At 43.4% G+C, this 139,644-nt stretch overlaps 3 protein-coding genes and 1 long non-coding RNA gene across 10 annotated transcripts; 2 read left to right on the top strand and 2 right to left on the bottom strand.

Moving 5' to 3' along the window:
- The first annotated feature begins 20,530 nt into the window (after positions 1-20,530).
- Positions 20,531-34,569, top strand: LOC136004185 (uncharacterized). Its single transcript, XR_010608257.1, has 2 exons — positions 20,531-23,063; positions 23,692-34,569. It is a non-coding gene; the product is annotated as an uncharacterized LOC136004185 (long non-coding RNA).
- Positions 34,570-61,219: 26,650 nt separating this feature from the next.
- Positions 61,220-70,314, bottom strand: LOC136004493 (borealin-2-like). The gene is made up of 9 exons (XM_065661030.1): positions 70,149-70,314; positions 69,608-69,736; positions 68,497-68,589; positions 67,619-67,659; positions 67,184-67,244; positions 66,474-66,541; positions 65,602-65,669; positions 64,146-64,246; positions 61,220-63,636 (listed from the first exon to the last, which is right to left on the bottom strand). Exons 1-9 carry the CDS (start codon positions 70,276-70,278, stop codon positions 63,590-63,592), a joined length of 738 nt encoding a protein of 245 aa, XP_065517102.1. The 5' UTR covers positions 70,279-70,314; the 3' UTR covers positions 61,220-63,589.
- Positions 69,926-120,892, top strand: LOC136004492 (skin secretory protein xP2-like). Of its 7 annotated transcripts, none has more exons than XM_065661028.1 (3): positions 69,926-70,328; positions 70,724-70,799; positions 74,515-75,678. In XM_065661028.1, exons 2-3 carry the CDS (start codon positions 70,734-70,736, stop codon positions 75,391-75,393), a joined length of 945 nt encoding a protein of 314 aa, XP_065517100.1. In that variant the 5' UTR covers positions 69,926-70,328; positions 70,724-70,733; the 3' UTR covers positions 75,394-75,678. The 7 variants fall into 7 exon arrangements, 3 of the variants coding, with proteins under 3 accessions (XP_065517100.1, XP_065517101.1, XP_065517099.1); XR_010608490.1 differs by lacking the exons at positions 69,926-70,328; positions 74,515-75,678 and adding exons at positions 70,344-70,487; positions 120,555-120,892; XR_010608489.1 differs by lacking the exons at positions 69,926-70,328; positions 74,515-75,678 and adding exons at positions 70,344-70,487; positions 119,919-120,892.
- LOC136004226 (uncharacterized) lies at positions 75,679-87,220 on the bottom strand. Its single transcript, XM_065660527.1, has 4 exons — positions 87,140-87,220; positions 86,651-86,788; positions 84,752-86,021; positions 75,679-84,607 (listed from the first exon to the last, which is right to left on the bottom strand). The coding sequence occupies exons 1-4, from the start codon at positions 87,218-87,220 to the stop codon at positions 81,078-81,080; spliced, it is 5,019 nt and encodes a 1,672-aa protein (XP_065516599.1). The 3' UTR covers positions 75,679-81,077.
- Positions 120,893-139,644: the final 18,752 nt, after the last annotated feature.

Raw genomic sequence — 139,644 nt, 5'->3', positions numbered from 1 at the left:
TGTACCTGAAATTAGTGCAGAATGTTACTAATATTTTTAATTGTAGTGACTGTTGGGTATGTGCACAGTTGCCGAAATCAGGAGAAAGCCTGCATCTCCCATTGATTGGAATTCCAATTCATAACACTGTCTCATGGACAAATTTGTGGGTGAACACTAGTAATCTGTATCCGAAGGAAAGGTTAAAATTTGGAATAGTTAATCTTAATCCAAGTAATAAATATTACACCTGTGCACAAAGATGTATTACACCAGGAACCAGGGTAGGAAATCATGCTTGTTCAAATGCCACAGACGTAGGTCACCATTCAAAATGCAATCATACTATTAATATAGATGGTATCATAGTTCAGTGGTGGCCTGTTCCTAAAGGGAAAGGATGGTATTGGTTACGTGGAGAAAATGCGTACAAGATTCTACCCCCCAACTGGAAAGGAGCATGCACCTTAGGTGCTGTAATACCCAATTTTACTATTATCAACAGGTATCCTTCCGGGACCTGGATTAGATGTTTTTCTAAACGGATTAAGCGAGGATTTAGCCCTATTATTGAACGGCACACTGCATTTCATAGTTTTATAAGAGGGCTAATTCCATCTTTAGGAGGAAGTGAATTAGAAAAAGCAATTGTAAATATCTCAGCAACTATAGAGGAAATGGAAAATGAAAACACTGATATAATCCAGGCAGAACAACAAGAGATAACCAGCCTGTCTAAAGTGGTATTACAAAACTGAATGGCTCTAGACATGTTATTGGCATCACAAGGAGGGGTTTGTTCCATAATCAATGAAAGCTGTTGTTCCTATATAGACCAAAGTGGCAGAATTGAAACAGATCTGGAGGAAATTTGGAAACAAACGAAGATATTTCATGAAATGGCCATGGATGACACCTCCTGGGGTTTTGAAGAGATATGGAAAAGGTTAACTTCATGGTTACCCAGTCTCCCCTGTTTAAGGCAACTGGTTGCAGAAATATTGATGTTAATTACTTTAATATTAATTACTTGTGGTATGATACAATGTTCCCTCTGGTGTTGCAAACGATCTATGATAAATTATGAAGATTGGAAAAGAAATTAAATTAAGCACCAAGTAGAAACGGGAAATTATTTCAAAAAGACTTTTGATGGTAATGGTAACATATAAAATGTTGCAAAAGAATTTGCAAAAGGACAGAAAAAGGGGGGATTTGAGACAAGGGGGGCACAAAATTACAAAATGGAATATATAAACCTTTAGAATTAGTTTTGAGTAATGTTAAGTTTGATGGCTTTGTAACAGTAGCAGTGGAAAATTACTGAGGTGCAGGATACATGGAGAAAAAAAAGAGTACAGCTAGAGAACATACTGAGAATTCTCACACGAGATAAATTGTTGTAGTTGACATAGTTTTAAGAAAAACAGTCTAGAAAAACAGGACATAGGGATAAGGAGTATCTGGGAACGGCAGGTGTCCAGGATGGGCTACAGCTAAACTAACTGATAAGTAGGAGGATAGGAGTCTCTGGTGCTAACGAACCAATTAAACTGGTATAAACATCTACTGCGCATGCTTCAAAGGCTGCCAGAAGTGATGAAGATTGTTGGAAGAAGTAAACGACCCTCAGAGACCACCACCACAATTCTGTACGCATGCAGGGAGCTTTCTGGAAAATGATGTAATCAATACGTAGCCTCATGAATATGTATGTATGCCCAGTGACTATAAAAGGACAGCGTGTGTGGCAGCTGAGGAGACACACGTTAGGTGAAGCTATCCCCCTTGTCTCCCGGCGCCGCAATAAAGAATACCTGCTTGTCAGCTTGAAAACTTTGTTGGCAAGTTTGTTCCTGGAGTTTTCTCCGAATCACCTGCTATGTAGAACTTTCATAGCCCACCAACTAGAAGTCTTCAGGTCACCAGCGGCTGGCCCCGACTTCCCTCCGACCATCATCCCAACAAATAATGAACTTTGATGAAACCAGACGAGTTCCATGGTGTCATCAGCAGGCAACAACTCAACACTGCACACTGTCTCTCTTGCTCTGAAAGACTGTTACAAGAGATGGAGCCCGACATCATGGACTGGATGAACTCAGCACCTTTATAGAGATTGGTCCATGCACTATGGAATGATCTCTGTGTGTGTGTGTGTGTGTGTGGATGTGTGTATATATATATGAGACGAGTGATTGTATATTGAAAAATGTGAGATCTGAGCATGACGTGAATGGTATGGAATAAGGGGTGGATACTGTCCTGGGTTCAGTAGTAGCAGTCATTTTTCTTTTTCTTAGTAGCTGGTGCTGTGCTGTGGTTTCAGCCTGGGAACAGCACTGATAAGACCGATGTTTTTAGTTGGTACTCAGTAATGTTTACTCTGACCAAGGACTTTCTGAGTCTCATGCTCTGACAGGGAGGAGGGGAAGCCAGGAGGAATCATAGACAGGACACCTGACCCAAACTGACCAAAGAGGTATTCCATACCACAGCACGTCATGCACACGATATGAACTAGGGGCAGTTATCAGGAAGGGTTAGATCACTGCTCAGTCGCGCTGGGTATCAGTTGGCAGGTGGTGAGCTGTTGTATTCTCTTCCCTTGTTATTTCCCTTATCATTACTATTATTGGTGGTAGCAGTAGTGGTTTGTCGTGAAAGGAAGACTTGGACGACTCAATATGAGTTAACAGCAAGCTTCGTTTATTGGGCTTCTACCTTCGGTTAATATAACAGTGAATATGCAAATACTAGGCACTTGATTGGTTCTGGCACAAATAAGGCATTGTGTAAGCTCTATATCTTTGCAGCTACACCATGCACCCCCCCACCATCCTCCTTCTCATGCACTTATCACTTAGTGGCCTTGGCTGTGATTGGTCATAGTATGTTGCTGTTTGCTGGTGTCCTTCATTTCCTCATTATCTGGCGTGAGAGGTTTGCACCATGTTCTACACAGATGTCTTGTTTCAGCTCGTTGATGGGAACGTGAACTTTTGACCTTTTTCGACAAGCCAATCCTCCACAGTGGTTTTGTATTATACCTTAGTTACTGGACTGTTCTTATCTCAACCCATGGGAGTTACATTCTTTCGATGTAACCCATCCTTCCGGGAGTGGGGGGAGGAAGGTAGAGGGGAGTGAGCGAGCAGCTGCATGGTTCTAGGTTGCCGGCTGGGCTTAAACCACAACACTCACAAAGTACAAATCCATTTGTAAATGTTATGGTGTCTCTTGCTCTTTTCATTCAGTGCTGCTTCTTTAAAAAAAGGCACTATCTGCCTCCCCTTTGCCTCCCTGGTTTCTTTCTTCCCAGAAAACTGGGTACTAGATGTGTTTCTGCTTTTTTTTCCCCCCCTGTTAAAAGAATGCCTCTAAGTTATACTGTATTAAGTGAAAACAAAAAATGTCTCAATACTGCTTTATCCAGTCTTCCAACATAAGCTTTAGAGAAGATAGTTGAATATTACAGACTTTGTTTTGGCAAAGCAACATATATTATATCTGTCCAAGCAGCACACTGTGAAGCAATGCATCCTAAGCACAAGCAACCCCAAAATGCATATGATGTTTTAAAACAAAAGGGGGTAAAACCAATCCTTTTGCTATTTGTCTCTATTTTCTTTTTCTTGATTCAGCATTATTTACAGATAAGCTGCAAACAGTATTGATACATGAAAAAGGAAACTGTAATAACAAAGCATATGACAGTAAACAACAGCAATAGCTGTACCACCTCCCTCCCTACCTCATTCAAGTTAAAGGAGATCTAGAATTTATAGGATGCTGGAAAAATACACTTTAAAGTTTTGAAGCAGACTCAGGAAGAATGTGACAGTTACCAAAGTCCACAGAGGGGCAGAAAGATATAAACAGTCATTATCTGTGCAACTCAGCTGGAGAAAACTAATAAAAAATATGCAGTAAGCAGACACAGGACTGCAAAGTAAGCTCACAACAGACCTTCTTTCCCACCTTTCCCAGATGATCTAGCAGCCAAGGAAAGTGACTGAGAGCGCCTTCAAAAATAAAGCATTGCAGTTTTTTGGGTCAAGCGGTTTTCCTCCTGTAGGATATATATTCAGATTTGGAACAGACAGAAAATAAATATACTAGAAGGTAATTGTAACATTTATCTATAGATATCTTAGACTTGGATGATGCAATCCTATGAGTAGTTTTCAGTACAGTATTTTTAACCTTTGCTGAAATCAAAGGCTTCTACTATGCAACTGGATCTTGCTGTTCCCCCAAAGCAGTCACTTCAAGAAATTTGAATTCTAAACCACTAATATTTATACAAATAAAAATTGCCTTTTGGCATATAAAGTTGTCAAGACAATACAGATTTATAAAGCATTAATCAATTTCTTAATATATTTGATTTATAGTCTAGTCTGGTTATTCCTTTAACTCTTGTTCTATGCTGTCATACAGTCTAAAAAGGACACATGCAAACCACTGATGCACTTTCTGCACTAGCCTTTTACAGAAAGTTAGAGAGGATGACTGTTCCTTTATCATAACTTTTAACTTCAGTTATTCAAATGTCAGATCAGCAGGATACTTTCAGCGCTAATGCATGCAGTGACATTTTCAAAGCAGGCAAATTACTGATGGATGCTATACAAGTTTTAACTTCAAATTCTGTCCACACACTTCAGTTCTGATCTGGGTTACCTAGTTGATTCTAGACCTGGAACTCTAGGAGACCAAGGCTGCCAATTTCACAAACTGAGCCTAAGAACTAAGCAGCATGAATCGGGCATGTATTTTTTCTCCACAGTAAATAGGCAGAAGAAGAGTGTTTAGGATTTCTTCGTACATGGTTGAAAATGTGCAGCTGGGATAGCTCAAAGAAAAAAACAACAAAGCAAACAAATAACAACAACAAAAAAAAACAAAACAACCAAACCAAACCAAACCAAAACAAAACAAAAAAAGCCTGGAACACCATGGGTATCCTGTTAAATCAAAAAGATGTATTAGCCAGCAAGCCTTCCAAGACATTATCTCAGAACCAGCTATAGACAAAGGTCAGAAAAGTAGCAATGAACTTGCCCTGATGTGGAGGATTGGCTTGTCGAAAAAGGTCAAAAGGTCACGTTCCCATCAACGAGCAGAAACAAGACATCTGTGTAGAACATGGTGCAAACCTCTCATGCCAGATAATGAGGAAATGAAGGACACCGGCAAACAGCAACGTACTATGACCAATCACAGCCAAGGACACTAAACGATAAGTGCATGAGAAGGAGGATGGTGGGGGGGGGTGCATAGTGTAGCTGCAAAAATGTAGAAGCTACAAACCAATGATCTTGTAACATGTAGAAGCTACAAACCAATGATCTTGTAACATGTAGAAGCTACGAACCAATGATCTTGTAACATGTAAAAGCTATAAGCCAATGATCTCTCTCTAACCAAACTATAAACATGCAAGCAAGGTATATAAGTATCCATCTGCTTAGCAATAAATGAAACTTGTTGGTCATCATCTGATGAGCTTGTCTCCCGGTGATTCCCACAAATGGTGACCCCGACGCGATCCCTCCAACGCCACGGTGGGACGACGTAAGTTGTGCTCGGGTCCTGATCGCAGCCACAGGACGGTCAAAGCGCCAAGATCTCAAGATTTTAAGCGCCGGACCCTGGGTGACCGTATAGACGAGCCCGGCCGATACGCGCCGCCGAAACCTGAAGGGGCTGCAACAAGCGCGCTAAAGGTATGGAAAGGCAAGCGGCGTATGATTTATTTACTGCCTTCTTACAGAAGCGGCAGGTTAAAGGGATCGACCTGCAGAAAGACCTGCAGGGACTGTTAACTTATGAACAGACTAAGGGATGTTTTGTTAACCCTCACACTGTCCATGAATTAGCAGAATGGTGAAAATTTGGAGATAAGATTTGGCAAGCTATATATAATACCCTGTTAAAACAAAAGGCTGGGAAGACAGCAGGGATCGGGAAAGCTCTGAAGAACGCAACCACGGAGGGCAGTGACACTGTGAAACATTTGTTGGTCATTTGGAGAACTATTTTAGAGATGTTAAAGTCAAAAAGTGAGATCATGGAACCCAGTGTCCCCCCCCCACCTCTGGCCACCCTTGAGCCTCTGCCAGTTGCCGCCGCGGCTGCAAAGTCTGAAGACAGAGATGAAGACACTCTTTTTGACCCGGATGGTGGGGGGGGGTGCATGGTGTAGCTGCAAAAATGTAGAAGCTATAAACCAATGATCTTGTAACATGTAGAAGCTACAAACCAATGATCTTGTAACATGTAGAAGCTACAAACCAATGATCTTGTAACATGTAGAAACTACAAACCAATGATCTTGTAACATGTAAAAGCTATAAGCCAATGATCTCTCTGTAACCAAACTGTAAACATGCAAGCAAGGTATATAAGTATCCATCTGCTTAGCAATAAATGAAACTTGTTGGTCATCATCTGATGAGCTCGTCTCCCGGCGATTCCCACACCCTGAAACAATGTTGAGCAAGTGTCATGGAAGACTGCATGACTGTTTATAGTTTATATAACTTTAGATCAGATAGTAAAGCCTCATGTTAATGCTGTTTTAAAAGCATCATCAGAACCATGAACTCAGTTATGCTTTCAAATAATTATTTTTGCAAATACTCGTAAACACTCATGCATTTGTCCAAATTTACTGAAGTGGTAATCATCACTGCTGGTTTAGCTTTTATGAAATCTATTAAAGGCAATTTTGTTAATAATGACAAATGTAAATAGGCACAGGTCTAAACTTCTGAGATCCAGTCCTAATTAAATTTCTTGCCTGCAAAGCTACTGTGTGTACTCTACCTCTATTCTCAGTGCCTTGCATTCCATTTTAGCTACCAGTTTACTTTGGTGCTTCCTGTGGCTTACAGGGAGAATGAAAGAAACAGGCTCCTTTCTGCCAGTGTTTATACTGGTTTGTGATTGCAGAAAAAAGAAATTGGAAATAAATTCTTGTATGTTTTTGGAGAATCCAAGACCATACCAGCTACAACTCCATTATAATATGATTTATTGTGCTAACTTTTTAAAAGCTAATACAAAATTTATTTCCTGCACTGAATAATGAGAGTACAATAAAATAATAGATATTATTGTGCAACTTGGAGTCTTTAAGTGAACTAAAACATTGCTTTGTTCCAGACTATTTTCATCTGGAATTAATACTGATACATCTTTGGACTAAATTCTGGCCTTGGGTACAAGAACTAACACGAAATTGAGACCAAAGACCCTCACCCTAATAAATACAAGCAAGCACATGTTGCACAGCAGAAAAACATGTCCTGTTTTAATAATTGGCCCATATTCATACGAACAGATGCTAGTTTGGATGTGGAACTTATTAAGACCAACAGTTAAGCACATCAAGCATGTCTGACCGATAGCATAGATGAAGAGTACAAGTTAAAATACTCATCAATGTAAGTGGATTGCAAAGTACGCAAAACCTTTCATTTAAAATTTTAATTGAATCCCCAAATTTTATATATTTTAACTCAGCCTTTAAGGATACACATTCTTTAGGTGTTTGTTTATTTATAGGCATCACAGCAAACAGGACATAGGGACAGACAAAATGGTAGTCTGATCTAGTATGTCAATAGCATTGGATGTAAAGATGATACCTTCTTAATCCCTGTCAGTAGGTAGGTATGAGATAACAGCTATTGAGATCAAAGTCTTGTGACAAGTGGAAGATAGGGATTACTGTTTACAACTGCTATTCAAATTTTCAAGAAATTCAGGATAAAAAAAAGTGAAGCTTGATTCAACTCGTATTAAGCAGTGTTGCTCCTCACAAATGGCCTACTGATATCAAGGTAAGAATGCCCTAACCAGGTCTTGAAGGTGAAATTCAGCTCCTTGCAAAATATCATTATAAATCCCATTCACCAGGTGGAGTTTACATAGAATTTAAGAGGCATGTAACTCTCGCGTCAACTTCCTGCTCAGGGATCAGTTTTGCCTTAACATACAAAGCAAACTACAGTGAAAGAAAGGTTATTGAATGGTATTTAAAAGAAAATAGGACATTCAGGAAAAAAGTAAATCTCATCATTATCTCTATAGTCTTCACCTCACTAAAAATAAATAGGATAGCTATTAGTTCAGTCAAGAGGAGTCTAATACATGCAAAACAGGTACATACACTTATTTTTATATGAAAACCAAATTTTCTAAATAAGTTCTAAATACCATTCCAGATTATATCCTTCTTTCTTTCTTGTAAGCAGAAAGAAGAAAAAAAATATTCTAGAGCATTCTTATTCCCAACCGCCCTCCCAAAGACACAAAGCCACTAGGATCTTTGGATGCCAGAAATGACCAAAAGACTTCTGACATTTTTCCACTGCTTAGACTAACAACATGAAATGAAGGCAAAGAATCAACCAGCTGATGAACAACTTTAAGTTTCATGAAACTTGTTATTGAGTTGACACTAGCTAGGTTTTGTGTTAGAATCATAGTATAGTTATAAAAGATTATAAAAAATATGGTTTGGATTTATTATGCAATTTTACATGTAACTGTGATATTTACCAAGTGAGTTTCCTATACCACACTTGATGTAGTATCTTATCTGTATAACATCACTCCTTCTCATTAAACACATTGTAAATCTTGCTATTACTATTGATGATGATATTGGCCCAGAGTGGAAAATGAAGCGTAGCTGGTTTTGCAAGAGATCACTACTGTTCTGAACAATAATTTATTTACTACTTGGGTAGAAGTGATGGGAATCTTAGTGCACAGGCCTGAAGAACTCACTGTAACTGTTCAGGATAGCAGCAGACACTATGTTTAAAATCCTAATTCAGGGGAAAAAAAAAAGAAGTCTGCTAAGATTTCTCATCTTTAGGGCACCACAACCCTAGGAGATAAGTGTTTACGCAAAATTTATGAACCCCTAAATTTTATTTTGCTTGTACTCTACAATTCACACTGCCATCTGCTTTGAACACTTGGCAAATACATTTGTTCCAGAGACAGAGGTTCTCATACAGTTTATGTCATAAGTAATACCCCACCTAGTTAGCATTCAGTTAAGCTGAGTAATTTCATCTCTATTCAGCAGAGACAGAGAACTAAGAAAAGGCATCGCTGCCCAAGTTGCAGGGGCAGATAAAAACCCACCATATACAGCCATGACCTGAGCATGTTCTTTAGCTTTGCAAGTGCAACTGCTCGCTGTCATGGATTGGTCCTTCGGTTCAGCTGCAGTGCCTGCTACTGGGGTTGGAGTGGCTGCTGTGCAAGTTGCTGGGGATGGAGCAGCCACATTGTCTATTGCTTTGTGTCCTGGGTTCAGCTGTAACAGTTATTTTTCTCCCGCTTAGCACCTGGTGGTGTTTTTTACTTTAATATGAGAACATTGCTGATAACACACCAATGTTTTAATTCTTGCTAAGTAATGCTTACTCCGATCAAGGACTTTTTCAGTCTCATGCTCTGCCAGTGAGGAGGAGCACAGGAAGCTGGGAGGAAGCAGAGACAGGACACCTGACCCAAACTAGCCAAAGGGATATTCCATACCACAGCACTTCATGCCCACTATATAAACAGGGAGTCACCTGGAAAGCCCAGATCACTGCTTGGGTTGGAGGGTTTGTATTGGTCAGCGGATGGTGAGCAGTTGTTATTATGCATCACTTGTGTTTATTGTTTTCCTTTTTCCGTTTTGGTTTTATATTCTCTCCCCTTGTTACTTCCTTTATCATTATTGTTATTATTAGTAGTAGTAGTAGTTTTGCATTGTACTTCATTTATTGGACTGTTTTTATCTCAACCTGTGGGGTTTACATTCTTTCGATTCTCCTCCCATCTCTCTGGGAGTGAGTGAGTGGCTGCATGGTTCTGAGTTACCAGCTCGGCTTAAACCATGATAGTAAGACTTCATGAAAATAGTTACAGGAGGAAAAAAAAAATAATCCTTTTTCACAGTTATGTTTCTATTTTCTAGATATGTTTCACATTTCTTTTTTATATATTGTACCTTGTCTTTCAGGACTAACACAGCACATTTTCTTTCTGAATAATTGCTAAATAATTTTTTAAGTGATGACTTCCTCCTCTATTGATCTCCCCTAGCCGTATCACTCTTCTTTTGATAAAGCTTTTTCCAGTAGTAGGAGGATACTATTATTTGATTTAGCTCATCTTGGTGCTGTACCATAGCTAGGCTCTTTGCCCTCTCTGTCAGCTCAGAGCTGATAATGAAGTCTCCTTCTCCTACATTTTATGGCAATGCTAGTATACACCCCTTTGTCATACATCATTAGCTAATGTGCTTCCCATCAGGAGCACTGAGCTGTTATTGCCCAGAGGTCCCTACACCTGACAGAAAAAGGCAATGCTGAAGCTAAAATGTTTGTGAACTGGAGCAATGCTGAAGGGCATCTGGGCTCATTACTCACTTCCCCATCTGGAAACAGCATATTTATTGTTATGAGACCTTACCTCCACCAGGGCATCTTATTTCTGAGACTATCAATATACTTGGTGTTAAGTCAGCTGCTCACTTAATTGTCAGCATGCCAAATCCATATACCAAATCCACGTACTCTAATTTTATTGACTGAGAAATATCAGCTTGTTTGGGTTTAGCTAATAGAACTGAATAAATTAAAGGCCCCAGGCTGCTTTCAGATGTTGGGGGTTTTGATTTTGGGTTTTGGTTTCTTGTTTTGGGGTTTTTTTTGACTTGCATTAAAAGCCAAACTGTTTTAAAGCTTAATAAGGTAACAAACACTTAGCAACACACATACTCTGTTCCCATATGAAGGCCGAAAAAGCTCTTTTTCACTGTCCACTGAATGTAGCTAGGAAGCCAGTCTGCAGCCACCACTACACAAGTTCTACACTTCAATATCAAAATAAAAAGCAGATCTGTCCACAAATCTTAGCTGTATTTTTATATAGGTTATGAAAGATGAAAGGCTGAAGCTGACTCTCTTAAAAGGATGTATTTTTATAAGTCTGTCCACAATATCTGAACTCCCTTGAATTTATACCCAAGGTAATGCTGACCTACTCACCTACAAATAAAAATTTTCAAAGCAAATCATATGTTGTAACACTAAAATCAAAAGGTCACATTTCTTAGCAAGCATAACTCACTCAGGATGCTACCTTAAGCATCTGCTGATATTAATGGCCAGAAAGAAGCAATATGGTTTCTACAGAGTAAAGTGTTACTGAAATTGTTCCTTTGACCATTTTTTAAAAACACACACACACTAGCACAATTAAAAAATGTGCATCATCCTTTTTTGTCCTCACTTTTTACTTTGTAATTTCTGTTCTCCCAGTGGTTTGACAGCAGAGTGCTTTATCTTTGTTAAATGACAGGCTATGTTCCTACAGTCAAGAATTCTACAAAAAAAGCTCCTCTCAGTTGTGGGAATCGCCAGGAGACGAGCTCATCAGATGATGACCAACAAGTCTCGTTTATTGCTAAGCAGATGGATACTTATATACCTTGCTTGCATGCTTATAGTTTGGTTACAGAGACATCATTGGCTTACAGCTTTTACATGTTACAAGATCACTGGTTTGTAGCTTCTACATTTTTGCAGCTACACCGTGCACCCCCCCACCATCCTCCTTCTCATGCACTTATCACTTAGTGGCCTTGGCTGTGATTGGTCATAGTATGTTGCTGTTTGCCGGTGTCCTTCATTTCCTCATTATCTGGCGTGAGAGGTTTGCACCATCTTCTACACAGATGTCTTGTTTCAGCTTGTTGATGGGAGCATGACCTTTTGACCTTTTTCGACAAGCCAATCCTCCACACTCAGTCTCTGCTGTACTTTAAATAATTAAGTTCCTCCTTCCATCTACTAATCAGAAGCTCCAGGGTTATTGCCAAATGTGTTTTTTGGATACCAGGAAAAATCTTCCTCTGTCTTCCATTTAGTTCCTTATTTTCATTTTCCAAGTTAAATTGAAGGCTCCACAAAATATTTATTCACAGTTGTTGAGGTTTAAACCCAACCACAAACCTCGTTTACTCACTCTCCCCCTTCTTGCCCTCCCCCTGCTTCTGGAGGGACGGAGAGGAGAATCAAAAAGAATGCAACTCCCACGGGTTGAGATAAGAACACTTTAGTAACTAAGGTATCACACAAATCACTACTGCTACCACCAATAATAATAATGCTAAAGGAAATAACAAGAGGAAAGAATACAACACCTCAGCACCAGCTAACTGATAACTCGCCCCACTCCCCCCATCCGAGCACCGGCCAATACCTCGTCCAACCCTGCAGTCCACTAGCCCTTCGAGGTTGTTATAAATTGAGACCACAACGGATCATAATCCAATTAAAATTTTATTAATTATAGCAAGTAGAATATGAGCAAAGACAGCGCTGGAGGACAGGGGAGTCTGCGCTCCGCCAACTGCCGTGTTAAGTATTTCAAACAGCCCCTTTTTATACATCTTTACTTCTTTGTTCATGAAATAGTGGAAGTACTCTGCGCATGCTTCAGTTGTTGTTAGGTGTTGGAGTCGCGGGAGACAAGCCTCATGCTCTCGTGGTCAGCAAGTCTCGTTTATTTAGCAAGATACATCCACTTTTATAGCTTGCAGGGCTAGTTACATTGTCTGATAAGATACAGCAAAATCATTGGTCAGCCTGTGTCGACGCAGGGGTCTCCAGGTAACTGTGACCACTTCTTGTTTCAACATGTTCCGACATGTCCCAGCTTGCCCAAGCAAGACCATTGTGCTATTCCAGCAAGATACCGTTGCGCTTATCTCAGCAAGATGCATATCCTGTTTCTTAAGCAAATCAGGGTAAACATTAACCACGAGATTGCTGTGCCCTGGAGGCCTACATTTCCACCAGCTGCACGGTATCATGCCCTTTGTTACTTAGCCATTCAGTTGTTAAGCTCTCTACACTTCCCCCGTTTTCTTTAACAGCAAGCATAGCCATTTTATGATTAAAAGCGTTCGATATCATTTTCTGTAAACACTGCATAATACACGGCAAAAGCAATACTGCTAATAATATTACAACCACCACCAAAACAATTTTCTCTATTAGGGTAACAAGCCAGGGAGATAGCCCAAAAGACGCCAGCCAGTTGGTAAAGGGATCACTTGTTTCTTGTAACTTTCGCATATTGTTTCTCAACTGTGCCAATTGTTTGTGAATGGAGTTAGAATGGTCCGAGAGATTCATGCAGCACATACCTTCAAACTCATCACACCCATGACCTTGTGCGAGGAGTAAAAAATCTATGGCGGCTCGATTTTGGAGAACTGCATGCCAGACTCCTTCTAAGTCCATGGCTAGATTTGACAATATGTTTGTTGTAATGTTTATTTGTTTTCCTGTCCAACAAGCTAATTTTCTTAATTGAGTGAGAGCTTGAGCAGATGCTATACCCGGAGCAAAAATACTGGCTAAAATAACTTCAGGAGGATCCCAGAGCGTAACAATATCGGAGCACTCTGGGCCCAGTTGTGTGGTGGCTCTTTTACGGCGTATATGAGTTTTATTGGCTTTAAGAACCGTCATTATGTCGGGTACAAACATTGTTAGCTGGCCTATATAGCAGGGTCCCCCCTCCGGGCTTCTGGGGATTCCCTGCCACGCCCTATCACCGGGATTCCAGGTACAGTTTACACAAGCACCATGTGCCTGTAATTGGCTTTGGGACACCCAAACCTTTTGGTGACAACCTCCACACTTAATTTTGATCCAAGCCTTATGATGATCTTGTAAACACGCTAAACAATAACGAGTAGGAGACAAAATCCGATCAAATGTTCTCATAAGTTCCCAAAATAAATGGAGTTCTGCCTCTTCTTGAGTCGAATAGGAAAAGCAAATCCCAAAATGTCTTTCAAGTGGTTCCAGCAACGGACGAAGGATCAATTGCAGACGATGATGACGACGGAGTTCTGGGCTGTTCATTCGATTGAGCAGCTCGAGTCCAGCGAGCAGGGATCCACTTGGGTCCAAACACCAGGGGCCTGACAGTCGCGACGAATGTGGCCTAATTTTCCGCATCGAAAACACTTCATTCGGGTGGCTGGAGCTGCTGGACGAGTCTGCGCAACTGCCGCCTGAAGAGGTGCAAGGGCTGCCAAAACTTGGCTTTGAACTTTAGATTGGGCGTTAAGGCCTTCACCAATTTTGTTAAGGGCTTCCACTACAAAAATTTGACTGCTTGAGGGGAGAGTATTTGCTTTATCTAAGAGATCTTGAATTACCCAGTTGCCAGGAGCAGTAGCGATAAGGGAGCGTGTGACTTGATTACCATTTTGTATAACACACTGCTTTAGGAGTGCGTCCTGCATGTGCTCCGCAACACCAGCTTTAGAAAGGGCTTGCATCAATTTGTCAATGAATGACCCAAGGGGTTCCTCTCGACCTTGTTTAATATTCATATACATAGGGGGCCCCCCCGGCTCCCAAATTTTGTCCATTGCCCTTTTTTCCACCCGCATGACCTCTCTTAATTTTTCTACTCCTATACCAGCCTGAGCATCTGTTCGAGTATAATCACCGTTTCCTAGTAATTCATTCATTGTAATTCCAAAAAGGGGGTCTCCTTGGGCACGAGGTAATGCTACTGAAGCAGCCGCTTCCTCCCCCCATCTTGCATCAAATGTAAGTTTCTGATGAGGGGTATAAATTAAACGAGCGATACCCTTGATGTCTACAGGCAGGAGAATCATTGAATTAAATAAGTAATCAAGCATCTGCTTGGCCGGTTCACTAGTAACCCCAAATTGAGAGACTGTAGCTCGGAGTTGTGCCAATATTTTCCAATCCATTTGAGTGATATCTACCCTATGACCGCCACCTGGTCGAGGGTGAAAAATAACAGGAAAGGCCATAGAAGTAGCAACATGGTCTTGTGCCGCATCGGCAAGGACCCTATCTCCGTTTTCGACTCCGTGGCGTGCCAGAGCAGCCCAAACTTCCCGTCTCTGACTTGCCATAGCCTCCGCGAGGTCCGAAAGGGCTCCGGGGAACGGCTCCGTGGCATTAGGAGACAAAGGAAGGGAGTTTGGAGGAGACTCAGATGGTCCGTTTTCCATAATAGAGGCAGACGGGGGAGAGGGAGAGGGAAGAGGAGGGGGGGGGGTATCCGAGGGGGGGAGGGGGAGGAGGAGGGGGGGGGGGGTATCTCGACTGTCGAAACGGTCGGCGGATTAGGGGCAGAAGGATCATAGTGACGATTTTGATCTTGTGCCAAACGGGCACTTTCGGCCGCACGTTTTTCTGCCCGTACCATCAAGAGTTCATTATGTATCAAGCGCCATAATTTGGATAATTTTTTAGCAATTTTATCATCGTCTAACGTAAGGTCCCATAATTTATCGCCGTAGCGACGCCATTCCGATAATTGGTGAATAGAGTGGGGATCACTAAAAATACCGAGGGACCGAGCATGGGAAAGAAGGGCAGGGAGGTCCTTATCAAAATCTAAGCCTTTTACCCCCCGACGACGGAGGAAGGCAGTAAAAAGATCATACGCCGCTTGCCTGTCCATTTTTACCGGATCCGTTGCACCCTCCAGGCGTCGGCAGCGCGTAGCAGCAGAGCCTGCCGATGCAGCACTCTGGGCCAAAGCAGGAGACGAGCAGTCCACCGATGTAGCACTCCCGTTCTGCAGAAGCCGTCTTTAGGTCGAGACCTGCACCCAACGCAACTCCTTCAGGCAAAGGGAAGGGTCCCTGTTCGGGCGCCAGTTGTTGGAGTCGCGGGAGACAAGCCTCATGCTCTCATGGTCAGCAAGTCTCGTTTATTTAGCAAGATACATCCACTTTTATAGCTTGCAGGGCTAGTTACATTGTCTGATAAGATACAGCAAAATCATTGGTCAGCCTGTGTCGACGCAGGGGTCTCCAGGTAACTGTGACCACTTCTTGTTTCAACATGTTCCGACATGTCCCAGCTTGCCCAAGCAAGACCATTGTGCTATTCCAGCAAGATACCGTTGCGCTTATCTCAGCAAGATGCATATCCTGTTTCTTAAGCAAATCAGGGTAAACATTAACCACGAGATTGCTGTGCCCTGGAGGCCTACATTTCCACCAGCTGCACGGTATCATGCCCTTTGTTACTTAGCCATTCAGTTGTTAAGCTCTCTACAGTTAGGGGGTAGTTTCTTGCCTCCTGGTGATCGATGAGACCAAGGTGAGAAGTCTTCCTCCTTTGATCCTTCATCCATATGTCTTTGCAGGGAGCTGTTAGTCTTATCTCTGCCAGTTCCTGGGACATCTTGTGGCTATCTTATCTTGGCCAGCTGTGTTTTATCTCTGTCAGTTCCTTTACATTTGGCTTAACATATATCTTAATAAACAATACATTAGTCTATAGTTTCTCACATGGAACATCTTACAGCTATCTTTAGGCAACATCTGCAATGTTTGCATAAGCGATAAGCGATTGCGGTTGGCGACTGTTAGTCTATGTAAGCTGTGTCCGGTGACTATTTGAGTAAGCAATTTCATACTTTTTATTGCCTAACCTTTATATTGGGCTTAACATAAATCTTAATAAACAATACACTGGTTCATAGTTTCTTACAGAGGTAACTCCCAGTTACCTCCTGGGCATGATGTGCTGTGGTATGGAATACCTCTTTGGTCATTTTGGGTCAGGTGTCCTGTCTCTGCTTCCTCCCGGCCACCCCTCCTCCCTGGCGGAGCATGAGGCTCAGAAAGTCCTTGGCCAGACCAAACATCTGAGCAGCAACTAAAAACATCGGCGTTATCAGCTCTCTTCCCAGGCCAAAAATTAAAAATATAGCACTGCACTAGCTACTAAGAAGGAGAAAAACGCCTGTACTGCTGAACCCAGGACATTATCCACCCCTTATTCCATGCCATTCACGTCATGCTCAGATCCCACATTTTCAATATACCATCACTCTTATCTCAGTACACTCTCAGTGCATGGACCAGTCCCTATAAAGCTGCTCAGTCCATCTGGTCCATGATGTCAGGCTCCATCTCTTGTAACAGTCTCTCAGAGCAGGAGAGGCTGTGTGCGGTGTTCACACTCGTGAATAACCTGGGCAATAGTGTCCATTGCTAAGTCCACCCCTCGATCATGAGTCCATCTCTATGTTGCATCTCTGCCCTGGTTTTCTTCATTAATGCTTACCAATGAGACCAGTAGGAAACCAGAAAAAATTTATTCTGGGTGTTCAAAATTATTTTCTGATTAACTACTCCATATAAAAATCACCTATGTAACATAAAAGAGGGCTAAGAGATACAGGTTTCTTCATAAAGTTATTTTTCATTCCCTAGGAGATAATCTCTTCACTTCTTAAAGTTTTTCCTTCTGTTTCCTTGGTGATGGATCAGGAAGTGAAAAGTCCCTTAAACACACAAAGCTGTGGTCTCTACTAAAAGACAACATAGTGTCACAAGTCCTAGCTTTTTTCATTATATAATCATGAAAGATGGTTACACTTGCCATTAAATGAAACAGTGCCCTGGGCTTAGCAGTAGCAGCCATTTTTTCTCCTTCTTAGTACCTGGTGCAGCGCTGTGTTTTTGACTTTCAGCCTGGGAACAGCACTGATAACACTGATGTTTTTAGTTACTGCTCAAATGTTTAGTCTGGCCGAGGACTTTGTGAGTCTTATGCTCTGCCAGGGAGGAGGGGAAGCCGAGAGGAAGCAGAGACAGGACACCTGACCCAAACTGTCCAAAGAGGTATTCCATACCACAAAGAGATATTCCATACCACAGCACGTCATGCCCGGGATGTAACTGGGAGTTACCCAGAAAGGCGCTCACTGCTTGGTTGGGCTCATTTTGGCGGGTGATATCGTATTCTCTTCCCTTGTTATTTCTCTTATCATTATTATTATTGGTGGTAGCAGTAGTGATCTGTGTTATACCTTAGTTACTGGACTGTTCTTACCTCAACCTGTGGGAGTTACATTCTTTCGATTCTCCTCCCCATCCCTCTGGGAGCAGGGGGTGGGGGGGGAGGGAAGAAAAGTGGGGGAGTGAGAGAGCGACTGTGTGATTTACAGCTGAGCTTAAACCACAACAAACACAAAAGCAGCTAAAGCAGCTTTGGCTGCCACTTTCCACAACACAGCACTTGCCTAAACTTTCCTTTTACTGCAAGATGTGCAGCAAATATAAGTCAGCCTCTAATGTTTGGGCATCTACAAATCCCCCCCCCCCCCCCCCCCCTTTTAGCTGTTACCTATAGGTTTCATGAAATGTTTTCATTAAAAATGTATTATTTTCCTTTTACTGAAAGCATGAACTTCTTACTGCTATTTCTGTTACCAGCTCCAAAGTGGAAGCACTGAGCTGTATTCAGACAGGTTTCCCATATAGTACAATATAATCAACTGCCTGAGCTGTCTGACCAGGCAGTATGGAACAGATTTTCTTCAAACTGACACGTTACTGAATTTACAGAAGTCCCACTAAACTCACTATCATTACCAAAAATATTCCTAATTTAATTTCCTCTCAGTTTAGTAGACTGTGTTCCAAGTTACTATGGAAACAGTTCAAAATCCTGATATTTCTGCCATAACTGACAGAAATATTCGGATGAGTAACTTTAGTGAAAACTGTTCTGTCTGACAAAGTGAAGGGATTGTTTTGGTTTGGTTTTTAAAGAAAACTTTTAAGCAAGGGGCACGTTAGAGGCACGTACAGGTGGGAGCAAAATAATTTAACAAGTGAAAGCTCCCTCTAGCGACAAGAAAGTAACACCGGTACACCGGTAATCCGGTAACACCGGATTGAAAACGGAGACCTGCTCAAGGCACACATCTTCTCCCTCGTTTGCCTATTGCCATTCTCTCTCTAGTCAGTTACAAGAATAATGACAGAGGAAAAATAATTCCTTTCATGAAAGGAGACAAGAATTAAGAGGGACAACATAGTAACCAGAAGATAAAGAAGTTCATACCCTTAAGGCAACAGAATTCAACTCTGAGGTCAGCAGCATCACAAACTGTCACAGCACATACAATATTTTAAAAATAAACAAAAGCCATTACCACCAACAAAAAGACTTAGATGTGGAAGAGTGACACACTTTGAATGTCAGGTTTTTCTCCCCTTTTTTCAAGATTTGCTGATAAAAATGAGAAAGTAATATGAGTGTTCTTTGAGCTCATACTTCATCTTTATTCAGAAATGAAGTATGCCCATTTCATCTTGCTTTAGGGAGACTAATTTCTTTATTGATAAAAATAATAGATTTCAGATAAACTTCTGAACTTTGAAGATATCCAAGAAGAACCACAATAACCGTTCTTTTCCCAGGATGACTGCTTCTCTGATAACCAAGGCAGAACAGAAAGACTTCTGCAAGACAGCATGGCCATTCCACACTATTTTCAGCAGTACATTACCTCACCTTCTGATACAGTACTAGAAATATGCACATTCCTCAACACAGAGACAGTTTGCCTCTGCCTAACCTCTACATGGCAAATTTCTGATGTTCCACAAAAAATGTTTTCCTGCTTCAATAAGCAGCAAGAGGTGAGAGTTGAAGTCCTTTACCACAGACTTTTCATAAAGGGAGCCACTAGTATGTAATGTAACACAAAGCGCAACACCTGATAATGGCAGCTGCCTTAGCACATGATCTGAAAGAACTGTTCTTGGCTTTAATCAGAGATGGCTAGAAAGCATTCCAGGAAAAGCTTTGGCCTTGAGAAAAGTCTACCTTTCTCAAGCCTCAGAACTCTAGTAGACAAGAGGTATTATACTGCAAATAGTCTTAGATGAGAACAAGGGAAGCTAGCCTTTACCTCAGGGAAAGTCTGATTAGATGACCTTAAATCTCCCAATCTTCTACATGAACTGTGTGATCAAATCCGACACACCTCTGAGGACTCTCAAAATCTTAAGAGTATTACTGTTTCTCGCAAACCATTTTGGTTTTTCTTCAGAACTTTTTGCCCCACTTCAAATTGCATAAAAAGGTCATTAAATAACAAAGGAAGATATTCTATTTCCTCACCTTTCCCCCTTCCCAAACCTCTCATAAGAAATCAGAAATGAGTCCTTATTCAAGTGAAGGAGTACGATGACAAGTTAACACAGTTATTTTTTTCAGTTTCCCAGAGTACAAAGGTTATAGATGCATGAATAAACAACTTCTGCTTTTAGTACTACAGAGGATCTGCAAGACAGTATTTCTCTCCCCTAAGTCATGTATTGTTCCTGAAGGCTAAAGAGTTTGTTGGTAGCTGAAAGGCAGACATCTCACACTTTCAGATACTCTGGTCACATTATTAATTCAGTAACAGATAAAAAGCTATTACCATTTTAACTTATTATTCAAACATGTTTCAAATTGGCAAAGCTTTGACAGACATTTGGTAAAGCTCAAGACTTCCATTTCTGTTGAAATTGTTTACCATGCTCTGGCTCACAGAAGGTACCTGACCAAGAGTTTATTGGGAAGAGAAAAAATAAAGTTGATGAATTTTCTTTGTATATTTTTCTGATCCCCTTGCAATATTCAAAAAGGTCTATATAGAATGTAAGAAACTATGGATAAGGGTATTGTTTATTAAGATTTATGTTAAGCCCAATGTAAAGGTTAGGCAACAAAAGATATGAAATCGCTCACTCAAACAGTCACCAGACACAGCTTGCGCAAGATAAGATAACCGCAATCGCTTACACAAACTAAACCAAGTACCGCTTATGCAAACATAGCAAATGTTGACTAAAGATAACTGTAAGATGTTCCAGGAACTGACAGAAGCAAGACAAACAACTCCATATAAGGACATATGAGTAAAAGGTCAACTACGGGACAAAGGAAGAAGATTTCTTACTTCAGCCTCAACGACCACCAGGAGGCAGAAGTCGACCCCCTAGCAACAGCTGAAGCATGCGCAGAGTACCTCCACTACTTCATGAACACGGAAGTAAAGATGAATAAAAAGGGGATGTTCGAACTGCTCAGCACGGCAGTTGGCGGAGCGCAGACTCCCCTGTCCTCCAGCGCTGTTTTTGCTCATATTCTACTTGCTATAATTAATAAAATTTTAATTGGATTATGATCCGTTGTGGTCTCAATTTATAACAATTTTCTGGTGCCGTGACTCGGATAAGGAACAGTGGGCTTTGGTCCTCCGGGGAGGCGCCCCGCGACATTTCGCGGCCCCGCGACCAACAGCTTACCCCAACCTTACCGACGAACCTAAATTCTAGAATAATGAGCAAAGGAGAAACCGGTAAAATATCATAAAAATTCTGTGCACGGGAGTCCGGACGAAGACGCAGGACGCATAAGTATATCGCGAATTTGTTCGCGGGTTTGCCGTTCGGGCGGGATTGGGTTTCCTGGAATATAACGAGTGAGAGGTTCGATATACTGAACCAAGCGAGTGTGGACTCTTAAGTACTGCGTTTCCCATCTCCCGCGAGGGACTGGGCCAGGAACAAGGGGAGCGAGTGAGTGTATGTTTGTGGATATTCCAGAAGATGGGGGCGAAGGGCAGCAAGCCTTCGACTCCCATGGAAGGGTACCCATTGTAACTAAGAATACCCCTCTGGCAGATATCTTAGACAATTGGAGATATCTCACTGGAGCCCTAGGGAAAGATAAGCAAAAAATGATAGAATATTGAACTAAGATATGGGGAGGGAAGAAGATTTCTAAAAATGTTTTTTGGCCAGTCTATGGGTCAGAAGAAGATTGGGTAAGACAGCAATTAAACCTCTGGGTTAATAATAAAAAACCCCTTAACCCGGAGGAGAGTCAATATGCGGAAGTGTGGTTAGAAAAACCGGGGGTTAGACTTTATCCGCTGAATGAAATAAAAGCTAAACAAAAGAAAAAGAAGGAAGAGTTAAACGAAACCCTTCTAACCCCCCCTCCTTACATTCCTCCTCCTGCTCCCACAGCCCCCCCAGAGGTCCCCAGAGCATCCACTCCCCCACCGGAGTCGGAACAAGAGTCTCCCCCTCCTCCTAGACACATAACTAGGAGTCAAAAAGGGGCAGCTCAGATGTACCCCCTAAGGGAAATACCCATGGGGGGACCTCAACCTGTGATCGGATATATTTCCGTACCCTTAAATTCGGCTGACCTACGAGATTTTAAAAGAACCGAGATGGGAAACTTAATTGAGGACCCACTCGGAGTGGCAGAAAGATTAGATCAATTTTTGGGACCAAACCTTTATACTTGGGATGAGATGCAATCTATCCTTGGTCAATTATTTACTACTGAGGAAAGAGATATGATTAGACAAGCAGGAATGAGACTGTGGGATGCTCAACATGTCCAGGGACCCCAAGCAGATGTTAAATGGCCACTCCAAAGACCTAATTGGGATAATCAAGATCCAGTACATAGAACTCATATGCAGGACCTTCTAGCTCATTATAATATGAAGCGGGGACAGATACTAAATATGTATAGGCGTAAGGGAATAAATGTAAAGGAAAAACGACCCTGGGGGTGCATGCTTTGGAGGAACGATCCCCATGCACCTCAGCGCTGAATAAAGCATACCTACTTTACAACTTTAACGAGTTGTGGAGTCAATCCGCGTATCAATTTGGCGAGCCAGGCAGGAGGCCTCTGTTCGGCTGCAGGATCGGCTGAGGAGCGGACATCCTAGGCGCCCCAGGCTGCTTGCCTGGAGGAGCTCCCCTTCTCATCCGCTCACTGCGGGGACAGACAACAACCTGTGCCAGCTGCGGAGAAACGGTATGCTTGGAATTTAGGTACTTTAGGGGCCCTGTAGGGCGTACGCGTGGCCCGGGGCTGCTGGTAAGGCGTGCAGAGACCTCTGGCGCACAGCGGAGTTCCCCTTGGCAGGTAGGGCTTGCAAGCTGGGGGCTCGTCGACCGATAGCGCGGCTGCGAGCGATCCTGAAGGCGGATCGGGCGAGCCCGGGTTTTCGCTGCATCCCAAGTTTTGGGAGCCAGGACGGACCTGCTAATGACTGTGTAGGAAGCAGGAGAAGGGTAGGCGAACCCACCATGTCTCCGCTACATCCCAGGTTTTGGGAGCCAGGACGGACCTGCTAATGACCGTGTAGGAAGCAGGAGAAGGGTAAGCGGAACCATAGTGTGAGTGTGTGGGATCCCATGTGTTTCTGTGTGACTGAGACGTAGCGTAGCTACGAAGCGAGTGTGGAGTCCTAATCCGCGGTTCCGTGTCTCCGCGAGGGGAGCGGCCGGAGACGGACGAAGCGTTTATGTTTTTCTGTCCTGTGTCTTGTCTGTGTATAACCATCAAGCAGCTCAGAAAGCAGGGGAAGGTCCGGCTACCCCTCCCTCAGTGGATAACTTTACGAAATACAAGGGCAAGGGAATTCCCTATGTGCCTTGTGGGAGTGTAACTGTATGGGACGGGTGGCATTTCACGTGGATATTGTGGCAGTGCTTTTAGTGTGTGTGAGAAACTATAAATTAGGATATTGTTTATTAGGATTTATGTTAAGCCCAATGTAAAGGTTAGGCAATAAAAACTATGAAATTGCTTACTCAAACAGTCACCGGACACAGCTTACATAGACTAACAGTCGCCAACCGCAATCGCTTATCGCTTATGCAAACATAGTAGATGTTGCCTAAAGATAGCTATAATATGTTCCATGTGAGAAACTATAGACTAGTGTATTGTTTATTAAGATATATGTTAAGCCAAATGTAAAGGAACTGACAGAGATAAAACACAGCTGGCCAAGATAAGATAGCCGCAAGATGTCCCAGGAACTGGCAGAGATAAGACTAACAACTCCCTGCAAAGACATATGGATGAAGGATCAAAGGAGGAAGACTTCTCACCTTGGTCTCATCGATCACCAGGAGGCAGGAAACTACCCCCTAACAACAACTGAAGCATGCGCAGAGTACTTCCACTATTTCATGAACAAAGAAGTGAAGATGTATAAAAAGGGGCTGTTTGAAATACTTAACACGGCAGTTGGCGGAGCGCAGACTCCCCTGTCGTCCAGCGCTGTCTTTGCTCATATTCTACTTGCTATAATTAATAAAATTTCAATTGGATTATGATTCGTTGTGGTCTCAATTTATAACAATTTCTGGTGCCGTGACTCGGATAAGGAACGGTGGGCTTTGGTCCTCTGGGGGGGCGCCCCGCGACATTTCGCGGCCCCGCGACCAACAGCTTACCTCATCCTTACCGACGAACCTAAATGCTAGAATATGAGCAAAGAAGGAACCGGTAAAATCCCATAAAAATTCTGTGCACGGGAGTCCGGACGAAGACGCAGGACGCGTAAGTATATTGCGAAACTTTCCGCAGAGCGAAATAGTTCGCGGCGGAGGACTGCAGAGTGAAATTGTTCACGGCAGAGATTGTTCGCGGGTTTACCGTTCGGGCGGGATTGGGTTTCCTGGAATATAACGAATGAGAGGTTCGATATACTGAACCAAGCGAGTGTGGACCCTTAAGTACTGCGGTTCCCATCTCCCGCGAGGGACTGGGCCAGGAACAAGGGGGAGCGAGTGAGTGTGTGTTCGGAGATATTCCAGAAGATGGGGGCGAAGGGCAGCAAGCCTTCGACTCCCATGGGATGGGTACCCACTGTACCTAAGAATACCCCTCTGGCATATATCTTAGACAATTGGAGATGTCTCCCTGGAACCTTAGGGAAAGATAAGCAAAAAATGATAGAATATTGTACTAAGATATGGGGAGGGAAGAAGATTTTTAAAAATGTTTTTTGGCCAATCTATGGGTCAGAAGAAGATTGGGTAAGACAGCAATTAAACCTCTGGGTTAATAATAAAAAAACCCCTTAACCCTGAGGAGAGTCAATATGCGGAAGTGTGGCTAAAAAGACCGGGAGCTAGACTTTACCCGCTGAATGAGATAAAAAAAAAAAAAAAAAAAAAAAAAAAAAACAACTAAACAAAAGAAAAAGAAGGTATAACATGAAGCGGGGACAGATACTAAATATGTATAGGCATAAGGGAATAAATGTAAAGGAAAAACGACCCTGGGTGTGCATACTTTGGAGGAACGATCCCCATGCACCTCAGCGCTGAATAAAGCATACCTACTTTACAACTTTAACGAGTTGTGGAGTCAATCCGCGTATCAATTTGGCGAGCCAGCCAGGAGGCCTCTGTTCGGCTGCAGGATCGGGTGAGGAGCGGACATCCTAAGCCCCCCCCAGGCCGCTTGCCTGGAGGAGCTCCGCTTCTCATCCGCTCACTGCGGGGACAGACAGCGACCTGCGCCGGCTGCGGAGAGGCGGTATGCTTGGAATTTAGGTACTTTGGGGGGCCTGTAGGGCATACGCGTGGCCGGGGCTGCTGGTAAGGCGTGCAGAGACGTCTGGCGCACAGCGGAGTTCCCCGTGGCAGGTAGGGCTTGCAAGCTGGGGGGCTCGTCGACCGATAGCGCGGCTGCAAGCGATCCTGAAGGCGGATCGGGCGAGCCCGGGTTTTCGCTGCATCCCAAGTTTTGGGAGCCAGGGCGGACCTGCTAATGACCGTGTAGGAAGCAGGAGAAGGGTAAGCGGAACCATAGCGTGAGTGTGTGGGATCCCATGTGTTTCTGTGTGACTGAGACGTAGCGTAGCTACGAAGCGAGTGTGGAGTCCTAATCCGCGGTTCCGTGTCTCCGCGAGGGGAGCGGCCGGAGACGGACGAAGCGTTTATGTTTTTCTGTCCTGTGTCTTGTCTGTGTATAACCATCAAGCAGCTTAGAAAGCGGGGGAAGGTCCGGCTACCCCTCCCGCAGTGGATAACTTTACGAAATACAAGGGCAAGGGAATTTCCTATATGCCCTGTGAGAGTATGTGCCTTGTAGGAGTGTAACTGTATGTGACAGGTGGCATTTCACGTGGATATTGCCACTCAGGACACCGGTGGGGCAGATACTGCTCGGGGTGTCTTACAAAACACTGCCAGGTAGAAAATTATAATTATCTAATCGGTGACCAGAAATAAAAGATTACTTTGTGGAGAAAAACCACAAAATCCTGGCGGACTTCCGGGAAGTTAGAATGGAAATCTGAGAAAGGGTTTATAGAAGGTATCAAAGAAAATTTGAGAAGATGTGGTTACAAAGGAAAAAAAAAATAAAATAAAAAATAAAATGGGAATACAACAATTAATGTCTCTCTTTTTGGGACAATCAACGGGGGATATCAGGAAAACTTTCGTAACCTGACATATGAGTGCATAATAAGTTTTGAACAGTGGAACCTGTTGTGGATACTAGGGCAGTGTAAATTTTGCTGTAACCGAAACTATGTTCTAATGACAGGGGAGTTGATCTGCAGAACCCAGAGATACTATCTTACTGAATCCCCTGAGAATATCATAAAACTTGTGTGTAGGTGCTCTCATATTTTAAGTGCATTTGCAGAGCACTGGGAAAGAGAAGCTATAGAGATTTGTAAGAGATTGTTTGAAATGGGAGCACGGTCAAAACAAGGGAATTCTGAAGAAAAGCCCATTGGGTTACATTTTGGCACATTGGAAAGAACTGGGAGGTTCTTCTGGGGGCTCGGTAAACAAGAAAACATTGGTAAAATATTGTAATCAATGGTGGCCTTTATAAACTTTGGAAAATCAGGAAAAATGGCCTAAAAATGGAACTCTGAATTCTGATGCTTTTTTTTTTTACAATTTATGTTGGTTTTGAGGTGGCCAAGAAAATGCAATGAAGTAATGCATGCAGATATGTTTCGCTTTAAGAAAGCACCTGGAGTGGCAGACAGAATGTGAAAATTAATATAACTCTGCCAGATCCCTAATTTTGGTTTTGGAAAAGGACAGGGAAAAACAGAAAGCTAAGCTGGAGAGATGTTGTTCAGCCTGTGATATTGGGACAGTCATCAAGAAAATTATGTATCACAGGTACCCCCGAGAGGAGCACCCTCTGCCTCTGTCCTATCAGGTATTGATAAGGAGGAGGAAATTGCTGTCACTGGCAACAAGCAGCACATTCACATTCAGGGTTAAGAAGGGGTTAAACCAGAAGTGCTGTTGCAGAGGAGGGCATCTGTAACCCCTGCAGAGCAGGGTGAGCACCTGTGAAAAATAACAAATAAATAAATAAAAAAGGGAAAACCAAAGGGGAAAGGAGGGAAGCTCCCGCAGTTCCTGTGTTTGAGCATGAGATGGGTGCTGGGGCAGGCAGACAGACATACATGTTGACAGACGGGATTGAACGGTTGATGAATAAATGTGGATGGGAGTGAAGGAGGAAGCATGGAGAGTGTATAGGAATTGGAAATAGGTAGAAAAGAAAAAGCTGGGTCGTGCTACAGCCACGGCTGCGCTGGTTGCTTTAAAACTGGTGGAGGACGAATGTCGGACAGAAGTGGGGGAGTGACCTCCTCTTCTGTGGAACCGGATCGGTGTGAGTGCTATGAGGAGTTTGGAAGCTGGGAGTGAGACTACCCTAGTGGGAGTGCCATGGGGTGGCTCGGGTGACTGAATTGGAACTAGGCTGACGGGACCAGGGGAATCTTCCCTAGCAGATCCAGTGGTTATAATGGAATTTTTGGTTGATACAGGTGCAATGTATTCAGTTTTAAACAAAGCTTTAATACCTTTGGGGACGATTATATGATGATAAAAGGGGCGACTGGCCAAGGTGAAAAGGCTTATTTTTGTAAACTACTAAAATATCAATTGGGAAAACAATGGGGCATCCATAAGTTTTTGTATATGCCTAACTCCGCAAAAGCTCTTTTGGGGAGAGATTTGTTAGAACACTTGGGAGCAACCATTACTTTCAAAGGAGGCGAGATCACTTTAAAAGTAAAGGACCAACAGTATATAGAGATGTTAAAAGCTTAATTTTGATCACTAATCATGTCGAGGGAGAAGTCAGATTGAAAATATACTGGATCAGGTATTCCCAGGGATATGGGCTACAAACATACCTGGAAGAGCTCTTAAAAGAATACCAGGTACAAACGGGGAACATGCTGTTACAGTATGTAGATGATCTGCTCATAGCAGGGAATAATAAAGAGGATGTAAGAAAAGAAAGCATTCGATTTCTAAACTTTCTTGCACAAAAAGGCCTACGGGTATCACAAGAAAAGTTACAATTTGTGGAGGAAAAAGTGAAATATTTGGGACATTATTTGTTTAATGGCCAGAAAATAATGGAGCCAGTCACATTAAAGGCCCAGTGACGAGACCCCACTGGAAAGTAATCAGTACTCCAGGGGACACCAAGAAAATCCTGAAAAGATAACGTAATGATAGAGACTTTATTTATTTAATTATTTTGCCGCATTATCTTTTGGTATAAAGTGTGTATTGCTGTTTATATTTGCTATAATTATTTCTCCTCTTTTCTATTATATATGGAAGCGTACAAAGTGTGCTGAAGGAAATTGCTAAACTTATGCAACCACACAATAGTGAATATAGAAGATATACTGATGTAAATAATGTATGTACTCTAGATATACGAATTAGGTGTAATAATTTGAATTGCAATTGTTATCCATTTGCTTGTTTTAGGTGTAAGGTATGTCAGGATAAATGGTGGACACACTATGAATGTGGATGCCCTCCAATAGGACTTTGCACACAGTGTTGGAAAATCCAAAGAACTCTCACTGAGTGGAAACTAAAACAATTAGAGTCTAAACAAGAAATTATTTGGGAATCCCATGAGTGGTGGGAGATTTTTGCCAAAGGAATAAACCCTCAATATTATTGTTACCACTCCAATGAACCAGTCCCCTTTATAGCCGAAATTTTGATTATAAAGTGTAGAAGGGAAGTACTAACTGTATCTTGCTTTGCCCCATTAGTTAAGGCTGCAAAGTGGGAAGCCTATGTAAACAGGCAGAAAGCCCGAAACAGCTGTTCTCCTGAAGAATTCCCTTGCTGCCGAGAAGATGGTACACCCCGTGGCTCGAAGCAACCGAGTCGACGGGCGAGGCAGAGGAGGAATAAACTGTGGAGAAAAGAACCAGAACAATGGGATGCAAAACCAGCAATGGCCGAACTTCCCCAGGACTGGTAAAAATATACTTAAATTGGCAAAATTGACAGACACCCTTTTTCCTGGTATACCGTTAGTTTTGTTATTGATAATAACCCAAGCAAATGGAAACCCGCATGAACCATTAAAGTGGGAATTAATATCCTGAGAAACATCCAAAGTGATAACCACTTTCACTGAGACGGGACAACCTGAATTCCCTGTACAACCTTAATGTAGAACTCCGGAAAAGGTTAAATCAACGTAAGAAAGATCGTGAGGCGGGCAGGTCATGGTATGAAAACTGGTTTAATGTCTCACCTTGGCTAACCACTTTGTTGTCTGCTCTAGCAGGACCGCTTATCATGTTGATTCTGGGACTTATATTTGGGCCTTGTATATTACGCTATATTTTACACTTTATTAGAGAACGGTTTGACATAGCTAAACTGCTTATTTTAACTACGAGATCTGGGGTAAAATATAAGAGTGTATCTATTGATGAGGATGAAGATTGTTGTGAATGTGTCATGCCACGTAAAAAATATACCTGTGATTGTAAGGAATTACCTTGTGAGTGTTATGATAAATGTTGGGAGTGTGGAAAAAGGTTGGCTTACAATTCTGAAAATGAAAGCAGCATCTAATAAACAATAATAGGATAAAAGAAAAAGGGGGGATTGTGAGAAACTATAAATTAGGATATTGTTTATTAGGATTTATGTTAAGCCCAATGTAAAGGTTAGGCAATAAAAAGTATGAAACTGCTTACTCAAACAGTCACCGGACACAGCTTACATAGACTAACAGTAGCCAACCGCAATCGCTTATCGCTTATGCAAACATAGTAGATGTTGCCTAAAGATAGCTATAAGATGTTCCATGTGAGAAACTATAGACTAGTGTATTGTTTATTAAGATATATGTTAAGCCAAATGTAAAGGAACTGACAGAGATAAAACACAGCTGGCCAAGATAAGATAGCCGCAAGATGTCCCAGGAACTGGCAGAGATAAGACTAACAACTCCCTGCAAAGACATATGGATGAAGGATCAAAGGAGGAAGACTTCTCACCTTGGTCTCATCGATCACCAGGAGGCAGGAAACTACCCCCTAACAACAACTGAAGCATGCGCAGAGTACTTCCACTATTTCATGAACAAAGAAGTAAAGATGTATAAAAAGGGGCTGTTTGAAATATTTAACACGGCAGTTGGCGGAGCGCAGACTCCCCTGTCGTCCAGCGCTGTCTTTGCTCATATTCTACTTGCTATAATTAATAAAATTTTAATTGGATTATGATCCGTTGTGGTCTCAATTTATAACAGTGTGTATCCCACTTTTATAGCCGCTCAGGGTAGTGGGGCAGATACTGCTCGGGGTGTCTTATGAAATGCTGGTGGGTTTGTGGAGAAAGCCACAAAATCCTGGAGGACGTCTGGGAAGTTAGAAAGGAAAACTGAGAAAGGGTTTGTAAAAGGTATCAAAGAAAATTTGAGAAGATGTGGTTACAAAGGAGAAAATAAAATAGGAACACAACAATTAATGTCTCTCTTTTTGGGACAATCAACAGGGGATATTAGGAAAAACTTCGTATGAGTGCATAATAAGTTTTGAACAGTGGAACCTGCTGTGGATACTAAGGCAGTGTAAATTTTGCTGTAACCGAAACTATGTTCTAATGACAGGGGAGTTGATCTGCAGAACCCAGAGATACTATCTTACTGAATCCCCTGAGAATATCATAAAACTTGTGTGTAGGTGCTCTCATATTTTAAGTGCATTTGCAGAGCACTGGGAAAGAGAAGCTATAGAGATTTGTAAGAGATTGTTTGAAATGGGAGCCAATCAAAACAAGGGAATTCTGAAGAAAAGCCCATTGGGTTACATTTTGGCACATTGGAAAGAACTGGGAGGTTCTTCTGGGGGCTCGGTAAACAAGAAAACATTGGTAAAATATTGTAACCAATGGTGGCCTTTATATACTTTGGAAAATCAGGAAAAATGGCCTAAAAATGGAACTCTGAATTCTAATACATTTTTTACAAGTTATGTTGGTTTTGAGGTGGCCAAGAAAATGCGATGAAGTAATGTATGCAGATATGTTTCACTTTAAGAAAGCACCTGGAGTGGCAGACAGAATGTGAAATTAATATAACTCTGCCAGATCCCTAATTTTGGTTTTGGAAAAGAACAGGGAAAAACAGAAAGCTAAGCTGGAGAGATGTTGTTCAGCCTGTGATATTGGGACAGTCATCAAGAAAATTATGTATCACAGGTACCCCCGAGAGGAGCACCCTCTGCCTCTGTCCTATCAGGTATTGATAAGGAGGAGGAGATTGCTGTCACTGGCAACAAGCAGCACATTCACATTCAGAGTTAAGAAGGGGTTAAATGAGAAGTGCTGTTGCAGAGGCAGGCATCTGTAACCCCTGCAGAGCAGAGTGAGCACCTGTGAAAAATAATAAATAAATAAATAAAAAAGGGAAAACCAAAGGGGAAAGGAGGGAAGCTCCCGCAGTTCCTGTGTTTGAGCATGGGATGGGTGCTGGGGCAGGCAGACAGACATGTTGACAGACGGGATTGAAGGGTTGATGAATAAATGTGGATGGGAGTGAAGGAGGAAGCATGGAGAGTGTATAGGAATTGGAAACAGGTAGAAAAGAAAAAGCTGGGTCGTGCTACAGCCACGGCTGCGCTGGTTGCTTTGAAACTGGTGGAGGACGAATGTCGGACTGAAGTGGGGGAGTGACCTCCTCTTCTGGGGAACCGGATCGGTGTGAGTGCTATGAGGAGTTTGGACGCTGGGAGTGAGACTACCCTAGTGGGAGTGCCATGGGGTGGCTCGGGTGACTGAATTGGAACTAGGCTGACGGGGACCAGGGGAATCTTCCCTAGCAGATCCACTGGTTATAATGGAGCTAGGGGACAAAAAAAAAAAAAAAAAAAAGGGAAATGGAATTTTTGGTTGATACGGGTGCAACGTATTCAGTTTTAAACAAAGCTTTAATGCCTTTGGGGACGATTATATGATGATAAAAGGGGCGACTGGCCAAGGTGAAAAGGCTTATTTTTGTAAACTACTAAAATATCAATTGGGAAAACAATGGGGCATCCATAAGTTTTTGTATATGCCTAACTCCGCAAAAGCTCTTTTGGGGAGAGATTTGTTAGAACACTTGGGAGCAACCATTACTTTCAAAGGAGGCGAGATCACTTTAAAAGTAAAGGACCAACAGTATATAGAGATGTTAAAAGCTTAATTTTGATCACTAATCATGTCGAGGGAGAAATCAGATTGAAGATATACTGGATCAGGTATTCCCAGGGGTATGGGCTACAAACATACCTGGAAGAGCTCTTAAAAGAATACCAGGTACAAATGGGGAACGTGCTGTTACAGTATGTAGATGATCTGCTCATAGCAGGGAATAATAAGGAGGATGTAAGAAAAGAAAGCATTCGACTTCTAAACTTTCTTGCACAAAAGGGCCTACGGGTATCACAAGAAAAGTTACAATTTGTGGAGGAAAAAGTGAAATATTTGGGACATTATTTGTTTAACGGCCAGAAAATATTGGAGCCAGTCGCATTAAAGGCCCAGTGACGAGACCCCACTGGAAAGTAATCAGTACTCCAGGGGACACCAAGATAACCCTGAAAAGATAACGTAATGATAGAGACTTTATTTAATTATTTTGCCGCATTATCTTTTGGTATAAAGTGTGTGCTGTTTATATTTGCTATAATTATTTCTCTTCTTTTCTATTATATATGGAAGCGTACAAAGTGTGCTGAAGGAAATTGCTAAACTTATGCAACCACACAATAGTGAATATAGAAGATATGCTGATGTAAATAATATATGTACTCTAGATATACGAATTAGGTGTAATAATTTGAATTGCAATTGTTATCCATTTGCTTGTTTTAGGTGTAAGGTATGTCAGGATAAATGGTGGACACACTGTGAATGTGGATGCCCTCCAATAGGAGTTTGCACACAGTGTTGGAAAATCCAAAGAACTCTCACTGAGTGGAAATTAAAACAATTAGAGTCTAAAACAAGAAATTATTTGGGAATCCCATGAGTGGTGGGAGATTTTTGCCAAAGGAATAAACCCTCAATATTATTGTTACCACTCCAACGAACCAGTCCCCTTTGTAGCTGAAATTTTGGTTATAAAGTGTAGAAGGGAAGTACTAACCGTGTCTTGCTTTGCCCCATTAGTTAAGGCTGCAAAGTGGGAAGCCTATGTAAACAGGCAGAAAGCCCGAAACAGCTGTTCTCCTGAAGAATTCCCTTGCTGCCGAGAAGATGGTACACCCCATGGCTCGAAGCAACCGAGTCGATGGGCGAGGCAGAGGAGGAATAAACTGTGGAGAAAAGAACCAGAACAATGGGATGCAAAAACAGCAATGGCCGAACTTCCCCAGGACTGGTAAAAATATACTTAAATTGGCAAAATTGACAGACACCCTTTTTCCTGGTATACCGTTAGTTTTGTTATTGATAATAACCCAAGCAAATGGAAACCCGCATGAACCATTAAAGTGGGAATTAATATCCTGGGAAACATCTAAAGTGATAACCACTTTCACTGGGGCGGGACAACCTGAATTCCCTGTACAACCTTTATGTAGAACTCCGGAAAAGGTTAGATCAACGTAAGAAAGATCATGAGGCGGACAGGTCATGGTATGAAAACTGGTTTAATGTTTCACCTTGGCTAACCACTTTGTTGTCTGCTTTAGCAGGACCGCTTATTATGTGGATTTTGGGACTTATATTTGGGCCTTGTATATTACGCTATATTTTACACTTTATTTGAGAACGGTTTGACATAGCTAAACTGCTTATTTTAACTACGAGGTCTGGGGCAAAATATAAGAGTGTATCTATTAATGAGGATGAAGATTGTTGTGAATGCGTTATGCCACGTAAAAAACTATGCCTATTGTAATTGTGAGGTATTACCTTGTGAGTATTATGATAAATGTTGGGATTGTGGAAAAAAAAGTTTACTTACAGTGCCGAGAATGAAAGTAGCGTCTAATAAACAATAATAGGATAAAGAGAAAAAGGAGGGATTGTAAGAAACTATGGATAAAGGTATTGTTTATTAAGATTTATGTTAAGCCCAATGTAAAGGTTGGGCAACAAAAGATATGAAATCGCTCACTCAAACAGTCACCAGACACAGCTTGCGCAAGATAAGATAACCGCAATCGCTTACACAAACTAAACCAAGTACCGCTTATGCAAACATAGCAAATGTTGACTAAAGATAACTGTAAGATGTTCCAGGAACTGACAGAAGCAAGACAAACAACTCCATATAAGGACATATGAGTAAAAGGTCAACTATGGGACAAAGGAAGAAGACTTCTTACTTCAGCCTCAACGACCACCAGGAGGCAGAAGTCGACCCCCTAGCAACAGCTGAAGCATGCGCAGAGTACCTCCACTACTTCATGAACACGGAAGTAAAGATGTATAAAAAGGGGATGTTCGAACTGCTCAGCACGGCAGTTGGCGGAGCGCAGACTCCCCTGTCCTCCAGCGCTGTTTTTGCTCATATTCTACTTGTTATAATTAATAAAATTTTAATTGGATTATGATCCATTGTGGTCTCAATTTATAACATAGAACATTAAACCCTGTTCATCACACAGAAATTAAACCTCTTTCCCTCACCCATGTTGCTCTGTGATCTCTGACACTGCACCCCAAAACCTAGATCCAAACTCAAAACACTCCACTTTAAAGAAAAAAAATTTGCACACACCCTTCAGATGGAAATATCTAGTAGAGCCCAACTGCCTACATAATTTGGTGTTTAAAAATGTGGAACCCCTAATTTCTTCTTGCTAACTAGAAGGAAAATTCCTTAAGCTATCTCCTTCCCCCTTAACAGATTCCTATAGTACAGTCTTCTCAGCTTGTTATGACATTACCTGCTAATGTTCCCCTCTTTGCTGATATCTACTTTCATTTTGTAATGAAAAAATATAGAGTGCTCAGTTAAAAGGAAGAATTTATTTATTGAATTCTGATGATATTTAAAATATTATATTATTTATAATATTCTGTGTTTCTATCAGATATGAAACTGTGATTTAACCACGTATCTTGCCCCCTTTTTGTATGCAAGACTAGTTCTACTGACTGCATTTCCATCGTACGTGGTTGTGGTATATTGGAAAATGGGATTGTCAGTGAACAGACTTGTTAACAGAAGCGGAACTATGCTTCCTAAATTCATTGTAAGAGTTTGGAATTATTGTGACTCTTAAGGGAGGGGAGGTGCTTCAGTTTGGTTTTAGCTTCATCCTTTCATCTATAACTGTCATCCTCTAGCATAACAAGGAATGGAAAAGTAGGTTTTTGTTTGTTTTTTTAAGAGCAGTAAGTTGAGTGGTAAGGATACTGGAGTCAAATTAAGACTTAAGGAACACTAGAAGCTGTAGACAAAGTCTTGTTTTGCCTTTCTCTAAAGCACTCTCACTTTTCAAACTTACTTAGTGTATCTTTGCATTTCCTCCCCCTCACACACACACCTTCTTTTTTTTTTTTCCTTCCCCCTCTCCCAGCAAGGGTAAATTGAGCTTGGCTTTCCTCTTGTGAAGCATTCATAAAACAACATCTGAATCACTAGTTACAGCATATCAAAGACGGACTTCAGCTCTGGTGAAATCTGAAGACCTTTATTTCGCATCTCCCATCCCTTTTATAGTCTACTAAGTGCTAAGCAGTAATTTTCCACTCTTTTACTCCCTTATCATCCCGATTTAGCAACACTACTAAGGGTTACAAATATTCACACTGTTTGGTCTGTCTGGAGGTTCACATCCTGCTTTATCTTGCATACCACCTGCTTTGTTTTGCTAACCAGTCTTTACCCTTCATTGTTCTCTTTACAGTTCCCAAGGCTTAGGCCTGAGCAGGGCATTAATACCTGGTGTTTTCTTCACTGTTCCCAAGGCTTAAACCAGACCAGTGCGATAATGCCTGGATCCATTTCGTTAACTATTTCTATCCCATCACCCACAACTAGTTGTGTTGCGTGTTGTGTGTTGCGTGTTGCATGTTGCATGAATTCCTCAGCCTACGCTAAAGCAGTTCCTCTTCAGAATCAGATGCAATTATGTGGAAATCTCCAAACTCAAAATTTGTCTTTCTTTAGGTGAAGTAATTAATAAAAAAGACCGCTGTAAAAAATGTGAAGGGAAGAAGGTGATCAAAGAGGTAAAAATACTTGAAGTCCATGTAGACAAAGTCATGAAGCATGGGCAAAGAATTACACTCCGTGGAGAAGCACATCAGGCTCCAGATGTGGAACTGATGCAGAGGGTTGACCAATGTACAGGGGGGTTCAACTAATGTACAGGGGGGTAGTACAGGGGGGTAGTACAGAGGGGTTGTACAGGGGGGTGTACAAGGGGGTTAGAGGAATTCGCTTGCTTAAACAAAAGTATTGTCTGTTGTAAATACCTATCATGCCTACTAAGCAGAACAAAGGCACTAACTACTGGTTCTATTGATGAGGAAAAGCAGACACCTGTTTCTATTGATAAGCAGCTATTGATTAGGAAAAGGAGACCCCTGAGTCTACTGATAAGGGGGAGAAGCAGATGGTTTATGGCTGGGACACTGACCAAACCCTAAGGCCATGCGTGAAGACTAAAAGGTGAAAAGTTTAAGAAGAGGAAGACTCATTTACTTCATCTTGAAGACCCCTACCCACACGAGAAACACTCATTTAATTCATCTTGAGATCCCTGCCCATGACCAGAGGGGGCACTGCACAGGCGCAAAGGACCTTCTAGCTCATTATAATACGAAGTGGGGATAGATACTAAATATGTATAGGCATATCGAGTAATCTAATGCATATGTATACCTTAAGAGAATAAATGTAGAGGGAAAAACGACCCTGGGTGTGCATACTTTGGAGGAACTATCCCCATGCACCTCAGTGCTGAATAAAAGCATACCTACTTTACAACTTTAACGAGTTGTGGAGTCAATCCGCGTATCAGAACCGGGTGATTTTGTCTTCTTACTCCAAGAAAAGGAGAATGAGGTAATGCTTTTGAGTTTATATTTTAAATGCCTTTTATCCTAGTCCTCAATATTAATGTAGATGGATGTTCCTTTAAACTAATTAATGTGCTTGCATCTCTGGGAGAGATGGTGAATAGCTTTTAATAGATTTATAACAAGTAACATGGCTTTCATAGTAAGCCAGAAAAACTTTGCAATTCTGTAGCCAGAAGACATGCAGATTCTGGTGTTTCTTCATTATAATAAAATGTATCTTAGATCACCTCAGGCTGACTTTGAAACAGGGGACACTGAATAGCCCTTCAGGATGTTAACTTCAGTGTGCTTTGCTTGTGACTAACAACATTATGTGTTGCTTTATTTTCAATGTCTTGTGACAATGCAGGGAACTTCTTTTAAAATCCCCAGATGGTTCCTTCTGTCTTTGCTACTGTGGTTCTGGAAATACATCACAGAATGGTGATGTTACTGTTTTGCTTAACAAAGAAACGTGATTATTTTATACTAGTTTGGTAATGCTTATGCTTACTATATTCTGGAGTATACACACAGCACATTTGAATTAAGTATTGCAAATTACCTTTTCCTGTGTTAAGACTCCCTTAGGGCAGAGTTTAGGTGACTGCTTCTTTTTTTTTTGGGGGGGGGGGATGCTTTTCTTTAAAAAGGCCAGGTATAACTATGATGAAAAAAGGAATTGTGTTATAATATGGCAAAAGTGTTGAATACACTGATGGTGTTGGAGGAAATTCTGTTGTGACAATATCGTGGTTTAAGCCCAGCTGATAACTCAGAACCATGCAGCTGCTCATTCACTAACAAACTTCTTCTACCCCACTCCCGGAGGGATGGAGAAGAGAATCGAAAGAATATAAATCCCATGGGTTGAGATAAAAACAGTTCAATAACTAAGGTATAATACAAAACTAATACTACTACCACCGATAACGATAAGGGAAATAACAAGGGGAGAGAATATAAAACTAAAAGGGGAAAAGGAAAAGAAAACAATAAACACAAGTGATACACAATGCAATAGCTCACCACCTGCTGACAGATAACCAGCCCAACCTGAGCAGTCATCTGGGCCTTCCAGGTAACTTCCCCCAGTTTATATACTGAGCATGATGTGCTGTGGTATGGAATACCTCTTTGGCTAGTTTGAGTCAGGTGTCCTGTCTCTGCTTCCTCCAGGCTTCCCGTATCCCTCCTCCCTGGCAGAGCACGAGACAGAAAAAGTCCTTGGTTGGAGTAAACATTACTTAGCAAGAAATAAAAACATTGATGTGTTATCAGCACTGTTCTCAGACTAAAGTTGAAAACGTAGCACTGCACCAGCTACTAAGAAGGACAGAAATGACTGCTACAGCTGAACCCAGGACAGTATCCACCCCTTATTCCATTACCATTTAAGTCATGCTCAGATTTCATTTTTTTAAAAATGTACCATCACTTTTTCCCTCATACACATCTCACCAAATGAGCATCCTGATGATCCACCTGTAAAGAGGATCACTACTAGTGCCTCCAGGAAAAAGCGGCAAGTCATAGTAGTAGGTGACTCTACTATGAAAGGCACAGAGGCACCCATCTGTTGGCCTGACCCAGTCTCAAGGGAAGTGTATTGCCTACTAGGGTCTTGGATCAGAGATATTGCAGAAAGGCTGCCTGTTCTAGTAAGTTCCGCTGACTATTACCCACTTCTAGTGATCCATGTGGGTGCTACTAACATAGATAGCAGTAGCCCGAAGAACATAAAGAAGGACTACAGAGCCCTGGGAGAGGTGGTTAGGGGCTCTGGAGCTCAGATAGTCTTTTTATCGATTCTCCAGGATAAAGGGGAGAACCTTAAAAAGGCTAGGTGGATTTGGCAGGTTAATAAATGGTTAGAAGAGTGGTGCCATAGTCAGGGTTTTGGTTGTTTAGAACATGGGACTCAATTTGGGAGGCCAGGTCTACTGGAGACTGTGGAGCTGGTCTGACAAAGAAGGGGAAGAGCTGCTTTGGTACATGACTTACCAGGCTGGTCAAACCAGCTTTAAACTAGATGTGTTAGGGGGAGGGGGGCATCATTCCATCCCAACACACCCAGCCAGTTGCCATCACCTATAATAAATGCTCAGAGAGATGCAGAGGTATTTCAGCTGCCCCAGCCAATGAGTTGGCTTCATTTGAAGCTTAGCCCAGATGACTCTATGCTAATGCCTGTAGTTTGGAGAAGAAACAAGGAATTAGAGATGTGTGCACTGCTACAGGGATATGATATCATTGGCATCATAGAAACATGGTGGGATGGCTCCTATGACTGGAGTGTTGGAATGGAAGGTTACAGGCTCCTTAGAAAAGACAGGCCCATCAGACAGGGAGGGGGAGTTGCTATTTATGTCACTGATAGGCTGGAGAGTATGGAACTCTGTTTGGAGACAGGTGATCAGTTAACAGAGAGTTTGTGTGTCAGGGTCAAAGGGAGAACAGCTATGGGGGACATTACTGTGAGGATCTTTTATAGACCACCTGATCAGGAGGACTCTGAGTGCTCCATCCCTGGCGGTGTTCAAGGCCAGGTTGGATGAAGCCTTGGGTGGGATGGTTTAGTGTGAGATGTCCCTGTCCATTACAGGGGGGTTGGAACTAGGTGATCTTGAGGTCCTTTCCAACCCTAACTATTCTATGATTCTATGATTCCTGGCGCCGCAATAAAGAATACCTGCTTGGCAGCTTGAAAACTTTGTTGGCAAGTTTGTTTCTGGAGTTTTCTCCGAATCATAATAAAGTTAGATTTGAGTCTCCTCATCAACTTGAGTCCATATTGTGAAATACCACAAATGGTGCCCGCCACGTGGAGCTCAAAAAGCGACTACTCATTGATCTGGTGGCGTGGCTCAGCCGATCTACATGCAAATTCAAACTGTGAGGGTTGCCTCTCGCAGGACGGGGATAAGCAGCTGATAATTACGGAGATGGCTTTAACAAAAGACCAAATAAATGTTCTAGAAGTTTTTGCTATAATTATGAAGCAGTATGGGAAAAAAGTTGACGAGGAAGAATTGAAACGTATCCTTCTCTGGGCATCAAAAGTTGATCAATCTATTAATACTACTAATATTTATACCCTGGAGATTTGGGATAAAATTGGCATTAACTTGTGGGACTGTGCTACAAAAAATGATAAAGTTGCTGCCACTTTGTTGAGCCCTTGGCAAATTATTTCTTAAACTTTAAAACTTCATGTCAGCTCACAAGCACAGGGGGCAGAAGCGGCACCTTTGGCTCCCTTACCACCACCCTCTTTGCCAGACTCTGCCGTGAGATCAAAAAATCAGTCTGCTGTTGTTGCTCCTATGGTTCTGCTGCCTGATAATTCTGATGCTGACCTGGATGGTCCTTTTGACCCGGGGCCTATGGATCCAGAAAAGAAGCCTCATTTATATCCCCCAGATCCTTATGACATATGGGCAGCCATAAAGGGAGAAGCAAGATGGGTGGGGGATGCAGATGCATTGTGTGCTTTCCCAGTGGTGTATGTGCTGGATCCATTCCCACGGTGGGAAGGTCTCTCCTATGCTCTTATCAAAGATATCAGGCAAACTGTGATGGACCATGGACTTGGGGCCCCATATAGAAATCATTTGAGACAATCTCTCTGTGATACTCATGTACCAGAAGTTGGCAAATACAAATATGTCCATGTTTCTATAGACCCTTGGAGACCTTTCTAGCCTGATCATCTTCACAGGGTCCTTGAGACACGTTCTATATGTGGGGCCGTGTAGTAGGGGCAATGATTGTCTGGATTTTGTTTCAAATATTGCAATTGTGTGGAGTGTGTTTGTGGGATCCTGTGTGTGTGTGTGTGTGTGTGTGTGTGTGTGTGTGTGTGTGTGTTGAGGGCAGATGGTGTTCTGTGTATTTTTTGTTCTTGGGTTTGCGTAAATTTTTTAATGGGGGGCATAAAAAGGCAGTGAGGCCCCTTTAGTTGTTTGATAAACATGTTCAAAAGAAGCTGCCCTCTGATTCGGCTCCCAGTGCTCCACTGGTGGAATGGCCAGGATGGACATTGGAGCCATGGAGTGAAAAAAAAAGAAAAAAAGCCCTCTCGATCTATTGAAGTATTGGGGGCAGTTTGTAGAGACACCACAAACAAAGCCTAAAGAGTGCCTGCAACATGCTGGACGCATGGGATGAGCCTTGTTTAGTGTGTCTAAAGTAACCTGGGGGTGAATCCAAGACTTGGAGGAACAGGTAGATCGGTTGAAAAAAGAACTGCTAACTGAAAAAGCGAGAGGGGTAGCACAACCACAAGCTTTAATAACCACCACCCAAGCAGCATCAGTGTGGCAGAAGAAGAAGAGAAAAAAAACCGAGATGAGGCAGATGTGAAAAAGGAAGGAGCCAGTGTAGCTCCTGCATTTCCAACCTGCCTGGCCCTTTAACTGCAGATAATGGCACAGCAAACTCCTTGACTGTTAACACTGTGCAGTTTATTTCTGCAGCTGCTTTACATTCCTTTTTTCATCAGAAGGCCTCTGCTTTAAGGAAACACTTTAACCTGTCTTCTTCTCAAGAACTGATAACCTGGGGGAGGGGGTATGTTTGTGTCCTCCTACCTACAGGTCTATGGTGGCTGCCTGCAGATTTTGTCAAGCCATACCATGAGCTGGACAGACGAGTGGAAAAACCCAATGCCTCAGCTACAGGAGCTGACAGTGAATACCCCAATCAGAATGAGAGAGAGGAAAACGAATGATTGCAAAACATCACTTGGGGGCAACTGAAAAGTAACAACTTGAATATGTGTGCTTGTAATGTAGCTATTATTAGAGGCTGTGATTTTGTGTATAAACCACCTGTATTTACTATCCAGTTGCTAATAAGAAATTACACCTTGTATTGTATGGATTTGTCACTTGTAAAAGAGATGTTACAGCATGCAAATTTGCAGCAGCTGCTAGAAAATGCTAAGGCAAAAGCTAGAAAGATTCTAATACCATGGTAGTGTTATAAAGCAGGTATTGATAGTAAATACATAAAACAAAAAAGGGGGAGTTCAGGGTTAACCCCACAAGAATGTATAGCAAAAGCCTGTTATGTTTTGAATTTTTTAAATCACTGGACGGAGGATGGACTTCTTACACAGTGCCATTTCAGAGGTTCTAAGAATTTTGAACAGGGGAAAGCTCATGTTAAAGTACGTAATCTTGAAACTCATGAATGGGAAGGCCCGTTCCCTTTAATAACCTGGGGACAAAGGTATGCTTGTGTTTCCACAGATAACAGACCTAGTTTGGTCCCTGCACCATGGGTTCATCCTGCCTTGCCTTCTGTCTCTTCATCACAAGAGGACTGACCCTACCGTGGCTTCCCGCCCAGCCAAAAGAGAACATCTGGGTAACATTAGCCAATGTGACAGGACAAGACACCCTGTGCCTGTCAGTTGCCACACCTACGAGTCCTTTCAGACTGCTGTTGGACAACTGGATGATGGCTGTCATTCCCTCAGCAGCCCGAGCAATGGCAGCCTCGAATCCTGTGGACATATGGGATGGCTGGGTGGTATAACAACACAGCTGCAAGAAATTAATTTGTTAAGATCTGTAAAACTGGATATGTATCTGTGTTTTCATTATATAGCTCAAAACCAATTGTTAGTGCAGAATGTTAACTGCTCTTTAACTGTTTATTTGCTAGGCTAGGAGCATGAGTGAAAAAATTGTATTAAGAGTGGTTTTTATTTTTTATTAGCTTATACAGTTTCTTATTAATCAAGCCCTTAAGCAGGTGTTGATAGTGGATATACAAAACAAAGAAGGGGGAGATGTGGGGATCATAAGGGGGCTGGAGCACTGACTGTATGAAGACAGGCAGAGAAAGTTGGGGCTGTTCAGCCTGGAGAAGAGAAGGCTGCGTGGAGACCTCATAGCAGCCTTCCAGTATCTGAAGGGGGGCTACAAGGATGCTGGAGAGGTACTCTTCATCAGGGACTGTAGTGGTAGGACAAATGGGTAATGGGTTCAAACTTAAACAGGGGAAGCTTAGGTTAGATATAAGGAAGAAGCTTTGTACTATGAGGCTAGTGAGGCACTGGAATCGGTTGTCCATGGCAGGATGGTTGGAACTAGATGATCTTAAGGTCCTTTCCAACGCTATCTATTCTATGATTCTCTGAATTGCTTTGTCAAATCCCCCTAACAAGTGATCCCAGCTGCTTGGCTTCCCTACCTTCTAGTTCATGACCGTCAGCCCCATTGTCCCAGCATCCAAGCAACCAGGTGACGATATGCTCCCCAGGAAGACAGGTGAAATCTTTTCACATATTCCACAGCTCAATTGAGGTCTAGGATTTAGAAGTCACCACTTCTTCTTCTTCCTCTTCCTCTGATTCATCTATTAATAACTCCTGTTCAGATGCCATCTCTTGTAGTACGTGCATTCATCTTTCATCTTTCTTCACTGCACGAGTTGCTCTTTGTAGCTCTCGTTTCCTTTTCCCCTTGCTTATAGAGGCAACTGATATTGGCATGGATTGGTCCTTTGGTTTAGTTGCAGTGTTTATCACTGTGGTTGGAGTGGCTGCAGTGTCTGTCACCAGGGTTCATGTAGCTGCTGTACTTGGGGGTTGAGTAGCTGAGTTGTTAGTTGCTTTGCCTTCAGATCCAGGGACATCTTTCTCCAGAGACGCCCCAGCACGTTGCAGCAAGTTGTCCTTATTTGGTATTGCCAGAACAACAGTACAACTCATTTAAGTGTTCTGCTAATTTTTCCAGTTTTCAGACATGTTCAGGGGTGAAATTCCAAAGCACTGGATGGGCCCAATGGCCCAGGTGCTTGCCCACACGATCCCACACACCCTGCCACTCATGACTGTCCAGCCTTGGGGAAAATCAACATTGTAATGAGTGACTATTAATCTGAAATAATAAATTCTTATGGCAAATATGATTAGCAACACTCCGGTCAGATCTGTCATTATCTCAACCCTTCGTGCCCCACGTTGGGTGCCAAAAAGAACTTTTGTGGTTTAAGCCCAGCCAGTAACTCAGAACCACACAGTCACTGCTCACATCCCCCCCTGCTCCCAGGATGTGGAGGAGAATGGAAAGAATGTAACTCCCATGGGTTAAGAACAGTCCAGTAACTAAGGCATAACACAAAACCACTGCTGCTACCACCAGTAATAATAATGATAAGGGAAATAACAAGGGGAGAGAATATAATTGCTCAGCACCTGCCAATCAATACCCAGCCCAACCTGAGCAGCGATCTAGCTCTTCCAGGTAACTCCCCCCAGTTCATATACTGGGCATGATGTGCTGTGGTATGGAATACCCCTTTGGCTACTTTGGGTCAGGTGTCCTGTCTCTGCTTCCTCCAGGTTTCCTGTGCCCCTCCTCCCTGTCAGAGCATGAGACTCAGAAAGTCCTTGTCAGAGTAAACATTACTTAGCAACAACTAAAAACATTGGTGTGTTATCAGCACTGTTGTCAGACTAAAGTCGAAAATACAGCACTGCACCCACTACTAAGAAGGAGAAAAATGACTGCTACAGCTGAACCCAGGACAGACAAAGAATAGCATTGGGTACAGTTTTTAATTCCAGTCATGGATTAAGGATATAATGTTGGTTATCAGAAAATTAGGTACTTTGTAAACTTTTCAAAGCTGTGTCAATGACTGCTAATTTATCTATCAGTTTTGCACAGCTCTTTACATATTCCTCTCTTCTCTCTTCTGTAATATGGGTTGAAATATGTCATCACAGTTGATTTTTTGACTATGATAAGGGAGAAACTTATCATACAAATCTATAAGCATACGGAATAGTCAGAGGTGCATGATGGCATCAAATTCCAGATGGTAGATGCCACTTCTGCTTTAGTCTTCTAATGAACTACATCTAGTTTTTCTTTATTAGTTTTATTAAAAGTTCTGAAAAATACTGTACCTTGTCCTAGTGAGTAAAGCTAAGACAGACTTTTAGTGAAGCTTTCAGTGTTCTTTATTTCCCTTGAGGTAGGAGCCGTGGTTCTGCCAGTGGATAAAACTTCAATTTACTCTGATTAAGACTCCTGAATGATATGGCTTAAAGACCACTTACGACAGCTGTGGACAAATTGATGAAAGTCCTACTGCAGATGAAGTTAGCTGAAGCAGATATGCATAACTAGTTAAATGTTGAGAAACAAAGATGTGGGTTTTGTACTCCAGTGCAGGGCAAGTGGTGTCAAACTGTTTTAAGTTTTGTTTATAGATTGCTTGCGTGGAAGATTTCGGGATTAAGAGAGTACTGCTGCTGTACAGGCTTCCTTTGTTTAATTTGAACCTTCTCTTGAGATATGTTATCTTGGGATATCTAAATGATAAGGGAAATATCAAGGGGAGAGATTACAATTGCTCACCACCCACCACCCAGCTATCTAGGCCTTCTGAGTAACTTCCCCCAGTTTATATAGTGGCCATGATGTGCATTGGTATGGAATACCCCTTTGGCTACTTTGGGCCAGGTGTCCTGTCTCTGCTTCCTCCCAGCTTCCCGTGCCCCTCCTCCCTGTCAGAGCATGAGACTGAAAAGTCCTTGACTGGAGTAAGCATTACTTAGCAACAACTAAAAACATCAGTGTGTTATCAGCGTTGTTCTCAGACTAAAGTTGAAAACACAGCACTGCACCAGCTACTAAGGAGAAAAATGACTGTTACTGCTGAAACCAGGACATTTAAGTGGTGTCTTCCAGTTGATACAAATACTTTGGGTACTTTTAAATAAGTATGCACCTCAGGTTTTAGATCAGCTTATTAGACTTCTGAACCAAACCTGCTTGAGGTGAAGTCTTGAAGTTGTGGGAAATTGGTCGCTTTATTTTAGCAGTTGTAGATGCAGTACTGAATTAACTTCTTTTGGGGCAAGAACTTGAAGATCTGCCAGCTAGACCAGAATTTCCCAATGTAATTGGTGATGCAGAAAAGGTAGATCTTCAGGAATTTGATACCACTTGTGGTTCAGGTGGTGGCCAGAGATGTGAAGCTTATAATGATAACTATGATGAAGAAAGGACCCGGGGTACAGTGTGCCCATCAATAAACATTTGTCTAAAAAGTTGCACAAGGATTTTCATTCTAATTTTGCCTGACTTATTTTCAACAATCCAGCTGGATTGTATAAGTAATGCAGATAAACTAATGGACATCTATTGCTGTATGTGTAACTTTTAAATTGGTCTATATCGTCTACAAGTGTAATTTAAACTAACCACAAGCTTACATCTTCATTTTGACTGTATAGCAGAATAAAGCACTTGAAAGGAAGACAAGACTCCTTTTCACATGGGTTTTAAGTTTGCCCTCGTATCTCTGCTTGATTTTTACCAGTTTTGTGTAGATTTTAAGTTTCATATTTTAAATTCAAACTCCACATTGCAAAGTTTATGTACAATTTGTCCTGAGGCTTGGCATTTGGCTGCACCTGCATAAGCTGCTACAAGTAGAATAAAGAATTTCATAGCCTGTATCTATCATCTTAGATGCATGGTAAATGAGCTGACTGGGAACAATGGAAGAGTAAATTAGAAGTGGTTGCAAGTTGTGGGGTTTTTTTTCTACTATCTTGTGAATGGTTTCTGAAATTAAATAAAAGCAGTTGGTGTATATTTCTTTTGCCTTGCAACTCTTACTTTTTCAGTGGCTGCAACTATCTTGTGTACAGAGACTGTATAGACAGTAGACATTTTAGAAACAGAGAGGCTGAAGCTGATGTAAGATGAGGTTGCAGTTAGATAAGAACTGTGTGCCACATGTAAAAGTCTTGAAATGAGATATAACTAAATGAGCATAGGGAGGCTGCAAATTTAAAAAAAAATTTTGCAAAACATCTTTGCAAAAATGAACATTACACTTGATACTTTGTGTCTGCGGTAATGCAGCTCGCGAAGAGATTAAGAGTATTGTACTTGACAAAAAACTTTGACCTGGAAACATACTAAATGTAGGTGGTTTTGTTACTTTACCAGTAGTCTGCACTTTGCTTGAACTATTAAGACATTAAATTCTTCAGCTCAGTACAGTTCCTTTTTTATATGCTTTTAATTGGCAAGAATACCACAACAAAGTAAAAGTATAAACTTAAATAATTACCAGGTGTACAGTTAGTTTTCAAGACATTTCTTTACAATGTTAAAGAACTGAGCATGAATTGTTGTTTGGTAAGCTGCTTCTCTAAGTGAGGGTTCTCTCCTTGTTGAAGTGAAGAATTTGGAAGATTCCTCTACTTTTCTTTACAAATCTGAAGCGTGACTTGTTTAATTATTGCTCAGATATTTGTTGACACTTTACTAATGAGGTTGGAGGGACAAACTCCATGTGTTTCCATGTGCTTGGGTAGGCACTGGAGTTTGAGTGTTGCTGAACATCCTTGTTATAGACTCTAAATCAAGGAAGAATAAATGCGGTTTGACCTGTATTTCAGTATTGATTTTTTATGCTGTGGCATTCATCTAGTTATTTATGCTGTGACACTCATCTAGTGAATCTCTATTTTCATTTATTAAAACTTCAAGTTACTTTTCATGAGATCATTTTCACATATTGATCCTTTCTCCTGATTCATTTCCCAAAGAAGGTGTCTTAATCTGTAATGCTTAAAGCAGAGGACAGGTGTTTTAATTGTTTTAATAGTACCTTCCCCTGGGTTCATTTGTAACAGTTATTTTTCTCCTTCTTAGTAGCTGGTGGAGTGCTGTTTTCAAATTTAGTATGAGAACAATGCTGATAATACATCAATGGTCTAGTTGTCGCTAAGTAATTCTTACTCTGATCAAGGATTTTTCAGTCTCTCATGCTTTGCCACAGTGAGGAGGGGCACAAGAAGCCGGGAAGAAGCAGAGACAGGACACCTGACACAAACTAGCCAAAGGGATATTCCATACCACAGCACATCATACCCAGTATATAAACTGGGGGGAGTTACCCAGAAGGCCCAGGTTGCTGCTTGGGTCGGACTGGGTATCAGTCAGCAGGTGGTGCATCACTTTGTGTTGATTTGGGTTTATTCCATTCCCTTCTTATTTTTATGTTCTCTCACCTTGTTACTTCCCTTATCATCATTATTATTATTAGTAGTAGTAGTTTTGTATTATACTTTAGTTACTGGACTGTTCTTATCTCAACCCATGGGATTTACATTCTTTCAATTCTCCTCCCCATCCCTCCAGGAGCAGGGGAGGAGTGAGCGAGGGGCTGTGTGGTGCTGAGTTACCAGCTGGGCTTAAACCACAACAAACCTTAAGGATTTACCTCCTTGGAAAACAGAGTATGTGCTCTGAGCTTACCACCTTATTTTAAAATCCCTTTTTTCAGTGGGATAGAGAAAGGATTAATGGTAACCTTTTGGCTAGCATGATGAATTGAAGGGGTGGAGGGAAATTTGATCACTGTATGCAGCATTAGTCTAGTTCCTTGTCAGTCCTGAGATTACGTTAGTTCAGGCTCCTCACAGCAGCATCTTTCAGTGACTGGTAACTTCTTCAAAGTTGCCCTTACTGTATAGATCTTCCATTCCACTAAGAGGGTATCTTTTACAAAGTTGTAGTGTGAAATACTTGACATTAATTCAGTCTATACTGTCTTGATTTCCGTATTTAAGTTACAATATACTACTACAGCTACTAATGCTTCAGTAGTCTACTGATGGAGTTAAGCATTAAACTTAGCTGTCAATGCTTTAACTGGGCCAATGCAACTCTCCTATGAATAATCAAACAAACACTAGTTGAGTGTTCTCAGCTATAAACAGCTGCAACTGAAGTACTTATGGTAAAGGTGATAGCATAAACAAAAGAGGATTCTGTATGTGGGGGAAGAAGAAAATGTGATCACTAGAGCTGCATTAGAACCTTTTTTTTAGTTGACGCTTTGTCTTTAGTATTGACCTCAAGAAGCAAAAAAGGGGGGGGGGGGGATGACACACGGGACAGCACAGGACAGATGACACCAACCCACACCCCAAAAAAAAAAATCCAAACCAGACTCAGGAAGTGTTGTCTAACTTATTTTGTGACATACCTATTTTAGCATATACAGTGACTTAAATGGACCTAAAGGTGACTCTCATAGAAAGTCCAATCTGTCCTCTTAAGTGCATTTAATTTACTAAGGTGTTCATAGTACAGTTACACATAAGATACTGACAATGGTGTGGTTCTTTCTCACATAAAAGAGGAGACTATGTTCTTCTGAAAAATAAGTATGCAAAGAAGTTAGAAGTAATCAGTGGAAGAAAAATTACTGTTGAGTAAACAAACAAAAAAATCCCCCCAAACACAACAAAACAAAAACAAACAAGAAAAAAAAGCCACAGACTTACCTGTTCATATGCAGCAATTACTCAGCCCTCTAAGTAGAATGTCATAGAAAAATTGTATTTTGGTTATTAGCCTTCCACTACAGCCTTAGGCAGATGCAAATACAAAAGGAGGTGTAGAGCATTTAATTGTATGCTTGTATGCCTCTTACCAAATTTCAAAGGACCAAATGGAGTTCCGGAGGTTTCCTAGCTTGGTGACAATTCAGAAGAATGACTTCGGCTGATTGAAAAGTCCTCATGCTTCATTATAGCGCACATCCTGTAAACCTGCCCCTTGTGCCAGGGCCCGTAAGCACTTTCCCAGCTCTCAGTAGTAGCCTTTTAGTTGCAAAAAAGGGTAATCTCTAAATTGCAACTCAGAAAATACTTGTAATAAGAACAAGATGGATTAAGGACTAGCAGCTATTTTTGCAGTATGACAACCACTGTACCAACACACCAAGGCAGATCTACCACCAAGGTGCATTGGCCTGGCTTCAAAGCATGCCAAACACATCACCTCTTCCAAAATACAAAACAGTGCAGGTTTCAGTACTGCACTGCCATTTTGGTTACCTTGAACAGTTAAATCATTCATCTTGAAATGTCCATTTCCCTGCAATAATCAAAACCTGATACCACATTGATGTGATGCTCATCAATTTAATGAAAAATGGATACTAATTCAGGTTAACCTACTGAGTTAAGAATAACTATTCATGAATGTTCTGAAAACTTCAGGTATAATCTGAAAGAGAGGCTTATTCCTGTATTTTTTGATTACGAAGTGAGAGGAGAGTTTTAATCTGGGTTTAATAGTGGTTTAACTTCATGTTCTTTACCAATTTTGTTTTCCATACCTCAGAAAGCTTTCTCCCCCCCCCTTATTTGAAACTTGTGACCTCTGTTTCTTTATGTGGAGCAAGGGTGGAAGCAGAAAAGAAAAAATAATCTAGATTTAATTCTTAAACTAATGTTTTAGTTTAAAGGATGTAGGAGTCTTTCATACCATCCTTTACCACAGTGAACACTTTAATTGAAATCATCACTGGCAGAATAAAAGCCAAGTACATCTTCAAGTTCTGAAAACATGAGAGTACTCACAGCAGAATGACTGCTGGACTGGCACCTTTACCTGGAAAGATGTTAAAAGCCTTTCCTAGAAGTTACTCAAAAGTACTTAAGTACTAGAAAAATTGGGGTTACACCACAAATTACAGTATTTCTGGGTTGCTACCGATCATCTTGCACATTACTGTCATGTCACAGCACAATACTGTAAATAAGTTCTATTCCTGTGGCAGATTTATATGCTACCACAGAAGTCAAGTTACATGCTGTCCTGGTTTTGAGCAGCAGCAGTCATTTTTCTCCTTCTTAGGAGCTAGTACAGTGCTGTGTTTTGATCTTTTGGCCTTGGAGCAGTGGTGATAACGCCGATGTTTTCAGTTGCTGCTCGAATGTTTGGTGTGGCCAAGGACTTTCTGAGCCTCATGCTCTGCCAGGGAGGAGGGGAGGCCGGGAGGAAGAAGAGACAGGACACCTGACCCAAACTGACCAAAGAGGTATTCCATACCACAGCACGTCATGCCCAGGATGTAACTTAGAGTTACCCGGAAGGGTTGGGACTGGAGGGTTGGAGAAGGTATCGGTCGGTGCTTGGCTGGGGGGAGTGGGGTGAGTTATTGGTCAGCTGGTGTTGAGGTGTTGTATTCTTTCCTCTTGTTATTTCCTTTATCATTATTATTATTGGTGGTAGCAGTAGTGATCTATGTTATACCTTAGTTACTAAACTGTTCTTATCTCAACCCGTGGGAGTTGCATTCTTTTTGATTCTCCTCTCCGTCCCTCCAGAAGCAGGGGGAGGGCAAGAAGGGGGGGGGAGTGAGTGGACGAGGTTTGTGGTTGGGTTTAAACCACGACAGTTCTTTTTGGCGCCCAACGTGGGGCACGAAGGGTTGAGATAACGACGGAGATGATCAGATTAATAGTCGTCACAGTGCTGATTTATTGGCTCTCAAAGGTGTTTCTCTTGCTCTCAGCGCTTCAGAATGTAGTACATTACATAGAGCCGGTATTCCCTGTGTTCGTGTTTATCAAGTGTGGGGCTTGGGCTAAGGTTTTTGTTTCACTGTACTTTATGGCAATGGCTTGTAATACGGTTGGGCTCCAGCAGCAGGGAGAGATGGACGTGGCCGTGGACTTGTACCCGGCCGTCCCGAGGCTCTTCAGCGCCCTGGCCCTTGTCCTCGCCTCTGTCTTTGTGAAGCTGCGGGGAGCCGAGGGGGAGCGGCCCCGGGAGCCGGCGGCGGCCGAAGCGGCCCGGGAGAGCGGCCCCGGGGACCAGGCGGCGGCGGGAGCGGGGCCGGAGGCCGGGAAGGAGGCGGCTGCTGAGCAGCGGGAGGGGGCGGCCGAGGAGCCGAGCCCCGCGGAGGAGCCGAGCCCCGCGGCGGCCGAGAGCGTCCCCCGGCAGCCGCCCGCCGAGCCCCAGGAGGATGCAGGAGCCCAGGCAGCATTTCCCAGCAAGGCAGAGGAGGAAGAGCTGCGCCCAGGGAAAGAGAAGCTGGTGGTGGGAGAGCCGGCAAGCACAGCAGCTGCACCAGCCCCAGGGACAAGTACAGCAGCATCACTGGAGAGTTCTGAAGGGTTTGAATGGCCTTTGGGTACCCTTGGGACCTGCCTGCTGATTGTGATGGGGATCAGCATGTTGGCACACACACAGAGCGTGTTCTACCCACGGCCATTTTGTCTGATCTCAGAAGTTAAGCAGAGTCAGGTTTGCTTCTTGTCTGGGGTTAGACCACAATATGGGAGGAACAAGAGATCTTCCCCAAGGCTGGACAGTCATGAGTGGCAGGGTGTGTGGGACAGTATGAGCGAGTACCTGGTCCACTGGGCCCCTCCAGTGCTTTGGAAGCATTGGAGATGGAAGGCAGCTCTATGGAGTCCCCAGCAACAAGCTGCAGAAACTGCTGAAGGGGACAGTGAATTATTTTGAACCTGGTGGGCCCATGGCACTTCAGGCCATCAGGGCAGAGATGCGACACAGAGATGGACTCATGATCGAGGGGTGGACTTAGCAATGGACACTATTGCCCAGGTTATTCACTAGTGTGAACACTGTTACAAGAGGTCGAGCCTGACATCATGGACCAGATGGACTCAGCAGCTTTATAGGTCCATGCACTAACAAGTGATGTTTTTCTCTGTGTATATGTAGATGTATATATATATATAAGAGTGATGGCATATTGAAGATGTGGGATCTGAGCATGACGTGAATGGTATGGAATAAGGGGTGGATAATGTCCTGGTTTTGAGCAGCAGCAGTCATTTTTCTCCTTCTTAGGAGCTAGTACAGTGCTGTGTTTTGATCTTTTGGCCTTGGAGCAGTGGTGATAACGCCGATGTTTTCAGTTGCTGCTCGAATGTTTGGTGTGGCCAAGGACTTTCTGAGCCTCATGCTCTGCCAGGGAGGAGGGGAGGCCGGGAGGAAGAAGAGACAGGACACCTGACCCAAACTGACCAAAGAGGTATTCCATACCACAGCACGTCATGCCCAGGATGTAACTTAGAGTTACCCGGAAGGGTTGGGACTGGAGGGTTGGAGAAGGTATCGGTCGGTGCTTGGCTGGGGGGAGTGGGGTGAGTTATTGGTCAGCTGGTGTTGAGGTGTTGTATTCTTTCCTCTTGTTATTTCCTTTATCATTATTATTATTGGTGGTAGCAGTAGTGATCTATGTTATACCTTAGTTACTAAACTGTTCTTATCTCAACCCGTGGGAGTTGCATTCTTTTTGATTCTCCTCTCCGTCCCTCCAGAAGCAGGGGGAGGGCAAGAAGGGGGGGGGAGTGAGTGGACGAGGTTTGTGGTTGGGTTTAAACCACGACACATGCCTTGAAGTGCTATTCAAGAATTTAGAAACTCATGCTTCAGCTTAATTGCAGAGTTCGATTCAAGGAAATTGGTACAGAGAAGACTAAAGATGAGCAGTAAACCAACACTATATTCTGCTTGTGATGTGCATGGACAAATGACATTAGAGGTCTATACTTAGTTATGTAAAAATCCCAGAGTTCTATTTAGAACAGGAGAGTTACAACTTATTCCCTACATAATAACTTATTACTGTTCATTTTACTGTGAAAGATTAGATGTTAACTAAGCCTTTTATAAAGTTGTTAGAAAAAGAATTTTCTTCTACTTTTGTATCCTTCAGAGATAACAGGAATTTAGTAATACACATCGCATTGTAAGCCTTATATAAAAACATTTATTGGGTAGTATACAGCTTTATTAAGACATTATAGACATTCTCTAAACACTTCAGAGGCAGCAAGCAAGAGCTGTCATGAGTATTCTGTAATTACAGACATTTCCATTACCTTGGTTTAGCTGTTGCCTTTCCCCATAGTACAGTCAGATCACTCTAAAGGGGAAAAATTCATTTTAGTTCAAGCTACCCAACAAAACTTGACAGAAAAAAAAAAGTCATTACTGCTAAAGTGAGCAGCAAGCAAGCACTCCCACATTCTTTACCTACAGAGGCAGGTCCATGTCATAAACCACAAAACTTCCAGACCTGTAACTTAAAAGTAGCTAGACTCAAGTCTATGAGTACCTGCAAGACTGTAAACTGATTAATATTTCTTACATCTAGATAGACTTCCACTGTCGCACATTACTTGATCCAAAAGCCCAGGTACCCTTATCTTCAGAAGGGTCAGGTACTATGTGCTACAAAGTTCTGTTCAACTTCATTCTGATTCAAAACAATTTACTTCCCTGAATGAAAGGTAAGGCCATTAATATTCAATTGCAGCAGAGAATTAACAGGTGTATAGTTCTTACTTGGCAAGGGACAGAGAATAGAGAGATTATAACAGGAATTGAAACTTGGTTGTAGCTTTGTGAGCCTTTGCCATAGAGAATGGCAGTTTGCTAATGCCGCAGAAGACACCAGAGCCATCTAGAAGGAAGAGTTTATGCTTCTGCCCCCCCATGCAATTATGAAACTGTGCATGCTTATTTAAGTGCACTTATTTTTACAAATTATCTGCATGCATCAGTTCTCCCCTCCCTGTTCCTCCCTTGCCTTATTTCTCCCTACGATTTATGCCAACTAATTTAGGCATAACCTCAGAAGAGTTAAAGTACTTTGAATGTGCATTCATGACAGTATCTCACATGAAAACCTGAGACTAGATATTTGAATATTTATATGTAAGCCTACTAGTTTAAGCTTACCACTAGGTTATGAATATGCAGTACTTAATCTTGATTTAGTAGTTGCATGCCAGTATTATGGAGGTCTCCACCAGCTGTACAGTGTTGACACATGAAGAGAAACAGTTTTAAGATAAAAACTATTCTGACAGTTTTTAATTTCATGGCCAACTTTTCTAGAAATCATATGCTTCTCTGCTACACTGCAAACTTGAGCAACCACTCTCCAGTATCAACACTTAAAGGTCTGGAAAGAGGAAACTTCATGCCTCAGGGCTTAAGACAATGTGCCGTATGTGTCTACTACAGAGGGAAATACTAAGAAATACCAAATCTGCTAGCTCCAAGAGGTACAGGGCATGCCTCGTGCCATACAAAATTCCTAAGCTTATTTCACCATACAGTTGCACTTACTCCACTTAAAAAAACCCTAAAAATGTAAAGTTTGGATATGTTCTCCATGGAAATGAGCCTCTGACATTTATAGCAGGTCAAGGTGAAACTAAGCCACTTGCTGGTTTCACAACACATTTGAGTGAAGTTCTTCGCTCCTCAACTTCAGCTGATAACTTATATCAAAACAAAACTCAGTGGTGTATAGTGAATGTAATTAACTGAAAAACCTTAATAGTTCAATATGCAAAGAACTGATTGTCAATTTAAATGAGCAGGATTTTTTTTTCAGGGTTAATTTTTATTTTTTAAACACAGCAGTATTAGTGACATTTTAATCAAGCTTGGGCTCTGAGAATTAGCTTAAGCTCTAAATTATACCTTCACAAAACAGCAAGTGGGAGTAGAATTTATATTTGAAAACTGTTTGAATAAAAGCAGCCTTCAAAGACTGAGAAGTTATAGACCTAGGTATGTGAGGAGTGAAGGCAATAAGACTTGCATGAAGAACAGTTTGGGAATGAGCTCTGAGGTCTTGGTGCTTTGACAAGCCCTGGGGCGATGAGTTAGGGTGTTGAAGGCCAGAGGATGTGGGGGCTGTGAGAGCATCTGCAGCATTGTGATTGGACTATTTACATGGAGAGTTTTACAGGGGCCAAAGAGATTGAACGCTGTACGTAAGAGCAGGTTGGGAAAGTACCAAACAGGAGGATTAAAAGGGCCTGGTTGTAATAAAGTTGGATTTGAGTCTCTTCATTAACTTGAGTCCGTGTTGTGAAATGTCACATACATAAACAAAAGAAACAAAAGACTTTTTTCATTGTGCAGGGTGATTCGGAGAAAACTCCAGGAACAAACTTGCCAACAAACTTTTCAAGCTGACAAGCAGGTATTCTTTATTGTGGCGCCGGGAGACACAGGGGATAGCTCCTCCTAACATGTCTCCTCCATTGCTACACAAGCCGTCCTTATATAGCCACTGGGCACACATACATATTCATGAGGCTACATATGGATTACATAATTTTCCAGAAAGTTCCCCGCATGCGTATAAAATTGTGGTGGTGGTCTCTGAGGGTCATTTACTTCTTCCAACAATCTTCATCACTTCTGGCAGCCTTTGGAGCATGCGCAGTAGATGCTCATACCAGTTTAATTGGTTCGTTAGCACAGGAGACATAATAATCCTCCTATTCTCCTACTTATCAGTTATTTTAACAGTAGCCCATCCTGGACACCTGCCGTTCCCAGATACTCCTTATCCCTGTGCCCTGTTCTTCTAGACTGTTTTTCTTAAAACTATGTCAACTATAACGATTTATCTTGTACAAGAATTCTCAGTATGTTCTCTAGCTGCACTCTACTTTTTTTTTTCTATGTATCATGAACCTCAGTAATTTTCCATTGCTACGGTTACAAAGCCATCAAACTTAACATTACTTAAAACTAATTCGAAAGGTTTATATTTTCCATTTTGTGATTTTGTGCTCCCCTTGTATCAAGGGAAAACAACACAGATTAGAAGAGGCCCTCGTGTCCTGACAGGAGCTGGGCAGGCTGACATAGATGCACACGTGCTCTGTCGTGGTGGAACCAAATTAATTGTGTTTTTCCTTAATTGCTTGGAAGTGGCTGCTGCTGAGCTCAGCACACGAGGACCTGCAGTGGGGCAGGTGACCGCTTTCATCCCAGCGGTGAGTAGTACCCAGCACAGGAGGGTGTCAGGCACAGGCCCCAGGCTGCAGCAGACAGTGGCTGTGCTGCCAGGCTTTGGACAGGCATCAGGAAACCTTCTTCCTGTATAAGGACTCTATTTCAGAGTTGAGGCTTGGCTTTTGCTATTTTACTTCTGTTCGGTGTGGGGAATACGCAGTGCTTCAAAGCCAGCAAAGTGAATAACCTGCTCTGCCTGATGCAAATGGTTACAAGTTGTGTAAATTCTAAACAGGTGAAGATAGTATTTAACAAACTTATAATAACACAGAATATTAGAAAGGCCTGACTACATGTTGTATTGAATGCATAAGACCATTAAAAGTCATATCCTTAAAAGTAAAATTCCTTGCAGAAACTTGTTATCTTACATGATCTCTACTGGCGCTACAAAGAAAAAGCGGCGGGTCATAGTAATAGGGGACTCTACTTTGAAAGGGACGGAAGCATTCGTCTGTCGGCCTGACCCCATCTCGAGGGAGGTGCCTACCAGGAGCACGGATCAGGGATGTTACAGAGAGGCTGCCTGCTCTAGTAAGTTCCACAGACTATTACCCGCTCCTGGTGATCCATGTGGGTGCTAGGGATATAGATAGTAGTAGACTGGGGACCATAAAGGAAGATTACAGAGCCCTGGGAGAGGTGGTTAGGGGCTCTGGAGCTCAGATAGTCTTTTTGTCAATTCTCCAGGACACAGGGGGGGACCTAAAAAAAGCTAGGAGGATTAGCCAGGTTAATAAATGGTTAAAAGGGTGGTGTCACAGTCAGGGGTTTGGGTGTCTTGAACATGGGACTGAAGTTAGTAGGCCAGGTCTACTGGGGGCTGGTGGAGCTGGTCTGATGACAAAGAAGGGGAAGAACAGTTTTGGTAGGAGGCTTGCCAGACTGGTCAAGGAGGCTTTAAACTAGATGTGTTGGGGGAGGGGGGCATCATTCCATCCCAACACACCCAGCCAGTTGCCAACACCTATAATAAACGCTCGGAACAATGTACATATATTCCAGCTGCTCCAGCCAATGAGCTGGCTTCATTTGGAGCTCGGCTCAGATGCCTCTATACAAACGCCCGTAGCATGGGGAAGAAACAAGAGGAATTAGAGATGTGTGCACATCTACGGGGGTATGATATAATAGGCATCACAGAAACATGGTGGGATGGCTCCTATGACTGGAGTGTTGGAATGGAAGGTTACAGGCTCTTTAGAAAAGATAGGCCCAGCAGGCGGGGAGGGGGAGTTGCCCTTTATGTTAGATAGGCTGGAGAGTATGGAACTCTGTCTGGGGACAGGTGATCAGTTAACAGAGAGTTTGTGGGTCAGGGTTAAAGGGAAAACAGCCATGGGAGACATTACTGTGGGGATCTGTTACAGCCTGCCTGATCAAGGAGAACCTGTGGATGAAGCACTCTACAGACAGATAGGAAAAGCCTTACGCTCGCAGGCCCTTGTTCTCATGGGGGACTTCAACCACCCTGACATCTGTTGGAACAATGGCACTGCACGGCACAAGCAATCCAGGAGGTTCCTCGATTGTGTGGAAGACAACTTCCTTCTGCAAGTAATAGAGGAGCCGACAAGGAGAGGTGCCATGCTTGACCTTGTGCTCACCAACGGGGAAGGGCTTGTTGAGAATGTGGTACTCCAGGGCAGCTTTGGACACAGCGATCACGAGATGGTCGAATTTGAGATCCCCAGGACAGTGAGAAGAGCGTGCAGCAAGCTCACTGCCCTGGACTTCAAAAGAGCAGACTTTGGCCTCTTCAGGAACCTGCTTAGTAACGTTCCATGGGATATAGCCCTAGAGGGCAGGGGGGCCCAAGACTGTTGGTTGATATTCAAGGATCACCTGCTACAAGCTCAGGAGTGTTGCATCCCAACTAGAAGGAAGTGCAGCAGGAGTGCCAGGAGACGTCCTTGGATGGATAAGGAGCTGCTGAGGAAAATTCAAAGGAAAAAAGAGGCTTACAAAAAGTGGAAGCAAGGACAGGCAGCCTGGGGAGAGTACAGGGATGTTGTCCGGGAAGCTAGGGACCAGGTTAGGAAGGCTAAGGCCCAGTTAGAATTAAACTTGGCCAGGGATGTTAAGGATAACAGGAAGGGATTCTACAGGTACGCAGCAAAAAAAAAAAAAAAACAGACTAGGGACAACATAGGCCCCCTGAGGAAGGTCTCAGGAGAACTGGCTACACAGGATTTGGAGAAGGCTGAGGTTCTGAATGGCTTCTTTGCCTTGGTCTTCACTGGCAAAGGCACTGACTGCACAACCCAAGTCTTAGAAGGTAGATGCAGAGGCTGTGAGAATGAAGACCTTGGGCCAACTGTAGAAGAGGATCTGATTCGAGACCATCTTAAAAATCTGAATGTGCACAAGTCCGTGGGACCTGATGAAATCCATCCACGGATCCTGAAGGAGCTGGCGAATGAAGTTGCTAAGCCACTGGCCATCATATTTGAAAAATCATGGCAGTCAGGTGAAGTTCCCGACGACTGGAAAAAGGGAAATATAACCCCCATTTTCAAGAAGGGGAAAAAGGATGACCCGGGGAATTACAGACCAGTCAGTTTCACCTCTGTGCCTGGTAAAATCTTGGAGCACATTCTCCTGGAAGGCATGCTAAGGCACATGAAAAACAACAAGGTGCTTGGTGACAGCCAGAATGGCTTCAGTAAGGGGAAATCCTGCCTGACCAATTTGGTGGCCTTCTATGATGGGGCTACAGAACTGATGGACAAGGGTAAAGCAGTTGATGTCATCTACCTGGACTTGTGCAAAGCATTTGACACTGTCCCACACAACATCCTTCTCTCTAAATTGGAGAGATATCAATTTGATGGATGGACCACTCGGTGGATAAAGAACTGGCTGGATGGCCACACACAAAGAGTTGTGGTCAATGGCTCAATGTCCGGCTGGAGACCGGTAACGAGTGGTGTCCCTCAGGGATTGGTGTTGGGACCTGTCTTGTTTAACATCTTCATCGCTGACATGGACAGTGGGATTGAGTGCGCCCTCAGCAAGTTTGCCCATGGCACCAAGCTGTGTGGTCCGGTTGATATGCTGGAGGGAAGGGATGCCATCCAGAGGGACCTTGACACGCTTGTAAGGTGGGCAGATGCCAACCTTATGAAGTTCAACCATGACAAGTGTAAGGTCCTACACCTGGGTCGGAGCAATCCCAGGCACAGCTACAGATTGGGTAAAGAAGAGATTCAGAGCAGCCCTGCAGAGAAGGACTTGGGGGTGCTGGTTGATGAGAAAATGAACATGAGCCGGCAGTGTGCGCTTGCAGCCCAGAAAGCCAACCGTATCCTGGGCTGCATCAAAAGGAGAGTGACCAGCAGGTCGAAAGAGGTGATCCTGCCCCTCTGCTCTTGTGAGACCTCACCTGGAGCATTGTGTGCAGTTCTGGTGTCCTCAACATAAAAAGGACATGGAACTGTTGGAACAAGTCCAGAGGAGAGCCACAAGGATGATCAGGGGACTGGAATACCTCCCGTATGAAGATAGGCTGAGGAAGTTGGGGCTGTTCAGCCTGGAAAAGAGATGGCTGTGTGAAGACCTCATAGCAGCCTTCCAGTATCTGAAGGGGGCCTATAGGGATGCTGGGGAGGGACTCTTCCATAGGGACTGTAGTGACAGGACAAGGGGTAACAGGTTATAACTTAAACAGGGGAAGTTTAGATTGGATATAAGGAGGAAATTCTTTCTTGTTAGGGTGGTGAGGCACTGGAATCAGTTGCCCAGGGAGGTTGTGAGTGCTCCATCCCTGGCAGTGCTCAAGGCCAGGTTGGATGAAAACGGTGAGATGGTTGACTGTGAGGCATCCCTGCCCATGGCAGGGGAGTTGGAACTAGGTGATTTTGAGGTCCTTTCCAACCCTAACTATTCTATTACTCTGAAACTACAACAGAAGTATGAATATCTTGCATTTTGTACAATTTATCAAATCTGTTTATTGACCAAGGAACTATGTAAAAGGGAACTTGAATAATGTTTTAAAACACTAGTGTTTTCTCACATGGTGCTTGTAGCTGACACTACAAGCGCTCCAAAGTGAGTAGCTTTCTCTGCATCACAGTTGTCTGACATACTATCCTTATCACTGCAAAAAGACAACATTGCATTGTTCTGCAAGTTTAATCTCCCCCAGGGTTTCAGGCTACAGTCAATCAGCCTTTTCAAACCAATTGGCCCCTTCTGTGAAAAGAGAAATCTAACTTGCTTAACTCCTGGGTACAACTCCTTACATAAAAAGCTATGATTTATTACAAGCAGAAAACACACCTAAGACTACCTCTATGTACAGAGAATAGTTTTGTGGTAACAAGTTCAAGAAATTTCAAGTCCATAAATTGGTGCCATGCAGAAATTAATGACCAGGTACATGGATTACAGGAAATACTAGCTTGAACATGAGCTTAATGCTTCATAATGCAATTCAGCAGGTGCTGCTTCAGTGATATAGGAAATTGAGAACTTTGGGGGGGAGAAAGAAGCAAAACAAAACAAAACCACAAAAAGAAAAAAACAAAAAAAAACCCCAAAACAAAACCATGTGCTTTATTAGTTGGAAGTCTCATACATCTGAAGTACCGTTACAAGTAGCAGCTGTAGGAGAATCAAACTTAGAAACATGCATCTGAAAGTAAGGATTGAAATATTGTGCTAGTAACAGACGAAGACATTGAAAAGAATCATCTTAGCTTTACAGGATTGTTCCACAAAAATGTACATTAACTTTATTACAGTACATACAAATATTGTGGACAGATAATAGAAATCACCCCCCTTCCATGAGATGCATTGCGAACAAAGTTATCCCTTATAATATCAGAAACATAAAAGGAACCATAATAGAATGTTTAGAAAAAATTAAGTTTATACCATTATATTTTAATTTAAAAGTTTAAGAATTGCTGTCCCAACTTAAAAAGCCTTTCATACCTGTAAATTATTAGAAACTTATCAACCTTTTCATTTTTTCCAGAAGTATCAGGTGCAAATGCAAGGCAAATATAAAATCTGTTGACTTATTAGATTACAAATACTACCTCCTGAAAAAGCTGCAGTTACAAGAATAAAAAAAAAAAAAAAAGTATTCTAACTCCTGTTGTTAGATCTTAGCTTTAATCTACACTGCATTACAAGTCCAAAGCCAGATCTGATTCGGACACATTCCTAGAACAAAAACATACTGTTTGCCTTATTTTTACATCAGTATTCTGCTCTCTTAGTATGGTTTTGCTTTCTTTATTTGTTTTATTAGTGCATATTAAGGATGTGGAGAGCACTAACAGATAAAAGGTTGTATTTATCAATGGATAGTAGCAACTTAAGTGTTCTCAGTCTGCTGCCCTCCCAGCAGTCCATTTCTATAAGGATAAAAGAATATTTATTTCCCCCCTCTAAGCCTCCATAGTAACTTTGTATAGCAGTATGCCATTTTCATTTATGAACCTAGGACTGCTGGTAGGTGACCAAGTACTAAATTCTTCTCACAGACTTCAGTAAAGAACAGTGAAAAGTACACCAGCTGCTAATGCTATGTCATAGACCAATAGCTGCTGTTGCAAGGGCATTACTGGCAACATCTCTTGCCTTCCACACATAATAGATTGGCACAGGCTTTACCCCTGTGGTGATTCTCTAGCACTTGGCTTTAGTAACCTAGATCAGTATAGGAAGTTGAACCAGCTATAAAGGCAGCCTAAATAACAAAGTGCTAGTAGACATAAAAATTAGCTTATTTCTAAACAGCAATTTAAAAATTATAACTAGATTGAGATATTCTTAATGAGTAATCATTGTAAATGCTGAGCCTAAGCCTGACAAATGCTAATGCTTTCATGGCTGAATAGTGGAAGCTATGTTCCTTCAGTCCTTTATCAGTGCTAGAAGGCAGCATCCAGCTTCCAACTCTAGAGAAACAGAAGCCTTTTATTTGTTGCGCAGGGAAACCAGCATAGAGTAGTAGAGTAATACAGCTGTACTCCTAGATAGGGACCTGTGTTTTAATACTGCATTTTAATAAGCACTCAGGGTCATTCAGCCAGCAGTATGACTGTGGAAGATTTAAGAGTAAGCTGTAATATTATCCTTATGCTTGGTGCAAGGCATTTTCCTTTAAATACCTTTTCCTTCATTAGAAAGCATGCCTGGCCTTTCATCCTGCTAAAGAACATTTGTTAACCCTTGTCATGCAAGCAGGATTTTGGCCAGCTAGCAGGCCCATAGATAAAGCAATTCTGAAATAGTGCTATACTTTACCCTACTTGAAAGGGCTAACAAGTACTCACATCTGTTTTGAAATAGCACCTTACTGTGTTTCATGTATACATACATAAAAGATATGAGCTAACAGGAGATTCATGGAGTTGTTATGAAAGGAAGTGTTCAGTGCTCTTATGCTGGGATAGCGTGTTGAACGACATGAACAAGAAGCTAGTATTCCTCATTATGTTTCAGTTTCATAAAAATAAGGTTCAAGGAGACACCATGTTCACTCCTCTGATCAGAGCCCTATGTTCCAGTCAGATTACACTGCTATGTCAGGATTTCATTTAACAGAAGTTCAAAGTTATCTGCACACATCTGCCAAAGATAATTGTGGGCTTTTTTTTGTTTGTTTTTTAAATAAGCACACTGTACTTACATGCTGAATCAGATTTGGAAAACATTTCACATTTAACACCACAAAAAAACCCCAAAACAAAACAATACCTCTAACATAGGCTTTTGAGTTTTTGTTTAGTAGAACTTTAAAATGCGAAACATGTTCCTAGCTAAACAATTGCTTGTCTTTTATTTTGTAAAAAACCCCCCACAACAGCAGCATTTTTAATGAGCAACTCCCTCAGCCTACGGAGTCAAAAGCTCATGAATATAGCTTCCAATCAAGGCAGAAAACCCTTTACCAACTCTTTCTTCTCACTGGTTTCTTCACATTCTCCCCTTCCCCTTAAAAAAAAAAAATATATATATATACACATATAAAAAATAATTTTATTTTGTGCTGCAACATCTTCTATTAAATTTAATAGTTCAGTAAAAGTTGTAGCAGTATCCAAGATTGGTTCTACCTAGGTTGGGTTCTGAGAATTAGTTTAAACTGTCAACTAAACCTTCACACAACAGTGAGTGAAAATAGAATTTATATTCTATATCCAGTTCGGTTTTTTGGTTGGGGTTTTGTTTGTTTGTTTGTTTAGGGTTTTTTGGTTTGGGTTGTTTTGTTTGTTTTTTTGTTTTGTTTTAGCTGACTTAGTTACATCATCAAATCCTGTAAGAACCTAAGTTAACACCCACACTCGGAGCAGGAGGTGTGCAACTGGGTCACATCCCCACTACCAAAAAACTTTAGTGGCAGACCATGAAGACCTATTAAGTCTAGACTGATATTAATGTACATGTATATTGTCTTGGTATTTAAAGTTATTTATTAAGAACAAGCCAAAGAAAACCCTTACCTTTTAGATACACCTTTGGGGTGGCTTTGAAATTTGTGGTGCTACAATCAGAAGCAGGAGACTTAACAGCTTCAGTCACACTTGCAGAAGAGTGAAGAGACCTAATTAAACAAAACAAGCAAACAAACAACAACACCAACAAACCCCCCCCCTCAAAACCCCAAACCAACCAAACAAAGCAAAGAAAGACAGAAATAAAAGTGGTCACTGCTTTTGTTTATTTCTTTTACTTCCTCATCTACTTCCACTGTAGCATTTTAGCTAGTATGAAGGCAGACAGCTGGTGAATTAGAGAATGCTGAAGTTCTCTACAACAGAGGCTTAGTGCATATACATGTGAAGAAGACCTCCTGAGTTAGACATGATATAAAGGGACCTAACACCATAGGGGAAAGAAAGTAATTTATGTTAGTAGGTAAGAGAGGGCTGCAGTACTCGAGTTGAACATAATTAAGATAGAATCCACAACTTTGAGTATGCAAAGTTCCCTTGGGAAGTCTTTTTTAGCAAGACTTTTTTCTAATTAGTTCTCAGGATATTTGCCCTATGTGGTTGACCTGAATCCAGAGAGCAAATTTTTCCAGTTTTGGATTTTGACTGAGTTCACAGATATCCTGGATGACAGAAGTTTACTTCACTCATTCCTCTAACCTCCCTTTCCCCACACACATTTTGGAGATATCATAAGGGCATGTGGGTTTATCCCAGCATTAGTGTATTCAAACAACAAGCTTCAAAGACTGAAAACTTAGACTTCCCCAGGCAAAGCAGCCTTCTCTGGTTAAATTTTGTTGAGCCAAAACTTCCATAATCCCTGCTCAAGAAAGCAATTAAAATCTTTTAGGCACATTAAACACTTATATGTTGTTTAACTTACATTCAGATTGTTTTCAGAGAAATGCATCAAGTGTCCATGCATACAAGTATGCACACTGGAGCTGTAGGAGTAGCAGGAGCTTCTAAAACAATTTCATGTAGATATCCACCAAGATTTTAATACACTAGATCCTATAGCGAGACTTGAATTTGGTCCACTGTGACTGTAAGCAGCTTTAACACGTTTTTTTTGCATGTGTGCATTTTCCTACTAATGACACCTCCATTTCAGCTGTGTAATAATTATTACAGAACAATTCATTACTCCTAACAGAGCAAGAAAGAGGTTTCCCCTTACAGACTCACTCCCATTCAGTACTGTCTGGAAATCGATACTGGTAACACAGATTCAGAACTATGCACCATTCAGTGAGTGAGAGGTACCATTATATCTTTTCATCAGCTAGAGGTACTTTTTTGTTCAGGTTGGTATCAGTGTAACGCATCTGATTTAGGTTTTGGAAGACATCTTTATCAAATTAATTCATCTTGGGCTCAAATCTCATCTACTTCATTTGAAATGAGTTTTATTCAGCATTCACAGGTTCAGGCAAGTTAAGCCATCAAAGATCAGTCTTACCTAGAAAGAGGGTTCAGTTTGCCATTTAAACCAGGTGACAGTGAAGCCAACAACTTTGTTCTGGAAATCTGAAAATGCATATACAAGATTGCAGTTAAAAGAAGTGTCATTTTAAGACAAAATGATACAGTATTGTTCCCTGGAAATATCTAAGAATTCCCTGGGGGGGGGACGGGACACACGACCAAAGCAAAGCAGTTAAGCCCCATAGTGCTGCCTTTTATAAAGTTCTACATACACATAAAATGTCAAATTCCATAATAATGCCCAAAGTTCATACTGAAGTTCTATACAAACAACCACCTTTCTAATACACACCCTTCCAACCTTTAAGGTCTCTTATAATTAATGCCTGTAACTCCACATGTAATCTTTTAGTCTTTGTTGTCATCTTGCTACATACTTCCGTGCCTGGCTGAGGCACTACATTGCACAAACTGAGGTGGTAAAATAAATACACTTGTGCTGTTTGTTTTAGAGATCAAGGTGGAAAAGAATGCAGAAGTCACTCAAATATATAAAAGCATGTATTAAATCAAATATAAGGTTGGGTTTTTTTTTGTTTCCCTCCCAAAAAACCAGCAGAAAAATGGCTCCTCAAACCATCAACACTTGCTGGCAAGTGAAGAGAGAAAGACTATGCCAGTGCTTGCAAGTCTGTGTGAATTAGTTACCAGAAGTGCAGGTATCTTATTTCATTATGAAATTAATTTGCTACACAGTTTAGCCTTGCTTAAAATATACCAAATTTAAAATAATTGATTTTTCAAGCAAACAGCAAGCCACTGGCCTGGCCAGTCATGGATCTAGCAGGGCTCATAGCAGGTCACAAGTGATAAAGCCCTTATGTTGGTTGTTCAAAATAAACTTACCTTTTTAGATATTTTCTTTGCAGAAATATGCTTGGCATCTTTGTATTCAACAATTGTAGTTACCTTAACTAGAAATACATTAGAAAGACAAGAAAAATAAGAAGTTTTATGAAGAGCACAAAAGACCATTTCAAACTCATTTATTTGAGGCCTATTTACCTACTGAAAGCTACTGATGGCCATTCACCTAGATCAGAGTTGAAAGCAAACTATGCGTGTTCATCACAGACACAGTGACACACAGCACAGTTAGAAGACACTAAATACCCCTTCAAGCCCCAGACAAAATAGAATTACTTTTCAGTGGCAGTGTCCTTCTTGTTGTGTCTTTTGGAGTATGAAGAGAAATGGCATTTTCCTTACAAGCTTCAATGGCAGGAGGGACCTATGAGACAACAGGAGTGGCTCTCCTAGCTCTTCTGCTATATTGTACAGCGTTGACAAGTCACTTAAATCTGTCTCTTCTCACCATTTTCAGTGATAAACCCAAAGGGCAAGAACTCTTATCTCATGTTTTAAAGTACCTCAAGAGTAGCAAAGCTCATGATCCTCCACACCGAATGCTGAAGGGACCTGTATGCTACACTTACAGTTAGACACTTCTCCCTCTTGTATCCTTCGGGCTTAACATTCACTTTACAAACGCTCAGTTCAAGCCAATAAAAAAATAAAAATAATTTCGGAACCAAACTATTAATGTATTGACTTGCCTTTTTTGCTGTTGGTCCTCACCAGTTTTGGATTTGCTATGTCTTCCAAAGAATAGTCAGTCTGAAAAACAAAGTTTATCCAACAAGGGAAATTCAACAGATTTTGCCCAGTAAATGCCTATTATCTTACAAAAGACAGTTAACTAAAAGTGACAGAAGTGGAATTGGCTAAACACCAGTTTGTTTTTCCTGGGGGTTTTTTGTTTGTTTTGTTCTTGTTTTTTTTCCTCCAGAGCCATCCAGATTTCTGCCTGCAGATGACCCTAAAGCTTTAGGTAATGTTCATAACTGTACTGTGGCTGGCTGGCTAACCAGCTAGCCTTCTTGTACCATTTTCTCTTTAAGCAGACAGCCAAACAAAAACATCTGTCCAAATGTAGCAGGGAGAAGACTTCTATTCTGTAAGCTGGGATGAAATTTGAAAACACCACTTACCACTGTAGCAGCAAGAGCCACTTCCTCCCCTTCTCGTAAACCTGTAACTCAAGAAAGTATACCTTATTTATATACTGCTACTTACATAATTACTCTCTACAGGTTCTTTTCTTGCATGCTATGAAGCCGAACAAATAATTCAGGATTACAGTTGCTTAAATAGCTAAACTTAGCTAGCAGGTATGTTGCATTTAAACAAGATTCAAGTCTCTTGGGATAGTCACTCCTACAAAGCAATGATGAAAACCTTAAGCCATTTCAGTATGCCTGATCTTTGAAAAAATACCTAACATAGTCACACAGTATATAACCTGAATTCAAAGAAGAAAATCCCCCATATACTGCACAGCTGAAAGTTAATGCTTTTAAGCAGAAGTTTTCAAGACAGACATTGAACTACATACTCAGCAAAGGCTTACAGTAAACTGAAGTTCTTCAAGTCTTACATCGGACCTTTGTGGGGCCCCTGCAATTTCCAGCTGCAAGACAGACTCTAAACACATCAGTTCTTGCCAGAATATACATCTGATGCCACCCATGCACCACAGCTTTAACTGATGCATAAATGCATTTACCATTACAGCTAAACAAACTAGATAAGTTTAAGTCTTTTACTACTGAGCCTTTCTTAACAGAAAGACAAAATAATCTCTGTGGCTAAGACAAACAGATTCAGATGGAAAGAAGCGCTCACATTTACACACACAGGAAATACTAGAATTGTAATTATTCCTCATCTCTTCAGGTGTTCCAGAGCTCAAGGATTCCAGATGAGAGAAACAAGACAAATAGAGAACTCACAACTAGTTTATTCATATAGAAAAATATAGATACTAACAGATACAGTAGAAGATACTTCTGATGCTTGGTTATCTTACCAACCCCAAAGACCATGTAATGACGATCAGGAAACCAGCTCCAAGAAACATCATTGCAGTGCGAGGTGGCAGGCTCAACCTTAGCAGGCGTACCTGCGGGGGCAACATTGACCTGGTGGTATGAGGTTCCGCCTCCCCACATTGCATGAGGTTCAGGCTTTTATACTAACAAAAATGCACACTCATTCTGACACAGGGGGCCAGCCAACGTCGGAAGAAGCAACCAGCAATATCTAGAAAGGTCTCCAAGGGTCGGGACTTTTCCAGAGAGCTCTAAAGCGGAACTTTCTGGGGAGGAACCAAAGCTGGACTTTCCAGAGAGCAACAAAAGCAGGACTCTCCAGGGAGGATCCAAAGCAGACAAACAGTATTTTTCTACTTATGTGTGCTTCACCACGGACCATTATCTATTGTCCCCGACATAAGGCTTTAAATAAGATGACTTAAAAGCACACATGAAATAAGGCTCTGGACTTTATACACTGTTACCAACTAGTTCTACACCCTGTGTTACACAGGTCAGTCTACTTGAACAAGAGCACATATTGAGCAAGCCTCCACAGTACAATACCACTGCCAATTAGCTAACATAGCACACAAAGCAAGCTTTTATATAAGAAGTCACTATGGTTATAGGCTTTCTCACATCAGTCGGGGTTGCATCATACTTTAATGATGACTGCATCCCTCACAAATATAAGGCCATGCACACAGCTGTGTGTTTAACCCCAGGCAAGGCAGACAGTGGCTTAATCTCCTCTGTCTCCAAAGTAGCTACCCACTCACTCCCAGTCAGGCTGATTTCAGGTTCATCACTTCCCACTGCAGGCAGCTGCTCAGCCATCCCCAGGACAGCAGGGCTCCACACCTCACAGTGACTCAGAAAGATAAACACCACTGCTCCTAGAGTCCCCTCCTCCTTATGCCCCCAGCCTCCTTGCTTGTAGGCGAGAGGCAGACACCTTGACTCTGTGAGTACTGCTCTGTAGTAACCAAGTCACCTCTGGGTCATCAACACTATTTTTTGACTAAAGCCAAAACACTGCACTCTACCAGCTACTGGGAAGAACGTTAACCGTATCGCAGCTGAAACCAGAGGACACACACTTACTAAGCAAATCTTTTCTCTTCATTTTCCTGATGGCAATCGGCATCTTCAGCAGCTCTACTGTAAACGCCTTCTCAGCTGTTTGCAAAAGCGAATCGAGTTCCTTCTTCATTTCCTGAATATTTTCCTTGGCTTTAAAACAAAATAGGCTCTTACCGGCATATGCATTACATGCTTCCAAGTACCAGCACTGCTAGAACGCATTGAAAAATAAAGTTAACAACGCTTTATGCGGATTGTCTGACGCGGGAGCCCTCCCGAGGCTGTCAGGAGCACGGCGTGAGCCGCGACGGCGGCCCCTCAACCCGCCCGCTACCGAACCGGGGCCCGCGAGTCGCCCCTCAGGGAGAGGCGAGCCGTTCATCGCTCCTCACAGACTATCTTATTCCGGCTCCGGCCGCAGGATCCCCCCGCCGGACAAGCAAGCGCAGGCGTGCGGGCACCACTAGTACTGCCATGGTGCCCACTTCACCACCTGCGAGGGCCGGCGCCCATCAGAGACACAGAGCACCCCCGGCACCCTTGTCAACGCCTCCAGCCTTACCCTGCTGGTCGAAGTCGCGGAAGAACAGCGCGATACACTGATTCTTCGTCTCCTGGAAGAGAACACCACAACCAGGTCCCCCACCCAAGGCAGTACTACACCGCTTGCCAACGGACTTCCTCCGGAACATATCCGCCACCCCACGGGAAAAACGCAGTACTCTCCGCCCAGGAACCTTTTGTAAGAGCAGGGATCTCCCTCCCCTCCCCCATCAGACACACCCTCCGGGGTGGTAGGAGCTGGCGGCCCGGCCCCCTGAGAGGGGCTGTGTCCGTGAGGGGACGGGGAACTACCGGAGCCACCGGCGCTACCGGCCTGTGGGTCGAGAGCTGCTAGGGCGTAAGGAAGAGGGTACCCCGGGGGTGCTTGGCCTCCCGTTGGAAGGGACGAAAGGGAGGCGGGGAGGGTGAGAAATTTGGGCCCCCCGTCTCCGTGGTGCCCTAGGGATGGGCTTGGGTGCGTCGAGACAGGCACGAAACCTAAGCCCTTGCGTCCTGACAGGAACTGGGGAGGCTGACATAGATGCACACGTGCTCTGTCGTGGTGGAACCAAATTAATTGTGCTTTTTCCTTAGTTGATTGGAAATGGCCGCTGCTGAGCTCAGCACACGAGGACCTGCGGTGGGGCAGGTGACCACTTTCATCCCAGCGGTGAGTAGTACCCAGCACAGGAGGGTGTCAGGCACAGGTCCCAGGCTGCAGCAGACAGTGGCTGTGCTGCCAGGCTTTGGACAGTGTCCTGGGTTCAGCAGTAGCAGTAATTTTTCTCCTTCTTGGTAGCTGGTGCAGCACTGTGTTTTGACTTTTGGCCTGGGAACAGAGCTGATAATGCAAGTGTTTTAGTCTGACCAAGGACTTTCTGAGCCTCATGTGCTGCCAGGGAGGAGGGAAAGCTGGGAGGAAGCAGAGACAGGACACCTGACCCAAACTAGCCAAAGAGGTATTCCATACCACAGCACATCATGCCCAAGATATAACAGAGAGTTACCCGGAAGGGCTAGTACACTGCAGGGTTGGATGAGGTATCGGTTGGTGCTCGGCCGGGTGGGGTGGGGCAAGTTATTGGTCGGCTGGTGGTGAGGTGTTGTATTCTTTTCCCTTGTTATTTGTCTTATCATTATTATTATTGGTGGTAGCCGTAGTGATTTGTGTTATACCTCAGTTACTAAACTGTTCTTATCTCAACCTGTGGGATGTTTGTCCCTCCTGGTGTAGGGGGAGGGCAAGATGGGGGGGGGGAGTGAGTGGACGGGCTGTGTGGCTGGGTTTAAACCACAACAGTTAGGCATTGGGAAACCTTTTTCCTGTACAAGAAGGACTATTTCAGAGTTGAGGCTTGGCTTTTGCTATTTTACTGCTGTTCGGTGTGTGGAATATGCAGTGCTTCAAAGCCACCAGTGAATAACCTGCTCTGCCTGATGCAAATGGTTACAGGTTGTGTAAATTCTAAACAGGTGAAGATAGCATTTAACAAACTTATAATAACACAGAACATTAGAAAGGCCTGACTACATGTAGTATTGAATGCATAAGACCATTAAAAGTCATATCCTTAAAAGTAAAATTCCTTGCAGAAACTTGTTATCTTGCATCCAAATAAAACCACAACAGAGGTATGAGTATCTTGGGTTTTGTACAAATAATCACACCTGTTTATTGACCAAGGAACTGTGTAAAAGGGAACTTGGATAATGTTTTAAAACACTGGTGTTTTTTCACACGATGCTTGTAGTTGACGTCTCAAGCGCTCCGAAGTTAGTAGCTTTCTCTGCCTCATATTTGTCTGGCACAGTGTTCTTATCACTGCAAAAAGACAACATTGCATTGCTCTGTAAATTTCATCTCATATAAAAGATGGTGGATTACCTTCATGTCACTAACGTGAACAACTGTCCAACTGGATTAATGTGGAAGGTGAAATAAAAAAACTCTAAAACTCACCCATGTGTCCCTTAGAGGCAGAGTGAAAAGAGGCCAGCTCAACACTGTTATAGTGCTCTGGTTCCATCTCATACAGAATCTGTTTTAAAGAATCAAACTGGCATCCTTCAGAGTACACATTTTCCAGGTAAACCTGAACAGTCAGAAGATGACCTTTTAGAGAGCCAGGTCTGAAGAAACTGGTAATACTTAAAACTTAAAGCCATTAAAAGACACAAGGTTCTTTGTTAAATAATAATTACTGTAATGATGCATTTTATCCCATGTGGCCATACTTAACAGTTTAGCCTTTGGAAGAACAGTGAGCATCTTTGTGTAACTTAACCTTTAGTTGCATTTTTTAATTTATTTTCCTTCTGTTTCTTTCATTTGAAGTAGTCTTAGTATCACATAGGTTTTTAGATCAGTTCCAGCAAAGTTCCTCCTTGTGTCTCCTTGCTCATGTCCCCTTGCTCATGTCCCCTGCGCTTTCTAGTTCAAATCAAGATCAAGACACCTCTCATATTAATCCTCTGATACTAAGAATATTGCATATTTGTTCATGGCTTAAAATGATAACAGATAATCTATTCCCTGTTCTTAAAAAACACCAGTACCACACATGGAAAAAAATTATATATCATATGTGTATTTGTCGTGGTTTAAACAAAAGTCATCCATAAATCACACAGTTGGTCTCTCACTCCCCCCTTCTTGCCCTCCCCCTGCTCCTGGAGGGATGGAGAGGGGAATCGAAAAGAATACAACTCCCACGGGTTGAGATAAGAACAGTTTAGTATCTAAGGTATAACACAAATAACTACTGCTGCCACCAATAATAATAATGATAAAGGAAATAACGAGAGGAAAGAATACAACACCTCAACACCAGCCAACCGATAACTCGCCCCCCCACCCGACCAAGCACCAACCCATACCTCGTCCAACCCTGCAGTGCACTAGCCCTTCCAGTGTAACTTTCTGTTACATCCTGGGCATGACGTGCTGTGGTATGGAATACCTCTTTGGCTAGCTTGGGTCAGGTGTCCTGTCTCTGCTTCCTCCCGGCCTCCCCTCATTCCCAGCAGAGCATGAGATTCACAGAGTCCTTAGCCAGAACAAACATTACTTAACACCGATTGCTTTTAATTGTTGTTATCAGCTCTGTTCCCGGGCTGGAAGTCAAAACACAGAGCTTGCACCAGCTACTAAGAAGGAGAAAAACCGCTGCTACTGCTAAACCAAGGACAGTACTCTTAGCTGTGCTTTAGGGAGAACAGAATATCTCATTACGTCATCAGCCACAAGAAAACGTTTCTCTTCCCAAGCAAAGTGTATCACATCTTTGGTGAACTTTTTGTTTTGCACCTGTCCTATGGTTTAATTTTTAAAGCAAGAAGTGGAGCATATATATATGCAAATCTTTTCACCCAGACGTAGTTAGACTATTAGCTTTTCAGTAAGGTATCCTCTTTTCTCAGAAAAGTGCTATTGAATTTTATAATTCACTTTACTAAGTGTGAAATTAGGGAACATTTTTGGAGGAATTATGGTTCAAGGTAACTTAGTCCATCTCAAGCAAAGGAAGTGTGACATACAGTAATTAATAACTGTCCTGGGTTGAGCAGCAGCAGTCATTTTTCTCCTTCTTAGGAGCTGGTGCAGTGCTGTGTTTTGATCTTTTGGCCTTGGAACAGTGGTGATAACGCCGATGTTTTCAGTTGCTGCTCGAATGTTTGGTCTGGCCAGGGATTTTCTGAGCCTCATGCTCTGCCAGGGAGGAGGGGGGGCTGGGAGGAAGCGGAGACGGGACGCCTGGCCCGGGCTGGCCAGGGGGGTATTCCATACCACAGCACGTCATGCCCAGGATGTAACTTGGAGGGACCCGGAAGGGGTAGAGGGACTGCAGGGTTGGACGAGGTATCGGTCAGTGCTTGGCTGGGGGGAGTGGGGCGAGTTATCTGTTGGCTGGTGCTAAGGTGTTGTATTCTTTTCCCTTGTTATTTCCTTTATCATTATTATTATTGGTGGTAGCAGTAGTGATTTGTGTTATACCTTAGTTACTAAACTGTTCTTATCTCAGCCCGTGGGAGTTGCATTCTTTTCGATTCTCCTCTCCGTCTCTCCAGGAGCAGGGGGAGGGCAAGAAGGGGGGGAGTGAGCAAAAGAGGTTTGTGGTTGGGTTTAAACCACGACAGTTCTTTTTGGCGCCCAACGTGGGGCACGAAGGGTTGAGATAACGACGGAGATGATCAGATTAATAGTCGTCACAGTGCTGATTTATTGGCTCTCAAAGTTGTTTCTCTTGCTCTCAGAGCTTCAGAATGTAGTACATTACTTAGAGCCGGTATTCCCTGTGTTAGTGTTTATCAAGTGTGGGGCTTGGGCTAAGGTTTTTGTTTCACTGTACTTTATGGCAATGGCATGTAATACGGGTGGGCTCCAGCAGCAGGGAGAGATGGACGTGGCCGTGGACTTGTACCGGGCCGTCCCGCTGCTCTTCACCGTCCTGGACCTTGTCCTCGCCTCCGTCTTCGTGAGGCTGCGGGGAGCCGAGGGGGAGCGGCCCCGGGAGCCGGCGGCGGCCGAAGCGGCCCGGGAGAGCGGCCCCGGGGACCAGGCGGCGGCGGGAGCGGGGCCGGAGGCCTGGAGGAAGGCGGCTGCTGAGCAGCGGGAGGAGGCGGCCGAGGAGCCGAGCCCCGCGGAGGAGCCGAGCCCCGCGGAGGAGCCGAGCCCCGCAGAGGAGCCGAGCCCCGCGGAGGAACCGAGCCTCGTGGCGGCCGAGAGCGTCCCCCGGAAGCCGCCCGCAGAGCCCCAGGAGGATGCAGGAGCCCAGGCAGCATTTCCCAGCAAGGCAGATGAGGAAGAGCTGCACCCAGGGAAAGAGAAGCTGGTGGTGGGAGAGCCGGCAGGCACAGCAGCTGCACCAGCCCCAGGGACAAGTACAGCAGCGTCACTGGAGAGTTCTGAAGGGTTTGAATGGCCTGTGGGTACCCTTGGGACCTGCCTGCTGATTGTGATGGGGATCAGCATGTTGGCACACACACAGAGCGTGTTCTACCCACGGCCATTTTGTCTGATCTCAGAAGTCAAGCAGAGTCAGGTTTGGGTCTTGTCTGGGGTTAGACAACAATATGGGAGGACCAAGAGATCTTCCCCAAGGCTGGACAGTCATGAGTGGCAGGGTGTGTGGGACAGTATGAGAGAGTATCTGGTCCACTGGGCCCCTCCAGTGCTTTGGAAGCGTCAGAGATGGAAGGCAGCTCTATGGAGTCCCCAGCAACAAGCTGCAGAAACTGCTGAAGGGGACAGTGAATTATTTTGAGCCTGGTGGGCCCATGACACTTTAGGCTATCAGGGCAGAGATGCAACATAGAGATGGACTCATGATCGAGGGGTGGACTCAGCAATGGACACTATTGACCAGGTTATTCATGAGTGTGAACACTGCGCACAGCCTCTCCTGCCCTGAGAGACTGTTACAAGAGATGGAGCCTGACATCATGGACCAGATGGACTCAGCAGCTTTATAGGTCCATGCACTAAGAAATGATGTTTTTCTCTGTGTATATGTAGATGTATATATGTTATAAATTGAGACCACAACGAATCATAATCCAATTGAAATTTTATTAATTATAGCAAGTAGAATATGAGCAAAGACAGCGCTGGACGACAGGGGAGTCTGCGCTCCGCCAACTGCCGTGTTAAGTATTTCAAACAGCCCCTTTTTATACATCTTCACTTCTTTGTTCATGAAATAGTGGAAGTACTCTGCGCATGCTTCAGTTGTTGTTAGGGGGTAGTTTCCTGCCTCCTGGTGATCGATGAGACCAAGGTGAGAAGTCTTCCTCCTTTGATCCTTCATCCATATGTCTTTGCAGGGAGTTGTTAGTCTTATCTCTGCCAGTTCCTGGGACATCTTGCGGCTATCTTATCTTGGCCAGCTGTGTTTTATCTCTGTCAGTTCCTTTACATTTGGCTTAACATATATCTTAATAAACAATACACTAGTCTATAGTTTCTCACATGGAACATCTTATAGCTATCTTTAGGCAACATCTACTATGTTTGCATAAGCGATAAGCGATTGCGGTTGGCGACTGTTAGTCTATGTAAGCTGTGTCCGGTGACTGTTTGAGTAAGCAATTTCATACTTTTTATTGCCTAACCTTTACATTGGGCTTAACATAAATCCTAATAAACAATATCCTAATTTATAGTTTCTCACAATCCCCCCTTTTTCTTTTATCCTATTATTGTTTATTAGATGCTGCTTTCATTTTCAGAATTGTAAGCCAACCTTTTTCCACACTCCCAACATTTATCATAACACTCACAAGGTAATTCCTTACAATCATAGGTATATTTTTTTACGTGGCATGACACATTCACAACAATCTTCATCCTCATCAATAGATACATTCTTATATTTTACCCCAGATTTCGTAGTTAAAATAAGCAGTTTAGCTATGTCAAACCGTTCTCTAATAAAGTGTAAAATATAGCGTAATATACAAGGCCCAAATATAAGTCTCAGAATCAACATGATAAGCGGTCCTGCTAGAGCAGACAACAAAGTGGTTAGCCAAGGTGAGACATTAAACCAGTTTTCATACCATGACCTGCTCGCCTCACGATCTTTCTTACGTTGATTTAACCTTTTCCCGAGTTCTACATTAAGGTTGTACAGGGAATTCAGGTTGTCCCGTCTCAGTGAAAGTGGTTATCACTTTGGATGTTTCTCAGGATATTAATTCCCACTTTAATGGTTCATGCGGGTTTCCATTTGCTTGGGTTATTATCAATAACAAAACTAACGGTATACCAGGAAAAAGGGTGTCTGTCAATTTTGCCAATTTAAGTATATTTTTACCAGTCCTGGGGAAGTTTGGCCATTGCTGGTTTTGCATCCCATTGTTCTGGTTCTTTTCTCCACAGTTTATTCCTCCTCTGCCTCGCCCGTCGACTCGGTTGCTTCGAGCCACGGGGTGTACCATCTTCTCGACAGCAAGGGAATTCTTCAGGAGAACAGCTGTTTCGGGCTTTCTGCCTGTTTACATAGGCTTCCCACTTTGCAGCCTTAACTAATGGGGCAAAGCAAGATACAGTTAGTACTTCCCTTCTACACTTTATAATCAAAATTTCGGCTATAAAGGGGACTGGTTCATTGGAGTGGTAACAATAATATTGAGGGTTTATTCCTTTGGCAAAAATCTCCCACCACTCATGGGATTCCCAAATAATTTCTTGTTTTAGACTCTAATTGTTTTAATTTCCACTCAGTGAGAGTTCTTTGGATTTTCCAACACTGTGTGCAAACTCCTATTGGAGGGCATCCACATTCATAGTGTGTCCACCATTTATCCTGACATACCTTACACCTAAGACAAGCAAATGGATAACAATTGCAATTCAAATTATTACACCTAATTCGTATATCTAGAGTACATACATTATTTACATCAGTATATCTTCTATATTCACTATTGTGTGGTTGCATAAGTTTAGCAATTTCCTTCAGCACACTTTGTACGCTTCCATATATAATAGAAAAGAGGAGAAATAATTATAGTAAATATAAACAGCAATACACACTTTATACCAAAAGATAATGCGGCAAAATAATTAAATAAAGTTTCTATCATTACGTTATCTTTTCAGGGTTATCTTGGTGTCCCCTGGAGTACTGATTACTTTCCAGTGGGGTCTCGTCACTGGGCCTTTAATGCGACTGGCTCCAATATTTTCTGGCCATTAAACAAATAATGTCCCAAATATTTCACTTTTTCCTCCACAAATTGTAACTTTTCTTGTGATACCCGTAGGCCTTTTTGTGCAAGAAAGTTTAGAAATCGAATGCTTTCTTTTCTTACATCCTCCTTATTATTCCCTGCTATGAGCAGATCATCTACATACTGTAACAGCATGTTCCCCGTTTGTACCTGGTATTCTTTTAAGAGCTCTTCCAGGTACGTTTGTAGCCCATATCCCTGGGAATACCTGATCCAGTATATCTTCAATCTGACTTCTCCCTCGACATGATTAGTGATCAAAATTAAGCTTTTAACATCTCTATATACTGTTGGTCCTTTACTTTTAAAGTGATCTCGCCTTCTTTGAAAGTAATGGTTGCTCCCAAGTGTTCTAACAAATCTCTCCCCAAAAGAGCTTTTGCGGAGTTAGGCATATACAAAAACTTATGGATGCCCCATTGTTTTCCCAATTGATATTTTAGTAGTTTACAAAAATAAGCCTTTTCACCTTGGCCAGTCGCCCCTTTTATCATCATATAATCATCCCCAAAGGTATTAAAGCTTTGTTTAAAACTGAATACATTGCACCTGTATCAACCAAAAATTCCATTATAACCAGTGGATCTGCTAGGGAAGATTCCCCTGGTCCCGTCAGCCTAGTTCCAATTCAGTCACCCGAGCCACCCCATGGCACTCCCACTAGTGTTAGCGTAAGAACAAACACATAACCACCGGAATGGTTATATGAGGTGCTTTATTGCAGCGCTGGGAAACCAGGGGTACGCACCCAAATCTGGCTTCAACCTTGTCACATCGCGTCCACAATTTATACCTTAAAAGTTTCACAGTTAATACATATTCATCATAGGTTACAACATTTAACTGATACATATGCATTAGGGATTGCCACATCCATCTATTACGACATCAGCCTCTTCTGCGCTTGCGCGGCCCCCTCTGGTGGTCGTCTGGTGGTCGTTCCGGTGAAGTAAGAGTCTTCCTCAGATGAAGTAAGAAGTCTTCCTCAGGTTGTCCTTTTCACCTTTCCCTTACTTGAGTATATTCCAATCCTTGTGTGGACGTTAGCATTTTCTTATCTTCTTTCTGGTATGCTCTTCTGGCTATCATATACATAGGTTCTACTTGGATATAGTCTCCAGTACATACTTTTCTAAATTCTTTTATACACCTATTACCATATTCGGTTATGTTATGTTTTGTAACGTTGGATACAAGACAGCTGTGATATATTGCAACATTAGAACCGCCGTGATACAAAATTATAAAGTTATACAAAATTATAAAATTATAAAGCTATAACATTCTATAATATAAAACTTTTATACAAAATTTTGCTGTTTTCCAACATTTCCCCCCTTTGAAAATACTTCACTTATTTAAGTAAGTATTTTCATTCTTTTAGGTGGCTGTTTCCTGATAAGTAGGAGGAGGTGTCAGATATTTTGAGTGGTCTCTGGTCACTGCTCCTATAATTCGATGAGTCCATGCGTTGTTTCTGGCTATTTCCTTTCGGATACACAGATACATTAAGTAGATCATCAGAAATACAATTAATACCATAATTACGGTCTGCACAAGGGAACGAATCCATCCCGTGAGGTGAAGGCCCAAACCATCAAACAGTGTTCCAACCCAATTTTGTTCAATATATTCCTTTTCTTTTTCTATTTCTCGTTCAATGTTGTTTAGTTGAGAAATGTCATGTTCTATATCTGCAGTCACATTAGGAATGTGAATACAGCAGTGATCTACTCTGTCTTTTAAATATCCACAAACACCATGTTCTTTAAGTAACAACATGTCTAGTGCCATTCTGTTCTGCAAGGTCATTTTGGTTGTGGCCTGCAATTGTAAATTCAAATCTCTGAATCCTTTCTTTGTTATTCTGGCTAGCCTTTTTGTTTGCCCAAACAGGTTGTCAATCATTTCTCTGTTTCGATATGCGGCCACTTGGGCAAATAGGGATTCAAAAGCCCACCCTATTTTGACTCCTGTTGAGGGCTCCTGCCAAATGTCTTCATCATCTTCTATATCTCGTTTTGTTCGAATTTGCAGGGTCTCTAATTTGCCTTTGAATGGTGACTTTTTCCAAATTGGACAAAGAGTTGGCAATCCTAAAGTAATTTCTTTGGCTGGACCTTCCATGGATAGGTGGGTAGTCCAGGTTCCATCACTTGCTGCCCAAACAAAATGCCCCATACTACGTACTGTGGAATATTTACAGTCTATATTGTCAACAGGGACATGTATTATTTTTCCTCCAATTTTCAGTCCTCGGCACGCACAGCCTGCCATTAAAGCAATCTTGACTGGCGGTATTGTGATTTCTTCAGGGTCAGTGTCACAATCTAAAATTTTGGTACAATTCCACCAGGGTACATTTTTGATGACATCCTGACTGACCCTATTTATGGACAGTAAATTATTGATGTCTATATGTTCTGTTATATTTTGTTTTCCTGTCCATCTAAGGCACCAAGACATGTTACCAATATATTGGAATTTCTGCAAAATGCTCATTGACCAAACCGTGTTCCAGTTTTGTTTCAAATTATTTGTTTTTTCGCATTCCCATACCTTTTCCTGTCTGGTTATCTTAATTTCTTTCTCATAGACACACTTTCCCCATTCACCTCTTATAGAGATAAATTGAGCATTTTGATATCTTTCACAGACTGGCCTTAGTACCAAAACTGCAGGTTCTCCAAAAACACCTTCTTCTCGATGTTCTGTCACCGTCACATTTTTCATCACCTCTTTCCCCTGACAAGTAATTGTTCCATTAATTTCTGAAAGTGAGAACGTTATTATTCCCCATTCAATTGGCTCTCCTGCCGCTTTGGGTATTGGCAAACATGCTGTTATTTTACTTGTGTTTTTCATTTTTGCAAAGTCTTCAATCAGACCTATCATTAAATTTTCCTCAGGATTTCGATGATATGATTGGATTACCTGCGTCGAATTTATTGATCTCCTAGTCAGTTTTCTCATAGCCTCAATTTTGTTGTGGCCAATTGCAGATCCAATTTTATAAGACCATTTATCTTTTTCTAAACTTTCTTTGTTGGCGTTGGTCCTGTCAGAATGGTATCTGTGAACTTGCAAATCAGAATGGCGTCCTGTTTTAAGTTGTGTCAAAACATCCTTTTGAGGAGTTGCCAGAATATAAACAGTTGTTAGCTGTGCTAATGACCAAATGATAATCAAAGTTTTATAACAAAACCCAGACATTCTATTGGCATTTCAGTTTTAGCTTGGTAGGGCCTAGTACCTGTGTTTCCCAAACTCTTGGAACTTTCTTTACTCGTGTATAATGTATCCAAGAATCTATTCCTTCTACCTTTACTGCTGTGAATGTAGTCAACAATACTTGATATGGTCCGTCCCACCGTTCTTTTAATGGTTCTTCATTCCAGTTCCGGACATATACTTGGTCTCCTGGTTGGAGGTCATGTGCTGGATTTTCCAGAGATAGTGGCCTATTCCACACCAAAGTGCTCCGCAGTCGAGTTAAGGTTCTACCAAGAGACAGCACATAATTATAAACATCTTGATTCCCTTTAATATGGGTATTCGGGTTGGGTTCCGGTGCCTCATATGGCTTTCCATAAAGGATTTCATAAGGGCTTACTGACATTTTGCTCCTGGGTTTTATTCTGATTCGTAGCAGAGCTATAGGCAATGCTTGTGGCCACTTTATTTTGGCCTCTTGACATATTTTACTGATTTGTCTTTTTATTGTTTGGTTCATCTTTTCTACCTGTCCACTAGACTGGGGCCTCCAAGGAGTGTGTAGATTCCATGATATTCCTAATAGTTTACTAATTTCTTGTACTACGGTTGCAATAAAATGCGGACCCCTGTCTGATGATATGCCTAAAGGGACTCCAAATCGCGGGATGATTTCTCTAAGCAACCATTTCACTACTTCTTTTGCCTGATTGGTGCGACAGGGAAAGGCCTCTGGCCATCCAGAAAAAGTGTCAACCCCTACTAATAGATATTTGTACCCTTGTACCTTTGGTAGTTCTGCAAAATCAACCTGCCAATAATCTCCTGGTTCCATTCCTATCCTAATTCTTCCCATCTCAATTTGTCTTTTTACTACTGGATTGTTTTTCAAACAGATTTCACATTTTGATCCCACTGATTTTGCCATAGTTAACATCTGTGTGGAAATTATTCCTCGTTTTAGATAAGTTACCAATGCTTCTGCACCCCAATGACATTTTTGATGTTCCGTTTGTAGAATCTTTCGCATTATTGCAGGTGGCACTATTACTTGTCCTGTTGTTGTTACATACCACCCTTCAGAATTCTTTTGGGCCTTTAAGAGTCCTGCCAATTTTTCATCTTCTGTTGAATAGTTAGGGCTTTGTGAAAGATAGGTGTGGAGTGGGCTTACCTTCAGAGGTATTAAAGCCATCATATTCCACACCTCCCGGGCTACTTGGCGAGCTGTTCGATCTGCTAGTGTATTTCCTTCAGATACCTTTGAAGTTCCTCCTTGATGTGCCTTGCAATGCATGATGGCTACTTGTTTAGGTCTTTGCACAGCAATTATTAATTCTAAGATTTCTTTCTGATATTTTATGTTAGTCCCTTGTGAAGACAAAAGTCCTCGTTCTTTCCATAATGCTCCATGAATATGTACTACACCAAATGCATATTTTGAGTCTGTCCATATATTTACCTTTTTGTCGTTGCTCAGCTCCAATGCTCTTGTAAGAGCTATCAATTCTGCTCTTTGGGCTGACGTTCCCGGAGTTAATGCTTTGGCTTCGATTACCTTTTGCTGAGTTGTCACAGCATATCCTGCGTATCGTGTCCCGTTCTCTACAAAACTGCTGCCATCTGTAAAGAGTTCCCAGTCCGGTTGTTCTAGAGGTGCATCCTTCAAGTCTGTTCTGGTTGCATATGTATGTTCAATGATTTCTACACAATCATGTTCAAGGGTTCCTTCTTCTAGGTCTGTTCCTAGAAAAGCTGCTGGGTTTAACAGGTTAGTAGTTTTCAAGCTTATATCATCCTGTTCCATTAGGATTGCCTGATATTTCATCATCCGGCTAGGGGACAACCAATGTCCCCCTTTTTGTTCCAAAACAGTGGTTACCATATGTGGCACAAATACATCAATGTGTTTTCCCAAAGTTAATTTCCTAGCTTCTTGAATTAAAATGACAGTTGCTGCTACTGCTCGCAAGCATGAGGGCCATCCTGCACTCACTGGATCCAGTTGTTTTGAGAAATATCCCACTGGTCTTTTCCAGCTCCCAAGTTTCTGAGTTAGTACCCCCAGTGCCAATTTTTGTCGCTCGTGGACAAATAATTGGAAATCTTTTGTCAAATCTGGGAGTCCCAATGCTGGAGATTTTGTCAGTGCTTCCTTCAATTTCTGGAAGGCTTCCTTCTGTTGTTTTTCCCAAATAAAGGCATGTGATTTTTGGGCCTCATACAGGGGTTTGGCAATTAGTCCATAGTCCATTATCCATAGTCTGCACCACCCTGTCATACCCAAAAATATTCTTAGCTCATGCAAGTTTCGTGGTTCTGGGATAGCACAGATTGCCTCTATGCGATTTATCCCCAGCTTTCGTTGTCCTTGTGAAATTTCACATCCCAGATACAACACAGTCATGCATGCAATTTGTGCCTTTTCTTTTGAGACTTTATAACCGTTCAAGCCTAACTGATTCAGAATTTCAATTGTCACTCTTATGCACAGAGATTTTTGTTCTGTTGCAATAAAAATGTCGTCTACATATTGTAACAAAAGGTATTGTGATCTCGGTACCTGTATCTTTCCTTGGGTAGTCCATGTTTCCAATTCTTTGGCTAGTTGGTTTCCAAATAGGGTCGGACTGTTTTTGAATCCTTGTGGAAGTCTGGTCCATGTCAGTTGTGTTTTCCGTCCATTCTGTGGATTTTCCCATTCAAATGCAAACAGTTTCCTGCTACTTTTGTCAAGGGGAATGCAGAAGAAGGCATCTTTTAAATCAATCACAGTAAACCATTTATATTTTTCCTTCACAGATGTTAGCAGTGTATATGGGTTTGCCACCACCGGGTGGATATCTTTTGTTATTTCATTTATTGCCCTCAAATCTTGCACCAATCTATACTCACCGTTTGGTTTCTTTATTGGGAAAATTGGCGTGTTATATTCTGATTCGCATTCTTCTAAAATGTTATATTTTAAGAATTTCTCAATCGTTTTTATGATCCCATATCTTGCTTCTAGCTTCAATGGGTATTGTTTAACCCTTACTGGTCTAGCCCCGTCTTTTAACTCCACTATTATTGGTTGAGCTGCTTTTGATTTTCCTGGGATTTCTGTTTCCCAAACTGTTGGTATTACAGCCTGTTCCACCTCCTTTGGGATTTGTGGAATAGGTTTGTCTTTAAGGACTAAAATCTGTCCTGTTTTAGATTCAGGGATTTGCATTATCAATTCACCATTTTCAAAAACAATCGTAGCATCCAATTTACTCAATAAGTCCCGTCCTAATAGAGGAACGGGACATTCAGGCACATACAAAAATTCGTGTGTCAATTCTTTTCCTTGAAATCGTAGATTTAGGGGTTGTAAGAATGGCCGCACTTCTTCTTTCCCTGTGGCCCCCACAATTGTTGTAGCTTTCTTTCCTATTTTTCCGTGCAAATCATTCAAAACTGAATAGGTGGCTCCAGTATCTATTAAAAATTTTATTTCTTCCTCTCCTAGTTGGATTTTTACAAGGGGTTCTTTATTTTCTACTTGGCCTAGTCAGCTTTGATTGACAAACTCCCCCAGCACCATTGTCTTAGCCATATCAGATTCTGCAAAAGGATTTCTTGTTGGCATGAACTGCCCCACCCTGGTTGGACATTCATTTTTCCAATGTCCTTCCTGCTTGCAAAATGCACATTGGTTATATCCTATTCTTTCTGTGCTCATTCCTACCCTTGGATTATAGAATCCTCTGCCTCGTCCTCGCATATTTCCTCGTCCTCTTCCTCTAAGGTTAGAGAATCCTGGCTCCCTTCCCTGCATTATTGCCAGTAAATTTTGTTGTTGTCTCCGAGAGCTTTCTTTTTCTCGATTATTATACACCTTCCAGGCCACTTCTAACAGCCTGTCCAGGTCTCGCAAATCTGCCCCTTCCAGTTTTTGCAGTTTCTTCCTAATATCATCTTGAGACTGTCCCAGGAAAATCAGGGCTAATTGTGCTTTAGCCTGTTCCGTTTCCACATCTAAGTCCGTATATTTCTTTGCTGTTTCTTTTAGTCTTTCTAAAAAGGCAGAGGGTGATTCCGCCTTTTCTTGCCTAACATTATATAATTTCGACCAGTTTATTGTTTTGGGCATAGCATGTTGCACTCCAAAAACTACCCAGTCCTGGTATCTCCGTAAATTTCTCATTCCCTCTTGTGTGTTATAATCCCACATTGGATCTTCCATCGGGAAGTTTTGATCTGTGTTTCCCCCAACTATTCCCTGTCTTATATCTTCCCGAACCCTTTCCCGAGCACTTCGCAACACCATTTCCTTTTCTGTTGAATCCATAAGGGTATCTAGAAGCACTTGTATATCATCCCAGTCTGGGTTTTGAGTTTTCATGATCATTTTCATCACTCGAGCTACCCTATCCGGATTTTCTCTATAAGTTCCCGCCGATTGTTTCCATATAACCAAATCCCCAGGAGAAAAAGGTATTTTAACATACACTGGTCCTTCAACTCCAACTCCCTGTCTTAAAGGGGCAAGGACCGCACTAGCTGCTTTAGCTGCTTGAAGCTGTGTGTTTCCTCCTCGCCCTCCCCTTCGGCGAGTTCTGTATGAGACTGGGGTGATAGGGGAATTTCTCTCTCGACCTCCTCCATTTTCACACTCTTCTTCACTCTCGAGATCGCTATCACTTTCCTCCCCCTCCCCCCTTTCCTCAATTATCACTAGCGGAGCTACTAACAAACCAGGATCTTCCTCGTCCCTTTGATGTCGCCGACTATTTCTCATGGCAAGGCATTTCACACATTCCTTTTCTCCAGCACACTCCCTGCATTTTTCAGCATTGCTTGTTTTAACAACCATTATTCCGCAAGATTTTTGCCATTTATCATTGTTTCTTAAGGTAAAGAAAAGATCCACATACGGTACTTCATCCCATTTTCCTTCCCTTTTACAATATAACATCAACTGCAAAATAGTATTATATTGTAAGGTTCCATTTTCAGGCCATTTTTCCTGATCTTCTAATTCATATTTCGTCCACCATACATTGCAATAATCAATTAGTTTGCTTTTCCGCATACTCTGCCCAAATCCACCCTCCTTCCAGTGGCTTAAAATACAGCCTAACGGAGACGATTTAGGAATTGGCGGCATCTTGTAATTATAAGGTAATTTCTAGGCAAACCCTTCTCACACACACACACACACACACTGAGAAATTTGTTTTTCAGAGATAACTCCACCACCACAAGGTGATTTCCTAAAACAAACTCCTTTTATACACACACTATATTACAGAACTTTATATAGATAGCTGCAGCACGAATACCAATACCAATACCACGTTTGCCGAACCTGCAGAGCTTTCGCTACTGTCTAACGGACGGCGCCTAGGCTTTTACCCCGAGAGCTCTCTAGCCCCAACCAAGCGCAGCTTTCACCGCGTCTAACAGGCAGGCTTTACTACTAGCCCAGCCAAACGCAGCTTTTTGCTGCGTATAACAGGCAGGCTTTTACCAGACCTTACCAAAGGTCAATACACCATACTTTTACTAGAAACTGGTTCTGTAACTTAAATAAAGCACCTTTCTTACCGTATCAGAGGTCCGTCGTGAGCAGCAGAGGTCGGTCGCGGTCGATAGCTCCCCGAGAATCTCTCGGTGCCGGCTGGAGCGGGATCGAAACGCGATCCGCCTCAGCAATGCCCGCGAGGTCCCACCTGGGTCGCCAAACTGTTAGCGTAAGAACAAACACATAACCACCGGAATGGTTATATGAGGTGCTTTATTGCAGCGCTGGGAAACCAGGGGTACGCACCCAAATCTGGCTTCAACCTTGTCACATCGCGTCCACAATTTATACCTTAAAAGTTTCACAGTTAATACATATTCATCATAGGTTACAACATTTAACTGATACATATGCATTAGGGATTGCCACATCCATCTATTACGACATCAGCCTCTTCTGCGCTTGCGCGGCCCCCTCTGGTGGTCGTCTGGTGGTCGTTCCGGTGAAGTAAGAGTCTTCCTCAGATGAAGTAAGAAGTCTTCCTCAGGTTGTCCTTTTCACCTTTCCCTTACTTGAGTATATTCCAATCCTTGTGTGGACGTTAGCATTTTCTTATCTTCTTTCTGGTATGCTCTTCTGGCTATCATATACATAGGTTCTACTTGGATATAGTCTCCAGTACATACTTTTCTAAATTCTTTTATACACCTATTACCATATTCGGTTATGTTATGTTTTGTAACGTTGGATACAAGACAGCTGTGATATATTGCAACATTAGAACCGCCGTGATACAAAATTATAAAGTTATACAAAATTATAAAATTATAAAGCTATAACATTCTATAATATAAAACTTTTATACAAAATTTTGCTGTTTTCCAACACTAGGGTAGTCTCACTCCCAGCGTCCAAACTCCTCATAGCACTTACACCGATCCGGTTCCACAGAAGAGGAGGTTACTCCCCCACTTCTGTCCGACATTCGTCCTCCACCAGTTTCAAAGCAACCAGCGCAGCCGTGGCTGTAGCACGACCCAGCTTTTTCTTTTCTACCTATTTCCAATTCCTATACACTCTCCATGCTCAAACACAGGAACTGCGGCAGCTTCCCTCCTTTCCCCTTTGGTTTTCCCTTTTTTATTTATTTATTTATTATTTTTCACAGGTGCTCACCCTGCTCTGCAGGGGTTACAGATGCCTGCCTCTGCAACAGCACTTCTGGTTTAACCCCTTCTTAACCCTGAATGTGAATGTGCTGCTTGTTGCCAGTGACAGCAATTTCCTCCTCCTTATCAATATCTGATAGGACAGAGGCAGAGGGTGCTCCTTTCGGAGGTACCTGTGATATATAATTTTCTTGATGACTGTCCCAATATCACAGGCTGAACAACATCTCTCCATCTTAGCTTTCTGTTTTTCCTTGTCCTTTTCCAAAACCAAAATTAGGGATCTGGCAGAGTTATATTAATTTCACATTCTGTCTGCCACTCCAGGTGCTTTCTTAAAGTGAAACATATCTGCATACATTACTTCATTGCATTTTCTTGGCCACCTCAAAACCAACATAAATTGTAAAAAAATGCATTAGAATTCAGAGTTCCATTCTTAGGCCATTTTTCCTGATTTTCCAAAGTTTATAAAGGCCACCATTGATTACAATATTTTACCAATGTTTTCTTGTTTACTGAGCTCCCAGAAGAACCTCCCAGTTCTTTCCAATGTGCCAAAATGTAACCCAATGGGCTTTTCTTCAGAATTCCCTTGTTTTGACCGGCTCCCATTTCAAACAATCTCTTACAAATCTCTATAGCTTCTCTTTCCCAGTGCTCTGCAAATGCACTTAAAATATGAGAGCACCTACACACAAGTTTTATAATATTCTCAGGGGATTCAGTAAGATAGTATCTCTGGGTTCTGCAGATCAACTCCCCTGTCATTAGAACATAGTTTCAGTTCCAGCAAAATTTACACTGCTCTAGTATCCACAGCAGGTTCCACTGTTCAAAACTTATTATGCACTCATATGTCAGGTTACGAAGGTTTTCCTAATATCCTCCGTTGATTGTCCCAAAAAGAGAGACATTAATTGTTGTATTCCTTTTTTTTTTTTTTTTTTTTCTTTTGTAACCACATCTTCTCAAATTATCTTTGATACCTTTTATAAACCCTTTCTCAGTTTTCCATTCTAACTTCTCGGAAGTCCGCCAGGATTTTGTGGCTTTTCTCCACAAAGTAATCTTTTATTTCTGGTCACCGATTAGATAATTATAATTTTCTACCTGGCAGTGTTTTGTAAGACACCCCGAGCAGTATCTGCCCCACCGGTGTCCTGAGTGGCAATATCCACGTGAAATGCCACCCGTCCCATACAGTTACACTCCTACAAGGCACATACTCTCACAGGGCATATAGGAAATTCCCTTGCCCTTGTATTTCGTAAAATTATCCACTGCGGGACGGGTAGCCGGACCTTCCCCCGCTTTCTAAGCTGCTTGATGGTTATACACAGACAAGACACAGGACAGAAAAACATAAACGCTTCGTCCGTCTCCGGCCGCTCCCCTCGCGGAGACACGGAACCGCGGATTAGGACTCCACACTCGCTTCGTAGCTACGCTACGTCTCAGTCACACAGAAACACATGGGATCCCACACACTCACTCTATGGTTCCGCTTGCCCTTCTCCTGCTTCCTATACGGTCATTAGCAGGTCCGCCCTGGCTCCAAAACTTGGGATGCAGCGAAAACCCGGGCTCGCCCGATCCGCCTCCAGGATCGCTTGCAGCCGCGCTATCGGTCGACGAGCCCCCCCAGCTTGCAAGCCCTACCTGCCACGGGGAACTCCGCTGTGCGCCAGACGTCTCTGCACGCCTTACCAGCAGCCCCGGCCACGCGTACGCCCTACAGGCCCCCCAAAGTACCTAAATTCCAAGCATACCGCCTCTCCGCAGCCGGCGCAGGTCACTGTCTGTCCCCGCAGTGAGCGGATGAGAAGCGGAGCTCCTCCAGGCAAGCGGCCTGGGGGGGGCTTAGGATGTCCGCTCCTCACCCGATCCTGCAGCCGAACAGAGGCCTCCTGGCTGGCTCGCCAAATTGATACGCGGATTGACTCCACAACTCGTTAAAGTTGTAAAGTAGGTATGCTTTATTCAGCGCTGAGGTGCATGGGGATCGTTCCTCCAAAGTATGCACACCCAGGGTCGTTTTTCCTTTACATTTATTCCCTTATGCCTATACATATTTAGTATCTGTCCCCGCTTCATATTATACCTTCTTTTTCTTTTGTTTGGGTTTTTTTTTTTGTTTTTTTTTTTTTTTTTTTTTTTTATCTCATTCAGCGGGTAAAGTCTAGCTCCCGGTCTTTTTAGCCACACTTCCGCATATTGACTCTCCTCAGGGTTAAGGGGTTTTTTATTATTAACCCAGAGGTTTAATTGCTGTCTTACCCAATCTTCTTCTGACCCACAGATTGGCCAAAAAACATTTTTAAAAATCTTCTTCCCTCCCCATATCTTAGTACAATATTCTATCATTTTTTGCTTATCTTTCCCTAAGGTTCCAGGGAGACATCTCCAATTGTCTAAGATATATGCCAGAGGGGTATTCTTAGGTACAGTGGGTACCCATCCCATGGGAGTCGAAGGCTTGCTGCCCTTCGCCCCCATCTTCTGGAATATCTCCGAACACACACTCACTCGCTCCCCCTTGTTCCTGGCCCAGTCCCTCGCGGGAGATGGGAACCGCAGTACTTAAGGGTCCACACTCGCTTGGTTCAGTATATCGAACCTCTCATTCGTTATATTCCAGGAAACCCAATCCCGCCCGAACGGTAAACCCGCGAACAATCTCTGCCGTGAACAATTTCACTCTGCAGTCCTCCGCCGCGAACTATTTCGCTCTGCGGAAAGTTTCGCAATATACTTACGCGTCCTGCGTCTTCGTCCGGACTCCCGTGCACAGAATTTTTATGGGATTTTACCGGTTCCTTCTTTGCTCATATTCTAGCATTTAGGTTCGTCGGTAAGGATGAGGTAAGCTGTTGGTCGCGGGGCCGCGAAATGTCGCGGGGCGCCCCCCCAGAGGACCAAAGCCCACCGTTCCTTATCCGAGTCACGGCACCAGAAATTGTTATAAATTGAGACCACAACGAATCATAATCCAATTGAAATTTTATTAATTATAGCAAGTAGAATATGAGCAAAGACAGCGCTGGACGACAGGGGAGTCTGCGCTCCGCCAACTGCCGTGTTAAGTATTTCAAACAGCCCCTTTTTATACATCTTCACTTCTTTGTTCATGAAATAGTGGAAGTACTCTGCGCATGCTTCAGTTGTTGTTAGGGGGTAGTTTCCTGCCTCCTGGTGATCGATGAGACCAAGGTGAGAAGTCTTCCTCCTTTGATCCTTCATCCATATGTCTTTGCAGGGAGTTGTTAGTCTTATCTCTGCCAGTTCCTGGGACATCTTGCGGCTATCTTATCTTGGCCAGCTGTGTTTTATCTCTGTCAGTTCCTTTACATTTGGCTTAACATATATCTTAATAAACAATACACTAGTCTATAGTTTCTCACATGGAACATCTTATAGCTATCTTTAGGCAACATCTACTATGTTTGCATAAGCGATAAGCGATTGCGGTTGGCTACTGTTAGTCTATGTAAGCTGTGTCCGGTGACTGTTTGAGTAAGCAGTTTCATACTTTTTATTGCCTAACCTTTACATTGGGCTTAACATAAATCCTAATAAACAATATCCTAATTTATAGTTTCTCACAATATATATGTGCAAGAGTGATGGCATATTGAAGATGAGGGATCTGAGCATGACGTGAATGGTATGGAATAAGGGGTGGATAATGTCCTGGGTTGAGCAGCAGCAGTCATTTTTCTCCTTCTTAGGAGCTGGTGCAGTGCTGTGTTTTGATCTTTTGGCCTTGGAACAGTGGTGATAACGCCGATGTTTTCAGTTGCTGCTCGAATGTTTGGTCTGGCCAGGGATTTTCTGAGCCTCATGCTCTGCCAGGGAGGAGGGGGGGCTGGGAGGAAGCGGAGACGGGACGCCTGGCCCGGGCTGGCCAGGGGGGTATTCCATACCACAGCACGTCATGCCCAGGATGTAACTTGGAGGGACCCGGAAGGGGTAGAGGGACTGCAGGGTTGGACGAGGTATCGGTCAGTGCTTGGCTGGGGGGAGTGGGGCGAGTTATCTGTTGGCTGGTGCTAAGGTGTTGTATTCTTTTCCCTTGTTATTTCCTTTATCATTATTATTATTGGTGGTAGCAGTAGTGATTTGTGTTATACCTTAGTTACTAAACTGTTCTTATCTCAGCCCGTGGGAGTTGCATTCTTTTCGATTCTCCTCTCCGTCTCTCCAGGAGCAGGGGGAGGGCAAGAAGGGGGGGAGTGAGCAAAAGAGGTTTGTGGTTGGGTTTAAACCACGACAATAACTTATTAAGAGTACTCTATAACTGATCATTTGAAATATTTGCATGACGTGGGAGCTAGTTTCTCACTAATCAACCTCAGCTACTCAAAACCCTAAATTATTCTGAGGGAAACAGTGGTTGTCACTGAGTTCAGAGTGTTTAGTCGTTGCCTTTCAGTGGCAAGATGCTACAAGCCATGTCAGAGGCAAGATCTTTGATAAAGATCAAAAGTGACCAAGTGATTCCACAAGCCTGCTAAAGTTTACTGGAAGCAGTGGCTTCAAATGGGATCCAGTGAAGTGAACCTGCTCTCTCCTGTCTTCCTAAATTCCTGGAGTTCCATGACAATGAAAATAAGTTTCTAAAATTAAGACATGCTGTCCTACTTAAAGCACTGATCTCTAGAGTTCAATTTTACATATTTCATAAGTATTTAGAATTTGCCTGTGATGCCAAATCACAAATTCCACAAATGGAAGAAGGAAAAAAACCCCAAAACATTGTTAAAACCCATCCATTAATCAAAATTGCTGTAGACCTGTGGGATTTCCAGGGCTGATGATGCTGAGGGTTTTCAGATTGCAGTATGCCTTAGCTTCCTTCAAGGAATGGCAAAGTTAATTCACATCTAGAGCCCAGCAAATTTCTTCATCCAAATAGTAGTTCACCTGGATAGCATCTATATATGGCTGCTGGATATCAGGGATACTGTGGTATAGGGATCATCACTCCTGTTTGGGATTTTCCACCTCCTGAGACCAGGATCTTAAAAATGGTCAGGGGAAAAAGTAGGAATTGAAAAAAAAAATTAATAAAAGAAAAGAAAAAGTCACACACCAGAATTAATACTATACTCTAGAATAAGTTACTGATCTTCTGCGATAAACACATAAATGTACTGGCTTTTGCAAATCATAGGTGTGGTTACGTGGATATAACTGTATGAGTTTACAATAACAGAAACAAAGCTCACTAAGGACACAAGATTAGACAACAAGTTAAAGAAGGGCCGGAACTCTTGAGCAAAATGGAGTCACATAGCAAAAGAATTTGTAAAGGTAAAAGAAGGGGGGGGGGGGCTTGATATAAGAAAAGCTAGTGCCTGAACAACATAGAGTTAAGTACTTTTTAGCTTAACTTAGGTTGTAGAAAGAGAACAGTGCTTATGTTATAAGTCTGTGGAATGTAGTGGCCCCACTAAACATGAGTTAATTGTTTCACACTAGTCTTCTAAAGTATCTTTAGCTTTAAAGAACAATGTTTGTGTTGTAAGTCTGTGGTGAGATAGCAGGATTTAGTGGCCCCACTAAACATGAATGAGTTATTTCACACCATCCTTCTACTTATCAGTTAGTTTAGAGACAGAGCCTCCCAAACATCTGCTAGCTTGGGATACTCCTTGTCTGTCCATCCTGCAATGAATTTTGCAGGAAGGTCACACTGTTTTAAATCTTTGGTAGTTATCAGAAGAATTATAGATATGGCTGGTTTCAGCTAGTTGTGCGATTACTGGGGCGTCCAACTGTGCCAAAGGTGAAAAGTACACTGTGAGGGCAACTGCTTACTTCATCTTGAAGACCCCTCCTCACAAGAGGAAGACTGCTTACTTCATCCCCAAGAACCCTGCCAACAATCACCGGAGAGCAGTGCGCAGACGCCAAGAGGAGGAGACTTATGATAATAAGTTCCTGGAGCTAGTTATAATATTCCCCGCCTATACGTGGGAATTATGAATATGTATGTGACTAATGCAGTAGTGAAAATATATAAACTTGTAACAAATACTAATCACTTGCACCTCTGGCTACGGTCATGTGCCCAGCGCTGTTGCTTTTGCTTTATTGACTTTGTCCCTCAATAAAACCTTGTTATCTTGTTTAGAGGAGTGAGTTCGGATTTCACAAATGGGGGCTCATCCGGGATAAAACCTGCTTTGCTTCTGTGGGCCTAGGGGAATCTGAGTGAAAGGCGCGCCCTGATGATTTTGGCAGTTTGCTCAGTTTCTTCTGGTCTCATCGGCGCTTGCAGGTTATATCCTGGGCAAAGAAGGGGACTCATAAAGCAAAAGTAGGGAAGGGCTCCCAGGAAAACCGCGGTCGCCTGTAATTCACGTGCACGAAGATCCAGACAAGAAAACGGACTGTAAGTATTGTTTGGTTAGGCGGGAATATGGGGGTGATTGGTGTGTGAATGAGACACAAACTGGGTAACCTGGATCTGTGAAGCGAGTGCAGAGTCTTTCTAACCATGGTTCCAATCTCCCGCGAGGGAATTGGCCGGTGAAGAGACAAAGTGAACGAGTAACTGAAGAAAGACCGAAAGACCCCCCAGGGTATAAGTATAGGACAAGGGGCAGGTGAGCCAAGTCCTGGGAAAGAAAGGGAGCAAGGAAATGCTGGCCAAAATACCCTCAGACAGTCCACTGGGGGTTATGTTAGCTAACAAGGAATATGGTTCAGGAAGGAGAGACAAGACTAGGAGTGTCAGGGGCTCTACCTCCTGGTGAATATCAGGTAAAGGGGATACCTATAAGTCATAAGGAGACGTCCTATGCGAGGTAAAGAGCGTGGGTGCTTGCCCCAAGGGTTGGTTTGGTACAAGGGTAACTGTACTAATGGCTTTACAAACCTTTGGCAGGTAAACAATGGCTTGAGATTTGTGTGTCACCAATTATTAGCTTAGATGACACTGCGTGAAGTGGGTGATTGAGAGATGGGCTCCTGTGTGACTGAGTGTTTTGTGTGAGTGAGACATGGCATAACTACGAAGCGAGTATGGAGTCCTGATCCGCAGTTCTGTGCTCTCCGTGAGGAGAGCGACCGGAGACGGACAAAGCGTATATGTCCTTTGAAATTGAACCTATTGTTGAGTTTTGTTGTCTTGTCCACGGTAGTGTTGTGTGTAAACCAATTTTTGTCTTTGAATGTTTTGTTTGTGAGGATAAAGCGTGGGGGAATTTGATCAGGATTTTTGGTGTGTTAATTGCCTGGGAAATTGGTCTGATTGGGACCGGATTGAACATTTGGGCGAATTAGTACAAGTAATTTGTGGAAATTTGTGAGCACTAAAGAGCCAGAAGAGCAATATAGGGGTTAACTGTCAAAGTAGTGTTCAAGCTCCCTGGCACGGGGCTCGAACTAGCCCTTGCCCTATCTGTCATCACTGTAGTTTGTATATCCAAGCTAAGTGTCCTGCTTGTTCAAAGTATGTTATCTCTTTTGGTGGGAGACAAGAGGTTTATTTACAGAACTGTTTGGAATTTAGGTGTATCCGTTGTGGGTGCAGCACTCCGTTATACCTTTTACTCTGGGTAAAATGTTATTGTCGTAGGGCTAACCGTATCATATATCTTTAAAGGATTACAATGGGAGGACAACAGAGTGGGGGAATTCTCAGAAAGAGCCCGTTAGGTTGCATTTTAGCTCACTGGAAAGATATAGGGTGGGCCACTGGGAGAAAGTGTGAATAAGAAAACTCTGATAAAATATTGTAATCAATGGTGGCCTTTATATCAATTGGAAGATGGGGAAAAGTGGCCCTTCAATGGAACTTTTGAACTATAATATGTTGTTACAACTGATGTTGTTCTTAAAGCGACAAGGAAAACGGGATGAAGTGATGTATGCAGATATGGTTTTCACTTTAAGAAACCACCTGGCATGACAGCCTGAATATGAAATTAATATAGCTCAGCCAGATCCCTTAATTTTGGCTTCAGAAAAGGACAGGGAAAAGCAGAAAGCTAAGCTGGAGAGATGTTGTTCAGCCCGTGATACTGGGGAAAGATGTTTAACATTAAAAACAAACAAACAAAAACAGTCAAAAAAACCAAACCCAGAGTAATCAGGAAGATAGGCTGAAAAATCATGTATCGCAGGAACCTCCGAGAGGTACACCCTCTGCACCTGTCCTATCTGATATTGATAAGGAGGAAGAGATTGCTGTCACTGGCAACAAGCAGCGAATTCACATTCAGAGTTAAGAAGGGGTTAAACCAGAAGTGCTGTTGCAGAGGCAGGCATCTGCAGCCACTGCAGAGCAGGGTGAGCAACTGTGAAAAAAAAGAAAAAAAGAAAAAAAAGAAAGGGAAAACCAAGGGGGAAAGGAGGGGAGCTCAAGGAGCTCTTGTTTGAGCATGGGATGAGTGCTGGGGCAGGCAGACAAGTAGGAACAGACATGTTGATCAGACGAGACTGAGGGCTTGCTGGACCCTCACTGGACAAACTCCTTTATTTGTATGAAGTGATATTAATTAATAACAATGATTTAATGTTAATGGTGGACAAAAGCCTAAACCCTTTCTTATATGGGGAGCAAAAGAAGGTTTAACCCATAACTGTTTAGAAGTTATACAATACCAGACCAAGATTCGGGAGGATTTAATGGCACAGACTCTCCCGGAGGTTGAAAGAATATATGTAGATGGATCGTCTAGATGTCTACAGGGAAAAAGGATGTCAGGGTATGCACTAGTTAACGGAGAAAAGATGCAAATCATTGAAAGAGGGAAATTACCCTCAGATTGGTCTGCTCAAATGTGTGAGCTACATGCTCTAAAAAGAGCTTTAGAATACCTAGCGCATAGGAAGGGAACTATTTATACTGACTGACTCGAAATACGCATTTGGTGTAGTGCACACCTTTGGGAAAATTCGTAAAGAACGGGGACTTTTAAATTCAAAAAGGAAGGGGGTGATTCATGGAGGGCTTATCCTGGAAGTCTTGGAAGCATTAAAATTACCCGAAGAAATAGCTGTAGTGCATGTTAGGGGACATCAGAGAGAAATGACACCCGAAATAAGGGGAAATAATCTAGCAGACCAAGAAGCTAGAGATGCAGCAGAAAACGGAATTGAGAGAGTCATGTTGGTTCTGTTACCTGAGGAAGAGATACCAAATTTTTGGAGATACCAAAATTCAGTGAGTCAGAAGAGAAAGAGTTGAGTAAAATAGGAGGAGAACAGGATCAACATGGGAAATGGAAACTCCCTAATGGGAGGCAACTCCTTAATAAACCACTGACCAGACAGATATTAGAAAACATACATCAAAAGACTCACTGGGGCACACAGGCCCTGTGTGACCACTTTTTAAGGGAGTATGGATGTTTTGGAATTTTTGGGTTAGCAAAACAAATAACTGATAAATGCATGACTTGTCAAAGAGTGAATAAAAAGGTTATAAGAAAAACTACCTCTGGGGGATGTGAATTGGTGATGCGGCCCCTTTCAAAGCATCCAAATAGATTTCACTGAACTCCCTCCTGTGCAGAGGTGGAAGTTCCTATTAGTAATAGTAGATCACTTAACTCATTGGGTGGAAGCAATTCCGGTTGTCAGGGCTACAGCAAATACAGTATCATAAACTCTTTTGGAACTAATTATCCCTAGATATGGGATGATTAGCAGAACTGACTCAGATGGGGAGCACATTTTGCATCAAAAATTGTACAAGTAACCCAAGCCTTGGGGATAAAATGGGAATTGCACACCCCATGGCATCCTCAAAGCTCTGGAGGAGGGAAAAAAAGGGAATCAAACCTTGAAACAAACATTAACTAAACTAAAGATTGAGACCCAAATGTCCTGGGTAAAGTGTTTGCCTTTAGCCTTGTTACGAGTTTGCACACAGCCCAGATGGGATTTAAGGGTATCTCCTTATGAAATTATGTTTGGATTACCTTTTATGACAACCCAAAAGGAGACCACTACTTATGAAGGAGGAGAGGCAAATATCAGAAGATATATCACCACAGTAGCTCAGACTCTGGAACATTTAAGATCAAAAGGATGGATTCCCCAGACGATGCCTTTAGACTTTAAAATTCATAACATTAATCCTGGGGAGTGGGTATTGATTAAGACCTGGAGAGAGCAATCTTTAACTCTACAATGGGAAGGTCCCTTTCAGGTATTGCTGACAATGGAAACTGCGGTCCGTACCAGAGAAAGAGGGTGGACCCAGCACCAGCAAGATTAGAGGACCTGTGGAAAAACCTACGGAGTGGACTGTAATATCTACGCCAGGTGACACCAAACTGACTCTCAAGAAGAAGACTATGTAGTAATAACTCGCGAATACAGGGAGACAAAAGTTTAAGGGCGAGCTTATATGCCTGGTGATTCGGAGAAAACTCCAGGAACAAACTTGCCAACAAAGTTTTCAAGCTGACAAGCAGGTATTCTTTATTGTGGCGCCGGGAGACACAGGGGATAGCTCCTCCTAACGTGTGTCTCCCCAGTTGCCACACACGCTGTCCTTTTATAGTCACTGGGAATACATACATATTCATGAGGCTACGTATTGATTACATAATTTTCCAGAAAGCTCCCTGCATGCATACAGAATTGTGGTGGTGGTGGTCTCTGAGGGTCGTTTACTTCTTCCAACAATCTTCATCACTTCTGGCAGCCTTTGAAGCATGCGCAGTAGATGTTTTATACCAGTTTAATTGGTTCGTTAGCACCAGAGACATAATAATCCTCCTATCCTCCTACTTATCAGTTAGTTTAGCTGTAGCCCATCCTGGACACCTGCCATTCCCAGATACTCCTTATCCCTATGTCCTGTTTTTCTAGACTGTTTTTCTTAAAACTATGTCAACTATAACAGTTTATCTTGTGTGAGAATTCTCAGTATGTTCTTGAGCTGTACTCTATTTTTTCTCTATGTATCCTGCACCTCAGTAATTTTCCACTGCTACTGTTACAAAGCCATCAAACTTAACATTACTCAAAACTAATTCTAAAGGTTTATATATTCCATTTTGTAATTTTGTGCCCCCCTTGTCTCACTGGTTTCAAATTCCCTTGTGGGATACTTTGAGGAAACTCTGGTTCTCTTCCTGGGGAGGTAATACTCCCTACTTTGGGGGATCTGGATTATATTATTCAGATACACATGGGGAACTGGCTCTGGTTTGTGATCCTGTAATAGAGGAATGAGAGCCTTCACCAAGGTGTGTGTATATATATATATATATCTCATGTCTGAGACACCCCAATACAAGACACAGTAGTTGGGTGTTCTGTTGGTGTAAGACTTGTAAACAGAAGTGATATTGCAGCTCCCATAATAGACACCTGCATTGTATGCTGTGTCATAAAAATTCACCCTGGATTGAATATAGACAGCCATTATGGGACGCTGACGTACTTACTCTACTCTGTGGCTGGGAGTTATTGGTACCATCGGAGTGGGAGGTAACTGAAGATAAGTGGGAATCCACTAGAAGGGTCTGTGAACAAAGTTTGCCTGAAAATTGAATAGGAGGAAATAAGATGGCCGAGGGCAAGCCCAGGTTGGCCTCTATGCCTGCCACCGAGAAGCACAAACATACCTCGGCTGTGGGCAGCAACCCCACAGGCCGGAGGGGTGGAAGTATATGTCATACTGGACCTCTGATCATCTTATGGCTCCTGTCCCTATCACGAGTACAAGCCTCCTCTGATTGCACGGAATGTATAAAGACCACTTTGAGTGGGCACTTGACCACGCAAACTTTAATCTATCACACCCATTATCAATGCAGTGGAACCCCACTCAAGATGTGTACCCATAACAATACAAAGTACACCAGATGTAAAGTTAAAGGCAAGATAATCTGTTATGATCCTAAAGCGAAAGTAAAAGAATGGTGGTTGGAAGCGTGGTCCCTGGGGAAAGACAGAATAGTAGTAGGGTAAACTGAAATTACCAACATAAATAATCCAGCAAGTGTAATTTTTGATGCTTGTGAAGCAATAGACAGTGGTAAGTGGTCATGGGGATGTGGAAGTATGGAATGGGTACGAACCGACTCCCACGACCGGAAATATATGTGCTCCTCTTGGAGGCACGAATCTAAACGGGCAAGTACTGATTGTACAAGGAACTGGAATTATTGTACTTCTTGGACCTGTGTTATTTGGACCACAGATTATACTCTAGGAAAGTATACCAAGAGACTAGAGGAGCAGGGATATTGGGTAGTTAAGCTAGAGAGACTGACCGTCCCAAACGAATGCAGGAGAAACCAGTGTAACCCCCGAACTTAACCATAAATAAACCTAGAACCTGGAATGAGGATTGGAAAATGGCCGAGCACACTTTTGGCCTGCAGATTGGCACCACTGGTTCAGACCCAGGAACTCTAATCCTTATTAAGATCCAGGAAGTTGTACACTCGGACAAGGAGGAGGAACAACTGTTCCATTCTTTCTATCATGAAATGGAAACTGGGGCCAAATATCAAATTCCCACAATTGCCAGAAATTTGTTTGTGAACTTGGCAGAAAATATAGCAAAAGTACTCAATATAAGAAATTGTTATGTTTGTGGAGGTACCAATATCTGACAACAGATACTGCAGCCACTCCAACCACAGTGATAATCATTGCAGCTAAACCAGAGTACCAACTTATGCCAATATCGGTTGCCCCTGTACACAAGGGTAAAAGCAAAAAAGAGGCAAGAAAGATCAAGAGAGATGAAAAAACAATGCACTTACTACCCGGGACAGCATCTGATCAGGAGTTATTTACCCATCAACCAGGGGAGCACATCATCGCCTGGTTGCTCCGATGCTGGGACAATGGCACCGACAGTCACAAACTAGAAGGTAGAGAACCTAAGCATCTGTGATCACTTGCTAGGGAAGGGGGAGTTGACAAAGCAATTGCAAAAGGGAAATGGTCCCTCAGCCTTTGGAGGCGGCTCTTGGCAGCTGTGAAAGAAAGGTTTCCATACAAAAATGATGTTATGAGTTGTTTGGCCAAGTGGACCACACTAGAGAAAGGCATCCAGTCTCTGAGGGAATCAGCCACTGCAGAGATGATCTATCACAGGCCGGATGCCGGGAATGCACCCATGGGTGCATGAGACTCACAGAGTCCTTGGCCAGAATAAACATTACTTAACAACAATTAAAAACAATCGGTGTTATCAGCTCTCTTCCCAGGCTGGAAGTCAAAACACAGAGCTTGCACCAGTTACTAAGAAGGAGCAAAACGGCTCCTGGTAAACCCAGGTTTAGGTTTTCCATCCCACTTCGTCATGTCTTCTCCGGGATCCCGCAGATAAAACCATAGGGTGGCCCGTGGCGTATACCTCCTGTATCCTCTCTCTCGAAGAATAGGGCACCTTTTGTTAATAGCTGAGACTTGTGTTGGTACACGTGAGGAGCTGGATAAATCAGATAGATCGTCCCTCAATTGTTTGAGATCCTGGGACGGTTTTTCCACAGCTGAGATGATGGAAGGGGTAAGGTTGTCTTCGAACTCTCGGAGTTTATGAATCATTTCATCCACTGTTAGTGGTACTATATCATTCCAGGTTACTGTTGCCAATGAATGGGCATATGATGACGGTGCATTCCGTGTTAGTTTTCGTCACATGGGTCGTGTACATTCGACTTCATCTGGGTCTATGGGTACATCCCCGTTATTTGGCTTGATGTGATAGATCATCTCTACGATGGCCTATTCCCTCAGAGACTGGATGCCTTTGTCTAATGATTCGGAGAAAACTCCAGGAACAAACTTGCCAACAAAGTTTTCAAGCTGACAAGCAGGTATTCTTTATTGCGGCGCCGGGAGACATGGGGGATAGCTCCTCCTAACATGTGTCTCACTCTGTTGCTCCACAAGCCGTCCTTATATAGTCCCTGGGCATACATATATTACGTCATTTTCCAGAAAGTTCCCCGCATGCGTACAGAATTGTGGTGGTGGTCTCTGAGGGTCGTTTACTTCTTCCAACAATCTTCATCACTTCTGGCAGCCTTTGGAGCATGCGCAGTAGATGCTCATACCAGTTTAATTGGTTCGTTAGCACAGGAGACATAATAATCCTCCTATCCTCCTACTTATCAGTTAGTTTAACTGTAGCCCATCCTGGACACCTGCCATTCCCAGATACTCCTTATCCCTGTGTCCTGTTCTTCTAGCCTGTTTTTCTTAAAACTCTGTCAACTATAACAATTTATCTTGCACAAGAATGCTCAGTGTGTTCTCTAGCTGCACTCTATTTTTTTCTCTATGTATCCTGCACCTCAGTAATTTTCCATTGCTACTGTTACAAAGCCATCAAACTTAGCATTACTTAAAACTGATTCTAAAGGTTTTTATATTCCATTTTGTGATTTTTTGTCCCCCTTGTTTCACTAAAGTAGTCCACTTGGCAGAATGACTCATAACATCGTCCTTGTATGGAAACCTTTTTTTCACAGCTGCCAAGAGCCGCCTCCAAAGAATGAGGGACTTTTTCTCTCTTGCAATTGCTTTGTCAATTCCCCCTTCTCTAGCAAGTGATCCCAGCTGCTTGGCTTCCCTACCTTCTAGTTTGTGACCATCGGCCCCATTGTCCCAGCATCGGAGCAACCAGGTGATGATGTGCTCCCCTGGTTGACGGGCAAAATCTTTTTGCATATTCTGTAGCTCGGTTGAGGTCCGAGGACGAGAAGTTGCCTCTTCTTCTTCGTCAGGGGATGAAGACTCCAGCTCAAATGCTGGACCGGGTGGTGAATACATTGTTTCTTCATCTTGCTTCACCCTTCTTGCCTCTTTTTTGCTTTTTCTCTTGCTTACAGGGTGTCGTGGTTTAAAACCAACCACAAACCTCTTTTGCTCACTCCCCCCCTTCTTGCCCTCCCCCTGCTCCTGGAGGGACGGAGAGGAGAATTGAAAAGAATGCAACGCCCACAGGTTGAGATAAGAACAGTTTAGTAACTAAGTTATAGCACAAATCACTATTGCTACCACCAATAATAATAATGCTAAAGGAAATAACAAGAGGAAAGAATACAACACCCCAACACCAGCTGACCAATAACTCACCCCACTCCCCCCAGCCAAGCACCGACCGATACCTTGTCCAACCCTGCAGTCCCTAGCCCTTCCGGGTCACTCCCCGTTACATCCTGGGCATGACGTGCTGTGGTATGGAATACCTCTTTGGTCAGTTTGGGTCAGGTGTCCTGTCTCTGCTTCCTCCCAGCTTCCCCTCCTCCCTGGCAGAGCATGAGGCTCAGAAAGTCCTTGGCCAGACCAAACATTTGAGTGGCAACTAAAAACATCAGCGTTATCAGCTCTCTTTCCAGGCCAAAAAATGAAAACACAGCACTGTACTATCTCCTAAGAAGGAGAAAAATGACTGCTGCTGCTGAACCCAGGACACAGGGGCAACCCATGGGTGCATTCAAGGCATCTGGCCTGTGATAGATCATCTCTGCAGTGGCTGATTCCCTCAGAGACTGGATGCCTTTCTCTAGTGTGGTCCACTTGGCCAAACAACTCATAACATCGTCCTTGTATGGAAACCTTTTTTTCACAGCTGCCAAGAGCCGCCTCCAAAGAATGAGGGACTTTTTCTCTCTTGCAATTGCTTTGTCAATTCCCCCTTCTCTAGCAAGTGATCCCAGCTGCTTGGCTTCCCTACCTTCTAGTTTGTGACCATCGGCCCCATTGTCCCAGCATCGGAGCAACCAGGTGATGATGTGCTCTCCTGGTTGACGGGTAAAATCTTTTCGCATATTCCGTAGCTCGGTTGAGGTCTGAGGTCAAGAAGTCACCTCTTCTTCTTTGTCTTCGTCATGTGATGATGACTCCTGCTCAAATGCTGGACCGGGTGGTGAATACATTGTTTCTTCATCTTGCTTCACCCTTCTTGCCTCCTTTTTGCTTTTTCTCTTGCGTACAGGGGCAACCGATATTGGTACGAATTGGTCCTCTGGTTTAGCTGCAGTGATTTTCACTGTGGTTTGAGTAGCAACTGCACTTGTCGCTGGGGGTGGTGTTGCTGCTGTGCTTGGAGCTGGAGTAGCTGCGCTGACTGTTGCTTTGCCCTCAGATGCAGGGGCATTTTTTTCCTTTTGAAGGTGCTGTATAGTGTTGAACAACGCCCTGTAAGCATAGGCCAAGCCCCAGCACGTTGCCATGATTTGTCCCTCTCTGGTATGGCCAGACTGACCACACACCTCATTTAAGTGTTTTACTAACTTTTCTGGATTTTGCACTTGTTCGGTGGTGAAATTCCAAAGTACTGGAGGAGCCCACTGACCTAGATACTTGCCCATACTATCCCACACACCCTGCCACTCATGGCTGTCCAGCCTCGGGGAAAATCTCTTGGTCCTCCTATATCGTCGTTTAACCCCAGACAAGGCCCAAACCTGACTCTGCTTAACTCTTGAAATCAGACGAAATGGTCGTGGGCAAAACACACTCTGTATGCTTGCCAACATGGTGATCCCCATCACAATCTGCAAACAGGTCTCAACCGCATTAAAAGGCCATTCAAGAACTTCAAAACTCTCAAATGATGCTGTAAATGGTCTGAGAGGGGGACTGGGATGGTAAAAGAATGTCTCCTTCACAGGTTGACCACCCGAGAAGGAGAAACAAGATGTGAAATTGCTAAGCACCTTTATTATATACCTCCCAAAGTATAAAGGTGGTGACCACACTGGGAACATAAGACCGATCAGTTTCATGATCAATGATTCTATTGTATTACAAGTCATTATCATAAAGTACAATGAGACAAAAACCTTAGCCCAAGCCCCACACTTAAAAAACACTACCACAGCAAATACCGGCTGTATGTAATATACACAGTTCTGAACCTGTGAGATCAAGAGAAACAACTTTGAGAGCCAATAAATCAGCATTGTAACGAGTGACTATTAATCCGTTCAGATCTGTCGTTATCTCAACCCTTTGTGCCCCACGTTGGGCACCAAAAAGAACGGTCGTGACTTAAACCCAAACCATAAAAGCTCGTTCACTCACTCCCCCCCCTTTTTCTTTTTCTCCCTCTTTCTTTCCTTCCCCCCCCCCCCCCCCCCCCCGACCCTCCCTGCTCCCGGAGGGATGGGGAGGAGAATCGAGAGAATGTAACTCCCACGGGTTGAGATAAGAACAGCCCAGTAACTAAGGTATACCACAAATCACTACTGCTACCACCAATGATAATATTGATAACAGAAAATAACAAGAGAAGAGAATACGATACCACCGCCGAACGAGTTCGACCCCCCCGAAGAGAGACCGTGCCCTTCCGGGTAACTCCCAGTTACCTCCCTAGGCATGACGTGCTGTGGTATGGAATACCTCTTTGGCTAGCTTAGGTCAGGTGTCCTGTCTCTCCTTCCTCCTGGCCTCCCCTCGTCCCCGGCAGAGCATGAGGCTCAGAAAGTCCTTGGCCAGAATAAACATTACTTAGCAACAATTAAAAACAATCGGTGTTATCAGCTCTCTTCCCAGGCTGGAAGTCAAAACACAGAGCTTGCACCAGTTACTAAGAAGGAGAAAAACGGCTACTGGTAAATCCAGGACACAGCTCCAAGAAGCATCATCCCAGTGTGAGGTGGTAGGCTCAACCTCAGCGGGCGTCCCCGCGGAGGCAACGTTGACTTGGGTGGTATGAAGTTCTGCCTCCCCCACATTTTCATGAGGCTTGGTCTTTTATACTGACCAAAATGCACACTCATTCTGACACAGGTTGTCTAAACAGCAAAAATGAAACCATGATTACATAAATTCCAGTTTCTTCCATGTAAAGATTCACAGCATGGGTCTTTGTAGGGCTGATCTTCAAAAAAAAAGAGGTACAGAATGTACCATGGGACTGACAGAGGATGCAGTGCCAGCAATATCTAGAAAGGTCTCCAAGGGTCAATAGAAACATGGACATATTTGTATTTGCCAACTTCTGGTACATGAGTATCACAGAGAGACTGTATCAAATGAGTTGTATATGGGGTCCCAAGTCCATGGTCCGTCACCATTCACCTGATATCTTTGATAAGAGCATAGGAGAGACCTTCCCAGTGTGGGTCTTGATCCGGCACATGCACCACCGGAAAAGCAAACAATACATCTGCATCCCCTGCCCATCTCGCTTCTCCCTTTACAGCTGCCTGTTTATCATGAGGATCTGGGGGATATAAATCAGGCTCCTTTTCCAGATTAATAGGCCCCAGGTCAAAAGGACTATCCAGGTCAGCATCAGAATTATCAGGCAGCAGACCCACAGGAGCAGCAACAGCAGTCTGATGAACATGCACAGGCTCCTCATAAACGTGTTCTGGAGTTTCATTTGTATCAGCTATGTCAGCGTTGTCAAGTGCAATTAAAACATTTCCTCCCACAGGTTTCGGGTGATCTGAGAGTACTGTAATTGAGTCAGTTTGTGAACGTTTATCGTCCGCTACCCGCGGCTGAAGAGAGCTCAATGCAGAAAAAACGATGCACCAAGTAATTCAATAATCAGGATTAATATCGTGGTCATCGGATTGTACAGTTTGTAACTGCTGTCCCACACACTTCCAATCCTGTATTTCATAAGAGCCTGTAGAAGGGTACCAAAGACAATTGCATCCTATCCATAGCAGTAAAAGAGTCGCTTTCTGGGAGGACAGACGATACCCTTGCTCCTTTGTAATATGCATCCACATTTGGTGATGTAATTTCTGCGATTTAGTCGAACTCTGCCCCATTATGCTACCCCAGCCGCTCCCTCATACCCGTGCAAAATACCTGTAGGGAAGGATGGACGCATTGTTCTCTCCCCCCTTCGGCTCACTGGGGGTACTTCCCTTGGTGAGTGAAGAGTCCCTGTTCGGGAGCCATTTGCAGCGAAGTATGAGATGGGAGACAGTGTGCATGTGCAAACCGAATCACTTTTACTGAGTTTCTTGCCATATTTATACAAAATCACACAAGCTATTTTTAGACAAGCTATTTTTAGATCTTAACTATTCAACTGTTATCCTTTTTTTTTTTTTTTGGTATTAGCTAAGCTTTGATCAGTTCCAACACTACAATTCACACCATCCCCGCTTATCAGCTCGTGTCCTCCCGTACAGGATATGCTGCATGCCAGCATTTGTTATTCACATCTGTGATGCTTTATGGCTGTTCTGGTTACATCCCTCACATCTTCAACTGCCTGTATTCCCACAAAACAGTGCCTAATTTCAGAACAAATTGTCTTTAATGTAAAGCTTAACAGATTTCTTATGCAATACTGCCAGTAAATCTTAAATGCTTTACAGAACTGATACTGACCTTTAGTAGAGTAAAACCAGTAAAGATGCTGCTTGCTTACTTATTTTCTGTTTAGATTAAATATTCATTGTTTGATGACCCCATTTTTCCATACATTGATGTTTTACAAAGTATATCATAGTGAGGCCCTATATGAAAAACGGCAGAAGTGCTAAATAATCAGCATGAATACTTGAAATCTTCCTAATCCTAATCTCTGAAATCTGAACAGACAGCCATTTTTCCTATGAGGGACTGGATACATCATGAGAACAGAGGGAAAACAGTTGATGAATGTTGATTAACAGTCATAGCTCTTTAAAAACTGAAATGAAATAAGGGGAAAAAAGACAAGGAACTGACCGGTAGAAAAAACCCCAACCAACCAAAACACCACTGATTTAAATAAAAAAGCTTAACTGAAAGGAAAGGCCAACATTACAAGACATGCAACATACATTGTAGGCTTAAATTTTAAACTGACAATAGTGTGTGTGCCTTTAACATAGTAGAATGGACCAAATTGCTCTAACTTACTAACACGGAGAAAGAAAGGAATGTTCGGCTGAAGGAACATCACAGGACTGATAACAACTAAGGAGACAGTAAATAAGACCAAGGATGCTAGCCTTCAAGATAGCAGAGTGGCGCCCAATGTGGAGTGAGACTGGAACAGAACAGAAGCATGGACATACCAGCTGCTAACTCAGCACTAGGACCTTGCGAGCATGCACAAGCACTGAGGTCATTCAGTAAACACAGTGAGGAAGACTATCGGTGACCACCAGAGACCCCCACTCAGCAAGAAAGCACATGTGTAATTAGGATGCAAACATTATAATTAGTTCCTGGAAATGCTGTAAATATGCATGAGTATGCTAAATATATAGATGCTGCCAGCAAGGAACCGGTGCACTCACTTTTGCAAAACAATTTGTGTGTGCGCCCAGTGCTGCAATAAGGAATGCTGCTTTCTAAAACTGCAAATTGAGTATTAGAGAGTTTCTCCAACCGACTTTCACGGTAACAATTTGGCGCCCAAAGAGGGATCCTCTGCTGTGTTTCCCACGGATCCGGGGAGTCTCTGGGACCTTCACACCAGCATCGGGAGAATTTTCCGGAAAGGAACAGCAGCTCCCTGGACCAATTCGGGACCTCAGTAAGACCCCTGATTTTATTTCTTTAACAAAGCATTCTTTCTGGTCCCTTTCCATGTAAGACTGTCTTGGGTTCAGCAGTAGCAGTCATTTTTTCTCCTTCTTGGTAGCTGGTGCAGTGCTGTGTTTTGACTTTTGGCCTGGGAACAGAGCTGATAACACTGATGTTTTTAGTTACCGCTCAAATGTTTTAGTCTGGCCAAGGACTTTGTGAGTCTCATGCTCTGCCAGGGAGGAGGGGAAACCGGGAGGAAGCAGAGACAGGACACCTGACCCAAACTAGCCAAAGGGGTATTCCATACCACAACACGTCATGCTCGGGAGGTAACTGGGAGTTACCCGTAAGGCCACTCTCTTCTCGGTCAGGCTCGTTTTGGCGGGTGGTATCGTATTCTCTTCCCTTGTTATTTCTCTTATCATTATTATTGGTGGTAGCAGTAGTGATTTGTGTTATACCTTATTAGTATAGGTAGGACTGTTATCTCAACCCATGGGAGTTAATTCTTTCAATTCTCCTCCCCATCCCTGTGGGAGCGGGGGGGGATGGGGGGTGGGGGGAGGAAAGAAAGGGGGGGGGAGTAGAAACTGTGAAACTGTGTGGCTGACTGGGTTTAAACCACGACACCTTTGCAGTACAGTTCTGAGACCCTGACAAATTTAAAAAATTTAACACATAGGTAGCTTTATCCAATTGCTCCTGTGGGCTCACACCCAGGGTATTCCCCCTTTAGTGTTTCTCAAGCGTAGCTTTCATGATGCCATGTGCGCGTTCTACAATCGCTTGACCTTGATTGAGGAATACCAGTAAGGTTCATGAAGCTCCAGGTTTGTAAAAGCAATTCCAGCCAATGAGAACTATAAGCAGGACCACTGTCAGTTTTTAGTTGTACAGGGACTCCCATGGTGGCAAAACAACAAAGCAAATGCTTAATAACATCTTTGGCTTTCTCACCTGTATGAGCTGTGGCAACTAAAAATCCCAAAAGCGGGGGGGGGGGGGGGGGGGGGAGGGAAGAAAGGGCAGGGGGAGTGTAGACTGCGTGGTTCGAATTTATGGCCTGGGCTTAAACCACGACATGATGTCATCTGTCTGGACTTGTGCAAAGCTTTTGACACTGTCCCACATGACATCCTTCTCTCTAAATTTGAGATACATCAATTTGATGGATGGACCACTCGGTGGATAAAGGACTGGCTGGATGGCCGCACACAAAGAGTTGTGGTCAATGGCTCAATGTCCAGCTAGAGACCAGTAACGAGTGGCGTCCCTCAGGGATCGGTGTTAGGACCAATCTTGTTCAACATCTTTGTCAGTGACATGGACAGTGGGATTGAGTGCGCCCTCAGCAAGTTTGCAGATGACACCAAACTGTGTGGTTTGGTTGATATGCTGGAGGGAAGGAATGCCATCCAGAGGGACCTTGACACGCTTGTAAGGTGGGCAGATGCCAACCTTATGAAGTTTAACCATGACAAGTGCAAGGTTCTACACCTGGGTTGAAGCAATCCCAGGCACAGCTACAGGTTGGGCAGAGAAGAGATTCAGAGCAGCCCTGCAGAGAAGGACTTGGGGGTGTTGGTCGATGAGAAAATGAACATGAGCCAGCAGTGTGTGCTTGCAGCCCAGAAAGCCAACCGTATCCTGGGCTGCATCAAAAGGAGCGTGACCAGCAGGTCGAAGGAGGTGATCCTGCCCCTCTACTCTGCTCTTGTGAGACCTCACCTGGAGTATTGTGCAAAGTTCTGGTGTAGTATTGGCGTAGTTCTGGTCCCTGTAGGTACTACTACTACCACCACTAATAACAATAATAAGGGAAATAACAAGGGGAGGGGGGTTGGACTAGATGATCTTTTTAGGTCCCTTCCAACCCTTGGGATTCTGTGATTCTGTAATATAAAAGGGGAAAAGGAAAAGAAAACAATGAACACATTGACGCACAATGCAATTGCTCACCAGCTGCCGACCGATACCCAGCCCAGCCCAAGCAGTGACCTGGGCCTTCCAGGTACCTCCCCCCAGTTTATATACTTGGTATAGAATACCCCTTTGGCGACTTTGGGTCAGGTGTCCTGTCTCTGCTTCCTCCCAGCTTCCCATGCCCCTCCTCACTGTCAGAGCATGAGACTAAAAAGTCCTTGATCGGAGTAAGCATTACTTAGCAACAACTAAAAACGTCAGTGTGTTATCAGCGTTGTTCTCAGACTAAACCTGAAAACACACCACTGCACCAGCTACTAAGAAGGAGAAAAATAACTGTTACAGCTGAACCCAGGACAATACCTCACCATATGCAGGACTTTGTGCTTCCCTTTGCTGAGCTTGATGAGGTTCCTGTCAGTGCATTTCCACAAACTTTTGAGGACACCTGTAATTCTGTGCTAACACCATGAATGCATTTACCTTGAGTTACCACACCAAAGAGTATGGTAAAGCCCAGCCTAAATCCACTGCAGAATAGATTGGATGAACTTTTACCAGCAATACCTCAGCAAAGGGCCACAGCAAGAGAACTGAGCTTTTTGTTGGCAACTTAAGAATAAGAGGAAAATACTTTTGCAGTCCTGAAGTAACTTACTTTATTATTGGAATTAATTGATTATTCACCTTTTACTTCTTCTCTCTTGAGTGCATCTGAGGCTTGATCTCAGGACTTTATCCAGAGAAGGATGTAGCATTCCAGTAAACACAACTTGGGTAACAGCTCAAAGTCATAAACTTTTTCTCCCTTCTTTTTGACATGGCTTGCAAGATTATGTACTGGAGTGCCTCTCAACATGTCTTTGTTTTAGAAGTAAACTATTTTGCCAGCTTTTGTCAGGAGACATTAGAAGTATTCTCTATCTTGAACAACATAAGTTGAGTCAAATAATTCTTTTGTTTCATTTGGACATTGCTAACTGCTTTAGTTCTTAGGCCACTGACTACAAAGCACATCACATTAGTCTATTCTTTAACACTGGTTGAAGGTGCCCCTGCTCATTGCAGGGGGGTTGGACTAAATGACTAGGTTCCTTATAGCCCAAACTATTCTATGTTTCTATTTTAAGCCAGTTACATTGCTCAGAAAAAGGCCCTAAGTAATCATGAGCAGCAGAGCACTTGTTGCAATGTTTATAGATGATGTAGACTTTATTGATGGCATTCTTTAAACTGCAGTGCATCATCTACTTTATCTGAAACAGTTTAAACCACTGATTAGCCTAGAAATTTGTTAAAATAGGCACTGGCTTGTGCAAATCATTGCACTGGACCTCTTTCCTCACCATAGTTGCAGCAGTTTGAAAGATAAGAACAATTATCTTCTTAAAAATCTCTCTTTAGAAACTAAAATATGAGTTTTTAACATTAAAAACTTTTTTACCAAGTAAATAAAACAAGAAAAGTTAGGACTAAGGACAGTTTAAAGCCGAAGTGATTTAAGACAAGTCAAAAGGAAAACAGGGACAGTTCTTTAAAGTGTATCTCTGAAGTCAGTGAAGCATAGGACTTGATGACAACTGACAGGGATAAATGCTTTTGCAAAATAAGTACGTCTTCCCCTGATACATTAAATAAAATGAAAAACAATATGGACTTGAGCACTTGAATAACTGAGAAATCCAGAGCACAATTCTCTCAGGATGACAAAAAACCTCAGATGCTACTGCCTCCTATTTTTCCTTTAAATTTTCTATAAGGCACTAAAGATTTCTGCCTTTGGTTCTTCTTGAAATCCAGCTATATTGCATGACAGAGAGGAGCTGCAATATTTAATTTTCAGGAGGTAGCAACTTGACTTTTTAAGTCTTCGCTGATAGGAAGCACATGAAATGTACTATCCCCTGGTAACTTACATTTAGACAGAAACAGGCTTTTCTCAAGTCTTCTTACTCCTTTCCTGAGTAAATTAGCACATCACAGGTTTTTCCACAGCTACTCATTAATCTAAAAACTCAAATCATAGAATTTTCAGATTTTTTCCGCATATCTAAATAACAGCTCACAGATTTTTAGTATTGTTGTTCTGTCCTGAGTTCAGCAGTAGCAGTCATTTTTCTCCTTCTTAGTAGCTGGTGCAGTGCTGTGGCTTTGACTTTCAGCCTGGGAACAATGCTGATAACACTGATGCTTTTAGTTGCTGCTAAGAAATGTTTACTCTGATCAAGGACTTTCTGAGTTGCATGCTCTGCCAGTGATGAGGGGAAGCTGGGAGGAAGCAGAAACAGGACACATGACCCAAACTAGCCAAAGGGGTATTCCATATCACAGCATGCCATGCCCAGTATATAAACAGGGGGGAGTTACCCGGAAGACCAGATTGCTGCCCAGGTCAGCCTTGGTATTGCTCGGCAGGTGGTGAGCAACTGTATTCTCTTCCCTTGTTATTTCCCTTATTATTATTATTATTGGTGGTAGCAGTAGCAGTTTTGAATTATATCTTAGTTACCAAGCTGTTCTTATCTCAACCCATGGAAGTTATATTCTTTCAATTCTCCTCTCCATCCCTCCAGGAGCGGGGGGAGGAAGAAGGGGGGAAGTGATTGAGCAGCTGCATGGTTCCGAGTTGCTGGCTGGGCTTAAACCACACCACTTTCTTTTGAAAGTATTGTATTGTAAAGGTATGCATAAGCCTAGGGACAAGCCCAATCAATTCTTCTTCAATCATTTTGATTGGTTGTGAGCTACAAGAAACATTTATAAAGGAAACTGCAGGACTGCTCATAAGGTGTTTGTTTCTGAAGTGAAAACTACACATGCAAAGAAGTACAATCACAAAAGATCACAGTAGCTAAATACCCACCTGCAATGTGTGATATGTTGCTTCAGGCCCCACTTGATTTCACAATATTTTAAACACAGGTTAGAACTTCTGACTTTCAGTATAAACTTGCTTAAACCAAACCAAACTAAAAAGAACAGAATAAATTCCCCTGAAGTAAGTAACTTTTAATCTCCATTAACCCCATTATGTGCAAAATCATAGAATCATAGAATTATAGAATAGTTAGGGTAGGAAAGGACCTTAAGATCGTCTAGTTCCAACACCCCTGCCATGGACAGGGACACCTCGCACTAAACCATGTCGCCCAAGACTCCATCCAACCAGGCCTTGAACACTGCCAGGGATGGAGAATTCACAACTTCCCTGGGCAACTCTTTCCAGTGCTTCACCACCCTCACAGTATAGAACTTCTTCCTTATATCTAACCTAACTTGTCCTATTGGTACAGTCCCTGATGAAGAGTCCCTCTCCAGCATCCTTGTAGGCCCCCTTCAGATATTGGAAGGCTGCTATGAGGTCTCCATGCAGCCTTCTCTTCTCCAGGCTGAACGGCCTCAAATTTCTCTGCCTGTCTTCATACAGGATGTGCTCCAGCCCCCTGATCATCCTCGTGGCCCTCCTCTGGACTTGCTCCAACAGCTCCATATCCTTCTTATGTTGAGGACACCAGAACTGTATACAGTACTCCAAGTGAGGTCTCACAAGAGCAGAGTAGAGGGGCAGGATCATCTCCTTCGACCTGCTGGTCATGCTTCTTTTGATGTGGCCCAGGATACAGCTGGTTTTCTGGGCTGCAAAGCACACACTGCCAGCTCATGTTAAGTTTCTCATCAACCAACGCTCCCAAGTCCTTCTCTGCAGGGGGGATGCTCTGAATCTCTTCTCTGCCCAACCTGTAGCTGTGCCTGGGATTGCCATGACCCAGGTGCAGGACCTTGCACTTGGCCTTGTTGAACTTCATGAGGTTTGCACTGGCCCATGTCTCAAGCCTGTCAAGGTCCCTCTGGATGGCATCCCTTGTATTGTGTTGACCCCACCACACAGCTTGTTGTCAGCAAACTTGCTGAGGGTGCACTCAAGGGGAGGGGGGTTGGACTAGATGATAGGGGGGTTGGACTAGATGATCTTTTTAGGTCCCTTCCAACCCTTGGGATTCTGTGATTCTGTAATATAAAAGGGGAAAAGGAAAAGAAAACAATGAACACATTGACGCACAATGCAATTGCTCACCAGCTGCCGACCGATACCCAGCCCAGCCCAAGCAGTGACCTGGGCCTTCCAGGTACCTCCCCCCAGTTTATATACTTGGTATAGAATACCCCTTTGGCGACTTTGGGTCAGGTGTCCTGTCTCTGCTTCCTCCCAGCTTCCCATGCCCCTCCTCACTGTCAGAGCATGAGACTAAAAAGTCCTTGATCGGAGTAAGCATTACTTAGCAACAACTAAAAACGTCAGTGTGTTATCAGCGTTGTTCTCAGACTAAACCTGAAAACACACCACTGCACCAGCTACTAAGAAGGAGAAAAATAACTGTTACAGCTGAACCCAGGACAATACCTCACCCTTTGCTGAGCTTGATGAGGTTCCTGTCAGTGCATTTCCATAAACTTTTGAGGACACCTGTAATTCTGTGCTAACACCATGAATGCATTTACCTTGAGTTACCACACCAAAGAGTATGGTAAAGCCCAGCCTAAATCCACTGCAGAGTAGATTGGATGAACTTTTACCAGCAAACTAGCCAAAGAGGTATTCCATTCCTCAGCACGTCATGCCCAGGATGTAACGGAGAGTTACCCATAAGGGCTAGGGGACTGCAGGGTTGGAGGAGATATCAGTCGGTTCTCGGTCAGGTGGGGTTGGGCGAGTTATTGGTCGGCTTGTGTTGAGGTGTTTTATTCTTTCCCCTTGTTATTTCCTTTATCATTATTATCATTGGTGGTACCAGTAGTGATTTGTGTTATACCTTAGTTACTAAACTGTTCTTATCTCAACCCGTGGGAGTTGCATTCTTTTCGATTCTCCTCTCCGTCCCTCCGGGTGTACGGGGAGGACAAGAAGGGGCGGAGTGAGTGAATGAGCTGTGTGATTTATGGCTGACTTTTTTTAAACCATGACTAAGACACAGGGGACGCCCTGCGCGGTGGGTAAAAGGTAGTCTGGGTTTGATGCTCTGGACTCTGGTATCTGGGTGGAGGGCAAGATTATGGGTGCCACTGTCTCCAAAAGGGGAGTCCTCAAAAGGTCCCTGATGGGTTGCATTTTACAACACTCTGGAAACAAAGCAGTGGAATCTGGGTGGAGGTCAGGACCACTGCCTCCATAGGGGGTTTTGAAGAAATCCCCGCTGGGTTACATTTTGCAACACTCTGGAAACAAATCTGTGAGCCCCCTCACTCAGGAGACTTTGAAACAAAGTGGTGGACCCTTGGATGGTTCAGTTACTCAGGAGACTGGTAAAATACTGTACTCAATGGTGGATGTTATTCTTGAGACGAAAAGGAAAGTGGAATGAAGTAGCTTCTGCAGAAATATTTTTCACTTTGAGAAATCATCTGGAATGGCAAAAGGATTGTAGTTTTAAATTTGCACCCCAGGACCTGTTAGTATTGTCCTTGGAGAAAGATAGTAAAATTCGCTTAAACGCTGTTACTCTTTGTGCTGAATAGGACAGTTATGCACTAAACAGTTGAGGAATGTGGAGGAGGATTTGGATTTGATGGTAGCCCCCTGGAGAAGGGGTATTATTGTGAATAATGGGGCCAAAGGTACTGACAATGAGAATCAAGCACAAGCACAGGCACCAGAAAGGGAGATGTTAGAGGGGTGTGGAGGATTGGTTTGTCAAAAAAGGTCAAAAGGTCACGTTCCCATCAACGAGCTGAAACAAGACATCTGTGTAGAACATGGTGCAAACCTCTCACGCCAGATAATGAGGAAATGAAGGACACCGGCAAACAGCAACATACTATGACCAATCACAGCCAAGGCCACTAAGCGATAAGTGCATGAGAAGGAGGATGGTGGGGGGGTGCACGGTGTAGCTGCAAAAATATAGAGCTTACACAATGCCTTATTGTGCCAGAACCAATCAAGTGCCTAGTATTTGCATATTCACTGTTATATTAACCGAAGGTAGAAGCCCAATAAACGAAGCTTGCTGTTAACTCATATTGAGTCGTCCAAGTCTTCCTTTCACGACAAATGGTGACCCCGACGTGATTCGGACACGGAGCGGAGGGTACCGACACCACGGCCGTGAAAAACTGGCACTTGGCTCCGATTTTGCCCCGGAGGGTTAAAGCGGCGCATCGCGCAAAAGGACGACCATATAGATGGGATCTGGGCGCCGCCGGACTTGCAGTGGCTGCATCGGCAGCGTTGCACCAAGGAGGAGGAGCAGCCGAAGCCTCGTAGGGCAACGGAGCGCTAGTACCTTAAAAGGGGGTATGGAGAGGCAAGCTGCCCTGAATTTATTTAATTGCTTTTTAGAAAAGCGTGGTATTAAGGAGAAGGAGTTAAAGAAGGAATTAGCGGGAGTGGTAGCTTATGGAGTAGCGAAAGGTTGTTTCCTCGACCCGAATACGATCTTTGATCATGACGAGTGGCAGAAACTAGGAGATAAGCTGTGGGCAGCCACCCTTGACGGTGATAAAACGGCAAAGCATTTGGGAAAAACCTGGCGGGTAGTTGCTAACGCATTAGATCAGCACCGTGCCGAGCAGAAGGCGGCAAAAGCCGTCACTGAGCGGCTCGGAGCGGTCTCCTCTAACACCTCGGGGGGGGGGGGGGGGGGGCGGGAGACCCGTGGCCCTTGCCGCCCCTCACCATTACGGTTTATATACCACCCACCGGCTCCCCCCCACTCCTCGGTCCTTGCTTCCCCGGGTCCGGCTGAAAAGCTGCCCCCCGGGGACGCAGAATCTGGGGACGTGAGTAAGCTGGTGGAGGAGGGAAACCTGCAAATTGGCAACAAGGGCATGGGTATTGATCGTGAACGTATATGGAAAAAGATAGCCGCACAGGCTGCCCAGGAGGGGGATCTTGAGGCTGCCGCTGATATGTTACAGGCATTCCCAGTGACCTGTCAGCAGGGGCCTCAGGGTGGTCTTACAGCTAGTATCACACCGTTAGATTGGAAATTGCTGTTGCAGCTGCGAGCAACAGTGAGCGAATGTGGTATTCAGGGGGAGCCCACTAAACAAATGTTGGATTATATCTGGGGGGGGGGGCTGTTACTCCCCAATGATGTCAAGAGTATCACCCGCCTCATATTAACCCCACATCAGCAGTTGTTATTTAATGCATACTGGCAAGCATTTTGCCAAGAATCAGTGGCCGAACAACACCACCCCGGGAATCCTTTATACGGGCTGACTATCCCCGAGCTGATGGGGTTGGGTCCTTTTCTACGTACAGAGGCGCAGGCCCTCTTAGGGCCTGATAAAATCAGGGAGACAATGGCCACGGCCCGGCACGCCATTGATTGAATTAAGGCCCCTGGTGGATTGCCCTCCTATATGTCCCTGAGGCAGGGCCGGGACGAGTCACTAGGTTCCTTTGTAGACAGAGTAGCCGCAGCCATAAAATCAGCTGGGGTGCCGGAATATATGCAAGTATCTACCTTAAAGCAGTGTGTCTTGCAAAACGGAAACAGATTTGTTCGAAATCTTATAGTGACACTGCCAGGGAATTGGAGTGTTGAGGAGTTATTAGAACGTGCCGCGCAAGTCCCTACCAGTAATCAGGCTATGTTAGTGAATGCCATTAAAGAATTAGGAGAGGGATCGAAAGCACAAGCAGAAACATCCCAAAACCAAGTGTTCGCAGCCCTCGCTCCTCTCCGCTCGCCCAGCCAACCAGTACCAGCAAAAAGCTCTGAGAGTCCGCTGTTTCTGATGCGGCCAGCAGGGCCACTTCCGGCGAAACTGCCCTGCCAGGGCAGCCTGGTGTCCTCAATGCCAATCTGCTGCGCACTGCCCTGCCGCTTGCCGAAGACTACAGGGAAACGGAGGACAGAACGCGAGGGGGACCCGCGTGATGACACAAGTAGCCCCCCACATTACTTCCCCCCACCCCTGGCCACCCCTGAGCCTCTGCCAGTTCCCGCCGCGTCTGCAAAGACTGAGGACAGAGATGAAGACAGTCTTTTTGACCCGGACCCTATTGACCCCAAGAAAGAACCTGTGCGTGCTCATCAGGCTGCTGTTGCTGCTCCTGAAGTTCTGATGCCTGTTAATTCTGATGCTGACCTGGATGATCCTTTTGACATGGAGCCGGAAAAGAAGCCTAATTTATATCCCCCAGATCCTCATGATAAATGGACAGCTGTAAAGGAGAAGCGAGATGGGTGTGGGATGCAGATGTATTGTGTGCTTTCCCTGTGATGTATGTGCTGGATCAAGACCCGCGGTGGGAAGGTCTCTCGTATGCCCTTATCAGGGGTATTGGGAGGACTGTGGCGGACTGTGGCGGACCGTGGACTTGAGGTCCCATATACAACTCATTTGATACAGTCTCTCTGTGATATTCATGTACTAGAAGTTAGCAAATATGTCTATGATTCTATTGATGCTTGGAAACCTTTATAGATATTGCTGGCCACTTCTTCTGACGTAGACTGGCCACCTGTGTCAGAATGAGTGTGCATTTTGATCAATATAAAAGCCCAAGCCTCATGCCATGTGAGGGAGGCAGAGCCTCTGCGGGGACGCTCGCTAGGGCTGAGCCTGCCACCTCAGATTGCGATGATGCTTGTTGGAGCTGGTTTCCTGATAGTCTTCACAGAGTCCTTATGCCACGTTCTGTATGTGGGACTTTATAGTGCGAGTAATGATTGTCTGGATTTTTTGTTTCAAATATTGTAGTTGTGTGAAATGTGCTTGTGGGATCCCATATGCATACGTATGTGTGTGTGTGTGTGTGATGAGAGCAGATGGTGTTCTATTTTCTTTTGTTATCGTGTTCATGTAAAAGTTTTTAACAGGTAGTGGTTTAACATTTCAGGCAAGAAAGGGTTAATGCAAAAGTGTGGTTGCTGACAGGTATTTATGGCTGCTGCTGAAGCAGGCAGGCAGCTGTAGCTGCTGCCAAGCAGGCTGCTGTTTGTAGCCGTGCAAAGCAGAGTGAACAACTTAAAAAAAAAAAAAAAAAAGGGGGGGGGGGAGAGAAGGAAAAAAAGGTAAAGTTGCAGAGCACAGGTAGACAAATGCGAATCCAGGTGATAGATTGGAAATCTATTCAGAGAGAGGCTCTGTCAAACAATGATTTTGATTGTTTGCGGACGTTGCAGGAAAAGATTCTCGCCTTTCCTGTTAAGTACCAGATTAACGCTCAAGGTCAGGCAGTAAATGCTGAAATGTCTCCCTTAAATTGGAAATAGCTATCTCAGTTAAGGCAAACTGTTATTTCTACAGGCATTCAGTTTGAACCCACTAGGCAGATGTTGTCATATATTTGGGGAACAGATTTGCTGTTATATTAAAAGTATTGTGAAATTAATCCTCACCCCTTCGCAGTTGTTGTTATGGAACATGTATTGGCAGAAAACCTGTCAAGAGGAAGTTGCTGTTCAGCGAGGCCAGGGAGATCCCCTGATTGGGGTGCAATTACAACACCTGATGGGAACTGGACAGTTCTCCACTAAGGAGGCTCAAGTCCAGCTAGGTCCAGAATTGTTAAAAGAATCTATGAGACTAGCCTTGCTACTGGGGAGATCATCATCTGCGTTGAAAGGACTATTCATTGTTCCAGGTGTCATCGATGCTGATTATATGGGTGAAATTACGTTAAATTATTTATGCATCTTTGGTGATGAACAAACTCCAGCGGTTATTAAGCACTTTGTACAAACACAAGCACAGAAGATAAAGCCTTCTTTTAAGGCGTACTATCGAGATCCTAATACAGATTTGTGGCAGGGACCGGCAGAAGCAATATATCTGGGCCGTGGTTACGCCTGTGTTTCTGCTCCCACAGGACCCTTGTGGGTACCATCCAAGTGACTAAGACCGGCTGTTGCAGAAGCTCCAGTGACGGCGTCTCTGAGCTAGTGTATGGACCCTGACTCGCAGGCCCGGGAGGAGCGTCGCTTGCGCCAAGTGCTACAGCCGCTAATAGAAGAACTTAACTCCTTAATCAACACAGAGCTTTCGTTGAGCACGGTCGCCCTCCTAGATCCGGTCCATGGCCACAGGCATATAGTGGTACAACTGAGATTGGTGATACAACAAGTGCTTCGATAACTCTGTAGTTTTTGTCATCAGTGTGACCCTACAGTAGAATTATATTGTGGTGGTTGTCAGTCTATAAGGCATCTTCGCCAGAGTTAGCTGAAACAAAGACTTTTTGTATAGTCTGTCAAATTATCTTTTATATAACCCGCTTAGAGCGCTTCAGAAATATTTAGCTGATTTTAGAACTACAGATTTTGAATTACTTGAGTTATTTGAAAATCGAGGTTCGCTTCATAGAGCTGCATATATGTTTGCTTTACAAGCTGCTTCGCCGTTATAGGTCTCATAATTATAGGGGGTTTGTTACTTTATTATGCTTTGCAATGTTGTTCTGCTTGTTTATGACGACTCCTGACTCAGTCCTTATTCCTTTATAAAGAAAAAGGGGGAATTCTGGAGGATTGGCTTGTCAAAAAAGGTCAAAAGGTCACGTTCCCATCAACGAGCTGAAACAAGACATCTGTGTAGAACATGGTGCAAACCTCTCACGCCAGATAATGAGGAAATGAAGGACACCGGCAAACAGCAACATACTATGACCAATCACAGCCAAGGCCACTAAGTGATAAGTGCATGAGAAGGAGGATGGTGGGGGGGTGCACGGTGTAGCTGCAAAAATATAGAGCTTACACAATGCCTTATTTGTGCCAGAACCAATCAAGTGCCTAGTATTTGCATATTCACTGTTATATTAACCGAAGGTAGAAGCCCAATAAACGAAGCTTGCTGTTAACTCATATTGAGTCGTCCAAGTCTTCCTTTCACAAAAAAGGGGGCTGAGGGATTTTACCCTACAGCAGGGCAAACTAGGGGAAAACAAGGGGAAATTGTGATTGCACCTTTAAGACAAGCTGTGGGCAGTGATGGCCCGGTCATGATAAAGATTCCCTTTACCATTATAGGTTTGAATATTTGGAAACAAGTGGCTGGTAATTATGCATCATGCTTTCGAGAGTGTTGACAGGAATGTGATTATTCATATGGCTCAGACCACAATAGAGCAACAAATAACGGCAGGCACATTGGCAGGTACAGTGAATCATCACGTACCTACCGCTGATCCTAACTGGGACCCTAATCGGGACCAGGACAGGCAGGCTTTGAAACAATATCAGAGGTGGATTTTATTTGGTATTAGGAATGTGGTCCCCAAGGCAGTGAGCTGGTCTAAGCTATATGAAATAAAGCAAGATATAAATGAATCACCTTGTGGATTTGTGGAAAGATTAAAAGAGGTGATGCATAAATACAGTACTATTAATCCTTAATCAGAGGAAGGAAGGAAAGAACCAATATGATTTGGGAGACCTATAGCAATCGACCACCACTGCCCTGGTGCATGTTCCCTGAAATGGTTCAAATGGTGGTGGAAAGGGGTTTGAGTACCCGATTATTAATATATAATATTAATATAATTACTAATATGATTATTAATATAATATAATATTGTGCATTGTGGCTTATAGTGTGTCTGGTTTCACCTAGGAATTGGTTTTTGTATATGTGGGGGAATAAGATAAACTCCAGAGTAAAACTGGAATGTTTAGGAAAAAATTGTTGGCTGCAACCCTCACCCAGGCAAGCAAGAAAGGGGGGAGAGGCCCAGGAGGAGAGGAAAGAATGACTACATGGAAAGGCTTGTAAACAGACTCCACAGGTTGCACTGGAAGAGGGAATGCCCTCAGAATCAAAATAAACACTGGAGATTTAGTGGAATGTCAGGACAGGCAGAGAAAATTATTACTTTAGATGAAGATTGAGGAGGACTGGGGGAAGATTCGAAACCTTCCCCAGCAGAACCACTGGCTACAGTTAGGTTGGGGAATGATAAGATAAAATTTCTTGTAGAAACAGAAGCTACTTATTCTGTTATAAATACTTGTAAAGGGCAGTTAAGCAAGCAAACAGCTTCAGTCACTGGTGCCACAGGGTGGACAGGAACCCGGCCTTCCTTTAAATTTTGAAATAGGCAAATGGATGTTGACCTATCAATTTCTTTGCATGCCCGAGTGCCCCGTGCTATTATTGGATAGAGATATACTGAGTAAACTACATTAGGTTTAAAGAAAGAAAATTCAGATGTTCCTGATGAAAAGGCTGTGGAGGCCCAAGTTTTTATGTTACAAAAACCAGACACTGAGACGGATATACCAGAGGAAGTGGACTATACACCCCACAAGTATGGGCTGCCTGAGCACTGGGACGATCACGAAATGCAGAACCAGGAACTATTCATCTGAAACCAAACGTCAGACTGGTAAGACAGAAGCAGTATCCTATATAACTGGAAGCAAGACAAAGATTAGGTCCTCTAATGGAGAATTCTGTCAAATACTTTGGGACAAAAATGGACTGTATTTTCATTTCACATGGTAACAATCATTCTGGAACAGAAAAGCAGTCATTGTCTTTCCCCAAGCAGGGTTTTAAAATATAAGGCTATGCTTTTAGAACAAGAGGACATAGAATTGAAAGTGACTAACCTTTTGAACCTAGCAGTGGTTTTGACAGTCAATCCAGAAGCAGGAGAGCTGACTCACAACTGCTTACAGACTCTTGAGCATGTGTATTGCAGTCATACTGACCTGCAATATACTTCCCTGAAGGATGTGGACTATGAACTGTTTGTGGATGGCAGCAGCTTTAAGAAAATAGAAACTGGAAAGCAGTATATGCTGTGGTAACCAAACATCAGATAATAGAGTCTAAAGCCCTGCATTTCCACCCCTACCCTCCCCTTCCCCCAGTACATCAGCACAGAAAGATGAGCTGACGGTGCTACTGAGAGTTCTGGAAGTGTCAAAAAGCCAAAATTTGCTTTTAAAGCACATCAATTTGATAACACTCCAGTGAATACTGGAAATCAAGATGCTGACAAAGCAGCCAAAGAAGCTGTGGGTGGGGACTTTTTATTAATATTGCCTCATAAGCATCAGTGCAAGACACCAGACAGGCAAGTAATAATTGCCCAGCCTCTTATGAGAAGAAAAGCACCAGGCAACTCTGGGGGGAACAGAATCATAGAATCGTTAGGGTTGGAAAGGACCTCAAGATCATCTAGTTCCAACCCCCCTGCCATAGGCAGGGACACCTCACACTAAACCATCCCACCCAAGGCTTCATCCAACCTGGCCTTGAGCACTGCCAGGGATGGAGCACTCACAACCTCCCTGGGCAACCGATTCCAGTGCCTCACCACCCTAACAGGAAAGAATTTCTTCCTTATATCCAATCTAAACTTCCCCTGTTTAAGTTTTAACCCGTTACCCCTTGTCCTGTCACTACAGTCCCTGAGGAAGAGTCCCTCCCCAGCATCCCTATAAGCCCCCTTCAGGTACTGGAAGGCTGCTATGAGGTCTCCACGCAGCCTTCTCTTCTCCAGGATGAACAGCCCCAACTTTCTCAGCCTGTCTTCATACGGGAGGTGTTCCAGTCCCCTGATCATCCTCGTGGCCCTCCTCTGGAATTATTCCAGCAGTTCCATGTCCATTTTATGTTGAGGACACCAGAACTGCACACAATGCCCCAGGTGAGGTCTCACAAGAGCAGAATAGAGGGGCAGGATCACCTCCTTCGACCTGCTGGTCACTCTCCTTTTGATGCAGCCCAGGATACGGTTGGCTTTCTGGGCTGCAAGCACACACTGCCGGCTCATGTTCATTTTCTCATCGACCAGCACCCCCAAGTCCTTCTCTGCAGGGCTGCTCTGAATCTCTTCTTTGCCCAACCTGTAGCTGTGCCTGGGATTGCTCCGACCCAGGTGTAGGACCTTGCACTTGTCATGGTTGAACTCCATAAGGTTGGCATCTGCCCACCTTACAAGCGTGTCAAGGTCCCTCTGGATGGCATTCCTTCCCTCCAGCGTATCAACCAAACCACACAGTTTGGTGTCATCTGCAAACTTGCTGAGGGCACACTCAATCCCACTGTCTATGTCAGTGATGAAGATGTTAAACAAGACCGGTCCCAACACCGATCCCTGAGGGACACCACTCGTTACTGGTCTCCAGTACTGGCCCACTCTTGGTAACAAAGATCCTAAGGACCAGGTTCAACAGCATTAAAAGTTCCTAAATTCTCATCAAAATAATTAGTTGAATCTGAATAGAACAGAGAATGTGATGTATTTCTTGGTAAATTACTTGTGTGAATAACTGTCATTAGTAGTAGGCAAATGCACTTTAGTTCCAGTTTTAATTTAGCTAGTATCAGTATCCAGCTACTCTACACAGTCATGTGTTTGCATGCTAGTTAGAGATGCTTTTACTGTCCGATACCTTCTGTTACTGTAGGGATTTGGAAACTGTCATTAAAATTACATGTTAACATTCTCTTTGGAAGGTTAACTCTTTGAGCTTCATAAGTTTATCAACACTCTTCCCAGGTTAACTGTAAGTTGCCACAATATTTAAATGTCATTCCTTCTCAAGGCTGTTTCGTATTTAATATCATGTTATTTGTCATATATACCATTTTGCCAATTTTGTACTCCAGCCTACCTTTAAATATGCTATAATCTTTCAAAAGTACTTGTCCATGTCAAGATTGGACAGTGTTATTCGAAGAACCCAAGGAACTTGCACTGCTACTATATGTAATGTACTCTGTTCTGTGCAGAAAGGGGATTTTGGTTTCCAGGCCATTAATCTGGCACCTTTTATGAACCTTAAATTCAAAGCCAAAAATATTTAGCCTAGGAAATAAAGAATTCTGTATCCATTTCAAATCTCAAGGAAAATACAGGCAATCAGAAGTTAATTGCCCAGTTTAGAATTTGGCTGGAATTCCTTAACATGCTTATTCATAAAATTCAATGTGTCTAGATTTGATAACTTGACCCTGTATGACCACACTGCAGTGTTTGCATTTTGACATGATAATATACTTGAATGTGTATTAGCATCATGCTGCCCATATAATGCACAACCAAGCAACTTTGTATATCTTAAGTTGTAAGAAATCTTAATTTCTGCAATATTTGCTTGATTGAGTTTCTGTATGCTCATATATGATTACATCTACATACATGTATATACTTGAATCGATGAATATGGGTGGGATTTGTGTGTGAAGCCAAGTGCTTCAGCAGCCAAAAGTTAGGAACAGAAAAGAGGTGAACTTCTCAGGCGTGTCTATGTGGATTGCCCTGTGGGTTGGGGATGGCAAGACAATTTATGCTTATTAAGCACAGTTTCTTTGCCCTGTATATGTACCACAAAAGCCATATCTCATTCCCTCAGACCAAAGAGCAAGGGCAGAGTTAGTGCCCAATAGCAGACTTCCTAATGGTTGTGATAGTAGGGCAGAGCAGTAAAACATATTGCAGTTGCTGAGGTGAGTAGCTTGAGAGAGGACGCCTGCAACACCGGAGCGGAGAGGGGAGAGATCAGCGTCCAGGAGCCTCACCTCAGAGCGACAAGAGCCACTGAGGAGGGAGCCTCAAGTCCTCAACAGGACTTGCCCAGGACTCGGAAGCTCAGCTCCCGCGAGGGGCTGACTCACAGGGGGCGGAGCCAGGAGGAGTGGCACCAGCTGGGAGTGGCTAAAAAACCTTCCCAGGGAGCGCGGCGAACAGAGCCGGCAAACAGAGAGCGTCGAGGCAGTTTGCGCGGGCAGGGGAGCGGGCAGGGGAGCGGGCAGGGGAGCGTTCCAACCGCCTCATCGAGAGGACTCGCCTGGAGTACAGGAGGGGGAAGGAGTGCTGAGGGACGTAGACGGATTGATTGACCAGATAGATCATGGTTACAACACGATCGAAAGCTGTAGTGAGTACTAATGTGGGTATCCAGACTGAGCCTTCCTGCAGACATGCAGCTGTGCAGGTCTCTGGCTGCAGCGAATGCCTGAGCCTGGCACTTGTATTGGAGGGAGCCAGTGACACTGCTTGTGTTCGCTGTGAGCAAATAAATGACCTGCTCAGGCAGGTGGCTGAACTGAGGGAGGAGGTAGAAAGGTTGAGAGCCATTAGAGAGTGTGAAAGTGAAATAGATTGGTGGAACCACACCCTAAGGCAAGGGCAGAGGGAAGTGGTTCAACAAGCTATGGATCCCCTTCCCTCCTACCATCAGACAGAAGGAGAGAGCTTAATGGACAAGGATGGATGGAGGGAGGTTCCTCCTCGGAGAGGTAAGCGAAAACCCTCACAATCCCTTCCTCCCTCCCAGTTGCCCTTGAATAACAGGTACGAGGTCTTGGAAATTCAGGGCCAGGTGAATGGAGATGGTGAGGCAAATCTATCTAGTGAGTCACCCAGGGCTAGTCACTCACCCACATACCTCAGAACTTCCCCAACCAAGAAGAAAAGAAGAGTAATTGTGGTGGGTGACTCCCTTCTGAGGGGAACAGAAGGGCCCATTTGTCGACCGGATCCACCCCACAGGGAGATCTGCTGCCTGCCTGGGGCTCGGATTAGAGATGTTAAAAAGAAGCTCTCTGAACTGGTGCAGCCGTCTGACTACTACCCACTGCTGGTTTTTCAGGTTGGCAGTGACGAAATTATTACGAGGAACGTAAGGGCAATGAAGAGAGACTACAGGGTCCTGGGACGGCTGGTTAAAGGGTCTGGAGCGCAAGTGGTGTTTGCCTCCATACCTGTTGCAAGCGAGGGTGAAGGGATATATAAGAAGACTCTGCAGGTTAATGTATGGCTACGTGACTGGTGCCAAAGGCAGGGGTTTGGGTTTTTCAGTCACGGGCTGCTGTATGGGACACCTGGTTTGCTGGTGACAGGCGGGATACACCAGTCCCAGAGAAGAAAAAGGGTTTTGGGGCAGGAGTTAGCAGGGCTTATTGACAGGGCTTTAAACTAGTTATGAAGAGGGGAGGGTATTTAACAGGGCCTGTTGGGGACAAGCCCAAGAGGAACATGCTAGGGATTGAAGGATGGCGGGCTAAGGAGGACTATCAATCTCTTGTTTCACTTGTGGGAAAGGATAGCTTTTTAGACCCTGTCCCGCAGGGGAAAAAGGGTACTAGGACTGGCTCCCTGAAATGCCTGTACACCAATGCACGCAGCATGGGGAATAAACAGGAGGAGTTAGAAGTCTGTGTGCGGGCTAAAGGTTATGATCTAGTGGCAATTACAGAGACATGGTGGGACAGTTCACATGACTGGAATGTGGTCATGGATGGCTATGTCCTTTTTAGGAAAGATAGGTCAGCAAAGCGAGGTGGTGGAGTTGCTCTTTACGTGAGAGAGCAACTAGAATGTATTGAGTTCTGTCCGGGGTCGGATGAGGAGCAAGTGGAATGTCTGTGGGTACGAATCAAGGGGCTGACTGGCACGGGTGATACAGTTGTGGGGGTCTATTACAGACCTCCTGATCAGGACGAAGGAGTTGATGAGGCTTTCTACAGGCAACTGGAAGTAGCCTCGCGACTACATGCCTTAGTCGTCGTGGGGGACTTTAATTACCCCGATATTTGCTGGAAGACTCACACAGCCAGTCACTCACAGTCTAGGAGGTTCCTCGAGTGCATTGATGATAATTTCTTAATGCAAATGGTGGACGTATCAACTAGGGGAGCAGCGCTGCTAGATTTAGTACTCGCCAACAAGGAGGGTTTGGTCGAAGTGGTGACGGTCAATGGCAGCCTTGGCTGCAGTGACCATGAGATGGTGGAGTTTAGGATCCTGTGTGGGAGGAATAGAATACCTAGCAAAGCCACAGTTCTGGATTTCCGAAGGGCCAACTTTGGCCTCTTCAGTCAACTGCTAAGGGAAGTCTCATGGGAAAGTGTACTAGGCGGTAAAGGGGCTCAAGATAGTTGGTTAGCATTCAAGGACCGCTTCTTCCAAGCTCAGGATCGGAGCGTCCCAATGAGTAGGAAGTCAAGTAAGGGATCTAGGAGACCGGCGTGGTTAAACAAGGAGCTGCTGGGCAAACTCAAGTGGAAAAGGAGAATCTATGGATTATGGAAGGAGGGGCTGGCCGCTTGGGAGGAATATAGGACAGTTGTTAGAGGATGTAGGGAGGCAATTAGGACAGCTAAGGCCTCCTTGGAACTCAATCTTGCTAGTCGGGTTAAAGACAATAGAAAGGGCTTCTTCAAATACGTAGCAAATAAAACTAACACAAGAGGCAATATAGGCCCACTGCTGAACGAAGTGGGTACCCTGGAGACAGAGGATATAAAGAAGGCAGAGGTGCTGAATGCCTTCTTTGCCTCTGTCTTTACTCCTGCAGACTCTCCCCAAGGGCCCCGGATTTCTATAGCCCCAGAAGGAGTCAGGACAAAGGAGGAGTTTGCTTTGGTAGATGAGGATTGGGTTAGGGATCAGCTATGCAAACTGGACATCTGTAAATCGATGGGTCCGGATGGAATGCACCCACGGGTGCTGAGGGAGCTGGCGGAGGTCATTGCTAGGCCACTTTCCATCATCTTTGGTAAGTCGTGGGAAACGGGCGAGGTGCCTGAGGATTGGCGGATGGCAAAGGTCACACCAATCTATAAGAAGGGCAAGAAGGAGGACCCGGGTAATTATAGACCGGTCAGCCTTACCTCCATCCCTGGAAAGATGATGGAACAACTTATTCTTGACTCCATCACTAGGCATATCAAGGATGAGGGGGTCATTAAGAACAGCCAACATGGTTTTATGAGGGGGAAGTCATGTATGACCAACCTTATAGCCTTCTATGAGGAAGTGACTAGGTGGAGGGATGATGGTAGAGCGGTAGATGTAGTTTTTCTTGATTTCAGTAAGGCATTTGATACTGTCTCCCACAGCATCCTCATAGATAAGCTAAGGAAGTGTGGGCTTGACGATCAAGTAGTGAGGTGGATCGAGAACTGGTTGAAAGGAAGAAGGCAGAGAGTTGCGGTCAATGGCGCAGAATCTAGCTGGAGGTCTGTGACTAGTGGAGTTCCTCAGGGGTCGGTGCTGGGACCGGTGCTGTTTAATATTTTCATCAATGACCTGGATGAGGGAACTGAGTGCACCCTCAGCAAGTTTGCTGATGACACAAAACTGGGAGGAGTGGCTGACACACCAGAAGGCTGTTTTGCCATTCAGCGAGACCTGGACAGGCTGGAGAGTTGGGCGGGGAGAAACTTGATGAAATTCAACAAGGGCAAGTGTAGAGTCTTGCATCTGGGGAAGAACAACCCCATGTACCAGTACAGGTTGGGGGTTGACCTGCTGGAAAGTAGTGAACGGGAAAGGGACCTGGGGGTCCTGGTGGATAGGAGGATGACCATGAGCCAGCAATGTGCTCTTGTGGCCAAGAAGGCAAATGGCATCTTAGGGTGCATTAGAAAGGGAGTGGTTAGTAGGTCAAGAGAGGTTCTCCTCCCCCTCTACTCAGCCTTGGTGAGGCCGCATCTGGAATATTGCGTCCAGTTCTGGGCCCCTCTGTTCAAGAAGGACAGGGAATTGCTTGAAGGAGTCCAGCGCAGAGCCACAAAGATGATTAAGGGAGTGGAACATCTCCCTTATGAGGAGAGGCTGAGGGAGCTGGGTCTCTTTAGCTTGGAGAAGAGGAGACTGAGGGGTGACCTCATCAATGTTTACAAATATGTAAAGGGTAGGTGTCAGGATGATGGAGCTAGGCTTTTTTCAGTGATATCCAGTGATAGGACAAGGGGCAATGGGTGTAAACTGGAGCATAGGAAGTTCCACGTTAACATCAGGAAGAACTTCTTTACTGTAAGAGTGACAGAGCACTGGAACAGGTTGCCCAGGGGGGTTGTGGAGTCTCCTACACTGGAGATATTCAAGGCCCGCCTGGACAAGTTCCTGTGTGATGTACTGTAGGTTACCCTGCTCTTGCAGGGGGGTTGGACTAGATGATCTTTTTAGGTCCCTTCCAACCCTTGGGATTCTGTGATTCTGTGATTCATTATAGCATTCAAGTAGAAAAGGCCCAATATTGATTTCTTAATTTCATTTAGTCATCTTATATAGTTACAGATGACTGAGACTGCCTTTTTCATATTAAGGTGTACCAGGCAAGTACGGCAGCCATCAGATGTATGGTGTCTTGCTAAATGTTTTCTCATTTACTTTTCTTGTGAAAGCCCCCCTTGTCAAGGGCTTCGCATCATCTTCCACTTTTAGCCTCTGACATTCATTAAAGAGTATTTTTTGAGGGAGTGGCTCTTGTGGACTGCCTTCTCCTGAGATTCTTCTTTGAAAACAGGTGTCTGCTCTTCTTGAAACTAGTCTCTCTTTCTGCACTACAAGTCAGAGATTGCACAGTAAGAAGGTCGTGCTTCTTAGAGCTCTCAGGGTGATCCAGGCTGTTACAACTCATGGCACCTCAGGCAGAAAAGTGCACAGACCACTGGAAAGACTAAACACTTGTTACCATCCCTCTTGGCAGTCAAGAAGGGGTCAAGGGGCTTCTGAGTTTATCACAGACATTGATTCTAAGCATGCCTGTCAGCATGGGTCCATAAGATCCATCAGCTGTATTTCCATTTCAGTGGTTGTGTGCTCAGCGCCATCAAATGTGGCATGTTCAGTACTGTATAATAGATAGACAACTCCTCCAACTGCTAAACTGACCATCTCAGTCCCATCTCTTTCAGAGCAGAGTTCTTTAACTCTCATGCATTTGCAATGCTTGCCAAGCTGGGTATCATTCCTGACTGTCATCTTTAAATCGTAGATACAAAGAAGAAGTATCCAAGAACAAAGTCGTCTTTGATGACAAATGACTGAGGCTTTAAAGATCCAAGTGCTGAATATTCAAATGGCTGGAATTATAAAAGTGTTATAAAGAAGCGTGAACCTTGTTTACCATGCTTAGAAACCCCAACCTGGATGTCCTGGGTTCAGCAGTAGCAGTCATTTTTCTCCTTCTTAGTAGCTAGTGCAGTGCTGTGGTTTTTGACTTTGAGCTGGGAACAACATTAAAGCACAGATATTTTTAGTTGTTGCTGCTCAAATGTTTAGTCTGACTAAGGACTTTCTGAGTCTCATGCTCTGCCAGGGAGGAGGGGAAGCCAGGAGGAAGCAGAGACAGGACACCTGACCCAAACTAACCAGAGGTATTCCAAACCACAGCACGCCATGCCCAGTATATAAACTGGGGGGGGGGGAGGGTGTACCTAGAAGGGAGAGATCACTGCTTGGGTCAGGCTGGGTATCGGTGGGTGGGTGGTGAGCGGTTGTATTCTCTTCCCTTGTTATTTCCTTTATCATTACGTTTATTGGTGGTGGCAGTAGTGGTTTTGTGTTATACCTTAGTTACTGGACTGTTCTTATCTCAACCCATGGGAGTTACATTCTTTTGATTCTCCTCCCCATCCCTCCGGGAGCGAGGGGAGGAAGAAGGGGAGGGAGTGAGCAAGCGGCTGCGTGGTTCTGTATTGCTGGCTGGGCTTAAACCATGACAGTTCTTTGTGGTGCCCACGGTGTGGCACAAAGGGTTGAGATAATGACAGATCTGACCAGAGTGTGTCTAATGGAGCATTCACAACTTCCCTGGGAAACCCATTCCAGTGCCTCACCACCCTTACAGTAAAGAGTTTCTTCCTTATATCCAGTCTAAACTTCCCCTGTTTAAGTTTTAACCCGTTACTCCTTGTCCTGTCACTACAGTCCCTAGTGAAGAGTTCCTCTTCAGCATCCTTGTAGGCCCCCTTCTGATACTGGAAGGATGCTATGAGGTCTCCATGCAGCCTTCTCTTCTCCAGGATGAACAGCCCCAACTTTCTCAGCCTGTCTACATACAGGAGGTGCTCCAGTCCCCTGATCATCCTCGTGGCCCTCCTCTGGACTTGTTCCAACAGTTCCATGTCCTTTTTATGTTGAGGACACCAGAACTGCACACAATACTCCAGGTGAGGTCTCACAAGAGCAGAGTAGAGGGGCAGGATCACCTCCTTCGACCTGCTGGTCACGGTCCTCTTGATGCAGCCCAGGATATGGTTGGCTTTCTGGGCTGCGAGCGCACACTGCCAGCTCATGTTAAGTTTCTCATCAACCAACGCTCCCAAGTCCTTCTCTGCAGGGGGGATGCTCTGAATCTCTTCTCTGCCCAACCTGTAGCTGTTCCTGGGTTTGCTCTGACCCAGGTGTAGGACCTTGCACTTGTCATGGTTAATCTTCATGAGGTTGGCATCAGCCCACCTTACAAGCGAAACTCTGAGATGAAGAGCAACAACTTTGAGAGTCAATAAATCAGCATTGTGACAAGTGACTATTGATCCGAAATAATGAATGTTTTTCACAGATAGTATTAGACACACTCCAGTCAGATCTGTCATTATCTCAACCCTTCATGCCCCATGTTGGTTGCCAAAAAGAACTGTTGTGGTTTAATCCCAGACAGTAATTCAGTACCACCACCAAACAGTGATCTCTCCCTTCTGGGTAACTGCACCCAGTTTATATACTGGGCATAACGTGCTGTGGTGTGGAATACCTCTTTGGTTAGTTTGCGTCAGGTGTCCTGTCTCTGCTTCCTCCCGGCTTCCCCTCCTCCCTGGAAGAGCATGAGACTCAGAAAGTCCTTGGTCAGAGTAAACATTACTAAGCAGCAACTAAAAACATCGGTGTTATCAGCTCTGTTCCCTAGCCGAAAGTCAAAACCACAGCACTGCACCAACTACTAAGAAGGAGAAAAATGACTGCTACTGCTGAACCCACTGCAGTCTTGTAGAAAGAAATTAATATTCCTTATCACAGGAGTTGGAGTAAAATCAGCTCTTCCACTCCCACTGGGAAGCTGTTCACCAAAGGCTGGAGCATCAACTTTCTTGGGAGGATCATCCTTGACTGCTGTTTTCCTCTTCAAGTCGCACACCTGTTCCTCCAGAACTGAGGTAGGATTTCCATCCCACTTTCTCATGTCTTCTCAGTGATGCTGCAGGTAAAACCATAGGGTGCCCCGTGGCATGTACTTTCTATATCTTGCCTCTCAAGCAATAGACCACCTTCTGTTAATAGCTGAGACAGGGGTTGGTACACATGGGGAGCTGGATAGATCTTCTCTCAATTGCTTGAACTCCTGGGTCAGAAGATTTTCCACAGCTGAAATGATGGAATGGGTGCGATTGTCTTCAAACTCCTGGAGTTCACATCCACTGTCAGTGCTGCTGCTTCCCTCTAGCTCATTGATGCCAATGGTGGTGACACATTCCGTGTAAATTTCCAGCACATGGGTCATGTGCATTCAACTTCATCTGAATCTGTTTGTGCATTCCCAGAGTCTGACTTAGGACAGATCATCTCTAGAATGGCTGATTCCCAGAGGTATTGGAGGCCTTTCTCTATCATGGTCCACTTTCCTGGGCAACATATAACATCATCTTTGTTGGGATACCTTTCCTTCACAGCTGCCAAGAGCTGTTTTCAGAGGCTGAGGACTCATTTCTCTTTTGCAAATGCTTTGTCAATTCCCCCTTCCGTAGCAAGTGATCCCAGCTGCTTGGCTTCCCTACCTTCTAGTTTGTGACTGTCGGCCCCACTGTCCCATCGTCGGAGCGTCCAGTTGATGTGCTCACCTTGAAGACAACCAAAATCTGTTTGCATATTCCGCAGCTTAGTCAAGGACAGGGATCAATAAGTTATCTCTTCCTTTTCCTCTGATTCTTATACTAATACCTCCCTTTCAGATGTCACCCCCTCTAGTTCTGGCATTGAGACTTCTTCATCTTCCTTCATTACATGAGTTGCTTTTTGCGCTTTTCGTGCTTTTCCTTTACTTTTACTTTTTCTTATAGGGGCAACTGATATTGTCACTGATTGGTCCTTTGGTTCAGCTGCATTTTCTTTCACTGACGTTGGAGTGGCTGCTCTGCTGGTTGTTGGGGATGGAGTAGACGCGTTGCCTGTTGCTTTGCCATCAGATCCAGAGACATCTTCTTCCTCTTGAGGGTACTGGATAGTGTTGAACAGGGTTCTGTATGCATACGCGAAGCCCCAGCACATTGCCAAGATTTGTCCCTGTCTGGTATTGCCAGAATGACAGCACACTTTGTCTAAGTGTCCTACTAATTTTTCTGGTTTTTGCACTTGTTCGGGGGTGAAGTTCCAAAGCACTGGAAGGGCTCACTGGCCTAGATACTTGCCCATACTATCCCACATACCCTTTAAATCAGGGACTGGGAGAATGAAGACCTTGGGCCCACTGTAGGAGAGGATCTGGTTCAAGACCATCTTCAAAATCTGAACGCACACAAGTCCGTGGGACCTGATGGAATCCATCCGCGGGTCCTGAAGGAGCTGGCGAATGAAGTTGCTAAGCCACTGGCCATCGCATTTGTAAAATCATGGCAGTCAGGTGAAGTTCCCGATGACTGGAAAAAGGGAAATATAACCCCCATTTTCAAGAAGGGGAAAATGGAAGACCCGTGGAATTACAGACCAGTCAGTCTCACCACTGTGCCTGGTAAAATCTTGGAGAACATTATCCTGGACAGCATGCTAAGGCACCTGAAAAACAACAAGGTGCTTGGTGACAGCCAGCATGGCTTCACTAAGGGGAAATCCTGCCTGACCAATTTGGTGGCCTTCTACGATGGGGCTACAGAATTGATGGATAAGGGTAAAGCAGTTGACGTCATCTACCTGGACTTGTGCAAAGCGTTTGACACTGTCCCACACAACATCCTTCTCTCTAAATTGGAGAGATATCAATTTGATGGATGGACCACTCGGTGAATAAAGAACTGGCTGGATGGCCGCACACAAAGAGTTGTGGTCAATGGCTCGATGTACGGCTGGAGACCGGTAACGAGTGGTGTCCCTCAGGGATCGGTGTTGGGACCGGTCTTGTTTAACATCTTCATCGCTGACATGGACAGTGGGATTGAGTGCGCCCTCAGCAAGTTTGCCGATGACACCAAGCTGTGTGGTCTGGTTGATATGCAGGAGGGAAGGGATGCCATCCAGAGGGACCTTGACACGCTTGTGAGGTGGGCTGATGCCACCCTTATGAAGTTCAACCATGACAAGTGCAAGGTCCTACACCTGGGTCGGAGCAATCCCAGGCACAGCTACAGACTGGGCAAAGAAGAGATTCAGAGCGGCCCTGCAGAGAAGGACTTGGGGGTGCTGGTCAATGAGAAAATGAACATGAGCCGGCAGTGTGCTCTCGCAGCCCAGAAAGCCAACCGTATCCTGGGCTGCATCAAAAGGAGAGTGACCAGCAGGTCGAAGGAGGTGATCCTGCCCCTCTATTCTGCTCTTGTGAGACCTCACCTGGAGTATTGTGTGCAGTTCTGGTGTCCTCAACATAAAAAGGACATGGAACTGCTGGAACAAGTCCAGAGGAGGGCCACGAGGATGATCAGGGGACTGGAGCACCTCCCGTATGAAGACAGGCTGAGGAAGTTGGGGCTGTTCATCCTGGAGAAGAGAAGGCTGCATGGGGACCTAATAGCAGCCTTCCAGTACCTGAAGGGGGCCTATAGGGATGCTTGGGAGGGTCTCTTCCTCAGGGACTGTAGTGACAGGACAAGGGGTAACAGGTTAAAACTTAAACAGGGGAAGTTTAAATTGGATATAAGGAGGAAGTTCTTTCCTGTTAGGGTGGTGAGGCACTGGAATCGGTTGCCCAGGGAGGTTGTGAGTGCTCCATCCCTGGCAGTGCTCAAGGCCAGGTTGGATGAAGCCTTGGGTGGGATGGTTTAGTGTGAGGTGTCCCTGCCTATGGCAGGGGGGTTGGAACTAGATGATCTTGAGGTCCTTTCCAACCCTAACTATTCTATGATTCTATGATTCTATGACTGTCCAGCCTCAGGGAAGATCTCTTGGTAGCATTCTTAATTAGTCATTTAACCTTAGACAAGTCCCAAGCCAGACCCTGCTTAGTTTCCAAGATCAGATAAGATCATGCGTTCTCAGGATTGTATGGCCATAGGTAAAACACATGCAGTATAAGCAGCAACATGCAGATTCCCAGCAAAAGGAGCAGGCTTGTATCAGGGGTATTCAAATGATATTCAAAATCTTTAAAATTCTCAAAACCTACTGTAAATAGCCTGCTCGGGGATCACAAGGTGTGAGATTTCTCCTTCCTAGGTTGGCCCTCCAATGGGGAAAAAATACATATGTAATTGTTAACAATTACCATTACATGCCCCCCAAAGTATAGAGGTGATGACGATGCTGAGAACACCTAGCAGATCAGTTTCATGATCAATAATTCTATTGTTTTACAAGCCATTATCATAAAGTACAGCGAAATGAGAACCATAGCCCAGGTCCCAAAGCTGATACACACTAAAACAGCTAAAACTGGCTGCAAGTAAGGCATGACATGCTGCCCTGGGTTCAGCAGTAGCAGTCATTTTTTCTCCTTCTTAGTAGCTGGTGCAGTGCTGTGGTTTTGACTTTCGGCTAGGGAACAGCGCTGATAACACCGATGTTTTTAGTTGTTGCTAAGTAATGTTTACTCTGACCAAGGACTTTCTGAGTCTCATGCTCTGCCAGGGAGGAGGGGAAGCCGGGAGGAAGCAGAGACAGGACACCTGACCCAAACTAACCAAAGAGGTATTCCACACCACAGCACGTTATGCCCAGTATATAAACTGGGTGCAGTTACCCAGAAGGGAGAGATCACTGTTTGGGTCAGACATGGTATCGGTGGGCAGGTGGTAAGCATCTGTATTCTCTTCCCTTGTTATTTCCCTTATCATTATTATTATTGGTGGTAGCAGTAGTGGTTTTGTGTTATGCCTTAGTTACTGGACTGTTTTTATCTCAACCCATGGGAGTTACATTCTTTTGATTCTCCTCCCCATCCCTCTGGGAGCGGGGGGACGAAGAAGGGGAGGGAGGGAGCGAGTGGCTGCGTGGTTCTGTATTGCTGGCTGGGATTAAACCATGGCACATGCTGATTTTCTGAGACCAAACACAGCAGCTCTGAGAGCAAATAAATCAACATTGTGACAAGTGACTATTAATCCAAAACAATGAATGCTTATCACACATACGATTCAGCACACTCTGGTCAGACCTGTCGTTAACTCAAACTTTTGAGCCCCAGGTTGGGCACCACAAAGGATGTTTTTGTTTAAAGCCCTTCTGGTAACTCAGAACCACTCAGCTGCTCACTCACTCCCCCCCCCCCCCCCCTTCTTTCCCCTACTGGATGGATGGGAAGGAGAATCAAAAAAATGTAACTCCCACAGGTTGAGGTAAGAACAGTCCAATAAGTAAAGTATAATGTAAAACTACTACTACTACTACTAATAATAATTTTGATGATAAGGGATATAACAAGAGGAGAGAATACAAAACTAAACAGGGAAGGGGAAAAAATCACAACAAACACAAGTCATGCACAATACAATTGCTCACCACCTGATGACAGATACCCAGCGTGACCCGAGCATGACATGCTGTGGTATGGAATACCCCTTTGGCTAGTTTGTGTCAGGTGTCCTGTTGCTGCTTCTTCCTGGCTTCCTGTGCCCCTCCTCACTGGTAGAGCATGAGAGACTGAGAAGTCCTTGATTGGGGTAAGCATTATTTAGCAACAACTAAAACATCGGCGTGTTATCAGCACTGTTCTCAGACTAAAGCTGAAACACAGCTCTGCACCAGCTACTAAGAAGGAGAAAAATAACTGGTACATCTGAACACAGGACAAGCTTTCACTGAAGTCAATGGGACTTGTGCATATGGAGTAAATATTAATTATTTAAATGACATTGCATGTCTCAGATAATTTTGCCTCATTAATGTTATAAATTTGGAATGGAGCCTTCACAAAAAACTAAAATAATCTTCCCGAAACAATGCATCAGAAAAATCCTCTCTAAATGTTATTTGTTAAGATGTCATAATTAGCTTGTTTAAAGCTGAGACACCAATAACAGATTTCTGATTAGAAATCCTTACATGAATTCAGCACTTATGTAACACATCGGTGATAAAAGAATATCAGGTCGTACATAAGGCCAGAGCTTTGCCCATTGTGAATTAAATGAAAAACTATTGTCAGTGATTGTAGGAAGCACCTTGGTTATGGATCATTAAACTGACTCTAAGCAATGTAGGAGACTGACAGGTTCTGGATAAAAGAGCTGCCTCACTCAACTAGCAGCAGAAATTAAATTGCAATCCTGTAGCTGGTGTTTGGAAGATTAGAAGACAGCTTTAGGCGTTTAAGCATTACCTACTGTTGGTTTTGTTCATCTGCATTGTCTTTGGACTGCACAAATTTCAAATAGTTTTCAATTTCAGCCTATTTCTGGCTGTGCCATTATAACTAGGAAGATGTGAATTGGGTTATTCTATCCTTGATTTGGTTCCAGACACATGTAAGATCTAAAGCACTGTTTGAGGTACATAATGAAATATGGGTTATGGGTGGTATTTAGAAGTACTTACAAATAAAATATTTCAAGCCCAATTAAAAATTAGAATTTACCATTCTTATTTTTAAACAAAGTTTATTTTTTTATCTACCTTTTAAACACATAGTTAATGGGTGTATGGGAATATAACGTTCATGTTATTCAATTCTTTAAATGACTGTTCCTTGAAAATACCCTTTATGGGTTAAAACAACCCTTTATGGTGAAGCTAATAACTGTTTTAACCTTTCTGGATGTCAAAGGATTTTTAAATCTTCTGAAACATTAACATCACCAGTGGATAAATGGGCTAGGTGTTCCTGCTTTGTTAAGAAAAAAGATTATCACTATAACAGACAAATAGTGAAATGTGCTTAATCTACATTTCAGTACATTTAATTGCTGTTTTTGGCTCAGCACAAATACTGGTACTAAATTAAATGCATGCAAAAATATCATGCTATTCAGCAGTATAGTGTGACATGGTAATTAAGCTATATTTTTGGTAAATGTGAGTTAATGAAGGCTGTATGCTTCATCTTATACTAGTAAGCAAATAACTTCCTTTTTTATAATTGGTCCACTTCTGCCCTTGAAATTATTTGGGCCTTAAGGACTGAAAACTAACAGGAAAAGGGGTAACTGCCAAGGGAGTGAAGGGTAACATAGCAATCTGATATAAAAATTTAATGAGCTTTCTTTTGGCACTGTAATTTGTTGTAGCAGATTTTTCTAGTGAACAAGGCCTAAGCCATGTGTAAATGAGCTTTTCTCGTGCTTGCCAGACTGCTGAAGCTGCTGTGAGTGTGAGGGTGATGAAATGATATTGATAAAGAATTGGCTGGATGGCTGCACATAGAGTTGTGGTAAACGGCTCAGTGTCCACGTGGAGACCAGTAACGAGTGGTATCCCTCAGGAACTGGTGTTGGGACCAAACTTGTTCAACATCTTTGTTGGCAGCATGGACAGTGGGATTGAGTGCACCCTCAGCAAGTTTGCTGACAACAAGCTGTGTGGTGGGGTCAACACAATACAAGGGATGCCATCCAGAGGGACCTTGACAGGCTTGAGACATGGGCCAGTGCAAACCTCATGAAGTTCAACAAGGCCAAGTGCAAGGTCCTGCACCTGGGTCATGGCAATCCCAGGCACAGCTACAGGTTGGGCAGAGAAGAGATTCAGAGCATCCCCCCTGCAGAGAAGGACTTGG

Source organism: Lathamus discolor, chromosome W, assembly GCF_037157495.1.
Source record: "Lathamus discolor isolate bLatDis1 chromosome W, bLatDis1.hap1, whole genome shotgun sequence".
Taxonomy (NCBI): Eukaryota; Metazoa; Chordata; class Aves; order Psittaciformes; family Psittacidae; genus Lathamus; species Lathamus discolor.
The sequence above is the reverse complement of the archived record's forward strand: the minus strand, read 5'-3'. Positions and strand labels throughout refer to the sequence as shown.

Excerpts from the sequence above, each read along its gene's own strand:
- LOC136004226 (XM_065660527.1), bottom strand. The coding sequence starts at position 87,220 with ATGTATATGATAGCCAGAAGAGCATACCAGAAAGAAGATAAGAAAATG. Across the intron at positions 86,789-87,139 it reads AAGGATTGGAATATACTCAA|TTTGGCGACCCAGGTGGGAC; the intron begins GTAAGGGAAAGG and ends TTACGCTAACAG. Across the intron at positions 86,022-86,650 it reads CACGACGGACCTCTGATACG|TTGATGTTATATTGTAAAAG; the intron begins GTAAGAAAGGTG and ends ACTATTTTGCAG.
- LOC136004492 (XM_065661028.1), top strand. The coding sequence starts at position 70,734 with ATGGCCGCTGCTGAGCTCAGCACACGAGGACCTGCGGTGGGGCAGGTG. Across the intron at positions 70,800-74,514 it reads TGACCACTTTCATCCCAGCG|CAGCAGGGAGAGATGGACGT; the intron begins GTGAGTAGTACC and ends GGTGGGCTCCAG.
- LOC136004493 (XM_065661030.1), bottom strand. The coding sequence starts at position 70,278 with ATGTTCCGGAGGAAGTCCGTTGGCAAGCGGTGTAGTACTGCCTTGGGT. Across the intron at positions 68,590-69,607 it reads GAAGAGAAAAGATTTGCTTA|GTACGCCTGCTAAGGTTGAG; the intron begins GTAAGTGTGTGT and ends TTGCCCCCGCAG. Across the intron at positions 63,637-64,145 it reads CCCAAAGGTGTATCTAAAAG|GGGAAGGGGAGAATGTGAAG; the intron begins GTAAGGGTTTTC and ends TTTTTTTTTAAG.